The 144,179-nt window shown below is 40.0% G+C and overlaps 4 protein-coding genes across 9 annotated transcripts; 1 reads left to right on the top strand and 3 right to left on the bottom strand.

Annotated features, from left to right (window-relative positions):
- Positions 1 to 33,300: 33,300 nt before the first annotated feature.
- On the bottom strand, positions 33,301 to 45,061 carry gxylt1a (glucoside xylosyltransferase 1a). Of its 3 annotated transcripts, XM_037542832.1 has the most exons (9): positions 44,952 to 45,057; positions 44,727 to 44,839; positions 43,720 to 43,812; positions 43,254 to 43,449; positions 41,975 to 42,106; positions 40,826 to 41,077; positions 40,136 to 40,259; positions 38,932 to 39,104; positions 33,301 to 36,658 (listed from the first exon to the last, which is right to left on the bottom strand). In XM_037542832.1, exons 3-9 carry the CDS (start codon positions 43,800 to 43,802, stop codon positions 36,497 to 36,499), a joined length of 1,122 nt encoding a protein of 373 aa, XP_037398729.1. In that variant the 5' UTR covers positions 43,803 to 43,812; positions 44,727 to 44,839; positions 44,952 to 45,057; the 3' UTR covers positions 33,301 to 36,496. The 3 variants fall into 3 exon arrangements, with proteins under 3 accessions (XP_037398729.1, XP_017554864.1, XP_017554865.1); XM_017699375.2 differs by having other exon boundaries at positions 44,727 to 45,061; XM_017699376.2 differs by lacking the exon at positions 43,720 to 43,812 and having other exon boundaries at positions 44,727 to 45,058.
- A 1,987-nt stretch (positions 45,062 to 47,048) lies between these two features.
- Positions 47,049 to 52,181, bottom strand: LOC108428404 (YY1-associated factor 2-like). Its single transcript, XM_017699377.2, has 4 exons — positions 52,042 to 52,181; positions 51,576 to 51,701; positions 49,255 to 49,407; positions 47,049 to 48,918 (listed from the first exon to the last, which is right to left on the bottom strand). Exons 1-4 carry the CDS (start codon positions 52,065 to 52,067, stop codon positions 48,669 to 48,671), a joined length of 555 nt encoding a protein of 184 aa, XP_017554866.1. The 5' UTR covers positions 52,068 to 52,181; the 3' UTR covers positions 47,049 to 48,668.
- A 1,249-nt stretch (positions 52,182 to 53,430) lies between these two features.
- On the top strand, positions 53,431 to 77,592 carry LOC108428406 (periphilin-1). 3 transcript variants are annotated; one of them, XM_017699383.2, is made up of 10 exons: positions 53,431 to 53,572; positions 53,821 to 53,859; positions 54,747 to 54,808; positions 55,215 to 55,412; positions 56,913 to 56,980; positions 67,373 to 67,495; positions 67,645 to 67,820; positions 72,735 to 72,811; positions 74,154 to 74,279; positions 77,010 to 77,592. In XM_017699383.2, coding segments are annotated over exons 2-10 (1,020 nt in total). In that variant the 5' UTR covers positions 53,431 to 53,572; positions 53,821 to 53,858; the 3' UTR covers positions 77,199 to 77,592. The 3 variants fall into 3 exon arrangements, with proteins under 3 accessions (XP_017554872.1, XP_017554871.1, XP_017554870.1); XM_017699382.2 differs by having other exon boundaries at positions 55,212 to 55,412; positions 74,157 to 74,279; XM_017699381.2 differs by having other exon boundaries at positions 55,212 to 55,412.
- A 73-nt stretch (positions 77,593 to 77,665) lies between these two features.
- On the bottom strand, positions 77,666 to 103,283 carry prickle1a (prickle homolog 1a). 2 transcript variants are annotated; one of them, XM_017699378.2, is made up of 8 exons: positions 103,040 to 103,283; positions 83,930 to 84,112; positions 82,232 to 82,345; positions 81,070 to 81,207; positions 80,775 to 80,978; positions 80,490 to 80,676; positions 79,547 to 80,395; positions 77,666 to 79,184 (listed from the first exon to the last, which is right to left on the bottom strand). In XM_017699378.2, the coding sequence occupies exons 2-8, from the start codon at positions 84,098 to 84,100 to the stop codon at positions 78,334 to 78,336; spliced, it is 2,514 nt and encodes an 837-aa protein (XP_017554867.1). In that variant the 5' UTR covers positions 84,101 to 84,112; positions 103,040 to 103,283; the 3' UTR covers positions 77,666 to 78,333. The 2 variants fall into 2 exon arrangements, with proteins under 2 accessions (XP_017554867.1, XP_017554869.1); XM_017699380.2 differs by lacking the exon at positions 103,040 to 103,283 and adding an exon at positions 88,071 to 88,317.
- Between the last annotated feature and the right edge of the window lie 40,896 nt (positions 103,284 to 144,179).

Here is a 144,179-nt window from a genome sequence, read left to right as displayed (position 1 = left end):
TCCTCAAAGACAAAAAATCCCTTAGACTCGCCATTCCTAATATGGGCATAATGCGGCACAATTGCTGTTGTAGGCTAATGGCCAGAGCACAGAAACCAAACAAACATAAACAACCATAGACGTTTGGCTGGAGTGATGTACTTGTGTGCTAGTTTGATGAATCTAGGAATATTCCCTCCTCACTCACCTTGGCTTGTCAGTTTTTTCCATGGGTATTCCTGGGGTTTTTTTGTGAATATATCAAACCTTTGCTAACAACTCACTGCTATGCAGACTGACAACACTGAACCTTTTGCTTCTAGGTGCTGGATTAGAAGAACTTATGTCTTAAGTTAGCCAAGGGTTTTATTTCAAGCATTTAGTTTTTAAATGTGATATCTTCAGTTATATGCCAAAACACACCGCTTTATTTCCTGTGGGTACATTTTTGCTGCAGCATCTAAACATCACGCTAAAACAATAGTCTGTGGTTATTCATTGTCAAATGGTGCTCCTGTTGCAGAAAAGATTCTTGGTCATTTCTATGATCCTGTAAGATTCACAGAGCCTCAGACTTTTCTTCAGCAGTGTGAAGAGATGCAACATACTAACTGCCACTTGTGTTTGTGCTACTCAGAACTTGGCCTGGTCGAGATTTTATATTGCCTCCACTCTGATGTGTTAGATGAGAGTGGTTGAGTTTTTTCATCAAGCCCAGAGCGCAGAGCAGAGGCACTGGGAATATTGCCTAGGCACACAGATGGCCTGATCCACACAAATCTCTTTGATGCCGTGAAAAAAAAATGCCTGAGGTAAATGAGAATGAATGTCCAGGTCCTCTTGTCTTGATTGATCTTCAGGCTTTCATCAATACCACAAATTTAAGAGGCAAGCCGGAAGGAAGGCCTTGATTAGTTTAGAGTAGCTTTATTCACATTGCAGTCTGTCACCAGTATCCAAAACATGTCTGATTCAATGACCACTATCAGGCAGGAGTCCATTCACATTCAGAGCAGTAGTGCGAATCAGTCAAAGCACTAATTTAGCTTAATGAAACACCAATGTTTGCATATTGATAATGGTTCTCCATTAAAAGAAAGAGCTGGAAGACTTTCTAGTCTTCATGAACAAGTTTCTCACGCCAGCTTTAGTATGAAGACTTTTGTATTATCTGTTAACTATTGATAATTGTGCTGCATGTTTCAAAATGCTGCTATTATCTTGATTTTTCTTGGTAATATTATTACAGGATTTGTCACACTGCTGCTTACCTGCAGATAAGCTCCTCTAGCTCCGTTGCACATTTATATTGGGCAGAAATATTTATTTTAAATGAGTTTTACAGAAAACATCGCAATTATTCAAAACAGGTCTCTCTGAGATTATTTTAGCAGCCAGCACCGTAATACACAGTACACTCTTATAGATTAAAGGTGCATCAAGGGATATTTGGGGTGATTCTGTAGAAGAACCTATTATTATTCTTTAACAAACTTTCAATGGATGTCTATTTAAAGAACCAGGTTTACAGAACCTCCACATGTTAATGGTTTTTTTACCGTTATTAAGAAGAGATTTTTTTGTTGTTTCAACAAAAATCAACATTTTATGTCTGTTTTCCAATCTTGGCTGTAAATATGTCTCAGTTTGTGCTGATGTATTAGTACAGGATAAAAAAAATGCTGACTCACTTTGCTCTGCTTTAAGCGTTCTCCAGCAGGAAACTTTTCAGTGAAAATGGAATAGTTTCTTTTAAAATGTCTATCACTGTTGGACCTTTTACAAGTCTCAGTCGCCAGCTTCTTGTTCGAATTGTCCAGTTCCAGATTAAATGGTGCCTGACTGAGGTGCCAGAATGTAACTACTGCACCATTTAAGGCAGAACAGGACAATTCAAACAAGATGCTGTTGAACAAGCAGCTGACTTCAGCCTTGCGACTTTTTAGTGTTTGACAGTTTCCCACTGCAGATTAAACATAAAGGGAAACCAGTTGGAGTGATTATAGATGTAAAAGGTGTGTTTTGGGGGCAGTCGTTAGCTGGAGGTTAGGGAACTGGCCCTGTGACCAGAAGGTTGCCGGTTCGATCCCCAGGGCCGACAGTCCATGACTGAGGTCTACTTGAGCAAGACACCTAACACCCAACTGCCCCCCGGGCGCCGTGGATAGGGCTGCCCACCGCTCTGGGCAAGTGTGCTCACTGCCCCCTAGTGTGTGTGTTCACTAGTGTGTATGTGGTGTTTCACTTCACGGATGGGATAAATGCGGAGGTGGAATTTCCCCTGTTGTGGGATCAAAAAAGTATCACGTAATCTTAACTTAAATCCATTCATCTCCAAATTATCGAAGTTCCTCCCAAATCTTTTTCTTTACCTAAAAATCTAATTCTGCAATAGAGCCACAACAGGGCAGTAAAAGAGCTGTATGCGGCCGACCCCTGGTCTAATTGAAGAACCATTTAACAATGCAAGGAACATTAATTTGATGGTTTTCACTGTTTTATACAGAAACATTAACTTTACTAAAAAACCCTTAAAAACGTTATAAGGGTGATCATCATCATCATCATCATCGTTGTTGTTAACTGCTTAATCCAGATAGGGTCGCGGTAGCAGTTGGGAGTGATATGATTCTATTTTTTTCACCCATCATTTGTTTTGGAAAAGTCCTTTCATGTGTACTGCATCCCAAATGTGATTGATGCACCTCTTCTAATGAGTCACACTTAGATGAACTGCTGCTAACCAAAATTACTCTCCCTTCTGTCCAATCAATATAAGACCATTAGACGTGGTCATTGTAGAGTATCTTTCTTGGTCATCACAGTAGAGCCTGTCAAATGCACAGAAAGTGAATATTTAACATGTTGTGTACTTTGTATACTGTGAGTGGGGGTCCAACATGAGATTTAGTGTAAGTTTGAGATAATAAGGGGAATTTCAGAACTGCAGGCTTTGAGCTGATTATTCATCTTGAGCGTGTGAAGTGTACATTAAGGCAGGATTTGCATGGAAGCACCTCTCTGCTTATTTTGCGTTATTTAATAGGGTCATAGAATGTGCCAACACAACACTGTCTGTAATCCTGTTTTATTGACTTTAGTATTGGAATATTTTTAGATTCTCATATATGAACTGTTGCCTGTGATTTGAATGCTATCAGAGTCTGCATTCTCTCATGACTTTTCCTAGAAGGCCTAGCAGAAAACATGAGTATTAATAAGCAGATAGGAGTGGACACAGGAATGTGTGGAGGCCTGTACAGGTTCTGTTGTGAACGCATAATCTAAATGCAAATGGAGCATTCTGCTCATCTCTCCCCTTCACAGCGTCCTTGGGCAGAAGCAACACTTTAGCATAATAGGCTGTGTGTTGTTATTAGGCCACTGGAATTGGATAATGATGAGCCATGATCAAATATTTTAAATTGCATTACAACAAAGCCTGTGTTCCCTTCAAGCAGGAGCCCACAGGGCAGAGGAATGCTGGGAATCGACGCCTTGCTGTGCCCAAGCACGGAAAGCATGCACTGATTTCTCATTTGTTTAAGTGAAATACAACTTCAGTATGTTTAAAAAAAAGCTGCCTGAAAAAACTTTGTCAGTCATTTGATTTCACTGCATACAAATATACAACACTGTCTAACTGAGAGAACACAGGCTGTTTTGACCTGATCAGTAATTGAAGGCTTTGTGTTCTCCTGTTCTTCAATTTTGATTACACTGAGAAGCGAATAAAATTACTTGAATAAAAATTGTGAGTCAAATGTTCTTAAATGTTATTAAAAGTGCAAAACTTTGAAATTTGCACTATAAACAGCCTTTTTTTGCAAGTACCAATAATAGAATATTACTCATTTCAACTAGAGCCCCTGTGGGGTTCTTTGTGTTACATTAATAGAAAGCTAGCCATGGTGCACATTGTTGCTTACACACATATTTTACTATATTTGCATAATTTTAAAACTTCAGCTACCCTTTACCTTATATTACAATTTCAGAATAGACAGAAATGGTCCAAAATTGCTTGGAAAATGAAATGTTGTTACATTAACTTCCTTTACAAGTTAAGAACATTTCTTCCACCTACTTTACAGTTACCAGATACAAAGTTTTGTCTCAATAGTGACGATATTCATTTTATGGCATTTATTATTTATCTATGCTCAAACTTAAACATTGACATGTTAAAGCTGTAACTTTCATTCAGGCAATACTCTTAAATGTGTTATAGCTTTACAGTAACTCCTTTGACAAGCCTGTCTTTGAATAGTGTTAGAGAAGAGTCAGGAGTTTGGGGCAGTCATGGGCTGGGGGTTAGGGAACCAGCCTTGTGACCGGAAGGTCACACCAGAGTCGGGAGTTTGGGGCAGTCATGGGCTGAAAGTCAGGGAACCAGCCTCGTGACCGGAAGGTTGCCGGTTTGATCCCAGAGCTGACAGCACATGACTGAGGTCTACTTGATCAAGACACCTAACTCCCAACTGCTCCCTGGGGGTTGTGGATTGGGCTTCCCACCGCTCTGGGCAAGTGTGCTCACTGGCCCCTAGTGTGTGTGTGCTCAGTACAGTGTATGTGGTGTTTTACTTCATGGATGGGTTAAATGCGGAGGTGAAATTTCCCCATTGTGGGAAATTTCCATCTCCTACATTTATCCTACATGCATCTGTTCCTCGTAAATTTCCTCATATGGTTTGTAAAAAAACCTCCCTATGGCAATTTACACTACAGCCACATGCTGAATTTTAAGATCTCATATTATTTACTAATGCAATGTTTCAATCATTCTTCTCTTCATAAATAATACGTAAAATTGACACTTTGAAATCAGCTATCATTTCACAATGAATGGTCCAAGAGTAAAGGACCAATAATGCTTGATAAAAATTCATTACATTAACTATAATTCAAGGGTGAGGACATTTTTTATTCCAAGAAATCTTGCCGCTCTGGAGATACAAGGTTTGTTATGACAGCAACAGTATATATAACATCATGTTTATATAACATTTGTTCTATAGATTCTTGCTCTGATCAGGTGTTTAATAATGTGTCAGCTATATAAAATATCTTCTCTGTCACTTCTGTCTCTGTATCCCAGCAAAACAGCACATATGCCTTTCTTGTTGTTTTCTTCTGTTTTGCTACAGGTTATTCTATAAACCACCAGCATCTCATTACTGCTCAAGATAACAAACACACCCTGGTGCCTGCAGATGGCAAACACCTGCTAGCTGGGATTAGAGTAAATGGACACTTTATCAGAGAATTTACAAGATGGTAAGGAACAGAAAGTGCCTGTGGGGTCTTGTTGAGAAAAATTCAAAACCTTACAGATGCTAAGAGCCTGTGTACAATAATCAAGCATCAAATTGCTATGTGCTTCAACCAGGAGAAAACTGTGACTGATAGAAAATTCAAGGACGTGTGGGTTCTCAGGCCTGTTCTAGGAAGAAAAAGAACAAGCGATGAAAGAATGGACTTGATGGAGAAAAGAGTGCTGGAGGCAGTCAGGAAGCATTTAAGTGACACATTGTAATAATGGCGTTGGGAAAAGTCACCCAGGAGACGATGCTTCACTGTGCTGAAAACTTCATAAGCTGTCTGAGACTGCACTTTAGAGTGAGCGTGTCTGTAGGAGAGGTGGGAGCATCCTCTGTAGGGTGTTCAGTTACTTAGGCTCAGGTAGGGGTGTCTCTGGAGACCGACTATAAAAGTTCTTCAATTACAGCAGTGAGGAACACTCAGAAAACTTTCATCGTGTTGAAGTTTCATAAGTTTGAAATCCCATTCAGAAAGCGAATAGCCTGGGGAGTGAGAGATGACGGAGAGCGTGATATATTTGTGTCTGTCTTGCATGTCTTTTGGGGAACGGAATTACAGAGCAGCATGTTCACAAGCTGTTGTTTCATTCTGTTTATTAGAAGCTGCAGTTATCACCAGTGATAATAAAAGCACTGTGTAATTTGATATTAATTGGTATTCATTCATTTTCGTTCATAACCTGAAGAAACAAGCAGAGGAATTCTGCGGACAGTATGAATTCTAAGCTTCTAATCAATACTACACAGCTGCACAGTAGGGGTAAGGTGATGCTGTAAGCCCATGATTTAATTTGATTCACAATACTGGGTTCTGATTTTCAAAAAATTATGAACTATATAATATATAAACTACAATCACGTTGTTGCGCAGCTTACTAATGGCACTAGAGCTGGGAGGCACAAGGAGTGCTGTAGTAAGCTGGTGCTATTCGTTTGCAAACTGCATTGTGCAAATAATGCAATTGCACCTGATGGTATAATTAAATAATTGGTTCAGGGAAAAATCACATTTAAACAGTGTTTCACAATTTTTCACTCACCCCAGATGTAATCATCTCAGACAAGACCTAATTTGCTTCAAATTTTGCTTAGATTCAGCTCAGTGTTGGAGCTACAAAGCTGACTTTCTTAACAAACGCTAGAAGTCAAGAGTCACTCAAATCTCCTTAAATCCATCCTCAAAGCTTTTCTTAACTGCCTTAGACTCGTCTAGGTCTTCATTAAATTCACATTGACTTTGCAGTGTGGTTTAGAACACAGTATACTTAGTGTGACCCAGATTTACTGTGAATGACAAAACCTCCTCGTAGATCTGAACACTGCTAGCAGTCACATCAGTTCAGTTTGTGTATTACTAAATCAGAACAGGTTGCACCACCCAAACTCGTTTTAACGTTGAGCTTAGTAGTTACTAAATATTTACCCCTCCCGCTGAGCAGGTGTTTTTTTTTTGGGGAAACAGTCAGAAACCATAAAAAGCACAAACAAGACCAAAAACATGACTTTTTTTTAAAGTTAACTAAGCTAAAACCTCCGAACGCTATACACTGTGATTGTCCTTACAGCTCTAATCATCGCCCTGGATCAAACTCAGAGCATGAAGATAAACACCCAAAGCTCCAACTCAGAGATTCAGCAGCTGCCTAAACAGCTAAACTGATCTGTTGTCATTTAAAAAGCTGTATGTTGGTTGTCTTAGTGAAATCTTAAAGAACAAACGCAAACCTGGTGCAGCCCAGTCCAGGTGCCAAATTCCATCTCCCCTCGCCTGATTCATTACCACTGAATCATACAGCACATTTTCAAGTGTCATTTACGAAGCCATAGAAGTTACACACTTACGAGTTTAGCTCTACATAACCTTTTTTTTTCACTAGTTAAATGTTAGGGGGCACGGTGGCGTGGTGGGTAGCGCTGTCGCCTCACATCAAGGAGGCCCTGGGTTCGATTCCCCGGCCGGGTGATCAGGGTCCTCTCTGTGTGGAGTTTGATTGTTCTCCCCGTGTCTGCGTGGGTTTCCTCTGTGTTCTCCAGTTTCCTCCCAAAGACATGCAGTCAGGCCAATTGGACTGACACCCTGGGTGTGAGTGACTGTGTCTGTCTGTCTGCCCTACAATGGACTGGCGACCTGTCCAGGGTGTAACGCGCCTTCTGCCCGATGAGGATAGGCTCAAGCACCCTCCCGTGACCCTGACAGAGAAGTGGCTTAGAAAATGGATAGATAGTTAAATGTTTTCCTTCAACCCAAAAACTGCTCAACAACCTTTTTAAGAGCAGAGGCTAACTTGTCAACTAATAAAATGCTGTTTTTGCATCCATCATTTGTTCTGAAAGAATCCTTACATTTGTACTGGATCTCTATTGTGATTGATGTAGCACCTTTAATGAGTCACGCTGATGATGAACTGCTGTTGACCAAAATTACTCTCCTTTCTCTCTAATCAATATCGGACAATCAGCCACTTTGAGCACTGGTCACTCCACAGTATCTCTCCTGTACATCACACTAGTGTTGTGTGTGTTGTGTACTCCTCACTCCACCTTTTTGTTTAAGCTAAATGCTCTGTTTCCAGTGAATCATCAATGTGACATCGATTCATCGACTGCATGATTTGAATTGCATACATTTTCTTCACTCCTTAACCTTGAAATTTGGAAGTGCAGATTTGAAGCCATCAGTACAGAAAGTTGCATTTCAATTCAATTCATTGTGAAACTTAATTCATTATTTAATTACATAACTACGCTTAAGTATTATATCAAAATAAAAGTAATATCTTGTGATTTCTAGGGAGAAAAGAGGTTCTGGTCTTTCTGTCTCACATTCTTTTTCAAAGAAAGATAAAGTCAGAGAAGGAGACTTTAGTAAACCTTTTCGCCCCTGGGTCTTGGTTGTAGGGCAGTTGTTCAAAGTGTAACAAAACCCTTCTGTTGATTTATCTTCGTTTTTACTGAAGATGTCGATACAATCTCCCAAAACTGGTGCAATCATTCTGCATTTATGGCAACCCATGACAACAGAGCAGGTATCAGCCACGTTGCTCTGCAGTTGAGAGGAACCTGTGGAGTTCTCTAGCAGAGCTTTTGTTTTTAATGATCTGTTTTTGCATTTTTGAATGCTGCTCATTAGTGCGCTTCTGTAGCTTGGTAACAATTTGTTACTTTCACAATCAATAGGAGTATTTGAGAGCACAGCAGTGCTTTTCTGCTCTTTGGGAACTCAGGGGAACGAGGGCTTATAACAGATAGCAGTTAATCATTTTCTAATCAGAAGAGTTTAACTCTGTTGCCTGCACACTGCAACTACAGATGAAATGAGGCTAAGAATTATTTCACTGACCTTGCTGTCACTCCAGCAGGACATAGCATTCCTCTCATCAACAACCCCTAATCCTTTTTGATTATAATGAACCCTGGATATTAATGAGAAGTAGTAGAAATGTATGTGGACATTGGGTTAAAGTGAAGTGAACTTTCTGGAAAGAGATTTGAGTTCATGTATAATATCTTTAAAAGGCTGAAATATCACATTATCATTCAAATTGTAGTGACAAGTTTTTTTTTGTTTTTTTAAAGGAAAGGTGGGAGTAACAAACATGGACTGATGAAAATGGAGTCAATAAAATGCAACTGAAAATCTGGTTTGATCATCAGTAATTATTTTAAATAATGAGCTGTGTTTTATGACCAGTCTGTGTGACAGTGGAAATAACAAATATTCCTTGTTAAGAACATGATAAATATGCATGTGCACTGAAAAATAAAGTGGTATATTCCCAACTGATCTAATAAAACATTCAACCTTTAAAGTTTTACTATTTAACCCAAACCATGTTTACTTGCCTCATTTAGTGTTTAACTCAAAGCAGTTTTTGTTACTGTATATTTCTTTACTGGGGCTTTCCAGTCGTGGGCTGGAGGTTAGGGATCTGGCCCTGTGACCGGAAGGTTGCCAGTTTGATCCCCAGTGCCGACAGTCCATGACTGAGGTGTCCTTAAGCAAGACACCTAACCCCCAACTGCTCCCCGGGCACCGTGGATAGGGCTGCCCACTCACTGCCCCCTAGTGTGTGTGTTCACTAGTGTGTATGTGGTGTTTCACTTCACGGATGGGTTAAATGCGGAGGTGGAATTTCCCCGGTTGTGGGATCAAAAAAGTATCACTTATCACTTTAGGCTAAATGTCAATTAGAAAATTCTACTCACATACAGTCATCTTCGGAGGATGAAACGGAGGCTTATTTCTTTTAAGAAACCAAGTTCAGAACAGAAATGAATCCTCAAAATAAGTGACTGATTCACTAAAATCTCAGAGACAGATCTGAATCTCACCTCACACTGTAAACTGACATGCTTATATTTTCTCTGTATTTACCAGAAAGACTGCAACATGTAATAGATTAGCTGTGAACCGTGCAAGCTTGAAAGATCCTAAGAGCACGTTACACCTATTTTGGCTCCACATAGTGGCGTCTTTCAGCAAAATACATTTCCTTGTTTTTATAGCCATTAATGGCCCAGCACCTTTCAGCTTTCAGCCTGCCTCACAGAATCTGTTCCAAAACTTTAATTAAAAACGTATAGCTACAGGGCTGTTAAATGTTCTTTTGCATTGGCCTCCACGTCATCCTTAACAAGTAATTCAAAAAGCAGTTCAATAGGCTTTGAGTTTGTAGTCTAGTTTATTTTCTTTTATACTGTATCTTTTTACTGACATTTTATCCCAGGTGTGATTTTTAGATAATTCTAACTCTTCACTCACTCACATACTCACTCACATACTCACTCACTCACTCCCTGACTCACTCACTCCCTGACTCACTCACTCCCTGACTCACTCACTCACTGACTCACTCACTCACATACTCACTCACTGACTCACTCACTCACATACTCATTCATTCACTCACTGACTCACTCACTCACTGACCCACTCACTGACTCACTCGCTCACTCACTCACATACTCACCCACTCACATACTCACCCACTCACATACCCACTCACTGACTCACTCACTCACTGACTCACATACTCACTCACTCACATACTCACTTGCTTACTGACTCACTCACATACTCGCTCACTCATTCACTGACTCACTCACATACTCACTGACGCACTCACTCACTGACTCATCACTCCCATACTCACTCACTCATTCACTGACTCACTCACATACTGACTCACTCACTCACATACTCACTCACTCACTGACTCACTCACTCACATACTCACACACTCACTCACTCACTGACTCACCCACTCTCTCACTCACTCACTCACTCACTCACTCACATACATACACAATCACCCACTCTCTCTCTCACTCACTCACTCACTCACTCACTCACTCACATACATACACAATCACCCACTCACTCACTCACTCACTCACTGATTCACTCACTCACTCACTCACTCACTCACATACACAATCATTCACTCACCAAATTTGGCAAAAAGAAGCTAAAAAAGATTTTTATTAAAGTATTTCTTTATGATGCAGTTTCCTATTATATGCTTGTTTCATTTAGCTGTATAGTAAGCTGACATATGTATTATTGATCTGTTTTCTTCCCAGTGCTTTAGTTACAACCCCAAACCCCAGTGGTCATATAACACTAATTGCGGACAGCCACAGAGACAAATAATCAATCTTCTATTGGTATGCATATTGTTTAGCAAGCAGTCTGGGATTAATTAGGCTCCAGACGTGATGACAGCACTGAGCACAGTAAACATATCAGCGCTTCAGACTTTATTACGAGTACTAAAGAGATATATTTTGAAAAAGGCAGATCATTAACAAACATTTGTGAGTGTAATTAAATGCAAAGCGTTCCAACAAAAAACAAAATAGCCCTTTCGAGGAGCTCTTTATTCAGCCGTAAAAGAGAATAATACAGAGATTAAAGTGACGTATTAGTCGTCTACAAAGAGACAAATGTTTATTAAAGCTATAACATTCTTTTTAAGTAATCATTAAGTTATGCCTTCCCATGATTCCTCTACAGTGAGCACATTTATGAGTGAAGGAAGGAGTGCCTTATAACGAAACTAGTCTATTACATCTCTACACAGTTAACATGCATGAAACAGAATAATTCAGATCTCTGTGTAGGTCTTTAGTTACATATATGCATGGTTTTCTTTCTGTTTCATTAATAACAACTTCTCCTGTTTTTCTGCCTTTCATGTTTTGTTTGAGCTTGAATGGTAGGAATTGGTGCTTTTATCCACTTAAAAGTGATTTTCAGTCTGGCACTATTTCTACCAGTCCTTTGCCTTGCTTACAGGGGGGTTATTGCTACCTTTTTGTCTCCTCTTCACAGAGGTTTTATCTCTTCCTTTGTCTTCTACTGAGGGGAATATGACATTTAATGTGTTTATACATTGTTCAAAAGAGTTCTTTCGAATGTTGATCATATTGAGTGTCTAGACATCAAGAGAATATGTGAATATATGCTGAAAAGCGATTCATTCATTTCCTGTCCACTGCTTTCCTGTATGAAATGAGGAGGCGTGGAATATATTACTGATCTCTCTTGATAAAAGAGAGAGAATATCAGACGGCTATTACTAATGCAAAAGATAAGTGTTGAATTGTGCCCCCTGTCATAGAAATACTCATCTAACTCCACACAGGCTCTCAATGGACTACTAAAACCATTGACTCCGGCAAGACACATCATACTGCCAGCAGAATCCCCGCTGGAGCCTCCATGCAGTCATGGCTTTTGATTCCAGCCATCGCCAACATCCAGCAGCTCCCACAAGAGGCCAGCAATACAGATCCTAGACGTGTTTAAATATCTGAACATGCCTGTAATGCTGGATGTTTTTAACCCTTGGCTGCGATCTCTAAAGGGACTTTGAGGGAAAACATGTATCCGTGAACAACCTCAGATTTCTCAGGGGGAACTTGTATGTGGAAATGTTGGTTTGAAGTGGAACCAGACTTAATATCGAAAAGTGATGGTATTAGATTCCCTCTGAAAAATCTAATGAAATGTCACAAAGAGAAAAAGCATGCCTGTAATTCAGGTAATAGAGAGAAACAAAGGATTATTTCTCAGGAGATGTCGCCCCAAATGCACCAGACAGACTGCAGCAGAATTACACTGAGGTGATGAAAACGTTCTGATCTCCTGGGATAATCTTGTGATGGTGCACCTCTGAGATATTCTTTAGCACATGCGCTGTCTTATAAATAAAGGTTCTTTGGAGCAAAACCATGGAAGAAGCACATATGGTTCCTTAAATAACATTTCAATGGATGGTTCTTTAAAGAACCATTTCTGTAAACAAGATTTAGCCTGAAGAACCTCTGAAGGACTCTGAGTCCGAACGTTATGTCCATGTCAAGAACCATAAGGTACCTTTAGCATGCATTGCTTGAATATATCACACAAATACTGTAGCAGGCTCAAATGCCCAGTAACTGTGCTGCAAATTCATATAACTCCCATTAAACCCATCCCCAGTGCAGGAATCTCTGCAGAGGTGACCACCTTCTTTATTGCACCTTTTAAGCTGAATTGAGGTGTTCACAATCCTGGTATGCAAATATGGAAAATACCCATGAATGTAAAATGAGCTAAATCATCGCCCACATGAAGGTCAAAGAGAATTTAAAGCCGTGCACGATCGATTTGTACATATTTTAAGCAGAACACTCAACAAAAACCTCAGTTAAAGGACAAATGAATCAAGGCCAAAACGGTGGCTGGTTACTTAGTGTTTCTTGTATGACAAAACAATCTTCTTAATGTCTGCTCACCAGTGAAGAGAACATTTACACTCCAAAATCCAAACATACTGGCAAAAGAAATCTTCTTTAAGCTAGTTAGTATGCAATGTTTCTCATTTTGAGATTGTTGTAAGAATAATAGAAGATTATTCAACCTATTACTTAAGACAAATGATCTGCCTATAGAATACGATTATGATTTTTAAAACAAGTAAAATATCTAGAACAAGGTGGAATAATCTTATAATGTTCTTACAACAATCTCCAAATGGAAAATATTGCATATCTCATAAAGGCTAATAAATAATGCATTTTTCTTCCGTTCCATGACTTATTTCTGAGGAAAATGTTGTATCAGGCAGGTTCTCTGACTTAGCTGTGCATTTAATGACACAGTGTTTACAAAGGTTTGCACACCCCTAGTCGAATTCCCTAAACACATTTTAATGCACAATTACTGTTTATTTGCTTTAACACAGCGAAGAAATGACAACATACATCTTTTTTGTGTTTTCTTTTTGTCCCAATCTGTTGAACTCAAACAGGTTGGAATTGTGCACCAAAATTTTCATTAAAAAATTGTGCTAATTTTTTTTCCCTGTAGAAAATGTGTTATAATGTTAAAGTGTGTAACGTCTTATTTTCAAAAAAAGCATGTAATGTGACTGGGGGTGTTCAAACACTTGCAGACAGCTGAAGGTGGTGGTGGTAGGAGAGAGAAACATGATATTATTGGTTATTATACAACAGTTAGTCCCGGCCTTAAAATCTGATTTTTGCCAAGTAATGAGTGACAGGGACAAACGTTAGCCTTCGGCTCTTGCCCATGACCAAATCACAGCTGTGATGTTATTGGCGATAACACGCTCCCTCTCATGTTACATTGCTTTAAATTTCATTTCATTCTTCTGGTGGTGCATGACAATGTAAACAAAACTCCTTTGGATTTCACTTGCCAAGACATCAACTGTTTGTAGTGTGTTTTATACACATAGTGCACATCCTTATGTGTAGTGCATGTGTATATAATTAGTAATTAGATCAGGCCTTTTAGTTACCAGAGTGTATGAAATAGTATACATTATAATTGTGTAAAATGAATCTGAAAGGTGTGTTTTTTTAGGTATTGCATACATGACACTTATGTGAAACCATTTGGGAACATACACTGTCAGCTGCTCACTTGAACGGAAACATTCACTTGAGAGGTGGAGCGCTGGAGGCGTTGGTGCATTTCAACTGCCTGAAATTAAACTATTCCTCTTTTAAATGTGGCAATTACATATTGCTGTAGTATCTAACATCCATATTGCGGTGAGCACTCTGTTGTTGCCGGCTAATAAAAAGAGCTAGCCGCTTATCTGTCTGTAACCATGTGGAGAGGGAGAAGTGACAAGCATAGTAAATAAAAATAAATGTGTGCGCCCCTGTGTATATGCATTGTATGAGTGCACATGTGTTTGTGTGGGCTCAAAGGATTGTCCCGCAGTCTACATGCAATTAGTATATGTGTAGAGAGTCACAAGGGCCGTCTATTGTGGCTGTGTTGTCTCAGTGTTATTATAATTACAGCTGGACAAAGAGGGCTGCGCTATATTATACAGCAGATGAGTTCACAGGGCCACGGCAGCCGCCTCGCTGTCATGAATAGTGGACAATAACAGCTTGTCAGAGGAAGCAGCAACAAGAGAGGCCCGGACTGTTTGCAGTTTGGTAAATGGGGTCACTTACATTTCTCATGCATATTCAATAAGGGCTTGACAGAAAGTTTAAATAAACATGATGCAATGACTTCGGGGAGAAAAAAATGATTTGATGTGTGAAAACTACAATACACTGAATATTATATGTGTATTAATAATGAATATGAAGAATCTTGTTTTTCTAAAGAACTTTTTTTTTAACGTTTTCTTTCTCCACTTTTTAAAAGTCGGTCCAGTTTGTTTTGATTTTTTATGTATGACCTTTAACCCTGATCTTCTATGCACTTTTTTGTCTTGTTAGTCTATTGCCTCTCAGCCTTTCCTTTAAAACACTGTTTTTGTGGCATGAATAATGAAAGAGCTGAGATTAGAATACTTATGAGAACACATGCATACTTATGAGTACACACTAATAAAAACATTTTTGGGACATGGCCCACATTATTTTCGACCATGGAAACATGTTCCCTGCAAAAAAGGTTTCTTGCTCTATTTTTTGACACATTAATAGGTCCTACTATGGAATAAAACATCAGTGATCGTCGGATTGGCTTTTACGTTTCAGCTCCGAAGACGGCAGAACATCTGAAATGTTAATTGAATTATAACATTGAATTAAACTATGAAAAACTGTTTCAATATCTGAGAGTGGAATTTCATATCAGCAGGAATGGCCCACTAGAATGGGCCACTAATGTAAGTAATATGAACCATTACAGAGCGGACTCGTAATTTTATGCCTATCATAATTCGCTGTTACTGCACATGGAACAAAAATGAACAATTAAAAAAGTTTTATAAAGTTACAAATTACCTGGTAAAACAATTCATTTAAACATAAAATAGGTCTCAAACCAAATCAAGTCAGATTACAAGAAAGAAGACCATTTCCGCTTGTGGGCCTTATTGAAACATCAGTTCTGCCCTTCAGGCCTGCTCAGGGTGTTTGGATGATGAGCATTTTCAATAACTTTTTCAATATTAATAATGATATTTTACACATTTTAAAATGATTCTGAAGTCAAATTCTCACTAAACTGTCATATAAGATGAAAAAGTTGCCTACTGAGGCAGGTTTTGCTGTGTAGAGTTGCCTAAGTACACTAGGTATCTTTCCAAAATAAAACTTCAGTAGAAGCACAAAAGTAGCACCAAAAATCTACAGCATGGAAAAACAAAAGTGAGACGGAGTATGAAAATAATGTTAAAGTTTCAGTGATACCATTTACTCCTTGGTCCATTCAGTCCATATCGCCACTGTCAAGACAAACCTTTTAGTCCTATTAGTCTTAAAGGAACAGTAACAAAAGCAACCTGTTTAATTCTAAAGGATAGAGAGAGATCAGAAAAAGTCATATAAAATGAATTAAGACAATTTTGGCACATATAACCCCACAAACATCATAAGTGGACCTCAAGAGAAAAGTGAAAGGGAAAGAAAAGTGTAAGATAGGAGCCCTTTAAGTGCTGAGTGAGCAATAGAAGAGCTACAGAATGTCTTAGGACATCAGGCCATCAATCTATCAGCACAGTAAGATTATAGGAACTGAAGAAAAAGCAGTTTGTTTCCCATGGACCACATTTTTTTGATGATGGAATCATGTATATTATAATTGCGTCTGCTATCAAATACACACCAGCTACTGTCAGCTGTCTTTCATATTACAGCTCTGAAGATTAAGTACTAAGTAACTACAGTGAAACATCTTGGTACATCAAGCGTCTAGCAGTATAGGAAGTGAAGACTTTGTTCGTTTTTTGCTGGACCTCCCGATGGGCCAGCTTATGAGAGTCATTGAAGTCTCTGAGTTACTGGCTGCGTTTGAAATAGTGTGTACAGTCAGTACTGCACATTGTTGCTGTCAGAGCAAAGCCTTGTATCTCCATTTTCACCATTTTTGTTTTCTTTTTTTAACAATTTGAAAATAACAGTTGCACTTTACAGTGTGTCTAAACATAATAATGAGTAGATGGATAATCCTTCTTCTTCTTTCAGCTGCTCCCTTTAGGGGTCACCACAGCGGATCATCTGCCTCCATCTTGCCCTATCCATTGCCTCCTCTACTTTCACACCCACCATCTCCATGTCCACCTTCACTACATAGTAGATGGATAGTAATGCTCCAAAATTACAACAGCATCACATTACATTAACTTGCATTGGGCTCATAACATTTTTTCAGTCTTCTGTAAATTGACGATTTTGGCAAAACAAGCTTTTGTTCTGACAGTGACAATGTCCTGTTTACTGCATGCTACTCCTCACGGTAGAGTATCTAGTATCCATTTACCAACTTGTACTCACACAATCACTGGGTTAAATTCATGATTACATCCTCCTGAAATGATCACATTGCATTAAGGTTGGTAGTCTATCATGAACATAATTGTATTGTAACCAATACCATTAGTCTGTCTGAGACCTGGACACATTGAGTACAGCTCAAGACTGAGACTTTGTGGTAGTTGAGATCAAATCAAGACTGAGAGCAGATTAAGATTGTTTCAGTAGGTAAAATAAAAAGAAGAAAGAAGGAGAAAACTGAAAGTGATTTGTAGTTCATTGCACATTCATTGTCATACATTATACATGATATATCTATTATTATATATTACAGACACAGCAAACAGGTTTGATACAAATATTGTGTTTGACGGTGTTGCTAATGTTCAGCAATGACAAAAAAACATTCCAGTTAAAAAGATTCCAGTTACCTCAGAAAGAGGCACACAATTTCCAAGTCCATCTTACCAAGGGACAAGACAAAGTCCAAATGATGTTGAGACAGAGATGAGACCAAGACCATTTATTTACAATCTTGAGATTTGAGTGCTAAAGATGGTTCTGGCTGCATTCTTGAATACTTGGCCAGAGTAGTACATTGTTCAGGTATCTTTGGTGTACTGGAGATATTCATGTTGGCTATGTACTGCATACTTCTTACTATTTTTGGGCACAATAAGAACAGGAGCGGAAGTAGACAGCAGCTGAGTTCCAAAAGATCCGCTGCAGTTGAGGAATGTGTGTCCTCAGAGCACTGTAGTAATAAAAGGGCTTTGTTAGTTTGTTAGTATCACACAGTGAAAAACGGAACAGTCTACCAAGGCTGCTTTGCCCTGTAATAGAAAATCTTATTATTATTACTACAACAAAAATTATAAAAGTCAGACCAATCACAAAGCAATAAATAAGCTGTCACCAATTAACATAATGAAATGCTAATGACAATGTGACTGAGTAAAAAGTCGATTCTTTACTCATGCTTCTATGAGTAGAAGTAAATTATCATTTGAAAATGAGTGAGTATATCTGAATAACTGAGCAAACATAAGCACTTTACTTAGTTACTAACGACGTCTAAGAAAATGTTAGTATGAGTAAATGTCATTCTCTCTGCTATTTCACTTACATTTTCAGTGTATTCCAAAAGCGTTTCTTATCTCTTTTGTTTAAATATTTCTAGTGATGACACAGTGTAAACATGCACTTCATTAACTTCCTTCTCTCTTGGATAAACTCTGCAAATATAGAAAGCTGCCCACCTACGTGACCTGTCATGGCTGAGGATTTGGTGCAGCAGCTGATCAAAGCAGTGGTTTTTGGAGCCGTAGTCTCATCCAGAGCTCTGACAGTAACTCTTTAATCATTTGGACACCTTTACCGTGTCACATGCTGTCTGAAAAACAGCCCTGTGCTTATACTTGCTTCTTTAACTGAGTCATGCTGTAGAGCTTCTCCAGCGCTGGTTCCTTCAATTGCATCATCCACATCGGAGACATCTTTAGTGTTAGCAGCAGAGGTAGAGTAGCTTAAAATCAGGGTTCGAAATAAAGGGGGCCGGGGTGGGGGGGGTTGATCGGGACCTCCTAATTAACATCTTGGATCCCCTGAATGTTCCTGGAAATAAACATATTATGACATTATGCTACCCGTTAGAGAAAAATAGACGCTGAAATATGAAATCAGGGTCGGCTCATTGTTAGCTGCTTCACCCACAGTCAGAGGGCTTCTGTTTTTGGTATTCTTATCTAAATAGTGATGCAGCACTGGTCCGCCTCAGGGTGGCGCTGTAGCAAATTAGTTCTCCCCATCCTTCATTGCCTAGCAACTGTAACCAATATGCCTCAAGAAAACTTTACAATATGCCATCACAAATTTGTAAAAGTGAAAGCCCAATTTCCCAAGAGTTTGATGGAAAGAATGAATTGTTACTCGTTTCTCAAAGTGATGACATGAGAGGAAATTTGTAAGATTTATTTTGTGGAACGGCACAATATTTTGTTACTTCTGCAATAATGACAAGTAGAAGTACAAGTGTAATCTCCCTGTCTTCACTCTGCCCCCTCATGTCTACAGCTATTATACAGCTGTTTTGCTTCCCATCTTCACCGTTTAGTCTGTACACCTGCCGCTAGTTTGTTTCCCTCCTTTCCCAGTTGTTTCTCCTCTTGTCTTTCCTATGAGCAGCGCTCACGTTTCAGTGTTATTTCGTCTGGCCTTGTGTCTTCAGCCTGTGTCTCTTCAACGGTTTGAGTTCCATGCTTTGCAGTAAATGTTCTGTTGTGCTTTCTGTTTGTTTGACCTAATTTTTGGATCTATAATTAAAACTCTAAACTCACACCCACACCCTGCCTCAACGCTCCTGTTTTGGGACAAAAAGTATCCTGCCATAAACTACTTAAGAAAAAAAATAAACCACGTTAAAAAAAAAACTCTTTTGCATTGAGTATTTTGAGTATATGGGAGAACAATGATTAAGGGATTGGAAAGAACTCTGAGAACTTGGGCTGGAGGTGTTGGTGCGGTTTCTGCCTGTAGCTGGAAGGCTAGACCCCCCTTGTAATTGTGGTAGGACTATCATAGGCCTGAGGAACAGGGAAGAGATGGGATGTGAATTTAGAAGGCATCAGTTTGGAAAAAAGAGGGGTTCAAGCATGTTCAATCCCCCAAACTTCAGTCGCTCTATAACTCAATTTATCAGGATAGTAGTTGAAAGTTTTGACTTCTTGGCTTTTTGGGATCCTTTTGGTACAAAATAAAATGCAAAATTTCAAAAGTAAGAAGTATGAGAAACTGTAAATTAGTCCAGGAGCTGAATCATCAGAACAGACTGAAATTAAACCCACAAGAGAGCCTTTGTTTCTATAAAGTCTAGTCCAGTTTTGCAACAATTCCTACAAAAATGCATTTTTGGGAGGAGCATGGAGATACATAACTTTATCCATGACTTGGATCCATGCATAGTTCTGCTGTGTGACCCAGCATCTAGAACATCTGTGCAATGTTATATTTAAATGAACGTATGATTTTTGTTAAGGAAATTCTTTGTTCAGTAAATAAATCACAAATATACAATACAATAAATGAATCATACATTATTAGGGACCATTAATGCAGTGTGTGTGTCTTTTCTCTCGTATCTACAGAACTTCATGCAGATGAATGTACTGTGTCTCTTAAAGAGTCAACTGTGGACCACCAGTGCTTTTCTCCTGCATCTTACACATTACCTCCACAGTAAACTAGCAGCTTAATTATGCACACAGGTCTTACTAACTCAATCTGACATTAACGGACGCTGTGTCAAATGCAGCTGGCGACTCGTGTTCTGGCAGCATCGATCTGTCTTCATCCAAATGGGAAGTTTAAGCTCTGTCCATCACAGGTGAAGAGATTTCAATTAAAGCTGGAGATCTTTATCGTCATGGGAATGTGAGCATTGTGTTGCCGTGGAGCCGTGACATCTCTTCTCATCTGACCACTCTCCCTCTGCATGAATAGATTTCCCTTTTCTGTTCTGCTCTGCTTTGAGTTCACTCTGGACTCCAATTACATGAAGAGAGAAAAGCGAGGGAATCAATAGTGCTCTAAAAGTGCATCCTGGTATAAAATGACACACAGAGTAAATTCATTAAAGAGGCTGCAGTTAGCTCTTTTAAAGTTCATTTGCTGAAGTTGCATCATAGATATGCTTTTTATTTTTTAATAGGAGCCATAAAATGCAATGTTCTGCCTATTTTGTCAGTCCTGCAGCTAAACTGTGCATTTTGTTTATTTCAGTAGGTTGATGAAATATATATTTTCTGAAGGAAATATGATTGAAGTAAAAGTAAAGCAAAATTACAGCAAAAATGTTCATCTTTTGAGGTGAGGAAGCAGGTCATCATTTATAAGTCGTTATTGCGTTTAAATGCTATTTTTAGGCAGAGTTGCTCTCAATTTTTTGATATTAAGAAAGCTGCAGTTGTGCTGTCCTGTTTATCTCAGCATATTTATATTTGTGTGGAGATATGAAGTGATTTTGCAGCACTGAGATATGAAGTGATTTTGCAGCACTGAGATATGAACTGATTTTGGGGTTCTCATCCCTCGCCTTCCATCCCATATTGCTCTCTAGCAGCTCAACACAGGGTAACAACATTTCACACACAGAGAGTCAACAGTGTCCTAGTTAAACTGAAAACAAATTTAGAGGCAAATGTGTTTGAGTATATCAATTAAAAATATCCAAGTTGATTTCCATTCTGCTGGTGGAATGGCTGCTAGGGGGCTTGTAGAAAGTGACTACATGAGCTCAACTGAATCATGGACAGTGAAACTGAAATTTTTAAACATTAAAAGATCCATTTTAAGCTACACAAACACCTTGTCTTGTTAAACCCCCAAATTAGATATGTAATCAAAAATGAAATTTTGCAAATGTGTTTATATTTGTATATATTTTTATGTAATGTGTTATGTTCAGACCTGTCCAGTCTGTTTCCTGCCTTCTGCCCAGTGACCACTGTGATAGGCTCCAGCTCCCCCCTTCAACCCAGAAGGTTAAGCGGCTTAGAAAGTGTGTGTGTGTGTGTGTGTGTGTTATGTTCAACTACTAAAGTACCAAAAATAAACAAAAGCAATACAATTTAATAGACTTGAATTGCATCTACACATATTTGAAGTTAATAATTAAAGTAGCAGGCACACGGTAACTTGCTCTTGTGGTCAACAATACTACACACAGTTAATCAAAAAACAGAAGGCAAAGGCAGATCAGGGGCAAAGACACATACAGAGGGTGAGTAAAACAAGGAGGAAAGATGGACACAGTATGCAAATAAATGCTGCAAGGAGCCAAAGAGAAAGATGTAAGATTTACTCAACACAGTTGCAACAGGCAAACAGTCATACACTGACCATCATCTTTATGCTTTAGGTCCAGAAGGTCAGCAAATAATAGTGGCCATCATTTCCATCATCCCACCATAATGGTTTCCTCCTGGGCCGTGAAAATACTAACATCAAGTATACATTTTCCGTGCAGATCAGTGAAGGCGGTGAGATAGATGATGCGTTTTAACTTTGAACTTTGGGAACAGCTTGTTAAAATTCTCTCCCAGTCAAGAATGTACCATCACACTGAAAACCGCAGTACATGATCAAATTTCTTCACTGTCTCACTATATCTTGCAACCAAATGAGGACGTGTCCTGGAGCATGCATAAATAATGCTAATGATGCCAGGAAGCTGAGGGGAGGGGAGGTGCTGGAAGCTTCTGCTGTGAAATTAGTTATGGGGCATCATTGAAATGAAAAGGACACATGAAAAATGATGTTCCTGAGGTGCTTTAGTGTGCTCTCAATCTCTACTACAAGGCAACTCATCAGATGTTACATGTTCACAGCTCCTCCATTTGCATAACTAGTATCTTAACTATAGCAAAGAGATGACGAGACAACTGCATCTCAAAATTCCTCCCACCCTTAGCTGTCTTTGTCATCTACATCTTGATTAATGCATGTGTCACAGAGGCACTGCAAAAATAAATTAGTTGGTTTGTTGATTAGACAGGTTGGCCTGGACTTTATAGTAAGAAACTACTGTATTTAAATTCAAACCTCAACATCACTCAATCAACACTGAAATAAAAAACTATGAAATAAAAAACAATGAGATAAAAAAATTTCTAACAATCACTTTTTAAAAACCTAAGTGGTGTATTTGGAACTTCAAATAGTGATCATGAATTAAATTCATATTGACTTATGACCCATTATATGTCATATTAAAGAGACTGTCATTATTGTAACCTATAGCTGAAAATATAATTGCAGTTTAACCTTCATCAGCACTCATTCTAAATAGCACTCATTCTAAATATGCTTATGCTTAATCTTTATCTTAATTACATGGTTCATATAACGTTGCTTTAATATCAAACTCTAAACTCTAATGTAATGACAAAACAATGCTATTTAGTCTAAATAAAGTCAGTCGTCCATGAAGTGTTGTGATTAAAGGAAACTACAGCTGTAGTAACTTGTGTTGGTTTAATAGATTACGCTCTGTAAAGGTTCTGCATTGCAGCCAAATACAGAAAGGAATTCTTGCTTATTCAGTCATGGTATTTAATCTCAGCGAAGGATTTGTCTAGAGTTATGCTGAGTGGCCTGGTGGCTCATCGAAACTGCATGTACTGCAAGAGCAGCAATGCTGACTGAGCTTTTCCGAGCCAGCTTAGTTCCACATCTGTGACATTAGTCTTATGCTAACATACAAATGAAGTGTTTTTCTTTCCTTTTTTCCAACACCTTAGAAAGATTGAGCGTACAGTAAAGACTCCTTTGCAGCCTGTTCCCTTTTATTTACTGGATGCATATCTGGCATCTGACTTGGTTGTGTTGTGGAATTCCAAAGCAGTGGAATTCTGAACTGACATTTTTTAATGCTAACCACTGAGGTGTTTTTGTTTTGCCGTACCTTAAAAAGATTCTCTTCAACAAGGATTTTTGAAAAGTGCTATCTTCTGCAGCTTGTTCCTTTTCAACTCCTGGATGTAAATCTGTCATTTGGTTTTGCTGTGCTGAGGAATTTCAAAAATAAGCTGACAACCTGAGACCCTGAAGTTTTGCAGGGCTGTCTGGACAACAGAAAACCTTGTTTTAGACATAGGATGCCAGGGCGACTTTTTTGCCAATGGTAATGGGGTCACTGTGTCATTGTGTCACCCGGAGCTCAGGCAATGGGGCAATAAACAAACCCTTAACGCTCACGATTCTGCTGCCAAAAATGCCAGATGCTCCTGGCACCAACTCTCCTCGGCCAACCAAACAGACATGTGGGCCACAGGCAGAGCCAGGCCTGGGAGGAATCCCACCCAGGAGAAATGAGGATTTTCAGCAAACTTCAGAATCCATGCTTGAGTACTTTCTCTCCCTAAATAGTCCTTGAGTCATCTAAAGTAAGACATTGAGTGCAGATAGGTCACAAGTGTAGTGAATTTTACTTTGCGTGATTTTATAGAAGACTGGTTCAGTAGCTGTGCTGTGTTTGTTTCAGCTAGGATATGTCAGAGCTCAGACACAGTTTTATTGGACACAATATCACTCTTGTGCTCTGTCTTCATGATATTGCATATGGTGTAGATTTTTAGCCCCTTTTTACCCCCAAGGGACCACCACAGAGCAGGTACTCTTTGGGTACTCTCCGCACTGCAGTAACAGTGATGTGGTGGAATGTGTTAGTGTGTGTCGGGCTGGTCTGAGTAGATCAGGCACAGCAGTTCTACTGGAGTTTTTAAACACCTCAGTGTCACTGCTGGACTGAGAATAGTCCAGCCAATTGCATCCTGTGACCACTGATGAAGGACTACAGGATGACGATATAATGACGAGATAATGTTTGTTGTTTGACAAAATAAATATCCATCCATCCATCAATTATCTCCCGCTTCTCCGGGGTTCGGGTCGTGGGGGCAGCATCCTAAGCAATGAGGCCCAGACCTCCCTTTCCCCAGCCACATCCACTAGCTCTCCAAGGGGGATTCCGAGGCGGTCCCAGGCCAGCTGGGCGATATAGTCACGCCATCGTGTCCTGGGTCAGGCGGCATCCTAACCAGATGCCCAGACCACCTCAGCTGGCTCCTCTCGACGTGAAGAAGCAGTGGCTCTTACTCCGAGTCCCTCCCGGATGACCGAACTTCTCACCCTATCTCTAAGGGAGAGTCCAGACACCCTGCGGAGGAAACTCATTTTGGCCGCTTGTATTCGCGATCTTATTCTTTCGGTCATTACCCAAAGCTCATGACCATAGGTGAGGGTGGGAACGTAGATTGACCGGTAAATCGAGAGCCTTGCCTTATGGCTCAGCTCTTTCTTTAGCACAACAGACCGGTAAAGAGCCTGCATCACTGCTGACCCAGCACCAATCCGCCTGTCAATCTCCCGCTCCCTTGTACCATCACTTGTGAGCAAGACCCCGAGATAGTTGAACTCCTCCACTTCAGGCAAGAGCCTATCCCTGACCCAGAGAGGGCTCTTTGCCCTTTTCTGCATGAGAACCATGGTCTCTGATTTAGAGGTACTGATTCTCATCCCGGTGCTTCACACTCGGCTGCAAACCGATCCAGCGAAAGCTGAAGTTCGCGGCCTGATGTCCCCAATAGGACCACATCATCTGCAAACAGCAGCGATGTGACCCTGAGGTCACCAAACCGGACACCCTCCATCCCCTGACTGCGCCTAGAAATTCTATCCATAAAAATTATGAATAGAATCGGTGACAAAAGTCAGCCCTGACAGAGTCCAGCTCTCACTGGGAACGAGTCTGACTTACTGCCAGCTATGCGAACCAAACTCCAGCTTTGTTTGTACAGGGCCTGAATGGCTCGTAGCAAAGAGCCATGTACCCCGTACTCCCAGAAGCACCTCCCACAGAATACCCCGGGGAACACAGTCAAATGCCTTCTCCAGATCCACAAAGCACATGTGGACTGGTTGGGCAAACTCCCATGAACCCTCCAGAATCCTGGAGAGGGTGAAGAGTTGGTCTAGTGTTCCACGACCAGGGCGGAACCCGCAATGCTCCTCCTGGATCTGAGGTTCGACTATAAGCCAGACTCTCTTCTCCAGTACCCCTGCATAGACCTTACCAGGGAGGCTGAGGAGCGTAATTCCCCTGTAGTTGGAACACACCCTCCGGTCCCCTTTTTTAAAAAGAGGCACCACCACCCCAGTCTGCCAATCCAGTGGCACCGCCCCCGATGTCTACACAATGTTGAAAAGGCGTGTCAGCCAAGACAGCCCCACAACATCCAGAGCCTTGAGGAACCCCTGGAGCCTTGCCACCAAGGAGCTTCTTAACTACCTTAGCGACTTCGGCCTCAGTAAAGGACAAGCCTATTCCCATGTCCCCAGACTCTACCTCCTCACTGGAGAACGTGTCGGTGGGATTGAGAAGGTCCTCAAAGTATTCCTTCCACCGCCCAATGACGTCTTCAGTCGAAGTCAGCAGCACACCATCTCCACTATATACATATACATATACATATACACATACATATACATATATTTACTCGAGTGTCCAAAACACATGGCTACAAAGTCAATCATTGAACTGCGGCCTAGGGTGTCCTGGTGCCATGTGCACTTATGGACATCCTTGTGTTCAAACATGGTGTTCATAATGGACAAACTGGTTTGCACAGAAGTTCAAAAACTGAACACCACTCAGGTTCAGATCAGAGAGGCCATTCTTCCCAATCACACCCCTCCAGGTCTCACTGTCATTGCCCACGTGAGCGTTGAAGTCCCCCAGTAGGACAATAGAGTCTCCAGGAGGAGCACTTTCAAGCACCCTTCCCAAGGACTCTAAGAAGGCTGGGTACTCTGAACTGCTGTTTGGTGCATAAGCACAGACAGCAGTCAGGACCCGTTCCCCAACCCAAAGGCTTAGGGAAGCTACCCTTTCGTCCACTGGAGAAAACCCCAACATACAGGCACTGAGTCGAGGGGCTATGAGAAAGCCCACACCTGCCTGCCGCCTCTCACCATGGGCAACTCCAGAAAAGAATAAAGTCCAGCCCCTCTCAAGGAGATTGGACCCAGAGCCCAAGCTGTGTGTTGAGGTAAGCCCGACTATATCTAGCCGGTATCTCTCAACCTCGCGCACCAACTCAGGCTCCTTCCCGACCAGTGAGGTAACGTTCCAAGTTCCAAAAGACAGTTTCAGCAACCGAGGATCAGAACGCCAAGGCCCACGCCTTTGGACACTGCCCGATCAACAAAGCACCGAACCCCTACTACTGGAGTTACATGAGTCCCCTCTCCCATCGACCCACCACCAATGGGAGGGGGGACTCATGTAACTCCTTTGGGCTGGGTCCGGCCGGGCACCATGACTAAATGTCTGGCCACCAGACGCTCGCTGGCGAGCCCCTCCCCCAGGCCTGGCTCCAGGGTGGGGCCCCGGTAACCCTGTTCCGGGCAGGGTACACAAGTCGTGTTTTCGTCTTTTCATAGGGGTTATTATTATGGATCACACTTTGTCTGACCTGTCACCTAGGACCAGTTTGCCATGGGAGACCCTACCAGGAGCTTTTGCTCCAGACAACATAGCTCCTAGGATCATTCAAGCACGCAAACCCCTCCACCACGATAAGGTGGTGATCCATGGAGAGGCAAAATAAATATAATAAACTGAACTTAACTGAACACATTGGCATATTATAATAATGACAGTTGGTCTTAAATGATATGTTTTAATGGCAAATATGGGTAAATTATGAGTAGAATAAAAACTGGATGAACACAAGTAGGCGAGAGCCAGACTTCAGCTCTAATGCATGTATGAGTGATGATAATAACTTTGAGACCTACTTTGAGAACAAATCCTGTTATCATCTGCAGTCAGCACCAAAGACTCATAAATCATCTTCACAATTTATTGGTTTATTTGGTATATTTACAATTATTTCCCAATACAATAAAGGTGAGGGCATGTATTGAATGGTGATGGAAATCATTGTCTGCTTACATATGAGTGTCCCATTGATTTGTGCCAGTAGCTGGGTAGCCTCAGGCCACTGGGCCAGACACACTGTACACTCAACTGTTCTCCAAGTGAAAACAAAAGGTCAATTTAAATGATTGATAAGCCTTTTTACTCTGAGTAATTGAGAGAGCATTACTTGCGCATTTTGCATGATGAATCAGGCTGACATTTTTGGTACAATTGAGTCATAAAACCCAGTGTGAAAATTTGTCCCTTTTTTCTGTCGCATTGCATATTGCGATCAAAGACAAATAGATATGACATATAGATAATGTCAACAAGCCAGGGTTGAATTGTGACCTGATGCCTATAATATGAGTAAGGAAATAACAGACACTTCCAGCGTTATAAATAACAATGAGTTATAATTATTTATACAGCATGCTTCATTTTAGGTACAGTCATATGCAAAGGTTTGAGCGACGCTGGTCATAGGTTGTTCACTTATTTTCACATAGAAAATCAAGAAAACTTGTAATTTGACCAGGGGTGTTCAAACTTTTGCATACGACTGTACAAAATCTCAAAGTGCTTTACACAGGACAGAATCCTGGTGCCCTTTGACACTTCCAAACACACACACTGACAAGTACTTTCTATAGAACACTGTGCTCAGTAGAACCGACTGAACACCACTACTGCTCTTTACTGGCACTGATTCATAGGACACTTTACACTGTTCCAGTGCTCCACTACTACTCTCATAGGACACTTTACACTGTTCCAGTGCTCCACTACTACTCTCATAGGACACTTTACACTGTTCCAGTGCTCCACTACTGCTCTCATAGGACACTTTACACTGTTCCAGTGCTCCACTACTGCTCTCATAGGACACTTTACACTGTTCCAGTGTTCCACTGCTGCTCTTTACTGGCACTGATTTCATAGGACACTTTACACTGTTCCAGTGCTCCACTACTGCTCTTTACTGGCACTGATTTCATAGGACACTTTACACTGTTCCAGTGCTCCACTACTGCTCTTTACTGGCACTGATTTCATAGGACACTTTACACTGTTCCAGTGCTCCACTACTGCTCTTTACTGGCACTGATTTCATAGGACACTTTACACTGTTCCAGTGCTCCACTACTGCTCTTTACTGGCACTGATTTCATAGGACGCTTTACACTGTTCCAGTGTTCCAGAGTTCCACTCCACTTCTGTTCTATTTATTATTCATTTGTTCTTGAGAGTGCAATCTGTATTCGTTCTGTGCAATAATTCTTAGATGTGCAATATTATGTAACGCTATAAGCTGTCCAAGGAATGTGCAACTACAACTGCTACCTCACCTGTCTGTTGTCTATTGACTGTTTTAGAATATATAGTTTTATAGTCCTTTTTCTTTATATTTAAGATTTTTATTGTTTTTTTTCCCTTAAATCTGCACTTTATATATGTTAGCCTTATGCTTAGATATTTTAGCCTTATGTTTAAATTGTTTTGTATGTAGGAAGTGCCGTTGGATTGCTGCTCAATTTCGTTGTACACTGTGCAATGACAATAAACGCATCTTCTCTTATGTTTGTGATTAGCAGAATAAAAGACTACAGAAGCTGCAAAGAATGATGAAAAAAGTAATGTATCTCAAAAACTGGGTAAAATTTTATTCATTGTCATGCAATCCAAGTAACAGATGTTCCTTACATTGAAGCCAACCAAAAGTGCCATTTGCTGTGTAATATTGACTATGGACAGATTGTACACTGTGGTCTGAGTAATTTGTTGAAAGTGCAGCTCTTTCATGATATTTGGACGATGGAGAACACCACATTACAAAGCACTGATAGTATGAGAGCAATAAAATTTCCACCTGCTGTAATAAGATGCACAATTAATTCTTGCCTTTTCATCTCATTTGCATGTAATTCTTTCTCTCCTTTCATGCTGTATGAAAGATCAGGGTCTTGGACTCTAATAAACTACATTAATTGTTTAACATCTCTACATATCAGCACAATTATACTTGCCTCAGCAGTGCAGGCAAACGGGCAAATCTATTATTGATCTGAGAGCATAAGAGAAAAAGGAGATGGCTAGAGAAAGAAAGACAGAGAGGGAATCGAAAACAAATTGTGTCCTCTCTCAAACAGATTGACTTTCTCTTTCCTTTCTCTCTTCCGCACTTCATTTCATTCTTCAAAATGACAGCAGGACAAATATATAGTGCATCTTATATATTTCTACAAACCTCAGTTCCAGTTGAGACAGTGTGTAAAATTCAGTACAAAACACAATGTATGATGTTTTATCTTATGATCTTGACTGTTTTTTTTGTAATTATGTACTGTTGTAACACATGCAGCATGTCTTGTTGAAATAAGCATGGTCATCCCTGAAAAAGACGGCATCTAGAAGGCAGCATATGTTACTTCAAAATGTGTATATCTTTCAGTGTGAATGGTGCCTTCACAGAACTATCGGCATTAATGCACTTTTTAACAGTACCTGTACTTGAATTTAATTCTACATTTTTATTTTTAAGATAAATTGCAACACATAAGCATTACCACTATGTATTCTTTGTATGTTAGGTTGAAAACTTGTGTTGATGTATGGATATGAAGTCACACTTCATAAACCATTACTTTAAAGTGAATTTTCAGAACCAATGTGAAGAACCAATCTGTGCTCAACAAATATTTTACAAATAAGGGCCCTGGATGCTTCTTTTATACCCAAGCATGATTGCATCACCTTTTTAAGACATTAACATTTCACCATGGTCCTAGTCTTAAATCACCACCGTCACAACTTTGTTGGAACATGTTGCAGGCATCAATTTAAATTTTAGCCCAATATCCAAATAATAATGGACAAATATTTAAATCTATTTCTGTCTTGAAACTCTTCACACTGACTTGAAACAGCCTTTTCAGTTTTCCAATCCATTAAGAATGGTTCACTTTGTGAGGCGCAGGACTATAAAACATCTTTCATCAGCCTTCAGGAGAACATCTTCATTATTTCTCAAACAACTCTTTCACTGGGTTTTCTAACTGGGTTCTCTGAGCATTGAATGATTTCATACTCAGGACTGAGGAAGGAAAGTGTTCGTGAGAATCACCTTTGGGCAATGTCATTTACAATAAAGCAAAATCATACCTCAACATTCATATCACACCACACAGCAACAGTTAGCATCTGGCACAGCAGCATTTCCCTACAGAGTGGGATGTTCTCTTCTGCATGTTGTGAGGAATTCATCTGGCTAAGTGCTTTGGCTTAAAGGTATTCAAATGTTCTCGGTTTAGCCCTCCTCTGCATTTGTATAATCACTTCAGAAGAGGGCTGAAAATACCCCCTTTGGCATTTGCCTATTTCTGACCGGTAAAGCTGGAGGCATTTAGCATTTGTGCTTGCCCTTAGCAAGCTACTGGGTTAGAAAGAGAAACTGAAAAGCTGATAATTATGGCAAAGCTTATTCTAATGCAGCTCAAATGAAGCTAAAAATGAATTAAATGAATGAGTCTTTTGCTAGAAGAGATTTTCCCTCCCAGTAAGAGTAGAATTATTCTACTGCTCCTACTGCTTGGAGACAGTGCTTGACCCACTGGAGACATGACTTGACTCTGGGTAGATATGGATCTGTATTTGTTGTACACTTTTCTTCTGACTCTGATACAGTCACCTTCAAAATGTTCCCTGTAATAAGCTCCAAGTGATGCCATGAAAGCAGCTGTTTGAACAATCACAGTTTTATTGGAATTCACACCTGACATTTGAAACAAAGCCTGCATAGTTTAAAAGAAAAAATCACCCATGCATGATAATTTCAATGTGTGCTGAATCTGGATCAGCTGTCTTAAAGACTGACCCTTCTGGGAAATGGCTTTATCTGTGGCCGTGTAAAGGCATCACAATACCAACTGGATTTATTTACTAAATGATGCCATGTACACTAAACTCTGTATGATCACTTTGCAGTAACTGACTTGAAAACATTTTCATTTACGGAATTTGGCTGACGCTCTTATCCAGAGCAACTTACAATTTGATCATTTTACACAGGTAGGCCAAGGCGGTGTTAGGAGTCTTGCCCAAGGACTCTTATTGGTATAGTGTAGGGTGTTTGCCCAGGTGGGGATTGAACCCCAGTCTACAGTGTAGAGGTGTTAACCACTACACCAACCCAACACAACATTAGTGGTCCTTTGTGTCTCATAAGAGAAGTGATTTATAACAACATAATTAAGCATTGATTTCAGTTTAAATGCATGAAAAACATTTATTTACATTGAAAAACAGTGATGTACAAAATTGACTTGATTCAAATGTGTACACAACTTCCACACAATTATTGTTAAAAGCAAGTAAACTGGATGGCAAAGTTGATTTAAGACGTGTTTGCCTGTCATTATCGCAAAATTCCAGCTGACAATTAATCACCACATAAATAATTGTGATTAACAGTTTTTTGTGTACAACTATTAAAGCCAGATTGTGTAGCTGTCTTTCTTCCTAGCTGCCTATTGTATCTCCCAAATGACGACCAAACCTCAAGCTCAAAAGTATTAAACATCAACCATTACTCACCACTACTCTCTAAAGTTGTTAACAGCAAATAATCAAACATTGGTCATCACTATAAAGGTGCTATTAACAGCCATTATTCAGAGCAGGTTTATGAGGATGAGGAGCCTGGCCGCTTCCTATTTCCCCCGTTATATATCAAAGACAGGACTACAAAACAGCAGAGGGCATCCATGAGCAAGTCCTCAATGAATGGGAGAAAATGGAGCTCACTAGCTAAAAAAAAAGTTAAAATCGTTTCTAAGTGCTGATTGGTTGGCAAGCAGAGCAGCTCATTGGCTGTTTGCACTGGCAGATGTCATGAATGTACATGAGGTGCTGTTTAAAGCTCCTATAACTCGAGTTTAAATGCTCTTAAAAACATAACAGCTGTGTTAAAATGTTTTACACTCATCTATGTGAAATGAATGAGTTCTTTCACATAAAAAATATTTATGTATTTATAAAGTATCATTTTCTTCAAATGCTCCAAATTAGCCCATTCATGTCAGACTTGCTTGGTAGCGCCCTCTAGCGTTTGAGAAACCCGGAAGACATTACAAAGTGGCAAGTCTCCTCTCTACAACTTCTCTGGTCTATTGCCCTCTAAAGGTGTTATCAAACATCAAATAAATAAACATTCCTATTTCTCTCTCTAAATGTGTTAACATTAAATAAACAACTCACTGTTGACCTGTAAATATTTAAAAAACATCAAATAAACAAACATTACTCACCATTTCCCTTTAAATGTGTTAACAAATGCTAAAACACCTCTAAAGGTGTTTTAACTAATCAGAAATTAGAACAGCCTTTGGTTTAATAAGACCCTTTTAGTTTTTCAATGTTTCCTGCTTTTTACATGTATTTGCATGTTTCAACACAGCTGATAAAAACTCTTTATTATCATGTAAACATGATCTTGAATGCTAACAACAATGGACTGTGGTCAACTTCAACAATTGTGATCAACTCAAACAACTGCCATTAAGTGATTATGTAATAATTGTAACATCTAATTGTGTTCATGTAATACATTTCATCCATGTGGAAATGACCTGCATTATGTAAATTCATTATTTTCCTACAGAAATGTAACATACCAAACACCATTTTCAGAAATATTGAAGGTCTGAAACAAACCTAGCTGCCACTCTTAATGTGCTCCAATGGATGATGAAACTTTCAAACTTAGACTAATGAGACTCTAAATAGGCAGAAGTGCAATGTTTATTACAAAAATATACTGCATCATTCAAACATTTACATTCAACAGATCAAAGATGTTACAACTGAGGTACTGTCTTTGAAGGTAACGGTGAAGACACTCAAGACGAACATTCTGAAATCAATATGACTCAATACACAATATAAATTTGTGAACTATGGAAAGTAGTTTTCTCTGTAAAACTGAAGTCTTACTGTACAGAAAAATATACCATAGTTATTCCACAGGCATATGCTAAATGAAGCATAACTGATTCTGCTGCGTAGTGCAAAACCTATTTTTGGCATTAGCTTTACGTGTATACACTTTAATCTCCTACTGTCTGAGAAGTGGACGTACAGGAAAAGAGTTTAAAGATTATGTTTAGTCTTGGATTGAATTACACAGCCAATAGTGAAAACTTCATTTGCAAAAGTGGCTAAAACTGGTTCTTCCTCAACTTTTTTTTCTTCTTCAGTGAATAAACATCCCTGTAGGCCGTCTAGGCATGTCATTCATAGAGTAATTTCACAGCTTTAACAGAACCCACGGTCACATTTCAGGAGCTTTAAATTTGGAATGAATTTCAAAAACCAGCAAAGCTGAAGCTTTCAGTCTCACTAGATCATTTTAAGAAGCTCCTGGCTGACTGGCTCCCAGATCAGTGTGTATGGTTTTCCTGTTTTCTTTCCTGACCATTTCTCATGATTGGCATTACTTCTACTTATTTATTACATTAGTTTTTTAACAGCAAACAGGGTCAGACGAAAAAAAGACTCCAGTCTCAGCTGGTCTCACTGTATTAATAACAAAAATAAAGAGACCCTGTCAAAACTTAAATGACACAATCTGTTTCTCTGATTCTGAAGTGTAGCTAGGCTTACAATTTACAAACAGTTAGCGTGATAATGATTAACAATAAAGTGTGTTTCTAAGAGTAATTTAGAATAATCTTGTTTGGGATAGCCACCCCACCATCTTGTCTACTCTTTAAAACGTGTGCAGTGTTATTAATTCTCTCTGAATCTGCTAGTATCTGATGACATTGTCATGTGTTGAAAGTGATATTCTAAAATTCTAACACTGTAAAAACGGTTAAAATGTTCTGATCACCTGAAACTAATGTCATGACAGATTCACAAGTTCTAACAAATGTTTCCTCATTTTTATCAGTGAAATTAAGTGATTTATTATCTTCGATGCTTTAACCTCATGCAAGTCTGTATGTTAACAGACTGAGTTTATCATCTGTACCTCACTGCACTGTGCATAACTGATGACCACCAGAACAAACATTAAAAAAAATGTATACTATGGTACATTCACACATTAAAAAGCTTAGTTTGGCTCGTTTTCTTATCAAAAGAAGAGGGGCCGTATAACAGAAAATTCTTAAGTCTGAGATCATCTTAGCTGCTTTGTTGTCATGGCAATTTCAGTTAAGACTGAAGTTTGGACAGAAGCCATTACACATGAACAGTTCCTAAGTCTATAATCTTGCCTTATTTCCAGATAAGAAAATGGTAAGTTATTACAGAAACAACCTAAGATGCCAAAACAGCCTAAATATTTTCTTAACTTTAAGAAAACCCCAGAGCGTCTTCTGCTTTGAACGTCTGTTTCTATTATTTTATGCAGTGATGGACAGCACAGTTCACTACAAGTAGCATAATGACGCTACATTTTTATTTAAACCGGTGCTTTAACTTGTGTGACTTTCGTTTTTTTTTTTTTTTTTAAACAGCGGTTTTTAAGAACGGTTGTTAATGTTTGATAAAAAGTCATAAAATACAATATTGTAGAGAGATGATGGTGAATGAGGAGGAGACGGAGCTGAACGGGTGTCTGTATATAAGGAGGAATAATATTAATAACGCTTGGCTAAAGTGTTTAGGAAATGAACTGTGGAGGAGCGATGCTCTGATAAACAACACAAAGCGCTGACACAATATTATTAATGTTCAGTTTATCACGCTTTAGTTTTTTTTTACATCAGTAACAGTAGCTAACGTTACCTAGAAGTCTGACTAACTAACTTGATCACGTTTGTACGTTTCCGCTGTGCGTGGATGGTCGGTTGCTAGGTAACAGGCACGAGTTGATAGTCAATCGATTTGAATCGAGTAAGATTTCCTAATTTCAGATAAGATGCTGTAAGATAAGATTCTTAAATTAAGATAAGATTTACTTCTGTAATATGAATTTGTGAACAATCTTATCTTGACCTGTCAGATCTTAAGACAAAAAGATTTTCTGTAATATGGCCCCAGGATTCTGTCTCACAATTACACAAGTTTGGGAGCCCCTGTTTTGTTGATTGTCCAAGTAAAGAAAAGGTTAACACGGCCTATACATGGAACTCACTTCTGCATATTGTAATACACAATTGCTGTTTATCTGCTGAATTTATTATATTGGGGGAAAAATTTAAATGTGGCCTGTATAAATGTTATGGCATATTATATTTTGTGTCCCCCCTCCCCCCCCCCCCCCCCGAAATATGTAAAACTGCACCAATGTATTATTTTCACTTTGAAAATCAAAAAAACATTTAATTTGACTCAGGGTGTTGCATAAGACTGTATTCTTTACTAAAACTAGACCAGCACCCAAAAAGTAACTCCAACTTTCCCTGAACATAAATAAGGTACTTCTGAAACTGGTGAAACCTTGCTCTTTATCCATAATTCCTGCTAATAGTCACAAATGTTCTATGACAGATCTTCTCAAACTTCCAGCCCTGGAGGCCCTTCACAGCTCTAACACACTTAATGTAGCTAGGGGGCTTAAAGACTAGCTAGTGGGCTGAATCAGGTAAGCTGGAACAGGCAAAAAAAACACAACCCAGCAGAACATTCAGGGAGCTAGAACTGGAGTGAAGAACAACTGTTCTAGAGAACTAGAACAGCCTACTGATTGTCAGGTTCCATCCATTTGGCCCCTCTCAATTACACTTAAAAGTGATTTCAGTGCCTATATTTCATCTTCATTTCCATTCCTGGAAGAGTCGTGGACAACTGGCAGGAAAAAAAACTATATATTGTAGTTTAATTCATTCAGATTTCAATTACTTGAATTTGAATTGCGTTTTCACTGAAGTAACACATCTGCAATGATCCTGTTCTCCAGCTGGGCTTAAGGCTCCTTATCAATGCTGTGTGTGCTTCTAACTCAGATGGTTCACGGTTTCAGGGGACGGGATCATCTTGCATTGAGATTATCTTTCTGAATGTATGTAATGCTCTCCCTTAATTTCTTGGTGAAAATGTGACTTGATCTTCCACAGTATGTGTGCATTGTAGTCTTTAGCTTTTCCTCCAAGGGGCGAAGCAGGGAGCTGACTGGATCTTCTCCAAATGGGTACTGAAAACAAAGCACAAACGTGTCACATTATTAAGCAATCCACTTAAAAACTGATCAGATTTTTTTAGTCATATCAAATAAAATAGCATTTTTAAAGCTAAACTACCATGTAAGATCTGGGGATTTGAAGACCTATCTGGTGGAAACATGTAAAATGGAAAAAAAAAAACCTTTCCCTAAGCAGACAAATCTCATGATTGTGAGCACATTTAAGAGAATGTAATCAAAACTTGCTTAAAGATGTCAATGGAGTATGTAAGTGAATTATCATCTACTATTGTCATATCTTTATCGCTGTAGGACTGATTTCGCATTTGAGACCTAAACATCCAGCTCTGACCTCTAAATGAATTTTTTAGGCTTATAAGGAGACTTACAGGAGCACATGAAGTCCATATTTTAGCATATAGCACAGTGGTTTTTCTACCAGGTTTCCATTCACAGCATTCATTGAAAGTCTTTTCCAGATTTAACCCTTTATGTATAGGCAATTTAGTGCCATTATCATAGCAAGTAAGCAAGTAAGTGTGCACAACAAATAATGACAGTAATAACAATAATAATAAAGACTTTATGGGGCCTCATTTGCTTTGTGTTCTGGCCTGGTATGAGGTCACTAAAAAGTGCACTCTTTTTATTAGCACTGATGCAACACATATCAGGCCCTGATGAAGCTGCATTTACTGTCTCCTATTGATTTTTATGGGAAGGATGGGCGTGCTGGATGCTGCCTTGCATTCTCCTAGTCCCAAACGAAGCATCGGCACTAAAGATTTTACGGCTCTTCCGCGGGGTTTGCCACTGTAATGGTGGGGTCTTTTATTGCCCGCCAAACTCCTGCATCTGTGAGCATGTCTACAGGGAGTAAATGCTACAATAGGATGCAGGGGGTGTGGTGGCAAGGGTTTCTTGTAGAAAACTGAAGAGTAGCCTGAGGCTTGGCATAGCATACTTGGTGGGAGAAATTAACACGCTAGTTCATGCTACACCAATATGCTTTCTAGCAAAACAACTGTGTGCCTTCTGAAAGCAAACATAACACACAGTGAGACTCTCGGATAGAGAAAACCAAACACTTTCAAAGCAATTGGAAACTCGATTGCTGATGACGTTCTTTACCTTGTCCCTGCTTATTTTGGTGAAGCTCTATGTGAGTGTGGGCTAGTCCTGCCAAACAGACAGCACCCAGTTGAATCATGGGCCTCTACTAATGACAGACCTCATTTAGCTAATGGCCCAGAATGCTTCCTCCGCTGTCAGGGGCAAAGAGGTCTCGCCTGGCCATAATGACCAGAGACACACAGGCACGCTCTCTCCCTCCCTCTGCAGATAAAACGAACAAGGGATTGACTGCTTGCCACAAGTCGGAGACCAGGATGGGGGGGTGGCAGAGATAGATAGATAAAGAAAGAGTGCAAAACGTCAAACCTGATGAACAAGGGAGGAAAGCAATGAGGGAGAGATAAAGGACGGAGGGAGGAAGAAGGGAGTCTTGGGCTTTAAAGATTAGCGCATTAAGAGTGATCGTTGTGCCTGACGAAGACAACAGAGATTAAGTCCAGAACACGATGGCCCTGGCAGGCTGATGGGTGAAGTTAACACAGCTATTGATTTCTGCTCATCAGCAACAGAGCGAACTTTCCCTCTCATTCCAAACCAAAGCCTCTCAACAAACCTGGAATAAAACTACACAAATATTAACCCAGTTTAGAACCAACCACTGACCACCACCTTAATGCAGGCACCTACTTTTTGTTCTGCCAAGCCCCTTCTTGACAAATAGGTCCAAATATGAGCAGATGCTTTATGTAAAAAATGCTGTTGGTTTGTGTTGAAAGTCAAAAAAGGGAGACTGTTTGTACAGATCATGTGACATCCAATGGGAGTTGATGTGGTAGACCAACAAAGGCTCACAGGACCACAAGCACAGGTGTTATGTCTGAAAAATATTTGTGAGACAAAGTCCATGTCTCGTTATTCGTCAATATGCACTGAGCCTCTATTATGAGGAATGAGACAGCTAGCCAAATTTGTGTCAGCATGTGCCCAAAGGAACTTCAATATGGCCTTTTCCAAATTAACCACCTCTAATTAGATTTTAGTCTGCTGTAATGAAAACCTAGCATGATGATATTTAGCACCCACGTTATTAAGCGGCACATCCAATTAAAAAGTTACACCTGTTTTCTCCTGATAGACCTTTCAAGCTTTAACCTAACAGTTCAGAATGATGTTTGTTTATTTATTTAATTATTTATGATATGATTACTTACTTTCTGAATAGCATCATATACGGCTCGGAACGCAGGTTGCTTATCATCATGGTAAACACCTCGGTTGCCGTGGAGAATGTAAACACCGTATTGCTCAGCTGCAGCACAGTTGCTGCCATAGATGCAATGATCGGGACGGTAGTTCCAATGGCATGGGAACACAAACAAGCCCTCTGTGAAGCATAAGGAAAAATTCAATCTTTAGACGAAAGAGCAGCATCTTATAGTGACAGCTGATCTTCAAGCACTGTCGGGGGAAAGTCTTCATGTGTGCACAAGCAATACATCTATGGGGGCATTTCTTAGCCAGATAACTTAAACCAAGGCAGACCTGTCTAACAAAAGGGGAGCTGAGTGACATTCCTGTTGGAAAAATCCCTGGTTTACATTTAAGTATTCCAGCTAACTGAGAAACCTTGCTTTATGCTTGCTTCATGAAATAAACCTTTGATGTATGCTTCTAACTGAAATAATGTAGAGATCAGAGATTATGTTCACGCTTAGTGCATCTAAGAACACAGCCCTATAGGTAATGACAAAGGACAGAGATTATTTTCAGCAATTTCAATGTCACCTTATCCCCTGGTCATAGTTATAATGAACTACTCCATGTTGTTACCGGATAAGACAACTATATAATGACAGACTGGTATTAAAAGGCAATTCAGTGATCATCCACAATTTGGAGAGGACATTCTTGGTGCTGAAAGGGTGAATATTAAAATGTAATTATAGTTCAGCAGAGAAATGCAAAAAGGGAGGAAAGCCAAAATTTGGTGGTTCTCTCCAAATACTAACTTCCTGAAATAAGTTAAATAATCGTATGATATTTTTACAATGATCTCAAAGTGAGAAACACTAAAGATATCAGCTAAGTTTAAAATCATTATTATACTTAACTTGATAAAATATCATTTTTACAGCATGGATAGTTATGTGAATCAGGAGCCCAGTGTCTCAACTAAGTTAAAAATATGTATTCTGGGGGCCCCCTTTCGTGTCTTTTGTCTAGAGCCCCAGAATTACTAAATGCGATACTGCACAGATTAGCAGAAAGTTTAACCTGTTAACATGCAGAGCTCCAGATTCCATTTCTTACATTTTTCCATGTAGTTGATGAGCCCTTACAATATTGACACCTGTGAAGTTTAAGGGTTTTAAAGAGCAATCCCCAGATATATGTAAGAGGCATAAAGACAGCTACCTGGGTTGTGGTGAAATATGATGTTTAGAAGGTCTTGGTCTCCCCATGTGATATTGAGTTTATATTTCTGCAGAAGTGGCATAAGCAAGTCCACCCATCTCAGATGAACTGGTGTCATGTCATTCTGTTCACAAAATACAAACACAGTCAGTCCATTAACATTACTTGAGAACTGTCAATTTCTAAAACATCACAGCAAAAAATACAGATTACCAAATACAGATTAGATGCCTTCAAAACATCAAAATCAGTATTCCATAGTAGTGGCTGAGATTAACATATGGATGAAGAGCACTGATCCTAGATCATCACTCAAATATGCCTTCAATTTTTAGCTTACTTTTTTAGTTATCTAGAGGTTTCAAGTTAGATTGGCAATGATGTGTCCAAATGTTTTAAATAAATACTGCTTTCTCCCATCAAGCAGAGGAAGGAAGCATGATGAAACACTTTCAACAGTGAGGAAATCTGACAAGACAAATAATAGAATAACAGTGGCCTCTGCTGGCCAGCACTGGTAAAATGATCTTGCATTAAAAAATCTTTCTGATCCAAGACCAGTTCCCCAGGCCCACACACTAATATTTGTAATGGCAAACAAAATAGACTCACAAAGCTTGACTTCTATAAAACAGCAAACAAAAGTCCAGAAAGATAAGAGAATGTGCCCACACACATTAGCTACTGTACCCTGAAGTGCTTGGCTCTGATTCGAGTCATATTCATGAGCATAACTCCAGAGTTCACTCCGGTCTTGCCGTAGTACGGGTGGCGTGCGAAACGGTTATACCATGCTATTCGGGGCTCTTCATGTTCCGGTGCCATTGCCGCCATGTGACTGCTGTTAAACATGGAGAGAAAGTTCCAGATCTCCTCCACTGGCTGCAGGAACAGGATGTCTGTGTCCACATACAGCAGGGAATCAACATCACTCAGGATCAGCTGAGGAAAAACAACACCAGAAAACCTCAACTGCTGAAAATGGACTATTTTTTCTGAACTCTTTTGTTGAAAGGACTACAACCAATTATAACAAGTTGTTTAGGAACCTTCTCTAAACTATTTCAGCTGAAACGGGACATGTGGTTTGCCACAAAACAGCAGTTTAGTAACAGGAGTTTCAGCACATGGGCCAACCACAGGCCAAATGTGACTTCCTTTTTCTGCACAAGAAGTGTCAGTTTAAAGCCAGGCATACACTAAAAATCCTAACAGATTCCAAAAACACAGCATGGCATACTTAAAGTCGGTATTTTACAGAATTCATTGTGTTTTTGTCAAGATTATGTCAAGTAAAAGGCAAAAAGAGGGTGAAACATGCAACATGAGTTTCAGGTACAAAAAAAAGCACTCGAAACCTCCTTTTATCACGTGATGCAAACAAAAATAAACTAGACCAAACCTTTTTTTGCCAGTGTTCAGCAAGCAGACATTGTGCCCATCTTTCTTTTATGTCTTATGTTTTATGACACTACAAGACTCCTGAATGTTTTCAGTCATAAAAAAAAAAAAAAAATCAAATGTTTGATATATCAGAATACTCCAATCACTCCAAAGTTCAACTGGAAGGCTAAAAAATGTGACTTGTTTCCCTTCTCACACTACCAGATCATTTGCATCATCAATCCCTTCCGACCTGGAAAAACAATTAAGAAAAATTGTACAGCGGAGACTTGGCTTAAGTGTGTTTTCTGCCCTTTAGCTTTCCCTGACTGATCTTATGTGCCCTAGAATGTCCTCCCCGATTAGATAACATGGCTCTGACTGGCAGAACAAAGAGTTTGTGTTGTCTACATACAAGCTCAGTATAAGATGATTGAGTGAGCACAGTGTACTCACAGGCAGGAAAAGCCTCTGGGAAGCACAGGGTTTAAACAGCTTCTTCCACTCCTTTGCATTATCACTGGGGAAGGTGATGGGGTAGATGGTGTAGTTATACTTGGACCGAAATCTCACTGGCCATGATTCCAGCTAGTAAAGAGAGGACACTGAGATTTAACACTGAATCATCAACACAGACTCTTACACATTATTACAGGACTGCATAAATGGAACTGTCCTTGATACTGAACAGTAGCTGGAAGCAGCAGCAGCAAATGTCTCAATGATCTCTGAAACAACTATAAGGCAGACACAGACATTTCTGCCTCACTGGAACATGAGAAGACTTATTTTTTAGTTCTTTCGACTCAATTTGTCAATTGCATGTATAAGATGACACACAGTTATTTGCTAACTTAGGATGAATGTATTTGTACTTTCAAAAACCAAACATGTCTTAATGGAATAATTTAGCAAAAAACCTAATTTACAACACTTTTCACTTATTCTAAGATGTAGCTGGTTGGTGGGGACATGTTTGGAGTCCACATTTTGTTGGTCTAGATTAAAACTGGAACTGTGAGACTAAAAAAACACTAGAACTCAATAGTAATCAACACAGGCCAAATCCCTTCTGTAAAATCCATAATCAAAACTTCTCCCAATCTCCTTAAAGCACATTCAGGTCTTCAGTAAGGTTGTGCAGACTTGCCAATGTGATTCAGTGCACCTTCTGACTTCTTGTGAACTATAAAAATGAACAAAACTTCATGCAGCCAGGGTCTGTAGTCACAAACCACCTCAGGAGTAAGAGTGCTGATCTAGAAGTTTTTGTGTTGTCTGAAACATCTGCCTCTAGCTGTGAGGTTTCATTTTTATAGCTCACAGTATGTCATACTGTGCTCTACACCACATTGAGAAGTGAGTGTGACCATAAAAGTACTGCATTCCAGCATTTGTTAGAATGTTAGCCTCACAGTTCCAGTTTTAACTAAAGAATCAAAATTTAGACTCCTGTCCTGACTAATGAACTACATCTGGGATCAGAGGGAAATTAGGTAACTTTGATTTTTCATAAAACTATTCCTTTAAAGCAGTGGTTCTGAACCAACCCTGGGCCAGAAGTAGTAGTCTTACTCTTTTTTAATGCATTTCCTACTGTTACACACCTCACTTCAATACAGAGAGGGCTTGTTAATTATAGCTGGATCATTTGTGTTAGAACAGAAAACAGGGCAGCGCTCCAGGACCAGGCACACAAACACCACTGCCTTAAAAAATGTAATCACTAACTCACAGAATCTTTGAAGCCAGAATGGAGATCATCCTCAGCAAAGATATGAAAATGAAGTGCTCTCTGGCTAAAGATGACAGCAGACTTCAGCATGGTGAGGGTCTCCTCCAGCCTTGGGCCACACGCCACCACTGCCAACCTGACCGACTCAACTCTGTCCACATGACTGAACCCAGACAACGTCTTATCCACAGCATACCTGCAGAACGACAGCAGAGCACTTGTTAAGCTGGTGTAATGATGTCTCAAAATGGAGGAGGCGAGAAGAAACGCAAAGGTTGTTTATTCCTTTGATGTTGGGCACTCAGGTGTGTGCAATTAAGATGCTGGAGGTTGAGACCCTGAAAAACAAGATTTTGAGGACACCTGAAAGCAGTCAAAAAAAAGCAAACCAAGTCCAAACTATTCTCCATCTCACTGATGGCTACTAACTAAGCTCACAACCAAGGTTAGAGTCAACCCATCCTACCTACGAGCCGACTCCATAAAGCAGTTCTTGCCACAAACATCAGGGGCCAGTCTCCAATAGGGATTCCAGTGTGTGACAGACATTGACTTACACCTGACAGAACAAGAAAAATAAGCTCTACATGAAACACTCCTTTCTTCAGTGAACAGCTCCATTCCTCAGGGAACAACTCCTCCCACAAGGAGATTCAAACTGTAATACAGGTCAAGGATAGATCAGTAATGACTGTAGGTTAGTGTACTGGGGGGGGGGTTCTGACATTTCACACCATCTTTAACTTGGAAACAGCAATTTAAATACATACCTGAAAGGAAGAAGTAAAGTACAGTGACACAGCGACAGTGTTAACCACAAGACTTGTGGAGGGTCAAGCATGCTTCAATTTCAAGTAACTGTAGCATACGTGTATAAACCAGTACAGTCCAGCTGCAGTTCAGAATAATCCTGCAGTCTAAATAGCTAACTAGCTAAGCTACATGAGTAAACCACAAAGCTGGGAAGTTTTGGACTAACGTTAGACGTGGCCACAACAATCGTGCAACTCTAACATGCAACAGTTGAATGTAACGTTAATGTTTCAGGTAAACAAACTATTTAACGCTAGCTATTAGCTAATTAACTGTCCGTATCCAAGGTTGTTTAACGTTCGCCCAACCGTATTAACCAGTGTGCCAGCAAACTAGACAAAGTTTACTTGCTGTTAAATAACTGCCTACTTACTTTACTGCTACTTAAATACGCTAAATTAACGTTAGTAGCTAGGTTAGTTAGTTGGTTAGCTAGATAGCATAAGTTAGCTAGCTAGCTATCTGATGTGAAATTTCCCCCAGAGTAACGTTAAATACTGTCTCTCAAACTGGTAAATAAACTTTCTTCTGACAGAATAAAAACCAGCGCGGCTGTTAACAATATGAACGTGTAATGTGGACACGTAATGCTAGTTATGGCGCAAACTGTGTGCCCATCTGGTAGCTGTTAGCTGGCTCGCTAGCGTAGCTGTTCGCTACCTGTCCCTCCAGTCGTGGCCTTCTCTCCCCGCGGCTTTCCTGGCGTAGTGCGGCGGGCCTCCATCAGCTCTTGACTCGGTCCACGAGTTTACAGTCTCCAGAGAGGAGGCCAGCTGGTTAAACACGTACAACACCGAGAAGAAGACCAATATCACGCAAGCGAATAAAAGACGAAGATACCGACGCATTTTTATGAGGAATAGGAGCTGTCAAACTAAAATTTACGTCATTGTCTGCCGTTTAGAAAGTCCTCCGCTCCACCGAGACTCAGGTGAAGCGCCGTGTGGAAGCCTGTGTCATCATAACCATCCACACAGTGGAGCGCAGCGGCCCTCACTCACTCACAGGACCACACTGCAGCTCTCATAGGGCCACATACAGCCAGCACTGACAGGCAGAGGAGAGGAGAGTAGAACATTTTTGAAAGTAGCACCAAAAAGGATTCTTCTACTGTTCACTGTCAAACTTGTAATCAATCTGAAGAACCATTTCACCCTGCAAAGCATGCAAAAGGTACTAGAACTCATGGTTCTAAATAGAATTCACTAAAGAACCCTTCAGGAACCATTTTTTTAAGTGTGTAGAGTACCAAAATAGAATTTTAAGAATCTCAGAGCTTAGTAAGTGAAGAATGTTCAGCTCTTTTCATCAGTTTTTTGGATCCTATTGCTCTGAAATAAAACGTTAAGCACCAAAGTGAGAGCTGTAAGCAACAGCTTACAGGAGGGTTTCTGTCACAAATTGAAATTAAACAGAAAAAAGAATGACCAACTCAACGTGAAGGACTACAATACATTTGGGCAGAAGTAAAAGTGTTATCAAATACTCACAGGAATGCAAATCCTTCAAACTATTATTTAAATGATTACTTTTTGGTTTGGTGAAGAAGACATTCAGAGTGGGTTGATGTGAAATGCTCCTTTCTAGAAACATTATACCGACTGTTCACAGTAGTGATGATGGGAACCAGGCGTCTGAAGTGTACAATGCCTCTGAAAGCTCCCCCACAGACAGTTATTACACAAAATGCTTATGAATACACTGCACCTGTACTGAGTGCTGAGATTCTGTATTCTGTACTCAGTCCAAGTTACATTTCGTAAAGGCAGTATTCACAATACAGTTACACTAGGTGTGTTCTGAAGAGGACCTTAATTAACGTCTTCTTTACAAACGCTGAAATCCTACTGAATCCTGAGTAGACTAATAAATCAATGTAAAGTTATTAATCTCAGTGCTACTGAGCTCTGCTAAAGCCTGAGTTGACTGATAAATCAACGTGATCAGTTATTAATCTCAGTGTTACTGAGCTCTGCTAAAGCCTGAGTAGACTGATAAATCAATGTGATCAGTTATTAATCTCAGTGTTACTGAGCTCTGCTAAAGTCTGAGTAGACTGATAAATCAATGTGATCAGTTATTAATCTCAGTGTTACTGAGCTCTGCTAAAGCCTGAATAGACTGATAAATCAATGTGATGGTCAGTTATTAATCAAATTGTGAGTTCATTTGAGATCAAACTAAAAATCTCCTCAGTAGTGGATATCTCTGTGAATGAGCCTTGGCGTTGTATTGATAGGGGATTGTGAGAGCAGTAGTGAATTAAAGAAGAGGCAAGAGAGGGAAAAAAATTTGAATTTTTAAATGAGAAAACTTAAATGATAAGCAACTTTGTCATTAAATGTAATTAACAGAATAATTACATGAAGAAAACTGCCAACCAGCAACAAAGAGAAACAGTTTGAATTAAGTAAAGAAAGACATTTCCCATGTGCCTTACCAATATTTTTATGTATTGTAATGGAATGCATTACTGAATACATTTAGGACAGTGCACTCAGTATTCAGCCATCACTACTTTTCCAAAGTAGTTTGCCCAACCCTGACAATAGTTGTGCACAAAGTTGTGGTCTAAGACATATTTTCAGAAATATATTCATGGTGGACGTGTACATGTAGGGTGTTGTAAAGCAAACACAATAATTTCACATTCTCAACATAACACATACAATTTTTTTAGATAGGTCAAGGTTCACTGGTTGTATTGGATAAGAAACAGCTGTAGTTGCATTTTAGACACTGTGACCCCCGATTCCTATCAGCACCACTGCAAAGAAATCCAATGAAGTTTCTCTACAATAAACCATTTCATGTCATACCTCTCTGAATAACTTTTTACATTGAATTATGGAGTGATAAAAAACAGTGGAACTCATCTGTAAGTACATGTAACTGAGTAAACATAGGTAGTTACTACATTATCAGTTTCAGAAGTACATCATCAAAACAGTTCAACAAGCGTAGACAAGATGACATACACTGTCATGGTTATAAATATTTTGATTTAATTTGGAAAAGCAGTACAAATGTTTGAGCTAATAACAGAAGTCAAATTCACAATTTAAATTATTTTGTCTTCAGCAAAGCCTTTCCTAAAAAAATACTCAAAATACACACACCCCCACACATACACACCTCTTTTGTCAGAAACATGGCTTTTGTTGATAATCTAGCCAATAAGAAGCACATTAAAATCAAATGGGCTTTTAAGATGCAAGAAACAGATAAAATAAACCAAAGACCACAGATCTACAGATTTCTACCAAGTGCTCTAACCAACAGAAACATGAAAAGATGCTTTTAAGTTCATATTGCAAATGTAGGCTACTACATGATTCAGAGAAAAATGGTCTGATGTTAATGAAGGATAATATAAAGAATGCAAATAAAGGGACATCCATCATGCTTCAGTACCACATTCCTGCATTAAGTCCAGCACGAATACGTGGAAAAGAATGATGAATAAGGCATTTACTATAGTGTTTTATAAAAACTCTTTCAATCCTAATATTCTTATGATGACACTATATAAAAGCTGGACATAAAGCACACAATGGTGGAAAACCCCTTTAACACCCTCAGTGCAAACAAGAATTCTTTTTCAACACAGACCCTGATGAAGTAATCAATTTTAAACCTTATGTCATTGAATACATCATGGTAATAATGTAGCAATAACCAAACACAAAATTCAAGATTTATAAAACTCAGACAGTGACTTGATGAAGCAACTTATGAACAACTTTTGAAAAAACTGTTTCAAAACTTATTTTCTCATCAGACAGACATTAAAACAGTGCCTTTACCCAGATTCTGAGACCTACCATTTATGATCTACTAATATCAGTCATTACTTAAAACTCTTCACATTTATACTCTGTAAACTTTCCACCTGTGTGAAACTCATACCAAAATACTCTGTGTTAAAGAATGAATATAAACGATCATGTTATTACAATATTATGACCTTATGCTATACTTGTGGTTCTCAGTCTCAGTCCTGGAGACCTAAGCATTGCTAGTTTATAGTCTTGTTTGAAAGTAACTGCACCTTGCCTTGGTGGTTGGCGAGAGCTGCCTGCCGTTGGGGAAGAGCTGAGAAGGGAGCTGGTCAGCTTCGCCAGCAATGCTCTGTGCAGCACCTTGTCAAGCCAAAACAAGCCCTATGTTCTCAATGATCTAAAACACCTAGTTACCTCAACTGAGATGTGGCCGTGCATGAGATTGAGAACCACTGTAAAATCTGTGCCCCTTAAATACATTATCTTGCCTTTTAATTCCTGGAAACTTAACATCAGTAATCGTCTTTGAGCCAACAAGTCTCTCTATGTAGCTCCAATGCTCAGAAAACACAGAGAAGTATGATGGTAATCAGAGCAAAGAGTTCCAAAAGCGGTTTATTCTTAGATGTGATGATGGTAGTTCAGCATGGGCATTTATGACATCTTGCTACTTTCGAGACCTTCCTATGATCTTAGTGCAGTAAATGTTGCTGGGAAACTCAAAGCCCCATCCAGTCCCATTGAGGAGGAGTCAGAGAAGGGAGTAATTTAAGTGATGCTGTCTGTAACATTGTTGACCAGAATACAGGGTTCTCAGGGGTTAGTGTGGTTCCCCATTGACTGATGTGCCTTCACCTTGAGGAGAGGATGATCTTGAGACTGCTTTCTCAGTGTTATCTGAGCTGGATCCACTCTGGCTTTGTGGGTCTGCTGACGTGGCCGTGGAGGATGAGCTGGATGTAGAAAGGGGTTTTGTTTTCTCCTTAAAGTCTGTGATGATGACCGTCAGATCGCCCACTGTGACTTTCAAGTGCTGTGCACTGTTTCTGTCAATGTTTTTTAACCGTGGCCTGTGAACAGTGAGGGGTTAAAAAAGAGGAATATAAGAAGTGCAATCTTGAGGTACTATTTCATAATATAGGCACAATGAAGGCATTTTCCATTACATGCTGAAAGCAAATGATTCAAATAAAGCCTCCTCCAAAAAGCTTAATGAACTGACTGTTTTGAATGAAACTCTGTTGGAAGCATGACACTTTAAAATAATCTACCATTTTGCCATTCAATTTAAAAACAAGACTTATCTTTCTGTAACTGTCTAAGCACAGAGCAGTCCTCAGTTCCATGTAACTGCACTGTCATATCCTAAACAGCGTAACGTCAGAAAATTGTGCAAAATCCTTTACCTCATCTTTTTGTGGCTGTTCTTTTTCAGTGCTGGCTCCCTGTCGTTTTTGTCCTTCTCCGTCTTTTCCTTCTTCTCCTTTTTGGGTTGTGTAGGTGAAGCGAATTGCGGCGTTACTTGCTGAGCCACAATCTGAGAAACGGGGCGAGGTTTACTGGAAGAGAGTGTCAGATGAATCAAGATGATGACATCATGGAGAACTTATAGTCAGGGCTAATGGGGTCATTAGTGGTCAGAACTAAATAAAGGGGTTGTGCTTAAATTCCCGAAACCTCAAGAGCTGAGATCTTGCTTAGCTGACCACAGGTACTGGCAAAACTGAAGACCAGATCTGAACTCCATAACCCATGACATTATTCATCTCTCATTCATTATTTATCACATTTGCATCCACAAGGTTTGCTGAGGAATGTATTTCTGTCAAAGTAAAGATGTGAGGAGGTCAGATTTATGTCATAAGACCATAAAAAATTAATCAAAAGTCAAAGAGTGAATCAAGTCTAAGTTATGCTAAAAAGTAAATAAAACTAAGAAATAAACCTGTGGTTACTACAGAAGTTATCTCAGCACTCATTAATTCACACAACTCCCTGCTTTCTGGTAATGTACCAGAAAACATAATAAATAAACAAAAATCTGAATATCAAGTAATATGCTCTGTGTATGATATGCGGGTCATGTTAATTCAGGCAGAACTGGGATGTGAGGTATGTGTAGCCTAAAACCATAAAAGTTCTGTTATTTCAGTAAAATAATTACTCAATTACAGAGGTAAAAGAAGCCACAAAAAACTGAACAGGACTTTAAAAGGTATGAGGTTAAAGTGATAATACTAAAGTATCATCTTCAAAGATTGGTACTTTACCGATTATGAATATTCTAGAAAATGAATACTCGTACTACTACATAATAAATACTATACTTTCATTATTCTTCTCATTATTATTAATAATAATAATAATAAACCACTACTACTACTACTCCTAATAATCACTATTGTGGACCACAGTGTTCAGGAAGATGAGGCCCCGGAGTTCAGTGTGTTGGAACTGAGTGAGGGATAATGCTGTGTAATATAGTGGTTATGACAACATCACATTATATCTGCAGGCATGCCAAGTTCAGGGGTTAAGTGTATTTCAAATTGTACACATTTTTGAAGTTACTGAAAAGGGCTACCTAGTACTGTGCTGGTACTGTCATTTAAACACAGTATCAGTATTGGAAAAAGAGAATGATTCATGTGTGCACACACTCCAGTAGATGGAATGTAACTGAAGCAGGCAATAAGTCAGGGGGGTGGGATTATTTCACTCTTGAGACAAGCAGTAGAGAAATATGCTCTTTGCAAAATCTGCAGCGGCAGTATTTTGAGGGAAGGCCCGACCAACGAAAACTGCAGTACATCATATTTAATTGAGTATTTTAGGATAAACCATTCCAAAGGGCACAGTGATTTACTGTTTCATTTGTGATACAAGACACAAAATGTGTAATGGTATCAATATCAGAATTTAGCATCGCCTACCAAGTAGTAAGGTAAGATTAGGGCTAGACTTAGGGCCGGTATCGGAAGGGAAAAAGGGGGAAAAGTGGTATTGATGCATTCCTCAACAAGCTCATTCTGCACATGCCCAAGATCTAAGTTAAAGTATATTAAAATATATAAGCAAACAAGACCATGTGTTGTACTTGAAAAACGTTTGCTTTTCACTTTACCTTCTCCACCCCTGGTAAAACTAATGTAATTTGATACAGAGCTAAGCAATATGGCAAATATGTAATAGCCCGATACTTCAGAAGGTTTATATATGTATATATGTTGGAACAGAACAGTATTACAAAGATTTGATTAGAAAAAGAGCACAGTTAGTGCTGTTTTCTAAAATTGAGTTCAACACAGTGTGTGAAATGATTAATAAAAATTTAATTAATTTTTAAATTAAATTAATTTAAAAATTAATTTTATTAATTTTATTTAATTAATCTTTGGTTCATCCAACAACATCCAAAAACTGGACTAACTGTGCTCTTTTTCTAATCAAATCTTTGTAATGCAGTTAGGAAGTGATTTCTGAGTGATGATAATATCCACTATATGCTGAGAAATGCATTTCGTGATGTGATTTATCGCTATAACTGTTTATGTCGCCACTGCTCCGCCTCAATTCGAGCCACAATTCCCTCAAAATTTGACTCAAGTACGTTTACGTGAGCTTAGTCACTTTCGGCAGAGTGTCTGTCTGTCTGTCTGAGAGTGAAAGTGCTGTGGTGAGGCTGCAGGCAGCAGTGCGGCTGGGGGCTTCGTGTTTGAGGTCTTACCGCGTTGACGTCCCCTTTCTAACGTCGCACATCATACATTTGAACGCCTCAGCGGTGTTTCTGAAAGTGCAGACGCTACAGTCCCAATAGCCCTCGTCCGACGGGGGCTTGCAGTGTCTCTTCGGCCTTCAAACACAACACACACACACACACACACACACACAGGGGCATTCAGACATTAAGAGTCGAGTACAAGAGGGGGCAGAGCAACACAGCAGCTGAGTTCTCATCACAGCTGTGCGGCTGTGTCGAGTCCTGAAAGCTGCTGCTAATGTTGTGGAGGCAGACGACCCATCCGCCATGTACGACACGAGTGAGTGTGTGTGTGTGAGAGAGAGAGAGAGAGAGAGAGAGAGAGAGAGAGAGAGAGTGAGAGAGAGAGTGAGTGCTATACTCAGACTCTGCTTACCAACACAGCGCGCGGCCGAGGCTTCCCACGGCCTTATTAGCAAGCTAACTCCTTTACCTTGTCGGACTCTTCTTGTCTCCCATCTCAACAGGATGTTGTAGCAATTAAAGTGTAAAGAAATCGGACCCCGAATCCTCCCACCGAGTAAACCTTTCTGTCCAGCTGTCGCGCAAACTCCAGGCGGAAGGCGGTCACGTGGTGCGAGCTCAGCCAATCACGAGGTGGGTTCGGACTCGCTGGAAAAAGGCTGGGGCATCTGAAACAGGAAAATTCACTCTGCGCACACTTACTTGGTCTGAAAGTATGTAAAACACGTTGGCATCCTCCTTTTCACAGTCCTACATCAAGGCTTTGGTTTTGGTGGCTTGAGATCTGATGAAGTGTTCCCTGCTTTGTGTGTCACTTAGTTTTCTAAGTACTGGCAGTGCAGGCAGGGCAACGACACAGGGGCCTGTGGGGCAGATGGGCCTGTGGTCACCAGGCCCCTAATGTTATTACTGGATCCCTTACAGATAGCTGCAATACCTTAACACCTTCAGCCAGAGTCTACATTAGACATATCAGTAGCATATACCCAAGCAAATGGTCTTTTTAATGTTCTTTGAGGCTCATTATGTATGGGGGGGGGGGGGGGGGGGGGGGGTTATATGATCCTATTTATGTCACTGGTGTCCCTACAAGTATTAGCAAGGTCTAGTGGTGATGGTCCTTAATGTAGGCCAGGGGTCACTGATTTTGGTCTTGTAAGGTCAGAATCTACACAGTGTGCTGATTTATCTGCTCTATCACACAAACCAAACCTGAGAATGAAGTGATAAGTATGATCAGGCGTGTTTGACCAGTAAACTCACCAAATGTGGCTGCTCCCCAGGGGCAAAATATAAGACTGCTAGTGTAGATGGTCAGATTTGACATTAGAGTCTGATACCCCTCATCATTCCCCCCTGCATATACAAAAACACCTTTCAGTGTGGATGTGCTGTGGTGCAGTATTACTGCTAGCACAATGGAAGCTCAAAAAGAAGCCGCATGTATGGAAATATATGTGTATGTATGTGTAAGACACTGCAGGCGTTTGACAACAACATTTGGTGCTTGAAGAGTGATCAGAGGAAGACAATCATGAAGTCAGTTTGTCCATTAGGGAAAAGGCAGAGGAGCTGTCTTGAAGCAATTGCACTGGGCACTTTCACCAGTCGAATAGCCATGGTAATTAAAAATTTAGGCCAAAGCACTGGAGACAACAGACTGAACTCAAATAGCTTCATAGTGCACTACATAGGCCGCTAATGGCTTCTTCATCAAAATAGTGCAGCGCAGTTTTTTTGAATGTGCACTGTTAGGTGTTAATTCAAAATGTAATCCTATCAGGAAAGGCTGTTTTAAGCGGAATCAAGCGCCTCCTGTGCGCTAGGTGGCGGTATAAGCCAGTTAGTATGTAGCTGAATAAAGGTCTGTGATGGTAGGCAGGGGTTTGTGGTTGTGCTGTGGGAACGTAGAAAACCTGCAAGCAGGGATTTACGCGCGAACGTTTTTCGTGCTTTCCATTATTAAACGCAGCCTGATAAACCTGTCACTGGGTTAGCTTGTGAGTAGCTGGTTTATCCGACTAAACTGCTTAATGTCCACGTTCAAGCATGTGAAGTAGTGATAATGTTAGCTGTAACGTAAACATACCTATCGTTACCCTAGCCAGCCAGCTAATACTCAGCACGACAACATTGTGTTTAACTCCGTTAGACATAAGTTACCCATTTTCTGTTTGATGAATTTATTTTGCTGTGTCTTCATCATTAAGCAGTAACTCAGCTTTACTGTTTTTTTCTCTCCGTTTAGGTCTGTTTAAAGGGCAAGACAAGAAGAGCTCAGTCAACAGTGAGTTCACTCTTTTAAAGAAATAATGTCAGCTGCTCTTTTTGCTCCTTGCTTTGACGAAAAAACACTGGAGCAGATGACTTCCATCAATTTTTAAAAAAAATTCCTGCTTAATTCAGAGTGGTTTGATGTGAAAAGGTTCATTGTAGAGAAACCAAAGCTACATTTCTTTGCAGTGGTGGTGGTAGGAGCCAGTGTTCACGGTATCTACAACGAAAATATAGTTATTTAATATCAACAGCCTGCACCTGCCTTCTACGTTTTTCATGCAGTGTTCATAATAGTAATAGTGGCAAATCTGTAAAAATTCATTTTCATTGGGTACGATGTTGCCTTAGAACAACCTTCTTATACCTCTCCACAGTGCATATACTTAACCATTTTACATTACATTTACACTTTTACACTTGAAACATTACATTTCTTGCAAAATTATCACAGAACATGTTTCAGGCAACTAATTTGTAACCATTTTATGTTACAGCTTTAGGTGAGCTATTAGAGGGCTTCAGACATTCATCTAGAACTGAGTATTTCTTAGAACTTTCTGAATGTTTACATCTTAACCAATGAATTGTGCAGAATTGGAAAAATTAATGTTTACTCTGGCTAGACTATACCAACTGCTGAGCTGGTCAGTCTGTAGACAGAATGCTCTTCCATATGCAATATAAAGCTCTGTCAGAGCTGGTGTTAAATGACAAGCTTGTCTGGCGGTGTAGTGCAGTTAAAACTGGCCAAGGTGTCTACACCTTGTACTGAGCAACAGCTCCAGTACCTTGCGCTTACACCACTTATACATGTCAGGACAATGAGCAGTAATTATATAGTTAAGTGCTTGCAAAAAGTATTTTCATTTGAAACCAAAAATGCTTTTAATGTTACAGTGGCATACAGACGAGAGCGGAGCATCCGGGAAATCTATGAAGATCGAATTAATGGAAGATCAGTAAGCTCCACAGACTTTTCAAGTTTCTTCCGTTGTCTTATAACAGCATGCATTTCTTTCAAAGACTAAAATCCTAATTTTATTTACTTTATTCTTGGATTCTTGGAGAGCCTGCACAGATCCTTCATCTGGGCCAAAATTAATTCATCAATCTTGGCATTTTTTTTTTATTAGATAAATGATTTGATAAGTAACACTTATAACAGGGTTGATTGTTCTCTGATCCATTCTTATTCCTAAGGGACTCGGTCATAGTTTCTGTATCACAGCTTCATTCATTCTAACTTGAAAGGTACTTTGTCATAGAAAACCAATTCAGTAATAAATTCAGCTTTTTCTAAATTCTACATTGTGCGCTTTATTAGACTTTAGGATGATGTTGCTTTTTCTCTTGGTCTTTCAGCAGCAGGTGCCTTATCAGAGAACGGTGAGCCTTGTGGATAGGCGGCCTGTCCACAGCTGGACAGAGGAAGACTATGACCAAGAGGGTGACTATAACTACGGTCATGGACGAGGTGGATACCATGGGGATGATCGGAGAGGCTATTATGGAGAGAGAGAGCAGTATAGTGGAGAAAAAAGAGGTGGACCACATTTCAGAAGGGTAGGGAAAACATTTCACAGTATTTGTGCTGTGCTAATGAGTTGGATTTATGTAATATCCAATTCAACTTCTAATACTGCTGTTTGCCTGTTTCAGGTGAAAAAATTCAGTTTGGAATACCACAGTTGAATGTTGTGAGGTTTTTTCAGTATTGTGCTCATGAAGCCTTTATTCTTGAATGCAAATGAGAAACAAAACCCCATTAGATGAAATCCATAGGGAAATCAGCTGGAGTGATGTTGTGCCTAAAATTTTCCAGAATATTTAATGATATGCCTTAAGAAAAGTTGTATGCAAACCTGGATGGTCCCTCTTGATAGCGTGTAGCTCAAGATTAAACATAAATGTTAGATTCACTATAAAATAAGTGATAGGAAACAACACTTTTAGTAAGAGCTGAGTAGAAAGACAGCAAACCCATCCTTTATTCAGTGTCTGTGTAAACCTGATACAGTGGCCACTATTCATCGAAGTTGTATACTACAAAATCTAATTGTAAAATAAGTGTATGTAAACTTAGTGACAGTTTTGTTATAATTCAATTTCATTTTTGGTGCATTTATCTGATCAAACTCAAGCCTAGTCCAACTGCATGGAAATTAGAGCACTGTAGTTCAGCAACCTAAAAAATAGACAAACACACTTCAGGGGCTCAGGGGCCAAATTCACCAAAGCTTTACTAAGAAAAAAAATGACAAAGTATCTTAAGACAAACAATAAGAACTTCATAAGGATGAAAAATGTTTTTTTTATTGTTTTCAAGTTTGCTGTTTAAGCCCTATTGCTTTCCCTCAAACTCCTCCCATGAGGGCAACCGTTGTTTTGTAATCCTAATGAATGTGTTTCTAATGCTACATTTTGCTTTCTTTTCACAACATCTGCTTGAATTAAGGTGTGTTTCATGTAAATTATATCAGAGCAGTTGCAATATTTTAACTTGTGCAACAGCAGGATTTTCCATGCACAGTAACCAGTTCATTTTATGAATCATATGAAATGAATTTATTTCGTATGCCGTTCTGCACAATTAAAGTTGTACTTGTTTCTACATAACCTTGATAAATAAGGCCATATGTGTTATTATAAACATGCTTGAAAGGACTGTTGATGCCTAATCTCCACAAAATTGTGCCTTTTGCTGCTGAATTATTGCGCTGTCCCAGGATATGCTGCTGAAAGAAGCTACAGTTTTAGTAAAATTACATGATAAATCAATAGACTTATCTTTTCACAGTGAATGCATTTCAGAAAACTGTGATGCGCCTTCCACCACATGGCTAGCTTAATGATAATAAAAATACACAAGTCAATTGCTTGCCATGTGTCAATAGAAATAAAACATAAGATGACTTTGAGGTCTCACATTAAACTGTTAATATCTACAGATTACACATTGAATAGTAGCATTACTAGTATGCCATTCTAAAGATTTATTTAAATAACCCTTATGTAATTGTCCCACTCATACCAGGCATGCTATATTTGTGTTTCGTTGTGCAGGAGGATCCATATTTCTACAGCAGAGGGTCTGCAGAAGAGCTCCCAATGGCAAGACAGGTTGAGATCAGGTAAAATCTTAAAACACTTAATTACATCTAGTTTATTGCTGTTAAATTAGCAGTTTTGTATTGTGCTAGCATGAACAATGGGCAGAATATCTTGTGTACCCTGCCTTGGAGAGGGTTACCAGGAATTACCCCATGAGCAAGGCCTGGGGATAGTGTTCTTTGGCAAATGTGTGGTGACTGGGCAGACCACATAACCTGGCCAAGCTCAGCCCAAAAAGACAATGTGAAGGGACCATGTGGGCCCACCACATACAAGATTAAATGTGGGGGACTGATGCAGTGTGCCAGGGCTTGTGCGACAGGTTGAAAGGCACCAACAAGATATAGTTGGGCTCACCTCCATTCACAGTGTTTGCTCTGATACTAAAATCCTTGATAGGGGTTGGTCCCTTTCGTACTCAGGAGTTACACAGGGTAAGAGGTGCTGGGCAGGTGTGGGTATACTCACAAGCCCCCAGCTGGCTGCTGTGTAGGTGGAGTTGGTCCAAGTGGGTGAGGGGGTCGCCTCAATGTGAATAAAAAAATGCAGGGAGGAAAGCTCTGACTGTTGTATGTGCTTATGCACATGTGCCTTATTGGGGCGAGTGGGTGGGGTTCTGGGAGATTTCAGAAAGCTTTAGGAAGAGTTTAAGGATCTCGAGGTCTTGTTCACAAGTCATGTGACTTGGATTGTAAGATTGGCTAAAGCTTGGGACAGACGGCAACAGTAATGTGGTCAATCTACCAGACTAATTGTCAAGAGGGAGCTGAGCCATAAGGCATAAAGCTCTCTGATTACTGGACAGGCTACATCCCCACCCTTACCTATGCTTATGGCTTACCTATGGCTTTGGGTAATGACCAAAAGAACGAGATCATCAATATTAATACCCTGCAAAGAAATTAGCTTTAGGGTGAGAAGCTCAGTTAACCAAGAGGGGCTCAAAGTAGAGCTGCTACTCCATCACATTGAGATAAGCCAGGTGAGGTGGTTTGGGCATCTGATCAGGATGCCCCCTGACCCAGGTGCGGCTGACTGGGATGAGACCCTGAGGTTGTCCCAGGTCCCACTTGAAGTATTATATCTCCAGGTTGGCTTAGGGGAGCAGCCTGGGATTCAGAATACCCAGAATGAGGTATAGGAAGTTGCGGGGAACATGGTCATCAGGGCTTCTTTGCTTTCCCTATTGCAAGCAACCTTAATTGAGTCAAGTGGGTTGAGAATACGAAGATTAAGAAGTGTTGTACTACCTATTATCTACAAACTCAATTAAAATAAAGATGGGACACTAGGCCAAAATGAATAAAAACAGAAAGCAATGATTTGCTATTTCTTTTTAACCTGTTTTCAGTTGAAAACAGTACGAAGACAACATATTTAATGTTTTAACAGTTTTTACAGTGTGTTCAGAATTATTATGCAAGTGCCAGTTTTCATACTATGAAATACTGGAAAGTTCATTTTGCCAGTAAAAAGTGTAACCCTGTATGTTTTTGATATTTTTGTTTGAGTACAGTCACCATTTAATGAATTCTCTTATTTTCATTTTCAAAACTCAAGGTCAACCAAAAAAAAACAAATTTCACAATTATTATGCCGGACAATGCATAACAAAAATAGTGTCAAATATATGTGGAAATTCTGCAAGATTTATTGTGTTTTGCTGGTACTGTTTGCAGCATCACTAGTTGCCATCCAGAGAGTTTTTTAGGACTGCCACTGATGTCCAGCTGAATGAGCTTGCTGCTTCAGAGTTGCTCAGAAATTTTCAGTAGGTTTTAAGTTGGGTGAAGAAGCAGACCACTCCATAATCTGGTCATCAGCAAACCCCTTTTTCCTTGAACCATACGAGTATAATGGGAAGCATGAGATGAGGCATTGTCATATGTGAACAGAAACGTTTTCATTATTTTTCCACCACAACCCTTCCAACATGGCAAGAACTGTTGCTTTAAGAAGGCGCAGGACCTTTCTGAGTCAACGTCACTCCATCTTGAACACAAAAAGGGCCAGTAAGTTCATCGTCGATGACACCGGCCTAAAACCTGACACCAACATTGCCTTATTGATGTCAGTGTTGCACTGGAGCAGAATGGCCATTCATGACTCGGCCCATAGTCTATCCATCTGGTCCGTCTGATATTAGACTGCACTTGTCAGTAAACGGTAACTTTTGAGAAGTTAGTGATCATTTATTTTGGAATCTAAATTGATCTTTTTTTCTTTGTTTTTTTGTTAACTGGGAGCATTGTTTTCATCTTGGACACTTTTGCTGTATTGTCAAAACTTACAAGTTGTTTTCTTTATTTCACTCGATACACAGGCTTCAAATATTGGTTGACGCAGGTGTATTTGCAGCTTGTCATTTGACTCTTCTGAGATCCTGAGCTTTCGAAACTTGCATTCTGCATGTTTCTTTCGATCACCTTTACTATTCCACACTATTCTTTACTGGGCTATGATCACACCAAATTAACTCGAATATTTCCAGTGTTGAGGTGTTCTCAGATACAGCTTTCACCTCTGTACATCTTCTACTTTTCCTCTGCTGTAAGATTTTTTTTTTTTTTGGTCCAGGGACATCCCTGAAAAAGATGTTGTCTAGATGGCAGCATGTTTTGCTCCAAAATGCCTATTTATCCTCCGCTTTAATAGTAACTTCACAGGTGTGCAAGTTACTCATGCCTTATACAGGGTGTCCCAAAAAAAGTAGCATCATTTGAGTTATGAATAACTATGTGTCCTAGGCAAACAAAATTAAATGGGCTTCATGTTGAACAAAAAAAACAAGATTTATTTATCAAAATTCAAACAAGAAATTCAGAGGGATGTAGATTTTATAACAGATTTCACAAAGCTTCACAAATATTCAATATGAGCACCAGATTTTCTTTCACCCCATATGTGAACATTATGCTTGTTGACTTGAAATGCCAATGTGGCCTCATCACTGAAAAAAAGATGCTTTTTCAAGCTCTTCATCTTCACGTTTCTCTTGCATAGCGACACAGAATTGCTTGCGCTTTTCCCTGTCATCTGTCTTTAATACTTGAATGAGCTGCAGCATAGGGTGTCATTCGCAAGCGTTTCCTTACGATACGCCAAAGTGTTGTATGAGGAATCTGGGTTTCCAGAGATGCTCTTCTTGAAGACTTTCTGGGGCTTCGCACAAATGTTTCTCCAACCTGATTGACGTTATCTTCCGATGCTGGTGGTTGTGCAGATCCCTTTGCCCTGCAAAGACCGCCTTCTTCTTTGAATTTTTTGTGCTGCTTTCCAGTTTGTGCATTTTTATTGATTTTTGTATTGAATTGAAAATGCACGCTGCACGCTCTTATGACTGTGTTCAAGCATATTCGCACACACACACACACACACACACACACACACACGCAAGGCCTTTTAATTTCTAGTCAACGGCATTCTTCAACCTGGGGAAAAAAAACATTTAAAGTTAAACTTGGTTTGTTTTTATGCATTTTGTTAAAATTTGAGATCATTTGAGGGAGAATTGGCTGTTATTATAAAATTATGTCAATTTTTTGGGACACCCTGTAGATCCTCCAAGAATCTATGTAGAACCTCTTCTACACTGGTTTAAGCAACAGCTTGACTCATTGTTGAATCAGCTTGTTCATTACTGAAACCAGCATATGCCCAAACATTCACTAATGGGACGTTGTCAGACTTTCCACAGTCCATTGAGTGGAATGAAAGGTGAAAGACAAAGCAGCAGAAGCTGGATCTGAAATCTGTGCCTTGGGAATAGATAAAACTTGTTTCCAATTTTAAATCCACTCACACGTATACGTTTGTGTGCCTGTTTTCTTTTCTTTTCTTTTTTTTGCATGCCATATTTTTTTTGCTTGTTGGGCAAGCAGCATTAAACCAACACGAGTAGAACGAGTGAAAAATATTTAGCTCTCCCTGCTGCTATAGTGATAGTGTGCCTTTTTTCACAGTGTGTAGCTGCTGTGCTGTAACCCAGCAGGGGGCAGTATAGTACTTCTTAAGCCTGCGTGATTTGTTAGGGCTTTGAGGCTCCTGGGCCACTGAAATGCATTAGAGGCATCATTTAAACTTTGTGTGTCTATTTGTATAGCAAGGGTTTTTGCATAATGTGGTATAAATCAGTGTAACAGTTCTTAAAGCCATTTCTGTGTGCCTTGCTGCCCTTTCAGGCAAATACTTTGATTTGTTTTCACTCTCTTTAATGCACACCTGATCTGCAAATGACATTTATAAATGAGTGTGTGGTTTATATTAGTAAGTTGCAGGTGCATTATCAGGCAATCTAACTCCTGGTAACTGATGTTAGACCCCACACACTGCACCACACTTGATCCCCTTACCCAGCATAGTCTAGTCATCTGATCCCACCAATGTCTGTTAATTTTTTTCTATCTAAAAAAAATTGTAACAGGGTGCCAACAGTTCATTGGCATGGTCTTCAGGTCCCTCCCTCATTTTGCCCCATGTTATTCCCAGTGGAGGCCCACCAGACACCAGGCTTAGGACAAAGGGCACTACTGTCTGCTCCTGGAGCCAAAATGTTAAGCCCCTGTGAGGTCCAGCAAAGCCAGCTGGGGACCGGTACACTCGGGCCTTACCCATTGCTTTGCACTGAATAAGGGGCCACTATGCAGAGACTTTTAACTTCTGTTTTGAATTTAGCTTTCAAACTGCACATTGCTGGGAATTTCAGAGACTGTTTGGGAACTGCAAATGTTGGAAATGTTTTAGTGCCTACTCTGAGGCCAGTCTTTTCTTTTTGCAGTATAGTTAGAAGTCTTATTTATTTATTTATTTATTTTAGCAGTAATGGGGTAAATGAGTTTCTGTGCATCACAGTGACTCAGCCATTCAGAATAATTAGAAGCCTCAGAGTGAGTTTGTAGTGGATTGCTGAGTGAGTTGGTGAAGAATTGTCAATGTTTTTAATTAATTGACTTCCAGTTGGTCAAACAGGATAATTGTGCAAATGTTTTAAGGGACATCATGCAGTGTAGTGGTCATTTTTGGTACCATCAATGGGCAAAATCAACTTTTTTTTTTTAAACCTGTGGCTGCAAAAATAAAGGGCACAGTATAGATAAAGACTAATAATTCATAATGGAACACAGCAGTAAATGGCATGCTGCTATGAAGAGGAATTGCTGTTCTCCCACTAATGTCTTTGCCATAGCTAGTCATGTACTTAAGTCAGAATGACAATTTTCTTCATGATTTTTAGATGGTAGAGCGAGCAGTACATTGAGCTTTGTTTACCAGTTGAGGTGATTGCAACACTAAGATGCTTTTGGGGAATTGGGTCCTGTTTTTTTTTTTTTATCTTTAAAAATGGCAAGTCTTTAGTGAGCACTTCCTTCAAGATTCAGGATAGATTTGTTACAGGATTGGATAATTATTGGATTCATTATTTATTTTCCGATCCAGCGATTACTGCCAATATCAGCCCAATAACAATACCTGGTGTCCGCTTGGTAGCATCTGTAGCATCATAGCATGTGTTTTATGGCACAGGACTTTGTCCAGGAGAGTTCAAATATCGCCCTGGCTCTAAAAGACATTTAAAAATAAATGTATTGTTTATGGACATAACGTCATAGGTTAAATATTTGTTCATCACAGTGTTTCTCAATGCTGCTTTTAATAACTAGCTAAACTAGTCATTCTTAGCCTTATGTATGATTTCCACTGGGTATTAAATTGGTTTAATGTGCATAGACTAAATAAACTCAAATTCCTGACTCACCTCAGTGACTCAGATCAAGATTTTTTTTTTTTAGGTGTACACTTAGTTTGGTCAGAGTTGGCAGTAGATTATCATCTTGCCAATTTAGTGTTTAGAGCTGGCCTAACCTGCTCATGATAGCATAGGTATGAGACTTGCACTGCTTACGCTTGTTTCATATCAGGGGAAAAAACACCTGTACATTATTAATAGTTACAGTGCCCCGAAGGTCTTTTTTGAGTGTGTGTCCACTCTGATGAGTAAGGTTAAAGGTCCTCTGGGAAATTAGTCTAGAACAGTAGTTCCAAACTTTTACATGCCAGGATCCACATGTATAAATACCGTTTTTCTTGAGACCCACCAAATATTTTGTGAAGTGAAATAAGACTGAAGCTTGTCAAGTAGTCCCTGGGGCCGTGAGCTTTCAGTTGACTTTTGCTCAACGTGTAACAACAACGCAATGTGCCGTGAATGAAACACGCATAGGCCTGCGTTAATGCATACTTACTGAGACCCATTAAATAGAGAAATAGGATAATGACAAGATGGTTTTAGGCTTGTGAGGTTGTGTACAATATACGTTTTTCTGATTGCTGCCCACAAGGCACTGAATGACGATAGTGTCAAGCTACAGCGGCTTTGTTTTAGAAAAAGGAAAAAAAAAGAAAATAAACATCTTGTTAACTTTGCACTTTATTTAGTATGGTTTGGTGGAGTCACTTGTTTGCAGCCTGTAAAATGCTGTTTTAAATTAGCCTACAGACTACTGTTACTATAGTTTACTTAGTTTACTTATTAAGCTAAAATGTCCTTTTTGTTTTTAGCAGCTGTCATTGAATCACATCAGTCAATTAAGTGAATGTTTGTGTTTCGCAGGCTTTATTTTGTTGGACGTTGCATAATAAATACTGATTAATTTGGTTCATTTATAGTACCAGTTGAAATTCTTCCTTGGGAATGAGTTTGGTCATTACTGTTGGGAGTTTGGTCATTACTGTTTTGCCACAATTACTGATATGCCACAAAAAGATGCGGATAGAGTAACATAAACTGATGAGTTATTGAGTTAAAGAGGGGAGGGAGAGTGGAAGGAAAAGCTGGTCTCTTTGGGTTAACTGTTAACTTTGCCTAGTAGCAATTAGCGGGCTTTCCGTGTACGTTGCTTACGGCACCCCACACTCAGCCAAATGATCTCAGACTACGAGCAGAGAGGCTCCACAACTTCTAAACTAATACCGATGCCATGAATGGCTTGTAACATTTACCAGATTCCAGCAGAGTCTGACAGTCATAGATGAGAGAGGCGCTTGTGTGATTTCTTTGGGTCGTATAACATTCAGCACAGTTTTTGCTGCACTTAGAGTAGCCACTGTGTGCTTTGCATACACTGATCTTTGCCTTGTTAGTGTTACAAAGCCACTTCTGTTTATATGTTATTAATTTATATTTTTATTGTTTTTGCCAAATTTTTCCAGTTGTTAAATGTAGTTCTTATTATAAGTAAAGGAACATTTCAGAGTAATGCACACTTATTAATGTACAAAATAGGTTTACTTAAGCATAAAAATGGTTTTGTTTGGAAAAAAATATACATAAATGATCAGTGGTGGTGCTTTACTGAGATCTGATGCACGTGAAAGTTGTATGTTGATTGTATATTGCATTATGTAAATTAGCCAGATAGGGTCCTCTGTAACTGAGAATAAATATGCACTGATGTGGCTTTCTCATGACCCACTCATCCCCACTGTTTGAAAACTGCTGCTCTAGAGAAGTGCCTTGACCGTGTGGGCCAAATATAGTAGAACCTCAACCACATACTCATAGATCAAGGTCTGAAGTCTGCTGTTCAGAACATGTGATGGTGTGTGCTCATATACCCTGTGGGTACACACATGCACACGCACTCAGGGGGTGTCTGCGGGAGTTTGTGGAGGCCCAGCAATATAATGGTGTTCTGCAGTGAGGTTTGAGGCTCCGGTAAGAGCAGACAGAGCCTGTGGATTTCTCAGTCTGCTCCACTGTGGCTCTGTGTGACCTCAAATGATGAATGGCAGATAATGAGCCGAAATGGCCACCCTGTCAAGCACGTCTGAAGTGCAAATGGTTGGCAGACAGCTTCCCTTTGAACCTTCAAATCACCCCAGCAGCTCTTTTAATGGTTAGTACGTACTCTGTTGGAAAAGCAACCCGACTTTGGGTTTAATATTTTATGTGTTGGTCTGATGGTAATTACCGTTTGCTGATCTCGCCAGTTACGACACTGATGAAAGAGCTGGATAAAAGCAGTGGTGATTGAGGTAACCAATTATTTTTGTTTTGTTTTGTTTAGATTATTTTTCTAAAGTCTTTCCTGTATTAACTTTTGTGGCCTAAAAATGTCTTGCAGGACTGTATGCTTAAAAAGGCTTCCTATCTTCTCTGAGATCTGTCATGCACATTTGCAGGCCTGTGCAGTTGTCCGCCCTGCTGTGTCTAAAAGAACGCTGCTGTTTATTTTGCCTGCTCAGTGTTTGCTGCTCTCTGCGGCACCCTGTTGCTCAGCCACTGTACTGATCTTCTGTGTGAAGTTCCCATTTCATCCTCACGGCAGGACAGAGATGCTTGCAGAAAAGTTACCCACACCTGTCTCGCTGTCTCTGCATTGACTGACACTAAAAATAACAGAGATCCTCATGTCGGGCCGTTTTTAAGCATCAGGCTAGATCATGCAACATGCCAGACACCAGCACTTTCTTCTGCCTTCGAACCTCTACTCCCTGTTAGAGCTAAATGAGAGAGAGAGAGACGGAGACAACCAGTTGAATTGATATAGTACTGGACTGCTCAAGATTATATTTTAACAGGTCACTGATGCATTTAGCTTCTTTTTATTCTGTGAGACTGAATCTAGTTGGCTGTGGGCAGCAAATGGTGGACGGTTTCTGGATAGTTTCAGCCAGGCCTTAGGTCATTAAAGTCCTCAGCCACGTTAAGCCCGCTCTTTGTTTGGTTTGTGTTCTGAGTTCAGCGACAGGTCGTGGAGACCAGGTGCCATAGAGCTTCGTTTATACCTTCGCTGGCAGTGTTACAGCCTTATGGCGTGTCGTATAGCCACCGCTAATCAGCCTGCCAAATCAAAGGAACCAGCAGACAATAAGCTCACTAAAACAAGCACTGGTTTACAGCTGTTACAGCAGATATGACTGAATTTGGATAGAAAACAATGAAACCTGGTTGAAGGCTATTGCATGGCTTTTCCATTACAGTGGCTAATGAAGCAATTTCAGTTTCCCAGCATGTTAATTAATGACAGAACCTCTTTATACACAGGAAACCACTCGAAGTTCCATTGCAACTTTATAACTTTAGAACAAGTTTAGATAGGCCTTGACTCTGTCATTTACTCTATCTGTGCCACATCCAATGAGGCTATAGCCTTAATGAGACTGTGGCCTTTTCCCCAAAAGGCAAAAATGTCAGGAGGTCATTTTGCAGTGTCACTGACCTCCAGCCCAGCAGGCTCCAGCTTCAGACTTGAAAAGCCAGGGGCAAACTCCTAAAATAAACAATTAAATTAAAGTAAAGATGCAGGCATCGTTTTCCCCCCATTGCCCTCTGCTTAACCTGAATTAGACCGAAGAGTAGCAGACCTAATAACTCTTTCCCTCCTTACTGATACACAGCTTTAGCAGCACGGGGCCTTTTCTGTTATGTAGGACCTGTCTTTCTTTAAGCCACAATCAGGGGCTTCACAGCAACAAAGTGGCAGCCCAGAAAAGTGGGTTATGTCTCAAAAAGAGTTGAAGGTAACACATCATTTGAACTTTGTAGATGATTAATAAATTCTTAATAGATTATAAGTAACACATCAGCATATTAGTAAGGTAGCAGTGGTGAAGTATTTAAATACACTGAAGTAGAAGTCTTTCAGATGTATTGTTGATGCATTACTTGCATTAGATGTATTAATAATTTTACTTCCATTACACAAAACCCAACCTCGCCCAAATCCTAACCCTAACCTTAACCACAACCCAAAACCTAATCCTAACCCTCATGGTTTTTTTTTTTTGTTAAAAACATGTTACTGAATCCATTGAGTGTTTGTTTCATCTAAACAGAATCTCAGAATAATGTTATTGAGTTTAATCTTTTACATAGAGATCTGACTCTGTTCTACAACATCCCCATTTGTGTAAACATGAAATACTCTATAATTTAGTGACTGTGACTTTAAACATCTAAGGAGTTAGAGGTTGACCATGCTGCTTATGTCCTGAGACTCAAGCACGTTAAAGGTCTTTGGTGTGACGAGGTTTGGACAACACGAGTATGTTTGTTACATTAACAAATTAATGACATTAAGTCAGAATATGCTTTTGTCAGTATGTCAGGGATATTGTCAGTACTTGAAGAACGCTGACCAACTAGGTTTTACCACAAAGGCATATTATGATGGATCTTGTGAATTATGAAACTTTCTTGAAGTATAGTGATATTACTTGTAGTACAATGATGTCAAGTATTAGCCAAATCTCCCACCTCTCCTAACATATAAAAAATCAAACAAAAGTCTTTCTGTTTCAGTATTTATTCATGAAATCCAGTGTTTTTCATCTGTAGCTTAAGTGGCTACTCAGCCCATGTTTTGTGGAGTTTTCCTTTCAGTATCTACAGTGTAATTTCTCATTTTTAGGAACAATAGCAGAGTGTCCTCACAGCCTAGGGGTCAAAAGTTACCTCCTCCTCGGCCACTCATGAGTGTACCCCGCAGAGGAGACGACAGTGTTATGAATGTCACTGTGAATCTGGACCGACGGTATGTGCTAGAACACGTATATTATCAATGGAAGATGATACTGTGTGTGTCCGTCTGTAATTTATGGTCATCAGTTATAATCACTAACTGCTTCACCCCTATTTCTTGAATATCTTGAATTATACACGTCTGTACTTGTGCTGTGTTAGGGATGAACGTGAGAGCCTGAAGCGGAAAGCTTCGTTCCCTCATGCTCGTGAGCAGTCTCCACCGAAGAGAGAGGTGCCCCTTGCCAACCGTTCTCGATCCAGCCGCAGCTACTCTCCTGAATGCAGCAAGACCAGCTCTTCTCCACCTCTGCCCAAGATGACAACTGTCCAACAAGGTCAGAGCATTTTACCCTGTTCAGTGAGTGTCCCCCTGATATTACATGAAACAGAGTAAAACTGAACTGAGCTTTATTGATTTATGGCTGTTTTTTGAGAATTGATAGTCATGGTTTATGTCAAAATCTACCTGTGTCTGTGTTGATGATTTGAGTAGGACTTCATTTTGAGTCATTTGGCTGCAAACTTGTCAACCAGAGAGGAGGGTGGAGGGTTACTTTTTCTCTTTATAGCATCTTCTGTCTTATTGCTATGGTGCACCAATCATGTTAGGCCTGAACCAAGCACAGAAGTAAACACAGAACATTCAAATAAAGATTGACTGACTGTGCTTTTATTGCTCTCGTTATACGATTTTTACATTATAATTTAATGGCACAAAATGGCAAAATAACAGTGAATAGGATCAGCCCATTAACTGATTCTGCAGCAGGTCCTCTAGCACAGATTTGTTTAAGTGAAAGTCCATCGTTTGGATAAGCTTTAGACCTGACTGACCGATTTTCATGACTCATATCTGCTGTGGCCAAGCTGAAAAATGTGTCTTGAAAATTACCCTTTTTGTTGACGCTGAGTGTTCAATGAAGTGTATTTAAAGATGTAGTATCCTTACATTTACGTCCATTCATCCCTGTGTATTTTTTGATGTCATGTGTCGCCCATTTTCACAACTTGTTAAGAAATGTTTTTTTTTCCCTCACTCAAAGCTGGTAAATCAGTTTTTCTAGTGTATAAATTTCTCACAATTTCTACCCACTGTTCTGTAGAGGGAGGTTCAATCTTATACCAATTGCAAGTTATTGCTTTTTTGCTGGCTATCAGAAGTATTCTTGTTAAATATTTGTCATTATCCAGAACGTAATCATTTATATCTTCAAGACAAACAACTTCGCATTCTTTGGGAACTGAATATCCCAAACTGTCTTTAACAACATCATATCCATTTTCTGAAAAAGAGTACAATTTATTACATTTCCAGAAGATGTGTATATGATTGGCCTCCTCACTCCCACACATCCTCCAACATGACTGTTGATGACTAGCTTGTTTTCTCCCTATTTCAGGAGTTACAGCGAAGTACATTTGCCAGAAGTATGATGGTGGAATTATCAGCCAGCATGCCATTTAGCCTAAATCGAAACCTTGTGATTGTTTTTCCATATTGCACTTGCACTGATAATTCCAAATCTGTTACCTAAATTTTCAAACTCATATGTTGGCACTAAACTGAAGTGGAGCAGCTGTTTTATTTTGTGCCTTCTGGCTTTAGCGATGGTGTAGAAGAGCTCTCATAGTTCTGTGGTTCACTGGACTAGGTCATGGCAGCAGAAATCTGAGCAACCATGTCTAATCACCCTGCTACAGCCTAGCCAGCCAGGCCTGATGAAGGCTTTTGACTTTTAAAAGGAGGTTAAGCTGTACAAGGCTGAAATGAGGAGCTGTGACCTCCATGGCTGCCGCACTGAGGGACAGCTGAGTGAGAGCTGAGCATCTTGCTGCCCTGTGCCTGTTTATTTTATTTATTATTTTATTTTATTTTTGGGTGGATTCTATGTGTTTATTGCATTGTGAATCATAGTGATTTGCTCCTTGACTCTCGTACTGTCTGCAGTGAAAATATTAATTCTATAGGTGTTTTTTTATGGTCTGTTCTGGTTAGTTTTAATTTTTATTTATTTTTTAAAATATTTTTTGTTTTTTTAGCCTATTTTTATACCTGAAGCTCACACTGTGTGGGCTAAATGAAGAAATGAAACACACTTTCACCTTTCCAGTAGTTTCTATTAGCCAAAATCACAATATAAATAACATTTTTGCTTTTTAATGAGCTAAATTGGCATTTTAAATATGTAAATAAAAATATTTTACCAGGTTAAATAAGATGATATAACAAAGTACTACTTCAAAAGCAAGAGGCACCTGACTGTAGTTTTTTTTTTTTTTTTTAACAGTACTGTACATAAAATTGCACTACAGATCAGCTAAAATGAAAACAACAAACTGTCTATTCGTCATTTGCTTATTTGCAGCAAAATACAGCCTGCTTATTATGAACCTTCATGACCTCATGATATCTTTAGGCTAATGAGAATAATAAGCACCAGACAGCACTAGACAGCTCCAGCTTTAATTTTTGGAGTCTACCACTGTGAGAGGCATCTGCCTCTGTCTGTGTGTGCATGTGTGTGTTTGTGCCTTTAGGACAGTAATCACTCAAAAATGAGGCACAGTGTGTAGAGGTGAATCCTTCTGTTTGATTGAAGGTTTGACCTTGTAAGTGTGTTTGCAGATACATGCATGTTAGTCTGAGTGCTTTAGAGTCACCATGTCTTCAGGTCTGATAGATGTCTATGGCTTGCAGCACCTTTGAATGATCCTGCTTGTCCTTCACCCCTGCCAGTTAACCTATTAGATCAGTTTCAAGGTTTGTTTTCACACTGACCGTCACATGTAAGGATCAGTAACTGTGGTTGCGCATGTTAAATATTTTGTTAATATAAATATTAAGCTAGGGTGCACATGGTCAAATTTGAGTCTTAAGACTTCTGTCTTGGACTTGTTTTTAGATAATTTTCACAGTGTCAAGAGCATGCTGCCGTTCAATATTAATTACTCCACATTCATAGCTCAAACTATGAAAAGACAACAAGTAGCAAAGTTATGTCAGATGTGCAGAATTCAGACTTTTTATCGATATCGCAATTATATTTAATATGAAGAAGACATTTTTTTAACGACACAATTAGTTGTTTATTGTATTTAAAAGGTTAAATTTAAGAAAGTACACAAAAAGGATCATTTATTTTGCCATGGTTTTTGTCATTTTTTGACATTGAAGCAAACTGTCAAAATAATAGTCAAAAATATTAGTTATTAATTTCCTGTGTAATAAAAGATTTAAGTACATAATTATATACTGTCCATTTAATCGGCTCCACTTACCATAGAGGTGCACTTTGCAATTGTGCAATTACAAACTGTAGCAACATGTCTGATCTACTCACCAGCGCAACACACACTAACACGCCACAAACACGCAAGTGTCACTATAGTGCCTAGAATTATCTCCACTACCCCTACCCAAATAATATCTGCTCTGTTGTGGTCATGTGGGGGTCCTGACTTGAAGAACAGGGTAAAACAGGGCAAACAAAGTATGCAGAGAAACAGGTGGACTGCAGTCTGTAATTATAGAACTACAAAGTGCAGTGATGTGGTAATGGAGCTGATAAAGTAGGAAATAAGTGTAGAAACAAGGAAATGTTCCTAATATGGCAATACATTATAGCATTAATGTATTCATGTGTTAATACATTATAGTATTACTTGGTGTATAAACAGAAGTCATCTAGAACCGCACCTCTCTTCAGTGCTGTTTTTAAAGCAGCTTTTTCCCCACTGGAGCCACCATTTCAAAGTCTTACTCAAGCTAGGTTTTAAAGGGATATTTATGTGGTGTTAAGAGATTTGGCTCTCCAGAGGCCCCAAGTCTACCAGAGTCACTTTACATTTTGCCAGAATCTTGAACCTTTCTTTTGAAGAGGCTATAAAAGCACCAACAAACAGATGTTGTTCTGTTACCCTATCACCCCTCTCCCTGTCCGGCTGGCCTGCTAATTAACCAACACATCAAAGTAGGCAGAGAAAGCATGTCCTACATGATCTGGAATGCATATAGACATTCTCACAGGTTCTCAGCAGAATGTCTCTTCCACTAAAGTTCCAGGTTTGCTTATGTTCTTTTTCTTTCTTTAGTATACTCAAGATGATTCAGCACTGGTATGCTTTGAAAAGCAATGTGGCCAAACCTGCCCAAGCCACACGTGTAATCTCATTTCCTGTAAGATTAAAATGTTCTTGATAGTTTGATGGGTTTTTGTGGCAGATGAAGTCATGCTGATTCATAGTCTTGAAAAGCAGGCTAGGTGGAAATGGCTTTACTTGCTCAATCTCATGGTTTACAGCAGTGGTTTCTTACTGTTCCCCTGGAGTACGCCTGTCCTGCTTAGTGTATTTTAGTGTTGTCTCTGCACCAACACCCTCACTTCAGCTCGGAAAGAGCTTGTTAAAGAGCTGGGCCCAATTTTCCCCTCTTAATGTTAAGACTTGCAGGGCCATCTGACTCCAGGACTACTGATTTGCATGCCTTATGGATTGAGAACTGCATTGACTGTTAAGCCAGTCTAAATTCAGGCTTGTCTTGTGGTATGTATGCAACAGCTCATGAAGGGCATAAATAATGTTGGCCACACACACATACACACATGCACGTGCAAACACTCTGTACACCAGGTGTCAGTTTGTCAGGTAGATTTTAGACGCATGTCCTGTTTTGCCTGTGCACTCACTCTATGGAGGGTCTGATGAAAAAAACTAAGTATGTGAAAATAAGTTCAGTCTTGAAAGCTAATGCTGCTGTTATCACTGAGAAGAAAAATAGCCTTCCAATCTTGTTTTTCATTTCACTTTCTGGGTCCTCTTACTGCCTTTGGACATTCGTTAAAAAACATAACTTTTGTAGTCCGGCCATGTTTGTTACTTCTTAACATTCTGAAGTGTTGTGAATGCGATGTTTTGGGTCCTAGGCGCTCAACCAGTCAACAACTGTTGTATGAGGTCTCCACTGTGAAGGCAGAACATAAACAGCTTATTTGTCTTAGGCTCTAGCTCTCTCTCCTCCTCTGTCTCGCCTTCTCCCTCACTGTGACTGAAGGCTCTGATGCATTAGACTGGAATTGGGTCACACTGACATGTTTTCAGGGTGATTCTTTAAAATTGAATTATATGAAGATGGTTCTAATATTCTTTTGGAAGGTTTCCCTGCCATTTGTATTTGAGATGTGGATGTATTTAAAGTTTGAAGATGAATTGCTTCAAGTTTACACAAGTCCCTTTTTTTTCTCTCCATCTAGAAAAAGAGGGACCACCCAACCATCACACTGGTGAATCTCAAGATGGATCTCCACACAGTTCAGTATTAGCAACAAAGGTATTGCTCAACACTTTCATTAAAACATTCCCACATTCACATGAAATTTTATCTTGAACTCAATGTGCTGTTTTGATAGGATCCTTTCTTTTATATGTTTTTGTAGTTTAAGATTAGCCTTATAGTCTGACCTGGTCTGCATGGAAACGTAGGTTGAACAATTTAGGGAAAATATTTTACTCAGATTTTTCTGATCAATATTGTGATTGCAGTTATTTTGTCTAAATTAATTTCTATGTCTTTTTGGCCAAAAAGACCAGAATATCCACTTTTTCTGTCATTAAGCTGGAACACTGAGTGCATCAAACTACCAGTTAGTGATGGTAGTGATGTCACATGTACAGCACTTGGATGTTTTATTGCTTCTGATCACCTCTTCTATAGGCAGTTCACAATTCTGTGTTATTAGGTTAAAGTTCCCCTTTTAAAACTCATTAAGGCTACATTATTAATAATGTATTATGTAGTATAAAAGTTGCAGCTTATGTGATTTGAAAATTCCACTATTACAAATAGCAATTTTGATATACAAACAATTGATCTTTCAGCCCTGTGTAAAAGATGAACACAGTACCTGCCAGGGTCTAATTCTTGAGATTTCTTGACCTCATATCTTGGTCTGTTTATTTAGGGACATAGATTTGAGACAGAATCAACACCTAATGTTTAGACCTTTGTTTGATGGTTGAAAGGGCCCTTCCTGCATAACCATAGCTAAATATGTATGTTGATCTTTGCCTCAATTCTTTTAATTTAACACACATGTGATGTATTTGAATAAAGATCATTAGTGATTAGCAGTAAGTAAAGTCATGAGTGGTGTTATTTACATTTTCTAACATATTAATTACATCTATGACACTGGCCAACCTAGGAAACACTTGTTCTGATGATGTATCCTGAGGTAGAAGGAACTTTTCAATTACTGTTTTGTGATGTTTTTTTGGGGGGGGGCTGTTTTAATGTTTTTCTAGCTTCCTAGAATTAATATTCACCATTTCCTTCTTCAGTCACCAGCTAGCTGAAAAAAAATCAACAGATTTCAGGAGGCAGCATGAGCGTGGGCATATGCACATGGCCTCGCTGCTCATCCTGTACAGCCCCTGAAAATTCACCAAAAAGCAGTTTTTCAAGTGTTTCTTCCAATAAATCAGTAGAAAGATTTTCCTAGTTTTGCTGGAGTGTCCCTTTAACATACAAATGCATCCTGAAAAAGGCTTAGTATTAAAGACAATAACTCATCATGTCCATTAAAAGTTCTTGCAGTAATTCACAAGTTATCTTTGTCTAATGCTTATGGTAAGTTGGGCCTCAGCTGATGTTACACATGTTGCTCTGTTAGCAGGAGGAGAAGCCAGGGACCGAAATGGAGCAATGTGAGGAGACAGAAGTTAAGGAAGATGCTGAACAGAGTCTAGAAGCACGTCGGGCACATGTCATCGCAAACAAAGCTCTGGAGATTGAAAAGGTAACTGGTCTCTAATATCACCGAGCTTTAACACTGACTAGAACATTTAGGAACAGTTCTCTTAGGAAGGAGAACAGAGTCACATGACTTGCAACCAAATTGAATTAGTTGTTAATCTTTTATTCAGTAGAAAATGTCTTGTTTTTGTTTTTGTTTTTGGTATTGTGGCTCTGAAAGCTCCCACGCATGACAAAATCAGCATTGTGTTGTGGTAGGTGATAGTTGATTCTGCAAGCTTGTAAGAATCCATAAATGTAAGTAGTATTCAGCGTTAAGTGATCAGTATGGATTTTCTGCTTTCCCTTCTGCGGATGTGTGTGTTCTAATCTCTTAAGGAGTCTCCGGTTGTTAGGACTGTGGGTATTTCCTGCACTGATAAAGAGAGTACTTGGCTTTGGTCATGTATACACACACAGAGACATACATCAATCATGGAATAAGATCAATCAAGTTTGATTTAGTTGCAACAGTTAATCTTTGAAATAAGGATATTAGATACTAAACACAAATGGAGTTAATTTACTATCACTGCCATTGGTTAAAAGTAACAGTTGTAACAGTTTAGCTTAGTTGGATCTCCTGTTGATGATGGCTGGGAGTGATTACACATACTTCATTCATCATTTCAATCAGCCTAAACGAAATATATCCACTCTGCCTATTATACACTATTGAGCGTTCTGCTCTGCAGCCTCAGTGATTAAATAGCTCTTAATATTCCCTAATGTGTACCAGCCCTCAAATAATTATTCCCACTTCCTTGATTACTGTGGACCCCTGCTTGCTTTAGCGTTTGTTTGGGCAGAACGGCTCTCCTCTTTTCAATGCCTGTGTGATATTTGTAATGTTTTACAGACTGATAAACCAAACCCCCACTCCCCGCAAAGTCTGGACTATGTAGGAAGCTGTGGTTGTGGTTCTTCATTGCACAACCCTGCTTGTGTGGCCAAGAGTTATCAGCCCTTGAGATCGAGTCCTGATCTCTCTCCGTTTGGGAGTAGAAACGATGCATAACCTGCCACACAAGAGCAGGCACGAGTCAAATGCTAGTTTCCTGTTTGTTTAAAGAACAGTGGCAGCCTTTTAGAGCTCCCACTTCACTTTAAGGCAAAACCATCCCAGAATTGAATTGCATGTCCTTTTGCTGTAATTACAACCCAAAACTGGGTGAGGCCGTTCCTGTAGTACCGTTCGGTTTTTGTTTCTTGTTTCATTGCTTTATTGTAATTACTTGTGGCTGGTGGTTTTGACGATTCTGAGATGTCAGGGGAAATCATTATAAATTGAGTTTATTCTTCATTGCCTTCAGAGCTTTGAGTCTAACTACTTCGAAATGCCTGAACGAAAGTGCATAATATTTAGCCTACAGGAATGAAAATGCAATCGGTGTTGGCATGAAAAATTGTACAGAATGACTTGTGGATTGTTTATTTATATATATAAAAACTATCAATCAGTTCTGATCATCAGAAATGTGTGCAGTCCACATTCCGTTGTCTTTTGTGTACAAATAATGGAAAATTATCTTGGCATCCATAAGGAAAAAAAGATCAATATTTATTCTCGTGCAAGGATGTGTAAAATTGTGTGTAGTAGATATTTCCCTGAAAAGATTTTTATCTGTTTCAGATGGAAAAGTCAGTTTGTTTCAGGAATAAACCAGCCTCATATAAAAGGCAGCTTTTGTTGTATGGCTAAAGACTTCATTGACCTGTTGATCAGTCACAGTGAGGTGGCCCACAAAAGCATTGTTGAATTGTCCTCCATGTTTTATTATTGTATCTACTCTCTTTTTTTGTTCCCCAAATGCTTATTCTCTCTCTTGGTTTTAGTGCTGAAAACTGGGACAAGGGTAGATCTGTAAATGTTATAGCTGGAGGCTCTGAGGATCCTCTAATTATGCTCAAGTCATAACTCTTGAAGAAGGGTGGGAACACAGTCGTTGCATCTCAAGCTATGAAAAAAAGGATTTATTTTCTCAAAAGATGATGTGCCAAGCTGGTTTTCTTGTATAACCCGAGGGCAATGTGGCAATGTCTACCCAATCTTCTTACCGTTTCTGTCTTTAGCTACTTCTCCCAAAGTCTGTATGACTCAAGTCAGTTTGTTCACCTCCCATCTTTTGATTAGACTTGGTCTTCAACTTGACCATATTCATACAGGGCTTGGTGTCTTATGTTTAAACTAATATTTTCCCTGCTTTCTTTCTTCCTGGGAAGATGTTTTCTCTTAATTTTTCTCTCAGAAGTGACTAAAAACATCAGACCAAATAACCAATATTCCTAAAATAATGTGACTGTACAAAAGCCATACGCTTTTGATTAAATTGTTACTTTTGAGATATAAGCCACGTCTTTAGCTGCTTTCTGAACCTCTTTTGCAAACCCTCTAATTTAATACTGTTCTAATTTCATACTGTCCATGATGTCTTGCAGACGAGTTGCTTTCATAATTATAGGATCATTTAAACACCTTTTCGTTTTCACCCAAAGGCTTTGCAGTATTGCATCTTTCTTGTACTAAGTTGCACCAAATCCATAAATTTTATGCTAAAAAAGAAAGTCAGAAGATGACAGTTTTATGTACGCAAATGTAGTTAACTCTGTAGTTCACTCTATGAGCCTTTAAAGAAGTTATATGATCAATAAACTTGATGATTTCACATACAGTTTAGTTTTTTCACCCTGTAATGAGAACATGGCTAATGTTATCTATCTTTCATATTCTCAGTTATACAGGCAGGACTGTGAGACCTTTGGGATGGTGGTTAAGATGCTAATTGCTAAGCAGCCAACCTTGGAGAAGCAGCTTCAGACAGCATTGAAAGAGAACCTGGCAGAGATTAAGGAACGATGCCTGGAAGACCTCCGTCACTTTATTTCTGAGGTGAATGTAGTGCTTAAATCCGACCAGGCTTGATTGAGACTGGCTTCATCAAATGACTCATTTACAAAGCACTTTTGGAAACAGTGATGTTTGCTAGTTTGCCACCCTTTTATTTATTTATTTTTTGCTAGTTTTGCCCCCCATTGCTTCTTCAAGCCACTATGAAAACTACTGTACAAGCTTAAATAGCTTAGAATCCGGTGGAACAGACAGAATGTGAGTATCAGCAGTAAACAATGATGCTGTTTGATTCTCAGTACATTTATTGGACAATCCTAATGTGGGTAAAATATCAGTGTTTAGTTGTCTGGTTTAAAGAACATTATTGCCCGATTCATTGCAAATATATATGCCAGAAATATTCACATTTTTCTTACACCAAACAGTTTTTAATAAACTTTTCCTAATAAACTTTTTTTTAAAGATGTGAACTTTCTCCACTTCTTAATTCATTTACAAAGTGTCAATGTTTGTGAAAGAAAAGTATTTAAAACAAAATATAACTTACATAGTCTTTTATTGTCAGCTTTATGTTCCAGTTTTTGCGTTTATACAGATTACATCAATCTGTTTGCTATGGCACATAAATAAAATTCAAACCAACCAGGCCCTGCATAATACATAGCATTTTGTTTTTCATCAATTGCTTTAATAGAAAAGAAGCATGTACACTGAAACAGCAAGGGTCTAATTGCAATGTATTTGACATTTTTATTTTTAAAACCCTGATTAACAAAAGCGGGGCTTCTGCAGACCAGAACTGATATTTGTCAGCAATTCTACTACTTTCTGTCTTTAAAAAATCTTTTGAAATTCAGGGATATAAAAAATATCAGCTTTAAATCAATAGTTTTTTTTACAATATATACATGTATATTTGGACTGTTAAATATTCACTCATTTATATATGGTGCTTTATAAATATTATATTCTTTTTTTCTGTCCATGACCATAAGTGACATGTTATTTAATATACATGGCAGTTGCTGCAGAGGTGAATTTTTGCTTACTTAATGTGATATTGCATCTCTTCTCAAACAGTCAGTCTTATTCATCAGGTGAAAAATACTGCAGAAATGTGAATGTGTCAATACTGGCCTTTTGAATAAAGGCATTTAAAATTGAGGAACTATCTACTGCATTACATGACAACTGTTTTCAATGGAGTCTATGAAATGATACAGTTTTTGCCCTTATGTCCTTTCTTCTTTTTGGAATTTGTCCTTGTGTCGAAAGGTGAGGACATTTGATTGGGAAGTTCATCAGTGTAATACTGATACCTAGGTTGCCTGGGCTGTGGAATTGGTTGACCAAGGAAAAAGCCCTCCTCCTCAGATTCAGAGGAGGAAGAGGAGCATGTAGAGCACCAGTCGTCATCGTCTCCATAAAGACGAAAAAAATTTTCTGCAGCCTGGTTTTGCAACCCATAATCAGAGTTTGCATGCGCATGTGAGTGCTGTCCATACTGTGCAGTAGGGATAGGAGCATGTCGGTGATGCTCCTCTCTGAAGCACATGCGTGCTCTCTCTTTGGGTACTATATGCAGCGCATTGTCTGACCGAGACTTCCGGCTCCGTCTCCGCCTGTGATTGTGATGATGCCGATGCTGTCGCCGGTCCTGTTCATCAAAATGATATACTCTTCTGCGAGTGCGTTCACTCATAGGAGGCTGTCGTACCTCCACATCTTCATAGCGTCCATTGTCCACTACATCATCTGAGAACTTGACTTGCTGGGGCCTTGACTGGGATCTGGACCTCCGAAGAACAGGTAAGTGAGGCGGTTTGGGTCTTTCCTGTGGAAGTGGGATAACCTCCTCAGGTTCTTCCTCTTCTACTGCTTCTATTTGCTCCAACTCTGAGTTAAGGCTCTTGAGGGAGTTGGCACTCCTGTGAAGCATTGAAGAATTCAGAGTTCCCATGTTGCTCGTTTTCTCACAATCCTCGTTCTCCATAACTGTGAAGTTTTGTAATGAGTAAGGTAATGACTTCTCTTTGAAGTCTCCATCAACTGATGCGCCTGTAATAAAAGAGACTGGATTAGCTATCTCAGGAAGAACGCTGATTCATTTGGAATCAGAAAATTTGTGATTTCATATTTCCTTGTCAACATGCAGTTGGTGGGAAAAATATTCCTAATATTCCTAATAACTTTCTGACAAGGAGCAATGTATTGAAGCTCTCTTGACTACTATGTCTGCTGCATGAAAATTCAGTGTTCCAAGTTTCTTATAGAAAGACTGAAGATCATATTAACATTTATAACTTGAGAGGCCTTGGAACTGCTTTAGCAATGGCCTGAATGGGAGTCATACTCAAAATGAATAACTGCACTAAACAGCAACAAATTCTTTCTGTACTGTATCTACAGCTTATTTTTACCTGTGATATTTGAGAGTGCTAGAGAGTCCATGGAGTCTCGGACACTCTGCTCTGCTTGTTTCAGCTCATCTGTGATGCACTCCAGTGAGTCATTATACCATTGTTTGTCCTCTCGCTTAAAGTTGGCACCGTGTTCCAGATCCAACTCCTGGATTTTCCGACTGCTTGCAGGCCCAGGATGACTTCCGTAGGCAGAATCTCCCAGTCCATCTTGAGACTGTGTCCAGTACATATCTGCCTTGTACTTTTTACTGGCTAGACTCCCATTGCCACCACAGCCTGACATCTTTGACTCTGCCTTATTTTTGACCTCAGAGTCAGTCATCCAAAGGTCAGTTGGTCTGCAGTCGTCTGATTGCTGGACGATTCCGTGCTCTCCAAACTTAAGAAGCAGCTGGGTCATGTAGTCTTCATGCTCGGCCCATTCTTCATGGTCCTCAGGCGCTTCCTGCTCATCCCTGTTTCTCCAGAAATGTTCATTGGTAAAGCTCAAATGGGACAGCTTGTTTGATAAAGTATCATCAGCATTGCCTGAGAAACCAGGAAACTTGTAGTTTCCAGCAGGAGAGAAGAGCAGAGACTGGCGACACTGGTCCGCAGAACGACTGCTCTTGCCCATTCTTACACTGCGGCGGGACTCACGAGACCTGGCAGACTGAAAGGCTGAATCTGAGGAGTCTGAGGCGTGGACATCCTCCCCCAGGCTACAAGCTTTGGAACAATAGATGTGGCCTTGTCTGGGCAGGAATGGACAGCCAATCAAAGAGCTCTTGCACTGGGCACAGCTGAAGCACTCATCTGTAGCATGCCAGTGGAGACCATCATATGTCATCTGAGCATGGTCAACACCTAATGAAAATAATCAGAATTAAAGGTTGGCTCTTTCTACAAAAATAGTTTTTGGATATAAAGACTTCTACAAACAAAAGAAACATTGGCTTACCGATGTGTTCTCCACAGGCCTCACAGTATTCTGCATAAAGAGACTCAAAGCACCCACAACAGTATGGCCGACCATCTTTCATTATGTATCGCTGACCGCCCAAAATGGTTTCGCATTCAAAGCAGGAAAAGTGCTTCATGTGCCAGTGACGACCCTCAGCCTCTGTGCACTCATCAGCAAAGATAATCTGTGGGGAAGATTTTGTTATTTTATTATTTTTAATTCTTGAAGGCAGACAGAAATGTACAGATACTTATTGTCTTGGCCACTTATGTCGGTCATTACCTCGTCACATGCTGAACAGCGAGGCTTTAACAGTTCAGCATGATGTCTCCCACAGTGAATCTTCCCCTCATGGTAGAAGTAGATGAGATCCACAAGAAGTTCACTACATGTTGAGCATGTAAAGCATGCTGGATGCCAACATAGTCCAGGCCCTGCTCTGGAAGCAAATACTGCCATCTCTCCTCCATTGATGTTCTCCCCACACTGAACTCAAAAATGTGAACCGTTAGTTACCAAGAACATGAAGTTTCTTTTGAGAAGCACTTTTTCTAAAAAGTATTATTTGGATACCTACATGTTCACAGATAACGTGAAGCATAGTCCTAGGCAGCAATTTTAAGGTTCCACGCCCCAGTGCCTCCTTTTTTCTCTGCACGCTGAACATATGGAGCTCCTTCTTTTCTTCTTCACTGAGGGACTGGCAGTATCGCACCTAAAGCAGTAAGTGACAAGTTTCAGTGACAATAACACAAATAATACAAAGTGAACAAGACCAAATCCATGCACCAAATGACTCGCTTGTCTAAAGAGTTGCATCTGGTCCTTGGCTGTGATCTTTGAGTGCTTTATTTATGTTTTTAGCATTTACACAAACTGACACTGTATTTAGAGCAAAATCAAGAGTCACACAGCAGCAAACAATAAGAGACTCAAGCTGAGACATGCAAGTGATGCCATGGTGCCTCAGAGTAATGTCCTTAGCCTCTCTCTGGGCGCTGCTAGTAAACCGCAGCAATGTGAAGAATCTCTGTGCCACATATTGTGCTGAGTCCCTCAGCAACATCATAAAATCAGCAGCTCAAATGTCTCATTGTACCAGCACCCACAGAAGGACACAATGATCTCCTCTGTGATGGCAGGGGGAATAGAGTGAATGAGACAAGGTACAAAAAACCTGTGAAGTTAACCAGCACCCACACTCATTCACTACTAAGAAGAAATTTGAGTGGGGTTCATAATGTGATGTCTAAGCGTGTTTTAGTGCAACAAAGGTTTAAACAATAGAAGCTTTCATTTTAGCTCTGGAGGTGGTGCTGCCCCTGTGGGTTACAACTTCACACCACAACCCCAACCCGTGAGCTTCTTGGTTCAGTTTTGGAGTAGGCAGTTAATGTAGGTATTTGGGGGCTACCTATCTTGATTTGTTTGATCACAGCCATCACATTTATAGCCTTGGGCAAAGCACTTGACCCCAGATTCCTGTAGGTGTGCCACTACATTGAACCTCTGTCCCAGCATAGCTGCTGGATAATCAACCAATAAACAAAAGTCTGAAACAAAAAAAAAAAAACATTTTTTTCTGCATCTGCTAGGTGTACACAGCTGTGAACAACAATGGAAGTATTAAATACATAATGTATAATTGTGTACATGCATGTTTGAGGTGAGCATAACTTTGTTTTCTTATGAGATTCTACTTTACTCATGTAAAGTATGAGTGCTTCCTTAGAGCTTACCTCATTATCATGTGGCGGCAGTTGATACAAGAGCTGTTTGATCCGGTGTTTCTCTCCTGGGCTGTTAACATAAGGAACCTTATCTTCTGGCAGACAGGAGAAATACAGCTGAACCTACAGTAAAAATAGGGACAGATAAGGTTTGATACTCTTCTGTAAACCTGCCGGTGACCACTAACAGAATAATACTGTGGATCATATGTGAAAGCAGTTATATCTCAGTCATTTTTTGAAAGTTGTTACCGGAAACTTACCACCCATGACAACATGCAGGTTCATATGTTATTACTCATTTGTACTGGTGCAATAATGGTGCAAAGTAAAAAGCATAACCATACCACAAGTATTCTATCCGTTATTGCATAATAATACTCATGACAAAGGATGATGCAGCATCTTTCATCACTTGAAAAATATCTGTAATCCTCTTCTGATTGAGGAGCCTCTACTGTGCCAGTATATTATCTCATCTCTGTGTGACTGTTAGGCCTTTCAGGTTTTCGTTGATAACTTTATTGCTACTTCTGCCCGGCCATGAAGAGTCTACACTGTTTTGTCAGTAATGCAAGGACACTTTCCATACTTTGAATGCCCCACTTGCTGATGACCTGTGCAAATGGGGAGCAGTTTATGAGCACCGGTTGTAACATTCACCAGATAAAGAGGAGGACTGGGCTTGTCTACTCCAGTTTTAGCGGCATCCTGCTGTTTTTCGGCGTGTCTACTGGTCTACCATTTAAACCTGACAATGAGGAGCCTCGTAAATCATGTTCATTTTATGCTAATATTTTCCACCCACTCCTCTCCCTCAGGCTCCTGTTTTTTTAGTGTCTGTGTACTTCCCTGCAATGATCACCTATAATGTTCAGGGTAATTTACAGAATGACAGCTGTAAAGACATTACAGTTGCTCTTTGCATTTAACACAAAGGCTGTGTTTGGATTTTAGCAGGCTCCTATGGCTTTAGACCCTTTTCTCGCCCCTCACCCCTGAGTGCAGTCATATGTGCTTCTCTGACCAGCTGGAGGATTAGAAAGCTCCTGAGAAGTGTTGGGCTTTCCCTGTTGACTTGGAAAAGGGCCACATCACAGTGTCTTTAGACACAAGAAGCCTGCGTTTGCAGACAGGTTTGCAGAAAAGCAGCAATTGCCTCATGCTGTTCTTTTAGCTGGCATTGTGCAATGATCGTTTTAGGCCTTTGTCTGCCAGCTTGCTAATGACTTGCAGACTTTCCATGAAAGAGTTTGTAAATAAAAAAAAGAACATATCCTGTTTCCAAGTGCCTTTAGGGTGGTGCCTACAAAACGCTTAGCTCCTCTAGCAAATGAGTTGGCTCATCTAATTATAATGAAATAGAACAAACTTTCTCTCCTGATGGAATGATTGACCTACTTTTTGGCATGTTTGCTTTGGGGGTGCTAACAGCACACTCTGCTTTCTGTTCTTAATCCACATCTCTAGCATGCTTTGTTAAAATCTGACAAAAAGAATTTGGAAGAATATAATAACATTTCCCCAAGCCCAGTGCTCATGCTGTGCTCACAATGTGGTATTTTTTAAAGTATATTTTTACACATTGCTTTCTGCTCTGTGTAAGCTCCAGTGTCATGTGCATTGGCATTTTTACTAGTCTTCCATTTTTTTGCCAGAAGAGTTTGGAAGTGAATCTAAGAGCAGGATACTGAGCAATAAGCTCACCTGCTCAGGTCGTAGTCCAGGTGGGACCCAGGCATACTCCTCCAAGGCACAGCCGGAGTCATCATCTGAGGTAGAGCTTCTCTGAAAGCCGAAAGTAAGCTTGCTGACCTTCTGCTCCATGTCCAGCTGCCTCCTGCTCCTGTGGAAACCGGCAGGATTCTCTAAGTTCATCAGACTGACTTCCTAGAGACAAAAATAAAGAGTGATTTGTTAGTCATGAAACCGCATCCTATGAAAACGAGAACAGACACTGGAATTCTCTTTGGTTAAGTTCTCTTTTGGCGTTGATTGTAGCCATGGTGCCTAGCTTTGCCTCACTGGAGAAAAGAGGTCTGTAAAATAGATTGTGCCTATAAAAATATGACAGTTTTATTGTTACTGCTATTGTGACTGTGCATTATTTAGATGTCTTCCCTGATGTGGTTAGATGTAGTCTCCAAGTTCCACCCTATTACAGCAGGCACATACTGACTGGTTTACAGATAATTAACTTTAATGCATTTTTCTGACTACTCGTCACAATGAAATTTTCCGTTTGTGCACGACCTGCATTTGAATGTACTGACAATACATGCTGTTTTTTTTTTAAATACAATTTGAATAAAGAGAATGAACGTCTGTAACATGCAGGAGTTGATTTTTATACATTTATAGTAGGAATGTAATTGTAATTGCCTAACCCTAACCCTGAACTATGTAGGTCAAAGTTTAAAACCTTGTTTTAAACCTTAAAACCTTAAAAGGCCTTGTTGACCAACCATTATTCATTAACCAAGTCTCTTCTTAAAACCCACTTGTGATGATTCCAGCTTTCATTCAACTTTTATTATTTGGGATGCTCATAGAGAAGAACAGGGTCTACGTTTACTCGAGCACAAAGGAGTGAACAGTTCTTGCAGTTTAAGAACGCTATGAATCTGACGGAGACTTTTTCTTAGAACCTTTCTCAAGACCAAATTTAAAAACAAACTTAGGAAGATATTGGTGAATTAGCTCCATTCAGTGCATCTATGGCCATGTGTAATATTCTGTTCTCAGTATTAAAGAATGTTTTAATGATCCACAGCCGTGTCATGGTCAAGGCCCAGCTACAGAAGCTTGCTTTTAAAAGATAACTGACCTGCATGTATGACTGAGCAGTCCTGAGGAGAGTTAATACTAAAATCATAAACTAAACATGCTTAAAATGCTTTTGTGATCCTTTTATAAAGTTTTTCAGCCAATTTGACTACCTAAAAAGAAGATATTTGACTACCAGGTTAGAAGCAGACAGGGACCAGTAGACTAGGTCCAAAAACAGTAGTAAGCATAATGTAGTCCATCAGTTCTATGTTGGCAATGCTTTGCAGATTTATACGATCAACTCTTAAAAAGAGAGGTGCTGTAAAAGGTTCTTTTGGGTGGTGGTATTGAAGAACCATTTTTAGTTGCCCAAAGTTCTTCTTCTACACTATATGTATAAACCAAGAACCATTTAAGAACCTTTATTTGTAAGAATTTATTGCCTTACTTACAATCTAAACTAACTCTATTCTGACATGTTAGAATAGTTTGTTTAAATTCATTTTTGAGAAGTGCCTTTTTATTGTAAAAAAAACAATCATGTAGTTGGTCATTTTTTATTAGCTAATAGAGACTCTGACTGTGGGGCTTCAATTCAACCTGGTCACTGACTTGCCTCCCCCATCCCCTCCTTCATTACCTGCTGTGGTTAAATGGACAGCTGAGAAAACCAGCCGCACTTAATTGCACCCTTTGAAGTGTTGAAGCGTGATCGTTTGGGCCAACATGCTGCATATTCATGACTGCTCAGAGTGTGTTTTTCACTTCCATTCGCACACAGGTCAAGGTGTTAGCTTATGAACTGTTCTTTGTATTTCATCCTCTACCACTGCATCTTGAATCCCCCATCTCTGGAATTACTAACTGCCACCCTCACCAACAACTATTGGCTATTCATAAACCAGGCACTCAAGGCTCAAGCCCAGGCCATTCCTCATTCCAACAATGGCCATGGCTGTTGGAATTCATCACACACAATAAAAATGTTGACTGAGACAGATGTAAGCACTTACCAGTAGCTGCTAGAACTGAAAATGGGTTAAGTGACCAGGTTTGGGGTCTTTAACTGAGGCTAATGGAAGATCGTCTACATTGAGATGTTTATCTTTTCTTTGATATGTTAACCGGTAAGACGAAGTCTCTTATCTCATTTGAGAGATCCACGGCCCCAACTCAAGTGCAGAACAAGGTGGAAAGAACAAACATCTTTCCAATCAAATGTAATTCTCATGTTCTTTCTTTGAATGAAACGAGCAGTTTTCCTCAGGATTTTACTCTCTAAAGAAAGCAGCACCCATTCAGATGAAACTCAGCGTTGCATATGCTGATTCTTACCTTATTTGGCATCAGTTCAACTTCCTCACTTTCTACTCAGACAACATTATAGTGGAGCACACAGACTTAGTGTCCCAATGTGGCATTTAATAAATTAATGTAGCCTGAAAACGATCCTGTTTTATAGACCACTGGAAGGCAGCAGAAGCCAGTCATTTCATGTGTTTGAGCATGTGGTCGCCTTCCAGCTATAGAGGACCTCCAGCGTTAAGTGTTTAACATCCCCCTCTTTTGTAGAAACCCTTGTTAACATGGGTTTGGGAGGCCAAGATGCATATCTTTTAGATCCACCCACAGAGAGCCTGAATTGCCCTCGGCCAGAAGTGGAGATGGAGCACAGGGGGTCCAGGGCAAGTAAGGATGGGTGGAGAGGGGGGAATACCACACGCTCGTACAGTAAGTTCCTTTTTTTCCACAGTAAAGGAATGACTAACAGCAGCAGTTAAGAAAATGTGGAATCTGCGTCGATGGTATTGCTGGTATCTGATTTCTTCTTATTCAGATGTTAACTGAATAAATGTTTATGGCAGTAGTGATGCAGGAATTTCTGTTTGCACCCTCAGGAGATGAGGTCATGCCCTAACAAATTACTCCTTCCTGACTCACTGATTTCCCTAACTTTGGTTGAGCGAAGGGACACCAAAACTGTTGGGTTCACAGAATCAGTTAATATAGTTAGTTATTTCTTATGTTTATTTAATTTGAATAAAAAAGTTCATTACAGAGGCTATTTTCCATGTTTTGACAGCTTCTATCCACATTTATACATTAGGTTACTTCTGAGAGACAAAAAGACTTTTAAATTCATGCCATTTTTATGGCTGTAATTCCACTGAAGTGCCAGGACCTCTTTGATTTGGAACAGTCCAAAACCCTGGGAATCTGACTAAGGCTTGGCTGTCTAAGACAGAATGTCTGGCAAGAATTCTAAGCTCGTAAAAGTTTTAATATTCCACAAATAAGAGTTTCTCTCGACTACAGTAGTCAGGATTAAAAATTTAATCCAACTAATGCAAGTCCTGTTGCCTCTTACAAGTTAGGAATGTTTAACAAAATGCACAGAAATACAAGCAGAGAGGGGAAGTTTGGAAATATGTTTCCCAACTGATGCAAGTTCTGCAGCCAACAGCGAAGGCAGAAACTATTTGCAAGAGACAACAAAATGCTTTTTCACACATTGAGCACCAGGATTATATTAGGAAAATAACACTGGTCAGATCATTTTCTTCATCCCATGAGGAAGCTAAAATCATTGAAATCCTGCAGGACAGCACTGCTGACATATTTTAGGAAATCTGTATTTGTAAGAACAGAGCCAGTACTTTATTCCATGACCAAATGGTTGAAAGGCCTATCCTTGCAGTTAGAAAAGGACCACCTGTACTCAGATATGCTTTCGTCAGGCAGCTGACTAGCACTCTTTGGTATTTACCCACAGTTTCTCAGCGGTCACTCACACACCTCCTTACCACTCTCACACCATGTTTCTGCAGCTCTGCCTGCCCTTAGACAGATGCCTCTACACCACACTTGCACTTAAATACAGGCCAGTCTTTGTAGTGAGCTACTTAAAAAAGTTTCTAACTTTAGAACATAGACCTTCATACACCAGAAGGTAAGTTACAATGTAAGAGTTATGAAAGTGCAGGAAACAGGACAAAAAGATCCATTATCCTGTTTTCTTTTTTAACAAGTTTACAGCTTCTTAAATTACTTTTATGACCTTATCTTGATGGGACCTTACCTCTCCACACACAACACCTGAAGTAAAGGGTCTTCCAAAAGCTCCTTCTCTTTCTTATTGTAAACTGGTCCCTGGGTTGTATGTCCTAATGGGTGACATTTTCCAATCATATCATATCTAAATCCAACAGAGTAGATCCTCAGGCTTCCGATTGCATTTACTTCCAAGAACGTCAGCCTGACCGACGTCCATATCAAGCACAGAGCTGAGCGTGTGAGAGAAAGTGTGAGATGTGAGCAGACAAGAGAAGAGCAGTCCAACCAGATGGTTCCTGCACTTAGTCCACTCCTGTAGAGCTCTGGCTGGGAGCCACTCCCCACCCAGCCTCAGCCATTCAGCTTTAACTCCCCCTCTACCCCATATACTGCACTTCAAACACTGGGTAGTTTTCCTCCTGCTTTTCTCTTTCTCTCTGTCTTTTTCCATTCCAAGTAGCCAGCTAGCCAATATGTTCAGGCACTTCTGTACTAAAAGCTTCCTCTGCTAATGTCCTCTTTTCAAATCAGTCTAGGCATGTACACACATGAACTAGAGCTTGTTTAATACAAAGCTGAAGCAAAGGAGGAACTCTTAAATTAGTCTATTTAATCACAAATTCCCATTATATTTCTGATGCCTAACACCACCACTAATGTGGAAAGACCAAAGCCATTTTTTATGATATGGATAAACACTGTATTGTGTTTATATTGTTGTATATTAAAATGGCGATATGCCTTGCAGTCTATTAAAATGCATTGTTAAATCATTCAATAAATCAGTGTGATGGTTTAAGATCTGATCAAAATAATTTTTTTTGGAATACATGAATATCTGAATTCACTAAAACTCCACTACTTATCTGGTGCTGGTCAAGTACACAGTAATAGATTAGATGGCTCATTTTCATATTGTGTTCTACTGCAAAGTCAGTATTGCAAAGGCCAAATGTCATGATAACAATTAGTAAAGTATGCATTGTGTAGCCCTTTTTCCAGCAAGCCCATTCTGCATTAAGTGCCTCAACATGCATGGACAACACTAATCTTCCCTTCTTTCCCAGCAAGAACACAAGCAACTGTGTCTCCTGGACTCCCAGCTACAATCACCAGAGCATTTCCCAAGCTTGGGAAACAAATCTGAATCCTTGCCATCTTTGGTAGTAGTAATTTTCACCTAGCTCCACCTCCACTTTTCCAGATGAAACCAAGCACAAAGCACTTGCCAAGTTCAAGCCTCACTAGCACTGTCCTAACCACTTAAAAGTATGGTCACATACTAGAAGAAATCTCATTTGAGTCTCACCAAAAACAGCTAAGGGTTTAGTTGTTGTGTTACGTCATGCATTAAATGTACTAAAACCAGCCTTAGGCAGTTTCAGACAGTTTCCCTCCCTCATAGATGTGAATAGGTAACAAGCTAAAGTCAGTCTTTCACTTCTCAGTCAACAGGCCCATGCCACTGTGCCTAAAGAAAGGCTCTACATGAAACCTAGGGGACTATTTACCATGTGAATCAAAGGAGCAGTTCCTATCCAAATCAAACACTTCCACAGGGAAGTTTCATTACTAGTAGCTGTAGTATTTGTGAGTATTTATTTCCCTTTCACCAGCAACATAAAACTGGAAAGGCTGAGTTAAGCTCAACAACAAAACCCTACTGGGAAGTAAGTTTGTTTTAAGTGAGCTTTTTTTGGGAAAAAAAAAAACAGTCTTTTTATATCTTGCCAAATTATACAATAATCTCCCAAAACTTAGAATATTGGAAATGCGTTCATGTAGTGGCGAACTACTTGACCTCAAAGCACCCCAGTGATCTATCGAAAGAGACAGTTGACCTCATCATCCTTATAATTTCCTGAAGAATGTGTGAAAGGTGAAGGCCTTCCTGTTGTTTCAATAAACAAAGCTTAAAGTTTGGCCTCAGTTTAGAGGGTCCAGGGTGCTTGTTTCCTAAACGATGGATGATGGAGGAAGTTATGAAAACAAATTCTCCTTCCCAGGGTGGTCTTTATGGGTAACCTTGACCATTTCACTGCAAACTGAGAGGTGCATGCTCATGAAACAGAAGCCCCACTAAAGGTGTCTGATTCTACAGCCTGGCTGATTTAACTGCGATGCAGTCTCAGATGGACATCTTCACTCAAACAGTTTTTATTTTGATCTTCTTCTCTGAGAAGCCGTGTAGCAGATAAATAATGTAATATCTCGAACTATAACCTCTGTTCTTCATATGTCCGGCTGACTGGAGGTCTTGGGTTGGTAATGTGGATTGTAGTCATGCAGGTTTTTAGGGACAAAGCCATTGTTGCAGTCAAGGGCACAGAGGCTCAATCCCAGCAGGACTGAGCCTGAACTGCAGGCCTTTGTGTTCACAGTGAGAGGAAGAAAGAATTTACACTCCCTTGCATTAGCAAGTCTTTGAGAGATAAACAACCCCACATCCTGCTGTGAAGGAATTCATGTGTCTTGAGGTGGTGCACTCAAAATGCTGAATTGTCTCCGTCTTGGTGGACAAGGGAAAGCATTCTCTGAATGCATTTTGATTAGGCAAATGTGCAGTGATTTTGAGTAATGTTGAGAAAGGTGTTCTTGGTGACCTCTAACTTCAAGATGGTACAAACCTGAGGTCCACTCAAGTCTTACGTCCTTTTGTAGGTGGGGCTATAATCCACTAATGTTCTGTAATTAATGAATGGAATAATCTAATGATAGCAAGTAAAATGATCTTAAATCTACTCAGTAAATCTGATGTCTCAGGCCAGGGTTAATTGTAAGTATATTTGAAAATATTGAACTAGTTTCTAGATTTTTTTTCCTTTTTAGGAAACTATCTGGAGAAAATGTCTTTTTTGAGAGGTAATGCGTGAAACAGGCTATTATCTGCCAACAGAATAAAACCAATTCCTTACACTCTTAAAAAAAGATGATTCTTCAATGGTTCTTTAGTGAAGACAGTTCTATATGAAACCATGAAAACTCAAAGAACCATTTGCATGCTTAAATAGTTCTCTCTGCATAGTTACACCATTCTTCAGATTGATGGAGAATGTGTTGTAAATGGTTCTATACAGCACCAAAAAGAGTTCTCCTATTGTTATGATGTCAAGCTTGTAACAACAGAAGAACCGTTTTTTGGTGCTGTATACTACACACACACACACACCTATCTATCTATCTCTCTCTCTCTCTCTCTCTCTCTCTCTCTCTCTCTCTCTCTCTCTCTCTCTCTATATATATATATATATATATATATATATATATATATATATATATATATATATATATATATATACGTACATTTTGTTTTATTTTCAAGCCATTTTCACTTGCCAAGGTATCCATTTTTTGCAGTGTATTAATCTATTAGACGATTATCTTTTATTTCATTGATCAACTAATTGAATCATTATGCCTTCTGTTGCATTTTGTCATTAAAGTTCTCTCTGTGTGACAAGCAGTTTCTTCTTTGATAGTGTAAAAAAAAAAAAAAAACTCAAGCCATATTGCACAAATACTCCTTACAGAGCACTCATGTGATAGAAATCATTTGTTTAGAGAATTACAGATCTCTTCTGATTTAAAGTAAATGAAACATCACTGTGCTGACTTCTTTCCTTAAGTAATGTCAATGACTGACTTTGCTGACTAGTTGTAGGGTGCATCTCTTCACTGCTTAAAGAGCTTTTACTGTGTGCACACTGTGAATCTGTCAGTACGAAGGAAGGAACAGTTCTGTGTTACTAATCCACAGCCGGTCTCCTTAACAGAAGCTCCTGTCATGTAATATATCTCGATGCCAGCTTTTCCATTTGAGCAGTAGCCTGAGTGAAGTTGTCTCATTCTGTACACAGTGAATGCGCCAATTATGTCATCTGTGTAAAGTCTTCAGCCAGTATTTCTTCCCTTTGTACAAACACTAGTGGTACCTAAAACGCTTGAGAAATTCCACATTGGCTGATGAAGCCTGACCACAATACACAAATAATAGTGAGGTAAGTTTAATTTTTATACATTTGCTGCATATGAGCCAAACTTCCAAAATCTGTCAGGGTGATTTACCTTTGCCTTAACTACTAACTAATCGTGCTGGGCTCTATTGTTAGAATGTTGGCTCTTGTTACACAGTTCAGGGTTGACCTGAGATACTTGTGAAATATAAAAGAACACAAGTCACACATCCCTGACCTCTGGTTGTTCCTTAGCTCCACTGAGTCATAAATCTCTTTCCCCTCTCTAACAGCCCCCTATTTTGCTTACTCATGTTTAGAATGACCCAAACAGCAGCTCACACCTGGCTTTAAGCTCTTTGAACTGTAAAACAGACGCTTTGACCTAACTTGTCCCAGCTCCAGATCCCATATTCGACATGCTCCAGCACTGTTTAGACCAAAACTGAGTCCTGAAGTCACATTCCTCAGCCACCCAGTTTAATGCGTTCTCTAAGGACTTGCATGCATAGACTTGGGTCCCAGAAGAGTGGACTATATTAGACAGTGGCCTAAATTCAACTACATAATGTGGGCCAATTGTCACATGGACAAGTGCTTTTACTTTGGTCATAAATCATGGTTCCCTAGGGCACTCAGTGTCTTGCCTGGTCAGGTCTCCTTGCTTGAAAACTGGGCTCAGATCCTACTGGGCAATATATCACCTATGCCAGTGATTTTTAATTTTAGCGTTATTGATAGCAAAGTTGCCACACCAGTAGAAACACTGTTTAAGGTTCCCTTTGTTGTCATTTTAAGAGAAGACAATGCAACATAACCAGCTATGTCAGGTTAGCTTGGCCATTTCTTCAGCATAGAGTAGCAGCACGCAGGAAGCAAAGGGTTAATAACTTCATTAATACATAGTCAAATGTCATTGCACTCAGATATATTTGGAAAATATCATGGAGAACATATCAATACATCCATGCATACACTACATCCAGTGAAAGCTGAAATGTAAAATAGCCATGACGTTATTAAAGAAAATGTACAATTCTGCATATCATAGCTTTGTTGCATTTTACTAGCAATGCTTTAGTAGGGCCTTGCAATGTAAGGACTGACTTGGATCACCCTATAAGTATATGCTGCCAAGTGTTAAAGAGGTGGTCAGACAAGGTTATGCCCCTGCATTGTCCTATTGTTTAATGCAGTTCACAGCTATTGTTTAAGACAGTGCCTAGTTGTGTGCTAACCATCTTATAAAAGTCTGTTTAATGACCTGCCAATGGCCGTTATCAAGACACAAGCACAACAATGGAAGCATCATAAAGGCCAATAAAAAAACCCATCCTACTGTAATAACAGCTCTTTACGCCTGAAGAAAGTAGGAAGAGGTCAACTGATGGAGCGTCTGTTGATCTGATATTGACTTAGCCACACTGGTGCTGACAAACCTAGCCTAGCTAACAACAGCAACTGTTGGTCCTTTAACCCTCGGATAACCCCTTTTACTGCATCTACTATGGCAGATCAGGGTGACCCACGCTGACACCACAGAAGGCAGTGGGTACTTCAAACCCAGACTAAGTTCTCTACATACAATGGGGTCCAGAAGTCTGAAACCTCTAGTGAAACATTTTTAATATAATCTTTCTCATTTTAATATTTTTTTTCAGTATAAAGTATATTATCAGATTAGCAATTTGAGTAAAAAGTTTAACATCTGAAATATTTACATGAATTTCCGAATTTCTCAGTATTTCGTATGACCCCCTTTTGCTTTTATGACAGTGTGTATTCGAGAGTCCACAAGTTTGTGCAAAAGCCTCTAATGAGCAAATCAGGTCTACCTGAGAGTCATCTGAACATGGATGGAGGGAATAAGACAAGAAAAAATAAAACGTTTTGTACAAAGGCAGTAATATTGAAAATAAATGCTTACAAATGCAGAATCTTGAATGTCTTTCACTTTACTTGTGATAACTTTTCTTCATTTTTTTCCAAAATACTACAAATTTATTTTATTGCTTATTTAAAAAAATCCAAATTTTCAGATTTTTGGATCCGACTGTATGTATGTTATTAGTTCTGAGGCAGACTAGTACTTAAATGAATTTCACCTTCATTTTCTTGTGTCATTGATATTATGCTGATTATTCATCAGTACTTCTGTATAATTATATACCATTGTAAGTCTCTAAAACTGATGAAAAACATTAATGAAGTCAGGAAATCCTCCTATGCTCCTCCTGAAAGTCTGGAACTCAGTATTTTAGCTGTTCACTTTCACTCCATCTGGCATAGTTTTACATGAATATCTTCAGTACATGGTTGCACTCGAGGTAATGTATGGTAGATTGATTTATATAATCACATACTACAGTTACATGGGTTTTAACCCTCTGAGACAGACTCTACTACACTATAAGAGGAACATCGTATTTCATCCTATATTTGACATCCTCTCACCTAGCTGTAAAGAGCAGAGCTCATTGTGAACAATGGGGAGTGGACACACACTCATATCCCCAGGCTGTTAAGGGCAGGAAGCCCTTTTATATTGGCACCCTATAACTACACAAAGACTATGTGGCAGTCTACACACATACACTTGGGCCAAGGGGTCAGTCCAAACACATACACTTCAACAGGACAGTTGAAGATTTGTGTTGTCAATATAGTGGCAGTATAAATAGTCACACTCTGTAGCAGTTGGACAGTAACAGTCGTGTCTATTTGATTGCAAGTTTGCTTACCTGAATGTACTGATGTTTTACTTATTTTGCTTCAAAATTATGTGCTTTAACCCAAAATAGAAATTAACGTGAGTTTAACAAAAGCTCAGTCATTTGGAATTTACCTAAATAAACTGTTTTAAGCTCCCGCACATGTGAGTATCTCCTCAAGCTGTGACTTCAAAAGGAATAATATAGGTGCTCTCACATTTGACAATACTCAGAAACAGTTAACAATGTTTCCCAGCGCGGGATCCCTCTAATCATTAACATTCCTTAGAGAAGTGCTCTCTTACAGTCTTTTATAACCAGCTAATTGAACACATGCCTCAGTGGCACTGCACAGGGAGAACGCTTACTAGGCTGCATGCTGGATGTTGCAGTTTAGGTCTGGCTTAATTGGGCACAATTTAAGTCATTAGGAAAAGCAGTAAAGTCAAAATAAAAAGAGAGGGACGAATTATACCCCAACCCAAAACCCCCTACTGAACTCAGATGTGGGTCTTTGTTAACCCTTTATTATAGATGTATATCATCATTAGGTCGAGGGTCCTTGCAGGGTGTCGGTGTATTACTGTGCCCCCTGCTTTTTACATGTTTAACCCTCACAAGTCCCAGTTATCACAATCACAAATGCATGAAGTAAACTGATATTTAGTTCACTGAAACTGAGATGATGTGTAGATACTAAGCTTTGAACTGATGCTACATTTGTGCTTGTGAGTAAGAAAGGAGGATTTTTTTAGGACATATATTTGACACAAAAAAAGTTATTGCTGTTTACATTATCGTGTTTGTGGATTTTGTCACAAAAAATAAGACTCAAAGGTGTCGATACAGAATATAAATAGAATAAACAAAAATAGTAATAAACTGAAACGTCAGATAAGTGGGTTCTCAGTTAATACATGCAAGATTATCAACTTTATACTGTCAGTGTTGATGGACCTGACCTATGGTCATAGGATGGTTTTTGTCCACTACATGGACAGGCTTGTTGACCATGGCAATGGGCTGAGGTGACCTCAATATGTTGCCTAGCCACCCATTGTTCCCCAATAAAAGGTGTTTGTTCTATCTTACAAGCCTTGTGTGGCCAGTGTCTCTCTGCATGTCTATTGTAAGCACTAAACTGCATTCTACTCTGCTTTGAAAGGTCAACCATCTTTCGCTCCGGCTTCCTGTTGTTCTTTCCAAAGCAAAGCAAATACTGTAGACTATTGAGCTGAAAGACATTTCTAGTGACTGAGGTTACAGTTTTCATTAGAAGACACTGATCCTGTCTTGGGGGTTTTTCATCATGTGCATGTATATTTGAAGACTTTCTCCACATCAGTGAACTCCTCATGGTCAAGCAGCAAACATTTGTCAAAAACTAAAGAAAATAGTGGGCCAGATTTCTATTAGAATTTATTTTCTTTCTTCATTTTCTTGTTTTAGTGAAATGCTAAATTACACCACTTAAAAACACCAGCTGCTCTTTACAGTTCATGATGAATGGGCCACTATAATCATCCAAAATGACTTGAAATAAAATTTGGTTACATTAATGAACACTGAGGTTAAGAATGCCACCATTTCAAACTACACTGTACGTTGAATTTAAAGGACTTATATGTGAACATAAGTGATTAAAAGTGTCAGTTAAGTGAATAATGGGTGTGTGCATGTACAGTGTGTAAGAGTGTGTGTGGTGTGTGTGTGTGTTTGTGTGTGAGATCATGCACATCTGGTTGTCTGCCGTTCCACTGTTTTCATTCAGCCTCTAACAGGAAGACAGTGTGAGCATTCCAAACAAACGCACCACTCTTTGAACCCCTACCTCTCCCTCCATGTGGGCTGGAGGCAACACACTCGTCTTTGTCACCCTGCCTCTTTTGCACCACTGTGGGCTGTGGGTGACACTGGGAGGTATGTCCTCGTTTTGCTTTGGTCAATATTGACCCACCTGTATGCTGACCCTAGATACTACTGACCCTCACTTCTATCATAAAACTGCAGGGACGTCACGAAAAAAGGACTGGATAACACAGAAATGCTACTATACTGTTAATAGTACTTATTTTATTATTGACATATATACAGTGCATCCGGAAAGTATTCACAGCGCTTCACTTTTTCCACATTTTGTTTTGTTACAGCCTTATTCCAAATTGAATTAAATTAATCTTTTTCCTCTAAATTCTACACAAAATACCCCATTGTGACCATGTGAAAAACGTTTTCTCGAGAGTTTTGAAAATTTATTAAAATTAAAAAACAAAGAAATCATATTTACATAAGTATTCACAGCCTTTGCTTAATACTTTGTAGAACCACCTTTGGCAGCAACTACAGCCTCAAGTCTTTTTGAATATGATGCCACAAGCTTGGCACACCTATCTTTAGGCAGTTTTGCCCATTCTTCTTTGCAGTACCTCTGAAGCTCCATCAGGTTGGATGGGAGACGTCTGTGCACAGCCATTTTCAGATCTCTCCAGAGATGTTCAATCGGATTCAAGTCTGGGCTCTGGCTGGGCCACTCCAGGACATTCACAGAGTGGTCCTGAAGCCACTGCTTTGAGATCTTGGCTGTGTGCTTCGGATCGTTGTCCTGCTGAAAAATGAACCGTCGCCCCAGTCTGAGGTCAAGAGCGCTCTGGAGCAGGTTTTTATCCAGGATGTCTCTGTACATTGCGGCATTCATCTTTCCCTCTATCCTGACTAGTCTGCCAGTTCCTGCTGCTGAGAAACATCCCCATAGCATGATGCTGCCACCACCATGCTTGACTGTAGGGATGGTATTGGCCTCGTGATGAGCAGTGCCTGGTTTCCTCCAAACATGACGCCTGGCATTCACACCAAAGAGTTCAATCTTTGTCTCATCAGACCAGAGAATTTTGTTTCTCATGGTCTGAGAGTCCTTCAGGTGCCTTTTTGCAAATTCCAGACGGGCTGCCTTGTGCCTTTTACTAAGGAGTGGCTTTCGCCTGGCCACTCTGCCATACAGGCCTGATTGGTGGATTGCTGCAGAGATGGTTGTCCTTCTGCAAGGTTCTCCTCTCTCCACGGAGGAACGCTGGAGCTCTGACAGAGTGATCATTGGGTTCTTGGTCACCTCCCTGACCAAGGCCCTTCTCCCCCGATCGCTCAATTTAGACGGCCGGCCAGCTCTAGGAAGAGTCCTGGTGGTTCCGAACTTCTTCCATTTACGAATGATGGAGGCCACTGTGCTCATTGGGACCTTCAACGCAGCAGTAATTTTTCTGTATCCTTCCCCAGATTTGTGCCTCGAGACAATTTTGTCTCGGAGGTCTACAGACAATTCCTTTGACTTCATGCTTGGTGTTTGCGCTCTGACATGCAGTCAACTGTGGGACCTTATATAGACAGGTGTGTGCCTTTCCAAATCATGTCCAATCAACCACAGGTGGACTCCATTTAAGCTGTAGAAACATCTCAAGGATGATCAGTGGAAACAGGATGCACCTGAGCTCAATTTTGAGCTTCATGGCAAAGGCTGTGAATACTTATGTAAATATGATTTCTTTGTTTTTTAATTTTAATACATTTTCAAAACTCTCGAGAAAACTTTTTTCACATGGTCACAATGGGGTATTTTGTGTAGAATTTTGAGGAAAAAGATTAATATAATTAAATTTGGAATAAGGCTGTAACAAAACAAAATGTGGAAAAAGTGAAGCGCTGTGAATACTTTCCGGATGCACTGTATGCAGTTTGATATAAACAACATGAGATGTTTATTCATAGAGAATGACTGGCAATACTTTACTGAAGGGCAGTAATTCATAAGGCTGCACAACATCTACATAAGCCTTTTAGGACAACTGACATATACTTACATAAAAGGCTTACTCCAGCAAACTTCAGTTGCCATAACACTTACTGAGGTGACAAAAGCAGCCTACAAATTTATGCTTGTTGGAGTAAGCCTTTATAAATGCTTATGTAGGATCACTGTGTAGCCTAATGCTGCTGTTCACTCAAGAATGACCAAATAACCACATGCTACTTAAGATCTGACTTCATGTTTCCTTTTGGCTTTTGGGATTTACATTGGTTAAAATGGAAAAGGAGGATTTGTTTTAAATGGTCAAGTCTATAAAGCAAAAAAGAGACATTATTGTTAGCAGAAAGAAAAAGACTGGTCCACAGTTCAGTTCAGTTGTGTCAGCATAGACTTAACTGTATTTGATTTCTTGCATCTGATTGTTTTACCAGGCAGCAGGGCAAATACCAGCTCAAACTATCAGCACAACAGTGGGCTCTGTTGGTGAAATCAAATGTCAGTGGACCCTTTGACTATTACAGTCTCTCAAGTCATTAGTAATAAGGACACTTTTAGAATGGTTTCAAAATACTTTCTTCTCCAGCTCCAGTAGTAAGTAAGAAACTTGTTTTAAAAGACTACCGTCACGAGTGCCTCAAAAGGATCTGCTGTCCTCTTGCAATTCTTCCTAATTCAGGACCTAGGAATGACTTGTCTGCGCTAGTTAACTGTTCCTTGCAGTGTTGCGTAAATGTTAAGGCATTGCAAGCACATCTGAAATTCCAGCCCTAATGCAAGTTAGGCCATATGACAGACGAGCCCTTATTAGCACTCAGGAACATGAGCATGTGCTCTTTGCATAAGGGAACCATGATGTTTATGTGATTATTAAGAACAACTGGACTGTTGTTTCCCACAGAGTTCTGCAAATGGGCCTTGCCTGACTTCAGTCTAGTTTTCTGTCAGCGAAACCATCCCTTCATGCATTGCATATTGGTGCATGATGTCACATGGTGATGTATTATTGCCTTGTTCTGAGCAAGGCTAGAGAGAGACCTGATCTTGTATCTGTAGACCACTTCTGATGTTAACAACATCCATAATTGTGTTGGTCTGCCCACTTGTGGTCAGCACAATTATGATTCAAAATGTCTGGCATGGTGTTTAAATGAACTACCAGCCTGTTTTCCAGCAACATTATTGTTGAAGTGCTAATAAAGTGAATGCTGTGTGGAAATCACTAGCTACCACTAATCAGCTCTGAACAATGCTTATCATGTGTTTACAGCACTTACAAACCTTTTCAGCACTATGGACCAAATGATATTGTAAGTACTCCTCTGAAGTCGTCATTAAGACCATGGCACACCAACCCAGAACACACCAACAAAAGCCAATAAACCCAGCTACTGTGTTGGTGTGCTATACTCGTGCAGAATTGCTGAGACACTCTGGAATGTTCTCCCCCCAATTTACCAATCCATGCTCCACTAGGGTTGCCACCAGTCCATATTCTTGTGATTTCATTCCTGGAAACAATTGACACAAAGACTGTATTTTAATTACTGTCTATGGTCTATGTAAGGTCATTTTCTAGGGGAAAGGTACACTGTTAGAGATGAATTGAAGCATTAGGCAACACCATGGTACAATAACTGAGATTAGGTTCTGTGGGTGAACTAACACCTGTGTCATGGCAGCAAGATGGGTACTGAATCCCCTAATCAGGTCATCCATTGGGTTTCCAGGAATTTTACAAGACTGAGGTGGTGACCCTATCCTCCGCACAAATGCATTATTTTAGCAGCTTTACAGAACAATGGCACAAATCATACCCAACGTAATACATTGTGTTTGGAGTTTAGACTCACAACATAACATTAGGTTTACATATAAATATACCACATTACCAAGCTGAACTATCATGTTTTAGCTAAGCAAACCAAATCTTGTCCAAACCTCTTATTCAGCAGTTGATATGAAAAGCATTTGTGTGCAGAACATGGACAGGCCAATTAACACTGGTTCATTCCATTTACCCATTCTTCTACTTAACTTTTCAATGTCTCTGGTCTTCAGAATCGGCCTGCGTGATCTGTAAGATGGGAAGAAGATGCTAGTAGGTGCATTTTTTTGCAGTAATTTAGCCAGACTGTATCTATATATTTGCTTTCTTTCAAGTCAAAGAAGGTTTATTAATGTTTATGCTCCTCACTGCTTGACTGCCCACACTGTGATAGCTTCTGCCTGATCCAAGAGCGATTTAAATGGCACCCTTGTGGCCATGTACGCACGGACCACCATCAGTTCAAGAAGCCGCATATTTCAGAGCATCCTGCAGACAGCATGCCACAAACTAGTTTATAGGCAGCTGGAGCCAAGGCCCAAGATCTAGCATGAGCAGCATGAACCCAGCTAGCCCTGCTGCTGCTTCTTGTCTTGTCTATGAAAGGCAGTGTTATTTAGTGCTAAGTCGCCCACTCATTCTCCCCCTGCTCTCTTCTTCTTGTCTAGATTTTAGATGTAAAATCTTGCCAGGCAGGCTGAGTTGGGAGCAGTTAGCATGAGCAGACCAGCAGTGATTAATTCAGGCTCACACAAACGCACCTCTGTGTATGTTACACTGGCCCAGGCATTAAATCAACAGAGAGATGTACACACACTGGCACTAGGGCTTAACTCTCGACTCCTATGGCACACGCACACATGCGGCATGTTCGATCTGTTTACATTTCAATGTAGACATGTTCCTGTAATCTTGCTCCAATCTAACACCTAGCAAAAACACACGCACATATTAATGTCCTCCTGTGTGAGGGTGTTAGGCTTAAGCTGCACACTAATGCACTCATATGGCCTCTAAAAGCTCATGGAGTCACTCCTGCCCTTTGGCTTGGACACAAGGAGGCAGTCAGAGAGAGGGAGAGAGAGAGAGATTCAGGCTGATGGTCATGAGAAAGATGCTCCTGTTCTTCATTTGAGGCCTGCTGGATTATCATAGCAAAACTAAAACCTACAGCAAATAAAAACACTGAGCAAAGAAAACAGATCGGCATGGAGATTTGAGAGAATGTCTTAGAAAAATAAGTAACAAGAAGATACAAGAGTACATAAGACTTGCTTTTCTGTTCCCAAATTCTTCTAAAAACTCCAGAGAAAGAATATAATAAAAGTAATAGTACTGAAACAGTCGATATTGAGAACTGAGGAAATTCAGTTCCCAGTTTTCTAAATAACAGAAGAAAGAACAGAAAATCCAGACAGGCAGAGACAGAAAGATATCAGTAAAAAGATCAGAACGGAGAATTGAGAAGAAACATCCACTATATTAAACTCACGTAGTGCAGATACAGGACCAAGACCGCATAAAATAATGGAATAAAAAACAGAGTGATAGATGCTCCTAACTAGAAAAGCATTAACATCAGAGTTGATGTTTAGTGAAGCTCAGCTGATCTGGGTGAGAGGGATTCTCCGTAAGTTTTTGGGAAATATCTTTAACCTAGGTTTTATTTTTGGAGTACACATTATTCCTTTCTCTGGCTGAGACATCACTATTCCACAGTCATGTTCAAAGAGCTGCACAAGACCGCATTTATAAGCGTTTCACTCAGCATTAGCACCAGAAACAACCCAAGGCCTATTTTTCTCAGCGTACCCAGGTAACAGGGCGTCTGCAGTGGCGGATCCGGCCACTAGAGGGCAACACCACATTGAGTTCACAGCTCCACAGTACGAGCGTTTCTCTAAGGTCTGAACATAGACTCAGAAGTAATTTGCTCTAACGTCTTTTGGGAAGCTCGTCAGGACTCGAGCTTAAACTCTTTAAAGCTACCAACAGTTTAAAACAGACTACAAGTCTTCTGTGAACACCAGTTAAGTGAGGCGAGGCGACACAAGCTGGACTTCAGCTCTGTGCTGAGGTCAGAGGAACAGGCTGAAAGGTCTGGATTCAGATGAGCACAGAGTCTGATCTGAAGCCAGTCCGAGTCTGCTGACCACACGAGTGAACACATGGCGTGAGGAACAGCGTGTTGACACTTTGCAGAGTTTTACAGCAGAGGAGCGACCCGGATGAAATGACTTATTTCCACGAAGTATGAATTCAAAATATCCGGTTTGAAGGTCTGTTGTGGCTATAAAAATGGGGAAAGTGCTCAAGTCTGAGGTCAGCCTGTAAACCCAGCTCCTCTGTGCAGAGCAGTTGTCACCGAAGTGACAGGCGACAGCTGAGAACCGGACTACACTTTTAAACACAGTACTAGAGCAGGTCTCCTGTGACGCTGCGCCCGGCAGCTTGAGAGCGATCGACGTTTAGGTGAAATATCGCAGCGGTGTGAAATCATGTCGCTACATTCAGAGACATTTAATACCACAAACTGATGCAAATCCGTTTCATTAACGGTTTCTAGCCGTTGACTCGCTCGATTCCTCGACTCATCAGTGAGCCGAAAGCGTTTTCTCAGCACTTCACTCCGAACAGCACAGTTACTCCAGCGAAGGTGCGTCAGCGCTGTGATTCGCCTCCGAGCAGCCCGAGAGACTCACTTACCTGAAAGTTTTGCAGAGGACACACAATCCCGAGCCAGATACTCCGGTTAATGCTGAGTGTGTAAGCCCAGTGTCCGGTCAGGACTGCCCACAGCTGGGTGCTTTACTGCGCTGCATTGTCCAGTCCAGCACGCGGAGCTTCGGGCTGCGTGTCCGGGCTCAGATGAGTGCTGCGGGTGTGAAGGCGAGCCAGCTGCGCTCCTGCGTCTTTACCCGAGAAGCATTGCTTTCTCTAATGGCCTGAGTGTGGCGCCCGCTGGAATGACACGAACATTGCTGTGCGCCTATTGGGTTGGATTCGCCCCCCACTCACACACTCACACACACACACACACACACACACACACACACACACACACACTCACACACACACACACACACATAGTACTACATTCTTGGCAGTCTGCACTGGAGCATGTCAGAAATATGTTGTGATCACGGAAAGTGAATGTGTAGCAACACTTTTAGCCTCCACGTATTACAACGCGTTTAGGGACACAATGCATTTACATCCTATCTGTACCAGTATGCTTCAGTCTTCCGTAACTGTACACCATCAGCCAGATTATAGCTAGAACCGTGCCCTCCCCCATCTCTCTCTCCTTCTCTGACTCTCCTTAATTGAGTGGACTTATCTCAACAGTGGCCAGCCTGCTGTGATTCCCTTCCCACAGCACTGGCCAGTTGCAGGCGTGTGGAAACCTGATCAGCTTTTAAAGACTCTATTTGCTTTTCACACTGCTCGCCGTGCTAGAGTAGCTTCAGTTTAACAAAAAGGACCAGTTACAAAATGCTTTGTGTTCACTGCAAGCTAAGCTGATCAGTCAGACCTGAATGGTAAGCCTGCATTGCAATTAAAGGAGAGGTACACATACTGAACTGACCGGTATACTTCAAAATACGCATCCTTCAGTTTTTGAGGTCCTCTTATGACATTTGTGTGGTTGTAAGTCATTTTTACATAACCATTTTCCCCAGTCCTCACAGTTAAACAGGCTGTTTGTTGTTTCTGTGCATTTGAAGAGTGATTACAGTCTAAAAACCATTCCAACATTCCAGCCCAACACTGGACACTCCATAGAACTGCAGCACAGGCCTGTTAGTTTTCCATCTGTTCCAAGAAGCGAATGTGTATATATATATATATATATATATATATATATATATATATATATACTGCTCAAAAAAATAAAGGGAACACTTAAACAACACAATATAACTCCAAGTAAATCAAACTTCTGTGAAATCAAACTGTCCACTTAGGAAGCAACACTGTCAATCAATTTCACAGCTGTTGTGCAAATGGAATAGACAACAGGTGGAAATGAATGGCAATTAGCAAGAGACAGTCAATAAAGGAGTGGTTCTGCAGGTGGGGACCACAGACCACTTCTCAGTACCATTCTGCTTTCTGGCTGATGTTTTGGTCACTTTTGAATGTTGGTGGTGCTTTCACACTCGTGGTAGCATGAGACGGACTCTACAACCCACACAAGTGGCTCAGGTAGTGCAGCTCATCCAGGATGGCACATCAATGTGAACTGTGGCAAGAAGGTTTGCTGTGTCTGTCAGTGTAGTGTCCAGAGGCTGGAGGTGCTACCAGGAGACAGGCCAGTACACCAGGAGACGTGGAGGAGGCCGTAGGAGGGCATCAACCCAGCAGCAGGACTGCTACCTCCGTTCTTTGTGCAAGGAGGAACAGGAGGAGCACTGCCAGAGCCCTGCAAAATGACCTCCAGCAGGCCACAAATGTGCATATGTCTGCACAAACGGTTAGAAACCGACTCCATGAGGATGGTATGAGGGCCTGACGTCCACAGATGGGGGTTGTGCTCACAGCCCAACACCGTGCAGGACGCTTGGTATTTGCCAGAGAACACCAGGATTGGCAAATTCTTCACTGGTGCCCTGTGCTCTTCACAGATGAAAGCAGGTTCACACTGAGCACATGTGACAGACGTGACAGTCTGGAGATGCCATAGTGTGAGCTGCTGCCTGCAACATCCTTCAGCATGACCGGTTTGGCAGTGGGTCAGTAACGGTGTGGGGTGGCATTTCTTTGGAGGGCCGCACAGCCCTCCATGTGCTCACCAGAGGTAGCCTGACTGCCATTAGGTACCGAGATGAGATCCTCAGACCCCTTGTGAGACCATATGCTGGTGCGGTTGGGCCTGGGTTCCTCCTAATGCAGGACAATGCTAGACCTCATGTGGCTGGAGTGTGTCAGCAGTTCCTGCAAGATGAAGGCATTGAAGCTATGGACCGGCCCGCCCGTTCCCCAGACCTGAATCCGATTGAGCACATCTGGGACATCATGTCTCGCTCCATCCAACAACGCCATGTTGCACTACAGACTGTCCAGGAGTTGGTGGATGCTTTAGTCCAGGTCTGGGAGGAGATCCCTCAGGAGACCATCCGCCACCTCATCAGGAGCATGCCCAGGCTTTGTAGGGAGGTCATACAGGCACGTGGAGGCCACACACAATACTGAGCCTCATTTTGACTTGTTTTGAGGACATTACATCAAAGTTGGATCAGCCTGTAGTGTGTTTTTCCACTTTAATTTTGTGTGTGACTCCAAATCCAGGCCTCCATTGGTTAATAAATTATATTGATGATTTTTGTGTGATTTTGTTGTCCACACATTCAGCTTTGTACAGAACAAAGTATTCAATGAGAATATTTCATTCATTCAGATCTAGGATGTGTTATTTGAGTGTTCCCTTTATTTTTTAGAGCAGTGTGTGTGTGTATATGTGTATGTGTATATATATATGAGAAAAAACTGCAACTTTTGGGAACTTGCAATCCTTGTACAGCACCCACCACAGTGTTTCAGTCATTAAAAACAGTGAAGTCCTCTGCCTGAGCTCCACTTTGGCAATGTCTACATTTGTCTTGTAGAGAATCTGTCCCCTTATACTGCAGCCAAGATGAAGGCTGATGAAGCTGCAGACAGCTACACGTGTTTTCAATGCAGATGGATCAATAATGCTGCCATTTCGGAGATGAAGGACAAGAAGTTTGTCATTGTCAAAGCAAAGGTGAGCGCTAATAAACTAGAATAGCTAGCTGCCTAACATTGATCCATTGATCGTTAGTTCAGGGACACTGTAGTAAGTGTTCTAGGACGGTAGTGACAAAGCAGTAATATTTTGGTTATGTTAATGCAATATCATGTAACACACACACACACATGCACAACCCAGGCTTGTCTGCTTGTCGGTTAGTGCATCCATTTGAATAATCTATCCGGCATGTTGACAAAACAAACCATTGTTTGGCTTCCCTGGTGGGCGGTCCTATAAGGATATGACATCACACGAAAACTATGAATAGGTTTTATTACTCTTTGAAGGCCTATTCACATCGTGTGAGATTTATTTGGCTGAAAAGATAGGATACTTTTTTATGTAGTGAAACTTTCACATCAAGTCTGATGCATTTTTTAAAACACTCTTTGATGTGGATTCCTATGCATAGTAACATTGAATTAATGTGTTTTTAAGCACTGCTACTACAAAGCTCACACACTGGGTGCACTCCACTACAGAAAAAAATGAACAGTCTCATCAGTTTTGGACTCAGTGTGAAATAAAACGTTAATGTGCACATGTTTATTTTCAAAACTTGAACTCTTCCATCCATAAAAACTCAGACTCGCCGTCAATAGGCCATAAGTCTAGATGTAGGTAAGCAATCTAAGTTTGGATTGGTTGCCCCATGTTGTGTTTTATTCAAAAAGTGATCTGGGCTGAAACACTCTTTATAACTTCAGTGTGGATGGGCGGGGCTAAAGTGCTGTAGGCTAAATAGATGGACATCTGTAAGTGTGTTGGTTCTTATGACATCACCAAAAACAGATTTCACATTGACTGTTTTTTTGCAGCTTGGTTTCCATATATGGACCCTATTGATTAGTGAGTAATATGGACTGTTTATTGAGATGAATGAATCATCGTCATGGCCTATGGCAGTAGAAGAGCTGCAAAAGTTAATGCACCCATAATCAAGTTACACTTTGTTGAAGTAAATGTAGTAAAGATGTGCCATACAGAGATCACATATCAGTTTATTGTCTAGATTATTTTTTAATAATGTTTTACAATGTGTTAAATTTGTTCCTGAAAAGGATGTGTTAACTTATTTTCACTTAGAAAATCAACAAAACGTAATGTAAGCAGGGGTGATCAAACCTTTGTATACAACTGTATTTCATAAAGTCAGTGTTTGAGAACAATTCTCATATTAGTCAGAAAATATAGCTCACTTCAAGACCACTTGCCTTACTTTAAAGGAAGATTTATGACAGCTCAAGGCATGGGTGTTTGACTAAACGCAACTATGGCAAGTATGCAGCAGTCACATATTTGTTGGTTTTACACTGATAATTATAAGGCCATAAACAAACAAAGCTCTACATATGTGAGTCTGCTGACCTGTAGGCCAGTTTCAGGCACTATGACTCAGGGTGGCTAAGGTTATGACCCACTGACCACTCTGTATCTGCTCATGTCAGCATAGGGTAAGTGGGTCCAGGTTCTGCCAGCCAAAACCTGTCAATCACACATGAGTGTGAGTTTACAGCACAACAACCTGGCAGATTGTTGTGAGCCGATTTCATCTGGACCAGATGTAGACCAACTGCAGAGGTCCAGAGATTCCAAAGCAAAGCCCCTCTGTCTGTAAAACGGGCCTTAAAAGAGCTGCTCTAGGATCAGTCGCTACACCCCAAATCTTGACCTTAAGCACTCCTGGTGAAAATATATACCAGGTGTAAAGGCAGCTACAGAGAAAACTATTCCTGCACTGAGAGCATGTCTACTTCAAATGTTCAACAGATCAGCGAGGCAAAACAACCAAGTAGTCAATCAACCCACCCTCATCAACTTGTCAAGCTTTGTTTATGGCAAATTATCTACATGGTGGAAGCATAACAGAACCATTAAAACATCGACAAATATGATGTCTGATATGACAGATTGACTGTACTGTGCAAACAGCATGTTTAAGAACCAATAAAATATTTTTGAAGGTTTATTAGATGAAACATCCTTGCTATCTGTCTCCTAGTCAGACAGCTCTCAGCGAGCTCCTGCTGTAAATAAGTCACTGCAATGCTTAATGGCATTTAGTGAGTCAGCTATTTTCTCAGTAATGGCCACAGTAACAGATATCATATCTGCCAAGCCCTGTGATTTAAGTGAGCCAGTGTGCCTGAAGACATGGTAGCCCATTAGCCTCTTTCCCTCTCTCGTATCTGCTTTTTGTCTGGAGTTTATCTACACTTTATCTCGCTCAGTATATGGCAGAGGGTTGTAAAATAGCTTTCAACAACATGATTGAGCTGTAAACTAGAGATGGGCTCATTTAGGCCTTTTTCACCCCAGTGATGGACTTAACCTTTAATGTATAAGCTGTCTTTAGGTTTATGGGGTGTAGTAGCAAAAGCTGGCCTACAGATTTGTTACAGGATCCACATATTAATTCATGCTCATATGACACCATCTCCTGACACATTTTTGCCACAGTTATTACAGTTGGTCACACTTCACATTGATAACAGATGTTTAATGGGATAATTATTATTTAACACTTAAATACATACTTTGGGTCAACGTTTGAGACTTTTTTAACAATATTGTGGCAGTTTGTAGATCAAATTGTGTTATAAATGCTGAGATGCTAGCAATCCAAAGTATAAGTTGTAGGTATGATTCATCTTTTTTGTCAGTGATTCACTGATATAGGCATCTGCAGTCACTTCCACTTTTGCTCATTAGCTACAGATGTAAATTAAAGATACATTAGCACAACTTATGCAACTGTGACATTTCTCAATCAGCTTTATATCCTCAAATAAATGAATGTCGCTTGCCTATTTTGGTGACTGAGTACTTGGTCCAACATATTAAATGATTAAAATTGAAAACATCTTTAAAGAAAAGAGATAAACATATACTGGTGAAAACAGAGATGTGTTGCCCGCCTAACTGGAATGTGCCTGGACAAGAATGAGAAGAATTGCTTAGAAGGGAAAACAGGCAAAACTAACAGTGGCATTAAGCACAACTTGATCATGAGACTGAATTATTTACAATAAATTCCCACTTTCTGTGAACGGCCCTCTAAATACATAGTAAACATAGTCTGAAATGTATTTGATATTCTCTTTGGTTCACATTTCAAAATGCATGCAGTCTACCGTAATAGCCACCATTACACTACAAAAAATAATATCAAGTAAAATGATCTTAAATGTAATTATCTTAAATATATCCAGTATTTCTACTGTTGAGATTGCTGTAAGCATATTATAAGATTATTTAACATATTTATTTTTTTATTTGTTTTGAGTCATTTTATTGAGTCAAATTATTGTTTTAAGAAATGTGCTTGAAACAAGTTCAATCATCTGTGTATAGTGAAATAATTCTACTTAATACAATTCTTATGAATTAAAATAAATATAAGATATATTAACTAGAATTAAGATCGTTTCACTTGATAAGATACTACCTTTTGCAGTGTAGGTCACTGTGCACTGTCGTATAAATTTGGTGGTTGTTTTGCGTTGTAAAGGTTGAACCTGCTGAATGTGCATAAACACATAACGACCAGCCTGACCAGTGCTCCAAATGTTTGGCACTACCTGTCATGTGTTAAGACATGAGAGAACTTGCAGAGACACTTAATCATCTGTCACCGACTGTCACTTTATGCAAACAGATTATCACGTTGTCTCCAGACCTCGGCTCACCTTATGTTGTGTGAGAAGAAAGTTATGGTAAAAGGTGTTAAAGCACAAACAGCATTATTATTATTAAAAAATAAAAATATGACCATTACTTTTCTGTTCATACTGCAGCTCTGATGAATGTTTCATGCTTCAAGTCCGTTGCAGCGATGAAGGGTTTTCATCACAGTCTTTTCACAAGAACCAGAAAGCAGGAAGGAGAAACTGTTCCCAGCATCTTTTCATAATGGCATACTTTTGTTTGCATTCAGAAACCGTGAGTGTGTGCTTCCGTCACCGTCGGCCCATGACAGGAGCAAATGTGTTGGATAAATCTTTAATCCTGTTAATAAGATTGGGAGCTCAGAGAAGCTCCTGCAGAGCTAGTGCTCCAACAAACCAGCACTAATTAGTCAAAGATGCCACTTCACCACAGAAGACTTTGCTCTTTGGTGGCTTCACATCCTCCCTATTCCCTCTCTGTCTCTGGATCTGTATTGCCCTTCAGGAAGTACACTCAAGTTTGCTTTTCCTTTCTGTCTGTCGTTCTTTCTTGCTTTCTTTCTTTCTTATTAATTACACTGGCTTATGAGAGAGGAGCATCCAGCCCCACAGGAAGCTGGAGAGCATGCATATTTATAAATAACCTGCTTCATGTGGATATGAAGAGGGTGGAGCCTCAAATAGCCAAAGAAAACAACTTTCTGCCTTTAAAAGCTTTGTCTTCCAGCCAGGACAGCAAATATGGATTTGTTGAGGTGGGCTTTAATGCTGATCTGACATCGCCACAGGCCCAAATACTCAGGTTGCATGGACACTACATGTCTGTTTTATACTGTTTGTAGCTTAAAGAACAATGACTTTTAAAACACAGACTGATTTAAAGCTTGAGATGCAGTTCATTTCTTTGAAAACAAAATGCATTGCTCTGGAGTAACTACAACAGCTCGGAGGTGAAGCATTAACTTCTGGTAAACACTGTTCTTAAACTGTCTGCTCATTTAGCTGATTTCAGCAGAACGAAGTTCTCCAGCAAGCGAGAGCGATAAAATAAACTGGGGACTCGATTTGATGTAATTGACCGAATTCTCCTCGGAAAGAGAAGGATCTTATTGCGCTGAGTTTACACAGGAAATCTCTAGAACAAACAAAGGCAGGAAGACAAACAAATAGAGTGCGGCAGCAGGACTGGGCAGCTGGGCTCTTGCGGCAGTCACCTGGCTTCACTCCATGCTCAAACACGGGCCAATTAGACACCACTGCCCAAATGCAAAGCCCTGAAAGGCCTAAGCTTTCAGTCTGTTTACTTGACTTGTTAGTATAGAGCTTGTCATGGAATGACAAATGACTTTGTATTACTAAAGCAAACTCACTAATGCAGTTGTTTAATAACAACCTCTGGGTTACCTACTTTCAATTGTGACACTTGGACATCTCAGGCGGCAAATGAATGCTCGGGTGCCTAGCTGCAATATTAGCACAGGAACTGCTATGTTTTCATGAGTCAACAGCTTACATATGAAGGGCTGGTGTGAAACAGTCTGGTTCAATTCTGTTGCAAGTTTATTTGAATAAAACAGATCTTTCTACTCCAGCTGCATTCCCTAAACCTTAGTGGCAGGGGTTAGCTCTTGGAAACTGCTCCACTGCTCCACAGCACTTAGAACTTCTAGTTGAAGGTCAGCAGGCCTGAGGGGAGAGCTGTTACCTGTCACATAAAATGAATAACGTTTTCAGCGTTCACTGCTTGTTGTAAACAAGGGTTGTGCAATTATTCCTTGTTGACACATCCTTGCATTACTACAATTTAGTAAGACATTTTCTCTGCCTGGCATCAAGAAATGTAGAAATGTTCTCTCCTGATCTTCAATCACTGTTTATCCTCCAGGGATGTGGGCCTGAGTGCCTTTGCTATAGAAGTGCTGTTGAAGAGCTGTTGAAGGGCTGTCAGTATGGTGTAACATCAGTATTACTCTTCACATGGACTCTGTCTTAAGAAGCATCTGGTGAAGTTGTCATTCAAGCACATAACTTTGCAGGAAGCAACTGCTGCATGAATCTGCCTCCAAAGTGTCCCAAACTGCTTAGAACTAGATCTCAGCAAGCCTGACCAATCACCGGAGATCCGAGTGGAACTTCTGCCAATAGAAACTTCTTCACATGTATATACTTCTCTTTGATCTTTAGCACCTCTTCTCATTTTCTGCCAGTTTTCTGACAGGCAGCATGAGGCCTGGGCTGCTGAAGGTGTGTAGGAGGACAGGGAGGTAGGGAGGTGTTCAGTCTAGACTGGAGGAGATACAATGCTCCCCCTATACCAGCCAGACATGGCCTAGAAAGCCTGCAGAGAAGAGGGGGAGGGAGACAAATTAACACTGTTTTACTCTGACGGCCCAGTCTGTTACTGCTGAAAACTGTTCCCACCAGGATTACCAATGTATCGCAGCATTGTTAATTGCTGCAGACCTGGGTGGTACAACAAAAACAGTTTTGAAGAGATTATCAATAGATTCACATCCTGAAGTCACAGAATGAGCTGTGCTGAGAAAGTTTTGCACTTTAAATAAACTTTCAAATGAATGCTGGTTTGATTAATCAGCTTTGATTGTGTTAGCATTTATTCAGAATAGGTCAAATTGAGCTTTGCCCATATCTTTACTTAACCCCTTATACCTGTGGTTATAAATGCTAAAATGTATTAATCACTAACAGTTGTTAATTATTTGAGTTAGCAGGAAACAAATATATGCGTTTCTGTGCAAAAGTCAGAGACCGCCCTCTATTTATTTAATTTCTTGTCAAACTGGGCAGTCAGTACAAGTTATTCAATTTTCAAGAGATCTTCCAGGGGGGTCCAGATATGAAATAACCCACTTTCATAAGGATAATAATGTGTGTTGCCCTTTGTATTGTGTGTTATTTTCATGGCTATTGGGCCAAAATAAATTACCCAGATTGACTTTGAAAAAAATCTAGTTCCATTGACTTACATTAAAAGTAAAGTATTTTTTTTACTTCTCCTGTAAACTGACCATGTGGCTTTTGTTTCAACAACAGCGATATGTAGTTTTGGAGGCTTTTGCGAAATTTTCCGTTCAATTTGAAAAATATGACACTAAAATGAATAACTTGTACTTAATGACTGTTTTGAATAACTTACACTACTTACACTTACACTACTCACATTTGCACAGTACTTATGCAAGAATTAAATTACAAGATCACATTCAAGCTCGAAGTTAAAGGGGTAATGACCTTTAAAAAAATGAGCAGTTAAAAACTGTTAAAAGAACATGTATGACAGACATCTTTGATAATAATGTATATTTTTATCATATCATACCTTACTTTTACCTATTTTTTCCAACAATAGGTAAAAAGTGTTGTCTAAACAAATGCCCGTGTTGTCAAAACAAACATGTCGCATCGTGGTGTGTGCCTTGTGAGACATGCCGACGGGTAGGTTCGACTACTCCTCAGCAGTTACTTTCCGTCTTGCTGGCTCCTCTTGTCTTTCATGTCTATCCCAGACATGGTGGTGTTTCCGCTCCTAATCCTGATCGCTGAGCTGAGACTGCAGTACGCTTTCACTCTGCAGCCTGGGAGAAACATAGCAGACAATTAAGATTCCTTATGCTGCACAGATAAGCAGCATACTCAGACTCCCCTCAGCTCTACTTTACCATCTTTCTTTCTCTCTCTCTATCCCTCTCTCCCCCAAAAGCACGACAAAAAGAGAAGAAATAGAAGTAGCAGCATTAATTATGTGAAGTGAAACGTCAAGTAGAAATGCAAACATTTTGTTCGTGGTACGAACATAACTGAGAGTGCATCTACCCCATAATTTCTAAAAGAAAATGGCAAGTTGTAAAACAGTGCAATAAAATCTTTGAAGTGGTGGTTTATTGATGACTGCGGGCCTTTAGAGCAGCAGGCATGCGTGTATCTAATGTAGTAAATATGTCATATACTGGTGGAGCGATTATAAATCTCATAAATGGAGTAATGTATATGATATATCACAGATGAATTTTCTTTTACAGCCAGTCTTCGGAAAGGTTGAAATACTTTTATTCAAATATTTTTCTGGCTCTGACATTCAAAAATAAACAGCCTTTACTTTCACATGGATAGCTAGTTTTTTCCCCCCTACTTCCCCTGTGAAATCGTCTGTATATCTTTGGTGGAAATCATGTAGAGCTCTCAGAGCTTGTAGGCTGTAATTTAATGTGTGCCTCTGGAATCCTGCGCTGGGTCAAACTGCTGTGGAAAATACCATCAACAGCTTTGTTCCGGCACAGAAATACCTCCTATATCAAACGAGGGCACCAACTCTACAGGACTGTGCTTTAGACAGCGCGAGAATTATATTAACCACTCTTTGGTCGCAAAGCCAAATAACTGGATTTATTGGAAGGCATAAACCTGCTCTGTATTGGGGCAGAGAGTACAATATGTTTAGAATTTTTTAATAACATGGTAGCCACTGCATATGAGATTCGGTTTTAAAAAGTTAGCATGTTTTTTAGTGTCTGTAGGCAGCTATTGCAGAGGTTCATCAGCTTGGCTTCATGCCATGCTCTTTCAGCAGCTTTGTTATTGGAGGGGTGAAAGTATTGCCCACAGACTCTCCCTGAGGAATCTACAATGGTGCTGATGTCCCAGCCCAGGGGCTTCAAGGCCAACTGCACGAGGCAAGTAGCCCTTTAAACAGATGGAGAGTCACAAAGAGGAGAGGTGATCTTGCAATGACATAAACCTTCAGCGTTACTGGAGACATACACTGTGTTCCCACTGTATACAAAACACTGATATTAAAGCATGTGTGCTGTACTATTAACATTAATTAGATACCCTGATCTGTTTGCCAATATATATACGGATTTGTTTCTGGATCTCTGTTTTTGTTGTAGCTCTATTTTGAAAAGTCGTCTGCCCCTACACGCTATGCGAAAACAACAGTGTGTGGCTGATTTTGTGTGCCAAAAACTACATTTTGTGAAACTACATGTTAATGTACAATATTTTATTGTAGCACAGCAGTGATGATGTTATTATGCTAATGTACGTCATATCAGTCTGTATCCTTGTGTGCTACTACCACTAAATTTTAATCTGCAATATGTAATTTGTCAGGATTTGGAGACCTGTCTGGTGGAAATGTGTAATTTTGTAACATCAGTTGTGCTTCAGACCCCTTCCCTAAGCAGAACAATCTGATGTTTGCAAGTGTGTTAAAAGAGTTTTCAAAGAGAACTTGGTAAACAACATGTCTTTCTTATCCACTGTTGCCATCATATCTTCACACATAAAGACGTCTGAAAATTCCTGCAATGTCCAACCCAACACCACACACTTTACATGATTATTTCAGGCTTTACATGGTTACTTGCAGCAGTGCATGCAAAATATATTTTAGCGTGTGTTTTATCTCCTGACTCAGTAATGCTACTTTAAGGTTTAATGAAAAAAAATATCACACAGTGCACCTTAAAAGTTTAGTCACAGACTTTATTTTGTTTTAGGAGCTCAGCATTTACCATTTTTAAAAATGTTTCTAGCTTTGAATAGCTTTATTCTTTCTATTGGCACTTGAAACTTTGTATTGTGCTTAATGTCCATTTGCACCATATTCAGAAATCAGCTGATTGCAAATATGCATGTTGAATGTTTTTATATTCTCAGTTTTGACATTGTGAACAGACTATACACCAAAAACCTGTTGGAAACAGCGTTCAGTATACATTCGAAAACCCAGCACAGATTGGCCTTATTCATGTTCACTAGAACTGAACAGAAAATGATATTGTAAGATAATAACTTTGTACTTCAGTGTCATTTATACATCTAATCAATTAGTATATATTAGAAACTTTGTAGTTTGCTTAGGCATTTACAGCTGTAGGTAAAAGAGAGGACAATGCAATTAATGGTACAAAATAAATGCCACAAACAACCTTGTAAAAAAGTGGAGGACAACAAATCACTCCCACTGCACAGCGAGCCCTGACCTGTCCCGTGATGCACCCCTGCGTGTGGAGTGGAAAGTATGTCAGGGACATATAAAGCATGTTGACTGGCCCTCCTGTGGGCTGGTAGTGCTGTGTTTCATAGCTTGTGTCTATGGAATAGCCAGGTATCATTTCTAACTCTTGAAGTCCTCTGAGGCCTTCTTGAATGTGCATTGGCCATAAATTGGGTCACATATTATACAGCCAAAACATGTACCTCAAAGGCATGTCTGTGAGCCGTGTTAGCTTTGTTTGTAGTTTGTGTCCCTACTGTTTAGGCTAGCTCATCTGAGAGATATGCGAGCCGTTTGCTAAGGGAATTGCATGCTAATGCCAGCTCACCAGCTGAGGACTAATGACCAGATGTGTGCAGCACACTGCAGAGACTGAGTTGGGGGCAGGTGGAACCCACAAGAGTATCCATCTCTTACTACCTTGCTAACCCGGAACCATCTGCCCAATGTTGAGCCCTATGCTGAGATAGTCACTAATCCCTCTACAACCAGACATGGAAACTGCACTGATTTGACCCTTAAAAAGCAACAACAACAACAAGAACAACACGACAGTGTCATTAGCATGTAGATTAGTTGCTAAATCTCCCCAGATTGACTGTCTTAGTGATTTTCTTTTTCTTTTGCCTCTTAACTCATTGGGTCTCTTTATGAACATTTACTAGCATGTCTGGTATTTATCAGCTTGAAATCATCTAGTTACATGACTGTAAAGCATTGTTAGAAGTCTTGTGATGAAACATGCATAGTTTATTTTCCAGGTCCCTTTCCAGCCTCACTTTATCCCTTAGTATTAAACACTGTTTATTCCAGTAGGTCTTTAAGACTTATATATGCAATTTATCTTTGCTCTGATTGGCTGCCCTACACTGTATCACATTTAAAAAGCTGACTAGAAGCTGGACTGAAGTCCTTTATTATCAACACTTCGGAAGTGATAGTTGAATCAACCCAATGGGTAGGACCGAATTCATGAAAAAAATGTCACTCAAGGCCTTTTAGAGGTTATAGTCACATCACTGACTGTAAATATAAGTGGTAGGCTAACCAGATTTTAGTTGTTTGTTAGAAATGGAGTCAGTGGCAGTATGTCTGTGCCCGGGGTCTTTACTGAGAAAAAGCACTGTAAACTGCTACATAACAGGTAAAATATGCTTTAATATGTCTGTTACAAGCTTCAGATGAAAAAGGAAAATCTTTTACAAGCTTCAAATGTCTGTGGTAAATCAAGAACGTTGTCAAGAAATTGTCATGTGCATCAGTGTTACCTTAACACTAACATAGTATTAGAGTCTCATTGTCTAGCAGAAGTCAATATTATGTTACAGGACGATTCTTTTTACATTTAAGGCTTGAACTGAAGGCCTAGCTAAAACTCAGCATGTTTTATTTACATCGCAAAATCAGTTCATCCTGATCAGGCTGTTTTTGCTGGACTGTATGGACGGAGGAATGAAAAGTACATGTTTAAACTTTAAAGGTATTAACATATTACACCAGAATCTTTTATTTTATTATAGCGACCCTTTAAAATGAAAGTAAATAATTTAGTGAGACTAGCATGACAAACTTCAAATGTAGTCATTTACATGATTCTGACCTGAATTCCATGCTGTCTTATTTATAATCACAGCAGTTGTCTTATTCACCCATTCAGAGTGGTCTGTATATTTGCATTTCATATCCAGTCGAAGGCAGTCATCTTGTCAGTACAAGATTTCTCCCAAAACAAATGCTTAACCATGGTGTTGAAGCAAAAGCTTCGACCTTTAGAAAAGCCTCCTCATAGGACATGGGTACACTGCATAGAGTAGAATAGGCATATGTTGGCATAATCCGGTTAGATTATCCCTTTGATTGAAGACCTGGACCTTTTGTTGTCATTGTTTCCATGTTTTCTTAGAAACACACTGATCAAACTAATAGAATAAGTTCCGAATCCAGACTCTGACAAACCAGACATGTCATTTGGGCTATTAAGTCAACACTAACTGGCCATTTGACTTTATAATATCTCATTAATAGCTCATTACAACAAATATGCCAACTGACATCCAACTTGCATAATCCAGTTCTGTGTAATGGCCATCATTTATAAATTCTAATTTCCTTTTCTAAATGTGACTCAATCCCTGGAGGCTGTGCAAATCTGTATTTAGATGCTAATAAAGGGACGTATTTTGCCACAGCTGACTCCTTTCAGTGGCCTGACTGTGGACAGAAGGAGCAACACTGTACACTTGCTACCTCTAGCCATGTCTGAAACTACTGTCGTTAGGGAATCGTCCAGCAGAGTGGACATCAGTCAGCATGTCAGAGGTGTTTTAAACAGACTGAAATGGTGAGTTGTTGAAGTCACAATAGATAGCTGGTGAAATCACTGAGGGTGCTTTAGTAATAAACTTGCATCTCCAGCCTACACAAACCAGCTTGTACTGCAGAACCCTTAAAGGAGAATTCCACCAATTTTTCAAAATTGCTGCATGATTACATGGTCAAGATATAAATGTCATTCAGACCATTTTGAAATGAAATGCTCCATTCTAGAGAAATTTACAGTCAGGATTGTCTTAAATTTTTTTCAGAATTGTGATTGAAACTAGGCATCCGAAGTTTGATGCCTCTAAAACCTTCCTCACCAAAAATTATGACATGAACTGTTTTTGGATTGTTTTTATGCTACTTTTGAGATAAGATTTAGGTGTTTTATAAAATCTATTCATGCCACAGAGTTACATACAGAGTGCTATAAGGCAAAATATATACCCATGGAAACCCCCCCCCCCCCCCCCGCCCCCCCCCCCCCCCCCCCGCTGATTGTCACTGTTTTACCATTGTATGTTCACTGGTCATTTTGGAAAATAAATAAAATAGCTATATTTGTGCTGTAAATATCACAACTCCTTTTTCCTGTCATCACCACTGAAGTCTAAGTCTGAGATGGTGCAATGCTTTTACACCCCGGATTCAAACACTGGCAGGCCTAATAAATCAAATCCTTAACTGAAGGATTACTAGGTGTTCTTCCTTCACAAAGGTGCCAGAGCATGTTAATGCTTTGACTCTCGACTTGATTTAGCCCGAATATGAGTATTAAATAATCGTTTTTTAAAACACCTTGTTAATATTGATTTACTGATATCCATTCTTCCTCTTTCGGCTTTTACATTTTTAGCTGAAATAGCCGTTTTTAGAGAAGTTGCCAGAGAATGAACAGAAAACTCTTGCTCTAGCAGCACAGCTCTTTCTCACTATGCTGCAAAAAGCAGCTGAAGCTAGACTTGGTGAACCGCAGAGTAGCTGTGAGATGAACAGAAAATTCATTCATTTGGAGAATGGAGCAATTTTACAGACAGACATCAAGGCGTAGGACTGTATCCCATCAATACTAGCGATTTCTTTAGGGATTAGAGTGGTCACACATTATCGATTAGTGTTAATTGTGTGGTTAACTGACTTAATGGTTTTGTCTTTTATATTCATCACTTATTTGAAATCAATACATTGTGGCTGATTTCTTTATTCTAGTCCAAAGACCTGAAAATCTTTTTGTCCATAACACGGAGGTCATAAATCTGGAAAGTAATACTTTGTCTTCATGCACCTGGTACTTTTGATGTTACTTTCTACAGACAGTCAGTCATGTGTTACAGGAGCCTTGAGACCTTCCAAGGACAAAAGGTGGTATCACTGTGGTGGTGTAGCATAACGTTTGTGTATACAATGCTGTCGACCGACGTCTTTCTCTTCTTAAACTGTCCATCCGTCATCTGAGATGTCCACTCTGGCTCAGTTGCTACTGTGCCTCCTGAGGGGGTGTCTATGCACCTGCTGTGATGGATGGTGGCAGTTTGGTGGAGTCCTGGGTGAGGAATGGCTGAGTAAGGTGGATGATGGATAAAGAGTTGGACGTAGTGTCCCTTTGGGGGACAAATACTTCAGACCCTCAGCTGGGTCCCCTTACCCTCCTCGTCTTTCTGAATCGCTCCATCAGGCATCAAAACCCTTTCGAAGGGGCGTCCATCATATGGGACGCAGACTGTCAACCGCATAATGTGTAAGCGATTAGAACTATGGCAGCACAGAAAATAACGTGGCAGGAAAGGCTAGCGTAACTAAACTGTGTCTGCTTTCACACCACTGGTCTTTAATGTGGTCTGCTCTCTCACCTCGCATTCAAGGCCAAAACGGACACGAACAAAAGGGATAATATATTAGGTACTGTATGTGGCTGTGCGAGGGTGGGCTGGAAATATCACTCACTGTCAGCACATGGTCATTGTCTGAGCTCGTTTTGGGTGCTTTACTCCACCAGTGAATCACACATCAGCAAAATCCCCAGGAAGAAATATAGCATCAGTAGATCTTTCAGAACAAAGCAGTTTGATATAAACCTATATCATCAGTCAGTAATCTCTTTTGTTTTATTTTTTGGCTAATGATTATTGTGTCAGTTAGTTAAGCAATACTTCGTGCAGTCTTATTGTTAAAGTTTCTATAAAGAAACAGGGTTTGAAATTTTCTTAATTTTGTCATAAACCATTTGATTCTCTGGATAAAAATAAATATCTTGGTAAATGTGTGTTGACAGAGGATCATTTGTACATTGCAAATTTATTGGTCTGTCCATGGCCACAAATGCACCCTGGACAACGGATAGAATGATAGCAAAATCTCATAAAAAAAAACAAACAATGTAAAGCTGTAGCACACAACTTGTCAAAATACATACATTTAGAGCATCGTATTCGTTCATTCATTCATTCATTTAAAGCCATATTTATTTTCTAGATATGCAAAAAGTCATCAAGATCAATTTTTGTGTACATTTGTTGTTGTTATGATGTAATGAAGCTAATTTATTGTTGTTTCCATCCTGCTTAGTTTTAATTAGCTACAACAGCATAGTTCAGTTTAGAAGTGTAACATTTTAAACTGGAAACCTCTCATAAATGCAAATGACTCAATAATTGATAGTATCTATATTTGATAATTGATAGTCATAACCTTTAAATAACAACCCAATCCACCTGCGTCTCCTGCCAGCAGTCCATTCGCAAATATGGTGTTTAAATCTGCCAATGATGTTTATGTTGCCCACAGTGAAAAATATCAATGTGTAGAATCTGCTTTCTGTTTGCTACGGTGTTTTCTATGACTGCATAAAAGAACCATAAGGCTTCCTTTATAATTAGATGCTTTGTGCTTATTTGTGAAGTTCTTTCAGGGAGCAGTTCAGATGGCTCAGGACTTATTACTGAATAAGTTTAACAGAGCGGTAATGAAACATTACTTATATGTGCATTGTATTTCTATTTGTTTTCTTGTTCAAAAATGAGAATTTGCATTTGTATTGGAGACAGAAAAGGACGCATTTTTACATCAGCCACAAATAGTTACTAACTCAATATTAAGCTTATCGTTTAAGGGGTTAATAAGGGAAAAATATTTAATTGATTAGAATGTTGAGGAAGGGCGTTTGGGCATTGTATGTGTGTGTGTGTGTGCGTGTTTGTGTGTGTGTGTGTGTGTGTGTGTGTGTGTGTGTGTGTGTGTGTGTTTTCTCAGTCAGCTCGTGTCTGCAGTGCTGTGCCTGCAGCTGGAGCTGCCTGGGTGAAGTAGACTGGACAAAAAAGATGAGTCACACTATGGCTGTTGTCTCTATATCCATCATCTTCTTCTTCTTTTCCTCAGCTGTGCTCACTCAGGGTTCAGCTAATGATGTACAAAAGAATTGTTGTTTATTAATAATGTACTTGCTTAATGGGGGAATAAAGTAATTAAAATGGGTGATGGGGTGGCAATGGGAGAAAACTACACTCTTAAAAGATTCCTAAAGGGTTCTTTACTTGGTACATTTAATTTACGAAAATCTTTCTTTGAAGATCCATTCCCTGAAAGGCTCTTTAGGGAGCCAAACGTGATTCTTCTGGGGATCCAAAGAACCTTTTTTCGGTACCTTTATTTTTAAGAGTGAACCTCCAGAGCATAAGTGCTGATTATGTAAACTGAAATGGCGCAATATAATCAACATTAATGTGGAATCATCTTCTAAATTGAGGACCTTGAGCATATCAAACTGTGTTTAACTAAAACAGTGCTCTTTGTATTGGTGGGCATTGAATCCATAGATCAGTTTTCGGCATCAAGCAGCTCCAAAGCCACATGCAATGCTTTTACTGCCCTGTTGGGGCTCCACAGTAGAATTATTAAGTAATCCTCTTTTGCAGTAAAGTAAAGCTCTGTGTATTGTTCTAACACAATTTTAACAATAAATGGTCTTAAATGCTGGAGTTAATGTAGCCTATATCTGCTAATTCACCAACCTGGGGCAGTCATGGGCTGGAGGTTAGGGAAGGTTATTGTCACCACAGCAGCGCAGGCAATAATCTCGCCTAACTAATCGCTAACAAAATGGCAAAGAGAAAGATTTAAGACGAACATCGATAATTCTGAGACAAACTGACCTATTTGTGTTTATAAGCAGTTGGTTTCCTGATATGTTTAATATAAATATAACAAGAAACACTAAAAAGTCACAATGCTGTAGTCAGCTTCTCATTTGATTTGTCTCATTAAGATTTTCCTGTTCCATCTTAAATGATACAACATTTAAATACATTCTGGTGCCTCTGGTGCTATTAAAGAGGATCAAGACTTTAGTTCCATAAAAAGTCAAGTGTTGAGAGACATTTTACTGTTCTACTTCTGCTGAAAAGTTTCCTACCGGTGATGTAAGGAAAGCGAAAGCTTAAAGCTGAGTAAAGTAAGTCTGTTCTTTGTTTATACTTTTGTCCTGTACTAGCACATCAGCACATACTGCAACTTACTTTCAGCCAAAATGGTAAAATAGACATAAAATGTTGTGGCTCCCAATGTGGTTTGGTTTTGTTGAAAGGATAAAAAGGCTCTTCGTAACATTTGGGTTGCCGACCCCTGACCTAGATGAACAAATGTCTTTCTGCTTTTTCATCATACAAACTGTTGTGTTAATACTGATGAAGATTAAATTAAAGCCATGATAATTATGTTGACTCCTGTCTTTAAGGAAACAGAGAACAAACACAGAAACAAATGCTGTGGCATTACAAAACACAGGCAAAGCACATATGACCAAATGGCTTATCACTGCTCCATGCAGAGACAGGGAGGCTCTTGTATGCTAAAAACAACAAACCCCCTGAAGGTAAATCTGCAGCATCTTAATGGGGGCGGATGTGGGTATTACTACATGGATGGGAATGTGACGATGACAAATTGAATGTCACCTATGAGTAATGAAAAGGAGCTTTTCCATGCTTGGGGTGTCATGGAGGCCTATAGACAGCAGCATCCCTGAAGCACTCAAGCATGGGCTTTTGTGTGTGACAGCGCCTCTCTGCACATGAGTGTATGTGTGTTTAAATGTCTAAGACAGGCCGTGTTCTGCTGAGGAACAAAAGACGGAGAAATTCAGTTCAACATTTTTGTCATTGTGTGCCCTGAGACCTCTAAAATTATGTGTATGTCTATTATATGTACAGTTACTGTGCAAAAGTCTTTTGAGCTGTAATTTATCTGTGCAGGACGGATGTTTTTTTTGTTGAAAAACACAAATATTACATTAAAAACAAATACACTGTGATTAGATCACAATGTTTAGTGAGTGCATTAGCTTAACCAGGTCCAGACCTCTCCTCGAGGAAGAGCAGTATTTACAGTAGTTTCAGTCCAATACCTGCTCAGCTCATCAGTCCCTCTTTAAATTACATCAAGTGTGCTGATGATGGAATGGAGAAAATCTATGGTAGATTGCATTAAGAAGTCAGGAACCAAAGTGGCTTTCTTGTATTTTTTTTTTTCATGACATTAATTTAGAAAACAAAACAAAACAGAAATTCCTGTTACATTTTATGGTAACACTTTACTGTAGGGTACTGTTCATAAGGCTTCATGACCCCTACATAAGCTTGCATGGCATCTGTTATAACTCTACATAAATGTTTAAAAATGTTTGTTCCAGTAAGCCTGAACATTTAATTTTGGTTCAAGTTAGCTAAAATAGATTTATGACAGATTACAATTATTAAAATAAGCATTTATAAACATTTATGTAGGTTGTATGTAGGTTGTACATACGCTTATCATGTCAGTTGTCATGATAAGCTTATGCAGATGTCAGGTAAGCTTTATGAACAGTACTCATTTACTACATGTATGTTTAATTGTATCTATTCTAATGTTGTCCTGTTATAATGTTTTTACTGGCAAGATTTTGTTACTGCTGAGCTAAATAATTTTAAATAACTTGCATAGCTGCATAAAAGTTTAGTACAGCACAACAGAAGAGGAAAAAGTCCATTTAATGTGCCTTTTTAATGAAATAATGTCTTCGAATAGTCATTCTGTCTAAGATTTAGTAGTATTATAACAATGTTTTACAGAAGTAGCATTTTGTCAGTCATAATAAACTGGACTGTAACACATTTTATTCCAAGTTTTGTATCACTTCTATCGGTCTATTTATCATGACATGTTCACATAATACAAAGTGCAGCCTGTTATATAGATAGCCATGATATAGAATAGTGAGATATGGCATATTGTAGCATGTATTGTAATTTTATATAAAATATTAAAATTTTGAAAAAAATTTTTTTTTAAGTATTTAGCAGTATATTATGTGTTAGTACTACATTTCCAATAAAAAACAACATGTGAGCAGGGTGAGCAGCTAATGGTCACTGAATGTTTTGTATAAACATTTGTTTTAAAAAAAAGCCTCTAAAAGTGCGCTCCTGCAGGCAGTGATGCCTCAGAGCCTTTGGGGATGGTCAGGCATTTCAGGGTTTCACAGAAGCATGTAGGCCTGATCCCTGAGGGTGTGCAGCACTCATGCCAGCATAGTGGCTTCAGATTCCCATATCTTCTGACAGCAATCTGTCAATGGCTTCACAAGTATGTAAACAGCGCACCAAGCTGTGGAGCGAGCCGAAAACATAATCTCTCTCCACACCGAGGGTTGTATGGCATATTAAAATACCACAAAGCAAAGGTGCAGCACACCTCCTTTCAAACAAGCAGAATGTCATAACAGGGAAACTCAGTGTGTGATCATGTGCTATATAGGTCTCTGTAATGTTCAGTGTCTTGGTCTTAGTATGCGATTGTCTAGCTGAGCTAGCAAAGTTACTGCAGAGAAGAAGATAAGAGAGGAACTGTTCCAGTTAGCCTTTGTGTTTGATATTATTTTTTATTTCATTTTTGTGTTTTTGTTTTTTGCCACCTATTTTGCTCCCATTCAGTCACAGCATAGCATTCCTTTTAAAGGAATTCTCTTTAAAGGAATACTTCAGGGAAAAGTAGTTAAGTTAAGCAGTTAAGACATACTCAGTGTTTAAAGTTTGCTTCTTTGATTGTGTACGGGTGCTATGAGGCTATGCCTAAATCTGCAGGCCTAAATCATCACAGGCTTGCCTTGCACTGTATGAAATTGGTAAGTAATTACAATTAGTCATGACATTTTTTTTTACAAAATCCAGACTCCAAGGTTTGTTACTTTTATTTTAGCCATGCGAAGGACATTTGGGCATGTTTTATAATAATAATATGTTATACAATATCACAAATTCCATAGGTAACTCTACTTTAGATCACTCAGCTCAAATTAAGAAAGTGTGTATTGCTTTAGGCATGCAGTTTATATATATGTGTGTGCCTTTGTTGCTTGTTAGCTACATTTGAAGCCCATAGCTCAAGTGTAAAACTAAAGAGACACATTTTCTTAACTGCTTATCCTTCTGGGTCACAGGGAGTGCAGGAGCCTTTCCCAGCAGCCCATAAAGGGAAGGCAGGAAACACCCTGGATAGGTCATCAGTCCACCGCAGAGCAGACACACTGACATATACATTCAGGGGCAATTTAGCGTGTCCAATTGGCCTGACTGCATGTCTTTGGACTGTGTGAGGAAGCTGACAGAGACACAGGGAGAACATGCAAAATCCACACTGAAAGGCCCAAAAACAGGCCCTTCTTGCTGTGAGGTGACACCATGTCGTCCTACTAAAGAACAAAACAGTTCGGTTCTATTTTTTCCTTAATTAAACACCTTTTTCAAATGAGAATAAAGCCTTCCATTAAATAGCTAAGCTCTCAGCTACGGGAGTGAACTGTTATTAAACTTCCAGATTCAAAACTGACTTTCAGAGCTGTTTATTCCAGTTACTTTGTGAGTTGTCTTTAATATTGTGTGTGTATAACTGAGTGTAGTCTGGTCTTGCTGCAGAGAGAGACAGACTCATATGGTTCCACTCAGAAAGTATGTTCTGCAGAAATGTGCTTCGAGGAGCTCCTGTTTCCAGCATGCGTAGGTGCGGCTGTGTATTTAGGTCAGAGCAGAGCAGTGCAGAGCAGAGCAGTGCTGCTGTTTTCCTCCCAGTCCGAGAGAAGCTTTATGAACTGCACTCTCACTGGCTGCAATGAGCCATGTCAGTTTACATTTGCATTAACACTCTTCTCCGAACAGACCGTCATGAGGACTGGCTGGACCCTCTGGGGAATAATCGAGCGTTCCACCAACAGTCTGCTTTAGTCACTGCAAAAGAGTGCGGGACTGACATTGTCATCACAATCATCCATTTATCCCTCTTGTTTTACAGCAGGGAGCTTCACAGAATTAATCTAAAGGTTTTTATGGAAGTGTGTAATAAACAAAGCTTGGTGAGACTGTTGATTACATTTTACTGTCTCAGGTGTTCTGTTCTGCTGCAGGCCAGTTTGCTTGGAGCAAAGAGTCTGCAGTTCTAGGGGCACTGTGAATTAGACCAAGCCTCTGGCTCTGCTCACTTCATGCTAGTCTCTAAAGCACACCATTCATTCCATGTTGTTTTCATTCCCCCCTCTTCCACTACATGCATGGAAAAAAAGTGTTTTCCTAAGCAGAGGCATTCCACAGAAAAAAGATTTTCTCTCTCTATCTCTCTCCCTCTCTCTCTCTCTCTCTCTCTCTCTCTCTCTCTCTCTCTCTCTCTCTCTCTCTCTCTCTCTCTCTCTCTCTCACACCCACACACACACACACACACACACACACACACACACACACACACACACACACACGCACACACACACCTGGATGAAGGCTGTTCATTCGATACCCTGGCTTTTGAGCTTTCATGCACTTAGATGGCCAAAAATATGTCCTCTCTCTAGAGCAACATGAATCTAGCGCTACAGCACTAATGACATACCAGGATCAGCAAAGACAAACAAACACTGTTACCTGAACATGCCATTTAGTTTCTTTGTGTTTATTTGTGTTTAATATATATTTAAGTTCAAGACCCGTCTGGCTACAGTACCAATCCGAACCTCAGAGTACAGCCAGGCTCTATTTTCTGCTGTAAAATGATAAAATTTCTGTACTGGAGCACAGGAAGCATCAGCTCATGTAATGAAAGAGAAATAAATAATGTAATGGGGGAAATCAGTGTTTCTGGGCAATGGACAATGGACACAGTCAGGCCAAGAGTGCACATGCTGGAATGAAATACTTTATCTTTCAAATGTTGTTTGACTCAAATGTCTCCTTACTTTAAATGTGCTGTGCTTCATGAGAATGTTTTTAAAAGAACATGGCTCAGGGTTCCGCTGTTAATTACAGTACACTGGTAGTTCTGTAGAGGTAGTTATACTGGTGGTTCTGTAGAGGCAGGTATACTGGTGGTTCTGTAGAGGTAGTTATACTGGTGGTTCTGTAGAGGCAGGTATACTGGTGGTTCTGTAGAGGTAGTTATACTGGTGGTTCTGTAGAGGTAGTTATTCTGGTGGTTCTGTAGAGGTAGTTATACTGGTGGTTCTGTAGAGGCAGGTATACTGGTAGTTCTGTAGAGGTAGTTATTCTGGTGGTTCTGTAGAGGTAGTTATACTGGTGGTTCTGTAGAGGTAGTTATTCTGGTGGTTCTGTAGAGGTAGTTATTCTGGTAGTTCTGTAGTGATAGTTATACTGGTAGTTCTGTAGAGGTAGTTATACTGGTGGTTCTGCAGAGGTAGTTATGCTGGTGGTTCTGTAGAGGTAGTTAAACTGGTGGTTCTGTAGAGGTAGTTATGCTGGAGTTTCTGTAGAGGTAGTTAAACTGGTGGTTCTGTAGAGGTAGTTATGCTGGTGTTTCTGTAGAGGTAGTTAAACTGGTGGTTCTGCAGAGGTAGTTATGCTGGTGTTTCTGTAGAGGTAGTTAAACTGGTGGTTCTGTAGAGGTAGAGAGGTAGTTATGCTGGTGTTTCTTTAGAGGTAGTTAAACTGGTAGTTCTGTAGTGATAGTTATACTGGTGGTTCTGTAGAGGTAGTTATGCTGGTGGTTCTGTAGAGGTAGTTAAACTGGTGGTTCTGTAGAGGTAGTTATGCTGGTGTTTCTGTAGAGGTAGTTAAACTGGTAGCTCTGTAACAGTAGTTATACTGGTGGTTCTGTAGAGGTAGTTATGCTGGTGGTTCTGTAGAGGTAGTTATGCTGGTGTTTCTGTAGAGGTAGTTAAACTGGTGGTTCTGTAGAGGTAGTTATGCTGGTGGTTCTGTAGAAGTAGTTAAACTGGTGGTTCTGTAGAGGTAGTTATGCTGGTGTTTCTGTAGAGGTAGTTAAACTGGTGGTTCTGTAGAGGTAGTTATGCTGGTGGTTCTGTAGAGGTAGTTAAACTGGTGGTTCTGTAGAGGTAGTTATGCTGGTGGTTCTGTAGAGGTAGTTATGCTGGTGTTTCTGTAGAGGTAGTTAAACTGGTGGTTCTGTAGAGGTAGAGAGGTAGTTATGCTGGTGTTTCTTTAGAGGTAGTTAAACTGGTAGTTCTGTAGTGATAGTTATACTGGTGGTTCTGTAGAGGTAGTTATGCTGGTGGTTCTGTAGAGGTAGTTAAACTGGTGGTTCTGTAGAGGTAGTTATGCTGGTGGTTCTGTAGAGGTAGTTATACTGGTGGTTCTGTAGAGGTAGTTAAGCTGGTGGTTCTGTAGGGGTAGTTATGCTGGTGTTTCTGTAGAGGTAGTTAAACTGGTGGTTCTGTATAGGTAGTTAAACTGGTTGTTCTGTAGAGGTAGTTATACTGGTGGTTCTGTAGAGGTAGTTATGCTGGTGGTTCTGTAGAGGTAGTTAAACTGGTGGTTCTGTAGAGGTAGTTATGCTGGTGGTTCTGAAGGGGTAGTTATGCTGGTGGTTCTGAAGGGGTAGTTATGCTGGTGGTTCTGTAGCAGTAGTTATACTGGTGGTTCTGTAGAGGTAGTTATGCTGGTGGTTCTGAAGGGGTAGTTATGCTGGTGGTTCTGAAGGGGTAGTTATGCTGGTGGTTCTGTAGCAGTAGTTATACTGGTGGTTCTGTAGAGGTAGTTATGCTGGTGGCTCTGAAGGGGTAGTTATGCTGGTGGTTCTGATGGGGTAGTTATGCTGGTGGTTCTGTAGCGGTAGTTATACTGGTGGTTCTGTAGAGGTAGTTATGCTGGTGGTTCTGAAGGGGTAGCTATGCTGGTGGTTTTGTAGCGGTAGTTATGCTCGTAGTTCTGAAGGGATGGTTATGCTGGTAGTTCTGACGGGGTAGTTATGCTGGTGGTTCTGTAGCGGTAGTTATGCTCGTAGTTCTGAAGGGGTACTTATGCTGGTGGTTCTGAAGGGGTAGTTATGCTGGTGGTTCTGTAGCGGTAGTTATGCTCATAGTTCTGAAGGGGTAGTTATGCTGGTGGTTCTGAAGGGGTAGTTATGCTGGTGGTTCTGTAGCGGTAGTTATGCTCATAGTTCTGAAGGGGTGGTTATGCTGGTGGTTCTGACGGGGTAGTTATGCTGGTGGTTCTGTAGCGGTAGTTATGCTCATAGTTCTGAAGGGGTAGTTATGCTGGTGGTTCTGAAGGGGTAGTTATGCTGGTGGTTCTGTAGCGGTAGTTATGCTGGTGGTTCTGTACTTGTATTAGTTTGCTACAAGTGCAGTGTGTGAACTGTGCGCTGTAGCTTTGCAACCACGGACATCTGAAAGTTGTGTTTGGAGCTTGACTCCTGCCCTGCTGATCATGATCTGTGCCCCAGCATCTTAATGTGTGGCCCCTTCTCTGCCCCACACATGCAGCCCCTATGGACCAAAAGCTCCAGAAGCATACATCATCCCACAGAGATGATCTACAGTGAGCTGAATGAGTCATCCACTCAAGCCAAGCTCACAGTGTCAACACTCATGATGCTGTGGTAATGTAATTATTACCAGAGCAGCTCTGTGATTTCAGTCCTGTTCAAATCCATCATATCGCTAACTTTTTACAGACTGCAAACTTGTTTAATTAAAAAAAAATGTTTTGCTTTCCTTGAGTTTGTGAAAGGCACTTTACACATGTAAATTATCTTTACTTGCATTCTGTTTGTGCCCAAATCAAGCTGATGTATACTGGCCTGCTTCAAATTTATGATGCAGAATGTAAAACATTCTGAACATTACAATAGAACATTACGTTCCCTAATGATAGCTTAGTAGGTTGGCATAAGAGAAATTCTAATAAACATGATGAGATTTTGTACTGTCAAAAATTTGTACTCTAAATACTGTACATTTCAGGATACAAATGCTGCTGCTGTGGTGGAACCCTCACGGCTCTTCAGTACATTACATTTTGTGGAGCATAATTGTAATATCCTGGTGCAGCTGTTTTTCATTTGCGTGAACCTTATATACTCTGTTTTTACTCCTAATTTAAAAAAAAGCTATTGTTATTTTTAATTCATTTTGCAGATTGAAATTGATTCAATTGAAATTGAAAGGCAATAAAAACAGAAAGCAGTGACCTGTAAATCCTCTTTGACCTGTATCTAAATGAAAACAGCACAAGAAACAGATATTATATATTGTAGCTTTTACTTGGGACAGGAGCAATGAAAAATATCTTAAACAGGTGATGCAGTCACTACAAACAATGTAAATGTTCCCTCAGAGGTACAACAGTGATTTTAAGTTCCAGTTGTGTATGTTAAATATGTTTTTCAGGGTGATATGTATGTGTTTGTCCATCCATCCATCCATCCATCCATTATCTTCCGCTTGTCCGGGGTTCGGGTCGCGGGGGCAGCATCCTAAGCAATGAAGCCCAGACCTCCCTTTCCCCAGCCACTTGCACCAGCTCTCCAAGGGGGATTCCGAGGCGCTCCCAGGCCAGCTGGGCGATATAGTCGCGCCAGCGTGTCCTGGGTCTTCCCCGGGGCCTCCTCCCAGGTGGACTCGCCTGTGACACCTCCCGAGGGAGGCGTCCAGGAGGCATCCTAACCAGATGCCCGAACCACCTCAGCTGGCTCCTCTCGACGTGAAGAAGCAGCGGCTCTACTCCGAGTCCCTCCCGGATGACTGAACTTCTCACCCTATCTCTAAGGGAGAGTCCAGACACCCTGTGGAGGAAACTCATTTCGGCCGCTTGTATTCGCGATCTTATTCTTTCGGTCATTACCCAAAGCTCATGACCATAGGTGAGGGTGGGAACGTAGATCGACCGGTAAATCGAGAGCCTTGCCTTATGGCTCAGCTCTTTCTTTACCACAACAGACCGGTAAAGAGCCCGCATCACTGCTGACCCAGCACCAATCCGCCTGTCAATCTCCCGCTCCCTTGTACCATCACTCGTGAACAAGACCCCGAGATACTTGAACTCCTCCACTTGAGGCAAGAGCCTATCCCCGACCCAGAGAGGGCTCTCCACCCTTTTCCGCCTGAGAACCATGGTCTCGGATTTAGAGGTACTGATTCTCATCCCAGCCGCTTCACACTCGGCTGCAAACCGATCCAGCGAAAGCTGAAGTTCGCGGCCTGATGTCCCCAATAATACCACATCATCTGCAAACAGCAGTGATGTGACCCTGAGGTCACCAAACCGGACACCCTCCATCCCTTGACTGCGCCTAGAAATTCTATCCATAAAAATTATGAATAGAATCGGTGACAAAGGGCAGCCCTGACGGAGTCCAACTCTCACTGGGAACGAGTCTGACTTACTGCCGGCTATGCAAACCAAACTCCAGCTTTGTTTGTACAGGGCCTGAATGGCTCGTAGCAAAGAGCCATGTACCCCATACTCCCGAAGCACCTCCCACAGAATACCCCGGGGAACACAGTTGAATGCCTTCTCCAGATCCACAAAGCACATGTGGACTGGTTGGGCAAACTCCCATGAACCCTCCAGAATCCTGGAGAGGGTGAAGAGTTGGTCCAGTGTTCCACGACCAGGGCGGAACCCGCACTGTTCCTCCTGGATCCGAGGTTCGACTATAAGCCGGACTCTCTTCTCCAGTACCCCTGCATAGACCTTGCCAGGGAGGCTGAGGAGTGTGATTACCCTGTAGTTGGAACACACCCTCCGGTCCCCTTTTTTAAAAACAGGCACCACCACCCCAGTCTGCCAATCCAGTGGCACCGCCCCTGATGTCCACACAATGTTGAAAAGGTGTGTCAGCCAAGACAGCCCCACAACATCCAGAGCCTTGAGGAACTCAGGGCGGATCTCATCCACCCCTGGAGCCTTGCCACCAAGGAGCTTCTTAACTACCTTAGCGACTTCGGCCTCAGTAATGGACAAGCCTATTCCCATGTCCCCAGACTCAGCCTCCTCACTGGAGAACGTGTCGGTGGGATTGAGAAGGTCCTCAAAGTATTCCTTCCACCGCCCAATGACGTCTTCAGTCGAAGTCAGCAGCACACCATCTCCACTATATACAGTGCTAGTGGCACACTGCTTTCCCCTTCTGAGTCGCCTTACGGTTTGCCAGAATCTTTTCGGAGCCAACCTAAAGTCAGTTTCCAAGGCCTCACCAAACTCCTCCCATACACGGGTTTTTGCCTTGGCAACAACTGAAGCCGCAGATCGCTTGGCCTGTCGATACCTGCCAGCTGCCTCTGGTGTCCCACAGGCCAACCATGCCCAGTAGGACTCCTTCTTCAGCTTGACGGCATCTCTCACCTGGGGTGTCCACCACCGGGTTCGAGGATTACCGCCCCGACAGGCACCAACTACCTTACGGCCACAGCTACAGTCAGCCGCTTCAGCAATGGAGGAACGGAACATGGCCCATTCTGAGTCAATGTCCTCCACCTCCCCCGATATCTGGTCAAAGTTCTGACGGAGGTGTGAGTTGAAGATCAATCTGACAGGTTCTTCTGCTAGACGTTCCCAGCAAACCCTCACTATGCGTTTGGGCTTGCCTGGTCTGACCGGCATCTTCCCCCACCAATTGATCCAACTCACCACCAGGTGGTGATCAGTTGACAGCTCAGCTCCTCTCTTTACCCGAGTGTCCAAAACACATGGCCGCAAGGCCGATGGCACGACTACAAAGTCAATCATTGAACTGCGGCCTAGGGTGTCCTGGTGCCATGTGCACTTATGGACATCCTTGTGTTCAAACATGGTGTTCATGATGGACAAACTGTGGTTGGCGCAGAAGTCCAAAAACTGAACACCACTCAGGTTCAGATCAGAGAGGCCATTCCTCCCAATCACACCCCTCCAGGTCTCACTGTCATTGCCCACGTGAGCGTTGAAGTCCCCCAGTAGGACAATAGAGTCTCCAGGAGGAGCACTTTCAAGCACCCTTCCCAAGGACTCTAAGAAGGCTGGGTACTCTGAACTGCTGTTCGGTGCATAAGCACAGACAACAGTCAGGACCCGTTCCCCAACCCGAAGGCGTAGGGAAGCTACCCTCTCGTCCACCGGAGAAAACCCCAACATACAGGCACCGAGTCGAGGGGCTATGAGAAAGCCCACACCTGCCCGCCGCCCCTCACCATGGGCAACTCCAGAAAAGAATAAAGTCCAGCCCCTCTCAAGGAGATTGGACCCAGAGCCCAAGCTGTGTGTTGAGGTGAGCCCGACTATATCTAGCCGGTATCTCTCAACCTCGCGCACCAACTCAGGCTCCTTCCCCGCCAGTGAGGTAACGTTCCAAGTTCCAAAAGCCAGTTTCAGCAACCGAGGATCAGAACGCCAAGGCCCACGCCTTCGGACACTGCCCGATCCACAACGCACCGAACCCCTACTACTGCCCCTCCCATTGGTGGTGGGTCGATGGGAGGGGGGACTCATGTAACTCCTTCGGGCTGGGCCCGGCCGGGCACCATGAGTAAATGCCCGGCCACCAGACGCTCGCTGGCGAGCCCCTCCCCCAGGCCTGGCTCCAGGGTGGGGCCCCGGTAACCCTGTTCCGGGCAGGGTACACAAGTCCTGTTTTTGTGTCTTCATAGGGGTTATTATGGATCACACTTTGTCTGACCTGTCACATAGGACCAGTTTGCCATGGGAGACCCTACCAGGAGCTGTATGTGTTTGTACCATTTCTTAATCTAATGATTTAAAACAGAGCAATAACATATAAAGCCTGGAGATGGGACAGGGTGTGTGGAGTCAGTACAACTTAGAAAATATCATTTCAATAGATTATGGTTACATTATGTTTCCTGAGCATAGGTACTGAGATGTATCCTTGAGGGTACCACCCTGGTGACAAGATGAATACTGACCCAGTAAAAGGAGCATCTAGGAAAGGCCTAGGTCTTCATAAGCAAGAATGAGTCAAGACTCACCACATTCCCTGAAAATACATTATCTAAAACTATTTAAAAGTAATGTGCACGTGTTAGGATATGTGGGTTTTCATGCTCTACAGTGCATAACATCATCAAAAGATTCAGGGAATCCAGAGTAATTTATGTGTCCAAAGAGCAAGACTGAAAACCACAGACGGCACTACATTTAAAACCAGCATGTTTCTGTGATGATTAATGAAAAACTTTCATATGAACTTAGAAAAGAATGCAAAATAGAAGCACTTTCACTACTTGTCTTAGACATTTTGGCCCCACAGTATTTACAAAAAAAGAAGCAAAAATCAAAAAGGTAAATCAAAATGTTATCATGTTTTCAATTTTAAAACAAAATATAGCACACCGTTTAAACAGAATTGACTGTCTATTTTTATTAGCATCACATATTTAGTTTTAAATTAAAACTGAAAACATTTAAAATTGAGGTTCCCATGAATGAGTATAGTGCACCTTTAAAATGTGAAAATGGTGGACCTTATGAACATTGTTGTTCCTTTCAGGTGTAAAATTATAGCTACTCTATGTCATTTACACACAAATCTCTTACCCTGTGCAAATCCTTATCCTGGACAATGTCCAATGTTAACATTCCTTTATGAACATACATTTGGAAAAGGTGTCCTGTCCAAATAGTGTTTTGAAAACTTCTTTCTCTTTCCATGCATGTATATGCTGAAGTTTACCTTAACACTCAGTAGCAGAGAGTGGAAAGTCTGAAATCTATTACATTCTGTGGGCAGATATAGATACCATTCACAGCTTCATATCCAGCGGATGTGTTCCCACCCTCTCCAAGTGAGCCGGTATGGAAATGGAGGTACATGGGCCCTTTGTTGTGGAGGGAAGCAGTGCTATCCCTCTGTCAATCTCTTGCTCCGAAGCATTTATCTCAACAAGACCAGCTTTCAGGTGGTAAAACCCCACTGGATGCTACAATATCACCCTGTACTTCCAGCTCTTTGAGGAGCGGAATCAGATTGGATCTCGGGGGCGGAATCGTGGCTTCCCTCATCCACCCATATTTTTCTAATTTAGTCAGATGATTCTTCACAGAGCAGGTCTATGACATCACCCAGAGCTAGCACAGATGAACCATAAGGTCTTGTTGAGCAGATTTGTTTGAAGAAGATACGAAAGTTTGACATGGTGTCTCAGAACCCAAGTGATGTGTATACTGAAGGGATCAGACAAATTATGGGTTAGCCTTATTTTGGTTTATCTTAGGCCTATAATATAATGCTTTTGCCATGGTGTATGCACTTATGAGGAGAGTTCATACCCTCCAAAGATTAAATGACATAGTAAGAAGAAGCTTATACAAACAATTTTGCTTAGAAATTTGCCTGTCAGTCGTTGTTTTTCAAGGTTTTCGGACATTATTTCTGATATTAAAGTTTTAGGTCAAGTTCTTTAGGATTCCATGAAGAATTACAGTATTAAAGATAAGACAGTACTACAGAATTATTATCCCCTTAAATGACCAGGGCCCACCAGCAGGCCTGAAGCTTTGTTACACACTATATAGCTCAGTCGGTTTGCATTGAGGTCCCTGTAGTTACTAAATAACAAGCCTTAGTATATGATAAACTTGCGATTTTAAGGGGTTAAATAGAAGGGAAAATATCATATATTATTACATTAAACAGTGCTATATACACCTTAGTAGTTTCTAGTTTCTTATTACATTACATCACAGTTTTTGTAATGGTTAAAGCACTTTAACTATTAAATATCCTAAACAGTACTTTGACGAGCAAGTGGCAAATATGATTCTAGTGATATATTCCATTTACTGACCTTGAGACTAACAGCATGCTCCATACAGTTGAATTTATGTTAGTTACACACTGTGAGAAAGCTGTTTTGAGTTCCAATGGCAGAAAGAGAGATTACAAGCCCATAGACTTTATTTTGGAAGTAGTATCTTACTGATCGCCAAGTAAAGCAGCACATCTATAGGAATCATTTTAACTGTCAGAGAAGGGACTCGGGTCATTCTGGAGCATTACTGATTTCAGCTGTTAAAAAATGAAGCCAACCTCTCAACACATGAAAGATTTTTTATGGAAGAACAACTTTGATAATTCCCATTCGCCCTCTGTTTTAAGAGCAGATGACCCACAAGTCCAGTAAATTCACTGAAATGAATTGATTTCATTCTTTATAGTCATAAAGTGAACACACTCCTTTTTAACACTCTGCATTTCAAAAGGACTAATATTTTTACAGCTAAGCTTAAGACTTAGAGACGTAGGCTAATGTGAAGTGATATTTCTCTTGTTTTGCTTGATCCAATGTAACAAATACATTGTAACTCCACAGCAAATGTTGAGTGTAAACATACCTCAGTAAGAGGGTAATTGGCTTTTGAAAGGTGACAACCACAACAAAGTGGGCCCAGTGCAAATCCTGTTGGGCTTCAGAGAGTATGCCCATCTCTGTGGTGACCCCAAGGTAGAGTAAACATTTCATCTGCCCCTCATGACTCTAACGTAATTACCCCGTCACCCCTGGGGAACCACTGCGTGCTTTTACCAGCTATAAACGCACCAAGAAATAGCCTCTAAAACTCAGTGTTGACCTGTTTGCTTCTAATAAGCTCAATGTCATCAGGAGAGGCATTACAATGATCAGGTAGCCAAAGTGAAGGAGATTTGAGTGGCAACAAAAACATCTTTTAAGAAGCTGAAAATGTACTGATATAATTAATTAATTTTTTTCTTGAGTATTATAGATTTGACAGCCGTGCCGAATAAACTCAACATCTGATTACATCAGATTAAATTAAATAACTTTGAAGAAATTTTCCTCACAAACTGCCCAGTCAGTTAGTTAGGAAAAGATATTGAAGCCAGGCTCATGTTATTCATGTTATATTATAAATTAAAGTGCAGTGTTTAATACTACTGACAAAAATGCTTTTCATTCCCTGAAGAACCTTTTGATGAATGTCTCTTTTTTAGAAGTATTTTTGTAAATAAGGTGTGTAAGTGTGAAGAACCTGCTTAAAGTTTTAAGAACCTCCACACAATGTAAAGGTTCTAAACCCGTTGAAGGTTTCTCCTCTTCTGCAAGATAAGAACTAAGAATTTAGGAACCTTTATTATCAAGATAAGATGTTGCTCATGTGACTGTAGATCATCACACACTGTTAGTGCTCTGTGTTTATCTGTATGAGTGTATGTGCATCTGTCAATGCATCTGTATGTGCACATGATTGTGTGAAAGTGTGTGTGTTGGAAGGGGGGGTGGTATCATGCTCAAAGCACACACTAATCTGATTTTACCCCACTCACTCATTATCAGTCTGTGCACAGCTGCCTGTGACCTTTGCTTATGCAGGTTTAGTGTGCTGGGTGCTGTAAGAGGATTTTGTTCTTCACTGGTTTTCTCCAGCCAGCTTCTCCCACCAAAACCCACATCAGTGAATGACTGAGACAGAGTCAGACGCTCACTGGCAGCGAAGGTAACTTGTTGTGCTTCATCTGTACTTTAGTTTGAAGTACACTCTTAAAATAAAGGTGCCATAAAGGGCTCTGTGGAGCAAAAGAGCCACTTTTCCCTGAAGATCTTTTTAGTGGATAATTTTCTAAAGAAGCATTCTTGTAAATGTGATGTGCATGTGTGAAGACCCTTTGTAAATTTGAAAGAACCTCATAAAATGTCTATACAAATTAAATATTTTTCCCCAGAACTGTGCGTTCAAGCCAAAAACCATTTAGGGTTTATATCTGCTACACATTCACCTATATGTAATAATGGCTTGACACATTGGCCTAAAACACAGAGAACAACAGAATTGAAAGTACTGTACAAATGAATACAATTCTATACAATTCTAGCCTACATGCTTTTGAAAATAGCCCAGTTGATTTGTCCCAGAGGCTGCTTTTGTTTTTTTTTTAGGTTACATTGCACTTATCTAAAGCAGGCCAGCAGGATAAAGCACACACTCACTTTCTCTGCTCCAGGGACATTAACACCACACATCCAGCTAAGAGTTGTTGAAGTTGGAAAGCACTGTACAAGTCCTGTGAGTGTGTAAGAGATTGGCAGCTCTTCTGCAGAAGGAGCTGAGATCACTATTAATGAAAGTAAAACCCAAAAATAGAACCCTAAAGATGTGATCTGCTTTGATACCTGAGCACTAACATTAAATCACTGAGGGTTTTATTACATACTCTTATTATTTGGAAATCACATGAAAGTGATCAATAAAACATTTTGTTTGAAACCTTGCGAGCATGCAGTCTTTACTGCAATGCATCAGGTTCAAATAGCTAACCTTTCATTATGGAAAAACTTTTAGTCCCATGAACAGAAAGAAGAGCTATGTGCAGTAAATGTGGTGCTTAAAGTAAAGAGACAACCATTTGAAGCTGTTGGCTAGCATGAAGTTTGGGTAGCAAGTATATTAGCTTGCACAATGGCTAATCTAGCTGAAGTGTTACTAAGTTAGAGACTGTGTTCTTTTCAAACTTACTAAACTGTAGCTGGATTAGCTGTGCACTGCAGCTAATAACTGAAATTCTCTACTAAAGACTCAAGTCACACTCAAATCCCAGTCCGTATTAAATACAAAGTGGACATTTATCCATGTGCATAAATAAATTGTGCTAAATATAAATTGTGCTAAATAAATAACTGATTCTAGTAGTTTATACTTCATAAAGGGGAATCAAAAAGTTTTGCATTTCAGTCAATGAGAAGTACACACAGTCATTCAGAGTGGTTTGATGTGAAATGGTTTGTTGTAAGGAAAGCCAAAGACCCTGTACAGTGGTGGTGATAGGACCCATGTCGCCATGTCTACAACACAAATATATGCATTTTATTTACTATCCAAAACACCAGTGAACCTGCATGTCCTCTGAGTTTATTTATGTAAGGCTGGTGATGTTAAATCTGTGATAGTGATAAATCTGGAGTAATACGTTTTCTTTTGGGACTATCTTGCTTTGTAATCCCCTGCATGGACCTCTTTGACGTAAATGGCTCTTAAAAAAAAAAATTCCATGGCAAAACTTTTTTCTCAATAGTGTCGAAAAACAATGTCACATATATAAACCTGTGTGTTTGTAACCATTTCATATAATAACTTTATGTGAAGGAGCTTTCAGAGGCATTAAACTCTTCTTCAGATGTCTGGTTCCTATCACCACCACTGTGAACAATTCTGACTATACATTTTACAAGAACAGAGAAGATCACACCAAACCACTTTGAATGAGTTTGTTTACATCTTAACCATTTAATTATGGAAGAAAGAATAAAATTTGGTGGAATTCCCCTTTAAGGGTCTGGATGTGGGTCCACATTTTGATTCTTATACCTAAATGACTTACATATTATTTTTATAGTAGTTCCTGAAAATATTGAAGTAGTTAATGAATAATAAGCCCCAACATTGATAACTATATAATACGCTTACAGTTTAAAAAACACAGTGCTCCTTTTTTCTATTCCTCTTTAGGCCTGACCTGTGAGACGTCTTAGTTAGTGAGCATCCTGTCAAGGCTGTAATGGCCTGGTTGTTAGGCTGATGGATGTGTATTTCCTAAAAAACGGCCCCTCATTCAGACATGAAACTATACATCATTCTAATTGACTGGGGTCAGACTGTGACTTGTGACAATTATAGCTGAGCAAATGAGCAGCTACTGGGCAGACAGACACTTTAGATTGGCACTAATGAAATAATCAGACTCAGCACTCAGTCACAGTAAGTGCTTTTGGAATTGCTTGTTGCAGTTCCCTCCAAACTGGCCTGGGTTTGTGCACGTATTCCAATTTATGTCTGATCATGATCTTATTACGTTTTAAATCAAGTTTGTTTATTTTTATTTCTCAAAATCACTAAAATAATGTTTACATAATTAATAAAATATATACACCAGAATGAAATATCACATAAAACATTTTTGCAAAAAGTAAAAAGGCATTTGCAAAGGCTAAGCTGTCTATTTAGTCCAGGCCTGAATAAGGGCACTGTTCGCCCAAACTAGCTTCTGAATAAATGTTTACACAAGCAGTCACATGACTGTATGAAAAAACCCACTAATTTAAAGTCTGATTAAACTTCCAGGTTAAGAACTTTATGGCCATTTAAATACATATGTCACTGTGAGGGGGAAAGTGATATTAAAGCACACACAAGACACTCTTTGATTAGACGCAAGCACTATGAATGCAAATGGAAACACAAAGCTATGTTGGTACTGCACTTAAAAAAGTGATGCATTGAATTTACTTAATTCAAATATTTCCACATATAACAGATTCCACATAAAATATACCACATCAACACAGTAATGCCCAAAACTTAACAGAAAGATCAAACTGTGATGATGTATGTTATTCATGTGGAACCGACATTCGCATTAGGTAAATTCAATGTACTTTTGTCAGTGCGGGTCTTCAACTCCAGTGTCATCCAAGAGTATACAAAACTCTCTAGTGCTGTTTTACAATGATTAAATTTGCAAATGAATAGCTGATCTTCTTATATAAGAAAGCAAATTCACTTCCAGTTTGTTCATCCAAAGTACCCTTAAATGGCTAAGTGGTACTTTTAATGTCGTTGACATTCTTTTCCAGCTTTGGGGTGAGAGCAGATATTATGGGCACTACTGAGATCTGCAGATGATGCTGCTATGGTGGAAAAATAGTCTTTTAGGAATATCAAAGAAGTCAGATTGGGGGATTTTTCCACGCTGCTGGCGACACATAGAGGAACACAGACCCACACAGGCTATATGTAAATAAAGCCACTGGATAAGACATGAATGTTGGGCTCTGGTCTCCAGTCTCTGGCCTTATAAGGACACTGTGTGTTTCTGAGAGCAGACCCAGAGATATCTGATCCACAGAAACAAATGGAAAACACTCACTGTTTCTACCAGGAGGAAAAAGAGGGCAGCGGGGTGGTCCTGAGACATCTATTTTACAGATGAGAGTACTCGTGTGTTTTGACAATTCTGACCTTAAGGACTAAACGAGGTTGAGAACATTAAATAAAAGTGAGGCTCAGGTCTTCGGATCTTGCTTTCTTCAGCGCTGATGGAGGGTTACAAAATGACGTTTTATAAAAACACAGTTCAAATCTTAAAATTTGATTGGCTGAGCCACGTTTGAAGCTTCAAAATACTTGATAGGCAACCACATTTGACCACCATCAAATAAATTCTGTGTTAAATACCAAGAATTTGCTCATGGAGCAATTGCTGACTCTTCTGTTTGTTGACAACCCTTGCCTGCTGTTAACAAACAGGTTGGCTTGATGGAAGAATTGCTTATGGTGTGCTTATTATTATAAGAAATACATTATTTATTGAACATTGGTGTATTATTTCATACCGTGTTTCACTGCCATTTTTAAAAAGTAATATGCTACTTGACTCCATGATTCATAATTTAATCACAGATAAGGTTTTAGACACTGCATTTCACATATTGTCTAGCAACATCCCTTAACAATGGCAGATTCACTAATGCAATGCTTCTCAAACCTTATTGCTTTATACAAGCAGCACTATGTATGTTTAAAAAGAAGTAACATTATTGAGTCAGGAGAAAAAAATACACTACAATATAACATACTTGAGCTGCTGCGATCCATGCTTTAAAGCCTCTAAGAGTAATTCCGAGATCAGAGGTGTCAGGTCAGATTTAGCTAGACATTTTCAGACCATGTCAACTGTCTTTACATATTACATATGACATGCACACGGGCTCAACAAGAAGGTCCAAGTTGACGATGAAGCGATGATGACAATAGTAGATAAATCCCTCACATCCTCAGCAGATGCGGCCTTCGCTAAGTTTTGAGTGCTCTGTGAATCCTCTTTCAACATGCTTGTAAACATTAGATTCATTCACTTGGGGAAGGTGTCAGATGCACAAGCAATGGTACAATCTATTCTTCCGCACTTAGCATGCAATCACACATATCCACCAGAGAGGTCTCCAAATCCCCAAGTCTTACATAATGCCACTTCAAGCAATTGCTTTTAAGCAGAGGTGCATGGATCAGCCAGGGTCCTTTCTGCATAGAGTTTGCATGTTTTCCCCATATATGGGCTTCCTCTGGGTGCTCCAGTTTCCTCCCAAGCTGCTGTCAGGCAAATTGGAGATGCTAAATCATCCCTAGGTGTGAATGTATGTCTGTCCTGTGTTGGAATGGTGACCTGTCCAGGGTGTTTCCTCTCTTCCTCCAAATGAGCACTGGGATAGGCTCCAGCATATACCGTGACACAAGAGGATAAGACTTTAAATAATGTCTGTGTGCTTGTATCTGATGTGATTTCGCTGTAGGTATGCAAGCAGTCCGTCTAATAAACAGCTTTCATCACAATTGCTTTGATACTAAAAATGCTTGATAGCTGTAAGTTCTGTCTTGTCAGTCTGTGTTATTTGATTCGCTAGATGTTTTCCAGAAAGTTAAAAGGCACTAGCACTTGTGTAATCAAATGGGGCTTAGAGGTTTTGGCAGCCTTTTGCTGTATGGATCTACTATTGAAATCATTTTATTTTAAAACAAAAATTACCTTTATAAATTGAAACTGTTAAATGACAAAATGCATCCCCAGTAAAGCTCCATATATGCATGCTTTAAATAATACATAGGCTATCCTGCCAAAACATAGATTCAAAGCACAAGCTAACATCACTCAGTGAAGACTGCAGGCCTTTTGGAGCACATCAGACGAAACATGGAAGGAGGGAGAACTGATGGGAATCTCAAATCATTCTTTCTTACAGGATGAAAGGATGGAATCCATCCATCTCAGGAGTCGTTGACAGCACATCTCACTTCCAGGTCAGGGCTGGGTGTGGACTTCAGTGGAGTTTGAAACCCTAGGGTGAGATCAGAGCAACAGGTGTCCCTCTCTGCACCCCGTCTGCATTCACACACACCAAGAGCTGAGTCAAGAGAGTATACAGGAGAGCTGAATATCCCAATTATAGGAAGGTCTTTTTGCGAGGGGAAGACTGATCTTCCTGGGCTACAATTTTAACACCCCTACAGTGAGCAGGGCTTCATTTATTAATGATGAAGCATTGGAACAGTGAGTAATGATGGATCCAGCAGGTTGGCGGGGGGGGGTTGTCCAAGATAGACACACAGGTCTGTGTGAGATTTCCCCATAATGTTCACTCTCATAAAAATGCCACTAAGGGTCTTTGATCAATGATGTGGAAGAACCACTTCAGTTCCCTCAGGAACCATGTTTGTGAATGCGATGTATGAATGTAAAAACCTGTTAAAGGTATAAAGAACCTTAATATGATGTTTTTTGAGGTTCTTTACCATTTTAAGGATTCTTTCCAGAACATTTATATTATGCGGTTTATTAAACTTTAAAAAGGTTCTTCATGTTCACACATCTCATTTACAGAAATGGTTCTTTAAAGAAACATGCACTGAAAAGTTCTTTAAGGAACCAAAAGTCATTCTTTTATGGTATCATGCAAAGAACTCTTTCACCTTTATTTTTAAAAGTGTTGGATTTTCTGACTAAAAAGTGTGTTAACAAGATTATCTAGCATCGAACATTTGGTGGGTTGCCCAAAACTAAACAAACAGCTCCTAAGGTTGAGTTACTAATAAAACAAAGCCAGTGGTTTATCTCAGTGTTACTGAGCTCTTTTGAGGGATGAACAATCACAGCACTAGTGGGTTCATTTGCAAGGGATAAACAGCATCTGAGCTGTTTTTATAACCATATCACCACGCATCCAAACTGGAGATGAAAGTAGAAGTGTGTTTGTGCCACGGCACAAGGCAACTCAACATGATGCTTTTT

The sequence above is a fragment of the Pygocentrus nattereri genome, chromosome 11 (genome assembly GCF_015220715.1).
Source record: "Pygocentrus nattereri isolate fPygNat1 chromosome 11, fPygNat1.pri, whole genome shotgun sequence".
NCBI lineage: Eukaryota > Metazoa > Chordata > Actinopteri > Characiformes > Serrasalmidae > Pygocentrus > Pygocentrus nattereri.
Note: the sequence above shows the minus strand (reverse complement) of the source record. Positions and strands in the feature narration are given on the sequence as shown.

What these genes read in the sequence shown, in the direction of transcription:
- LOC108428406 (XM_017699381.2), top strand. An exon ending in GTGGACCACATTTCAGAAGG is followed by an intron (nt 55,413 to 56,912) that starts GTAGGGAAAACA and finishes TTCGTTGTGCAG; the next exon opens with GAGGATCCATATTTCTACAG. An exon ending in GCAAGACAGGTTGAGATCAG is followed by an intron (nt 56,981 to 67,372) that starts GTAAAATCTTAA and finishes TCTCATTTTTAG; the next exon opens with GAACAATAGCAGAGTGTCCT.
- LOC108428404 (XM_017699377.2), bottom strand. Translation starts at nt 52,067, where the DNA reads ATGGGAGACAAGAAGAGTCCGACAAG. An exon ending in GACAAGAAGAGTCCGACAAG is followed by an intron (nt 51,702 to 52,041) that starts GTAAAGGAGTTA and finishes TTGTGTTTGAAG; the next exon opens with GCCGAAGAGACACTGCAAGC. An exon ending in AACAGCCACAAAAAGATGAG is followed by an intron (nt 48,919 to 49,254) that starts GTAAAGGATTTT and finishes CACTGTTCACAG; the next exon opens with GCCACGGTTAAAAAACATTG.
- prickle1a (XM_017699378.2), bottom strand. Translation starts at nt 84,100, where the DNA reads ATGAACTTAGAGAATCCTGCCGGTTTCCACAGGAGCAGGAGGCAGCTG. An exon ending in CTGGACTACGACCTGAGCAG is followed by an intron (nt 82,346 to 83,929) that starts GTGAGCTTATTG and finishes TTTTTACTGTAG; the next exon opens with GTTCAGCTGTATTTCTCCTG. An exon ending in TGCCGCCACATGATAATGAG is followed by an intron (nt 81,208 to 82,231) that starts GTAAGCTCTAAG and finishes TTACTGCTTTAG; the next exon opens with GTGCGATACTGCCAGTCCCT.
- gxylt1a (XM_017699375.2), bottom strand. Translation starts at nt 44,914, where the DNA reads ATGCGTCGGTATCTTCGTCTTTTATTCGCTTGCGTGATATTGGTCTTC. An exon ending in ATTCTGGCTTCAAAGATTCT is followed by an intron (nt 42,107 to 43,253) that starts GTGAGTTAGTGA and finishes TCTCTTTACTAG; the next exon opens with CTGGAATCATGGCCAGTGAG. An exon ending in CATATTTCACCACAACCCAG is followed by an intron (nt 39,105 to 40,135) that starts GTAGCTGTCTTT and finishes TATGCTTCACAG; the next exon opens with AGGGCTTGTTTGTGTTCCCA.